Source organism: Aulonocara sp. 'chitande type north' Nkhata Bay, linkage group LG5 (assembly GCF_057382095.1).
Source record: "Aulonocara sp. 'chitande type north' Nkhata Bay isolate Kocher_YH1m ecotype deep benthic linkage group LG5, A_spYH_male_GT1.1, whole genome shotgun sequence".
NCBI classification, from domain to species: Eukaryota; Metazoa; Chordata; class Actinopteri; order Cichliformes; family Cichlidae; genus Aulonocara; species Aulonocara sp. 'chitande type north' Nkhata Bay.
The window spans coordinates 10,969,264-11,113,442 of record NC_141348.1 but is presented as its reverse complement, the minus strand read 5'-3'; the positions used below and the strand labels follow the sequence as shown (position 1 = coordinate 11,113,442).

At 40.8% G+C, this 144,179-nt stretch overlaps 5 protein-coding genes across 7 annotated transcripts; 2 read left to right on the top strand and 3 right to left on the bottom strand.

Moving 5' to 3' along the window:
* Positions 1–41,695: 41,695 nt before the first annotated feature.
* Positions 41,696–68,260, top strand: wnt4 (wingless-type MMTV integration site family, member 4). Its single transcript, XM_086291282.1, has 6 exons — positions 41,696–42,320; positions 61,642–61,723; positions 64,025–64,178; positions 64,516–64,647; positions 64,953–65,095; positions 66,121–68,260. Exons 1-6 carry the CDS (start codon positions 42,244–42,246, stop codon positions 66,589–66,591), a joined length of 1,059 nt encoding a protein of 352 aa, XP_086147408.1. The 5' UTR covers positions 41,696–42,243; the 3' UTR covers positions 66,592–68,260.
* Positions 68,261–77,379: 9,119 nt separating this feature from the next.
* On the bottom strand, positions 77,380–89,379 carry cdc42 (cell division cycle 42). Of its 2 annotated transcripts, none has more exons than XM_086291279.1 (6): positions 89,226–89,378; positions 84,531–84,671; positions 84,009–84,081; positions 83,716–83,825; positions 83,141–83,338; positions 77,380–79,155 (listed from the first exon to the last, which is right to left on the bottom strand). In XM_086291279.1, exons 2-6 carry the CDS (start codon positions 84,633–84,635, stop codon positions 79,066–79,068), a joined length of 576 nt encoding a protein of 191 aa, XP_086147405.1. In that variant the 5' UTR covers positions 84,636–84,671; positions 89,226–89,378; the 3' UTR covers positions 77,380–79,065. The 2 variants fall into 2 exon arrangements, with proteins under 2 accessions (XP_086147405.1, XP_086147406.1); XM_086291280.1 differs by lacking the exon at positions 77,380–79,155 and adding an exon at positions 79,162–81,886 and having other exon boundaries at positions 89,226–89,379.
* Positions 89,380–89,939: 560 nt separating this feature from the next.
* Positions 89,940–93,911, bottom strand: snrpe (small nuclear ribonucleoprotein polypeptide E). Its single transcript, XM_086291281.1, has 5 exons — positions 93,698–93,911; positions 92,748–92,774; positions 92,582–92,644; positions 91,412–91,490; positions 89,940–90,158 (listed from the first exon to the last, which is right to left on the bottom strand). The coding sequence occupies exons 1-5, from the start codon at positions 93,749–93,751 to the stop codon at positions 90,103–90,105; spliced, it is 279 nt and encodes a 92-aa protein (XP_086147407.1). The 5' UTR covers positions 93,752–93,911; the 3' UTR covers positions 89,940–90,102.
* Positions 93,912–95,593: 1,682 nt separating this feature from the next.
* On the bottom strand, positions 95,594–108,075 carry LOC147329879 (phenazine biosynthesis-like domain-containing protein). Of its 2 annotated transcripts, none has more exons than XM_086291277.1 (10): positions 107,904–108,075; positions 102,418–102,517; positions 99,312–99,410; positions 99,022–99,131; positions 98,864–98,893; positions 98,679–98,767; positions 98,351–98,442; positions 96,529–96,612; positions 96,266–96,328; positions 95,594–96,155 (listed from the first exon to the last, which is right to left on the bottom strand). In XM_086291277.1, the coding sequence occupies exons 1-10, from the start codon at positions 107,985–107,987 to the stop codon at positions 96,043–96,045; spliced, it is 864 nt and encodes a 287-aa protein (XP_086147403.1). In that variant the 5' UTR covers positions 107,988–108,075; the 3' UTR covers positions 95,594–96,042. The 2 variants fall into 2 exon arrangements, with proteins under 2 accessions (XP_086147403.1, XP_086147404.1); XM_086291278.1 differs by lacking the exon at positions 107,904–108,075 and adding an exon at positions 107,768–107,874.
* A 193-nt stretch (positions 108,076–108,268) lies between these two features.
* LOC147329878 (uncharacterized) lies at positions 108,269–111,260 on the top strand. Its single transcript, XM_086290885.1, has 5 exons — positions 108,269–108,275; positions 108,835–108,935; positions 109,212–109,259; positions 109,498–109,593; positions 110,042–111,260. Exons 1-5 carry the CDS (start codon positions 108,269–108,271, stop codon positions 110,354–110,356), a joined length of 567 nt encoding a protein of 188 aa, XP_086147011.1. The 3' UTR covers positions 110,357–111,260.
* Positions 111,261–144,179: the final 32,919 nt, after the last annotated feature.

The following is a 144,179-nucleotide window of genomic DNA, read 5'->3' as shown; positions in this document are numbered from 1 at the left end:
TGATATCTCTAGAAACGAATCCATTACATGCGGCTAATTTGTATGAAAAGCACAAGTTACAAAACAAATCAGCTGGATTCACTGCAAATGGAAACAAAAGTCCGGAGTCAGCTGTGATCAGATCTGATCCTCTGCTTATCATCAGATAGCATGTGGAGCCACCCAGAGATTCCACACAAACCACATCTGCTCAGCATATGACCTCGCAGCCATGCCATACGGTCCTGTATGGCTGCCAGAGTCAGCAGGGCTCTGCTCTGATGCGCCTTTGCAGAGAAAAATGAGTCAACATGAAGAAGAAACACAAGACATGAGGGATGAGACTGAAGCAGCGGTATACAGGAAATAAGTGGGAAGACAACAGCACTGAGGCAGCTATAGCTTATTGATCTGTGGTGAATTTGTCTTGTGAGTTCATTGTGTTGTATGAATGTGTGCTTCGGTTATTTCTTCCAGATGATGAAATCTTATTGCCTGCCGATCAAGTGACTTACAAGGTGATTTGTGGTGACCTTACCAGCACTTATGTACCCAGCCTGCATCCTCTGTGCCGTCATTCTTACATCTTGGCTGACTTTCTCTCATCAAATAACCTGTAATCCCTTCATCATATTCAATCTGCCGACACTTTGACCTTGCAGAACAAATCATTTTGACAGTGGAGCGCTCGGGGGTTTAACCTGCTGGTGTCTGAGCCTGCTTACGCACACAAATGAATCCATGCATTCGCATCTCAAAGCGTGCATGCATTGTACACATTGTATTGTTTTGTATCTGTGTCGGAGCGGAAACAGGTCTCTCTTGCTGCCAGTAAAGTCCCATTAATCACCCATGCAGCCACAAGGCAGGCCAGGCCAAGCCAGTGAATCGAGCTGTATGCCTGTAACGCTAAACCACAATGCCTTACTGCATATGAGCATTGTCCATCCTCCATCGATCACGCATCTGGATCCCATTGTCTCATGCCCCGACATCAGACAGTCATCTGGAGCCCATGGAAGAAGAGAGAAGGAACAGAGGGGAAGAGGGGCACTCCGATTACTGGTAGAGTGATTAATCATAACCATATTGGAAGCAGGATGAGGCAATGACAGAGTTGGACCACAGGGCAGAATGATAATGGCTACTCCTCTGGGTTTGGGGTGTCAGTGATACTGTAAGAATGATGAGCTGAGCCCAAAAGGTGAATGTTAGGCCTGCATTAGAAGTTAGAGGGTAAGACTTCAAATCTTCAGAGAAATGAGGGTGAATTAGCACTTTGCATTAGCAATCATAGTTCTGCTTTACATTAGTATAATCCACACTGGTAGACTTGCACACTCTTTCTGTGATTTTATAAAACCATAGATTCCACTTCCACATTAAGATCACTCCTTGTGCGCCATATCATTTGTTGCAGGGATCCTTGTCCCGCCTAGCACTGAACAGACCTGTCAAGGTGAAATATGAATTCAGCCTCTCCAAAACGGGGCAAGCATGCTAACCAATTAACTAGAGGATACGACTTATTACTAAAGGATACAGAGCCTACACATCCGTGGTCATTATTCTAGCCTTTCAGGAAGCGTAGCCCTCATGCAGTTTCTGCCCATGTTTCCATTTAAACAAGTATGATTTAATTTCCTTAAGCTAGGATGGTATACCACAAATATATCGTTTACAGTAAAATAGGAAAAGGGTCATGTGAAATGCTTAAATGTAATTTGAAATTGTTGAGTGGTTTTCACCATTTTGTGATTTAACCCTTTAAAACACAAGTTTCATACAGACCGCCTGGAATTACTTTGTAAATTTGTTTGTAAAATTAAAAAAAAATTCTCATCTTTCAGAAACCCTTTGAATTTTCTCTCTATGCCAAAATGGTTGAGGAGTTTCAGTAATGAGAAATGCACATGGTAAAATCCAATCTGATTTGGACAGTCGAAAAAGGGTTAACCTCTTAAGATTGTTAGTCGTAGGGTTAAGGTCACATTTATCCCTTTATATGGAATTTTCACCAGTTTGACACATTTAGATGTGAAGAAGAGGAACTGAGGGTCTGTGAGCACAAAATAGGAAAGGAGTCCAGACTAGGTGAACAAATAAATGTGGATAAATACACAAGGAGGGACAGTTAGTAAAAAACAGGTGAACTTGGATACTTATTAGAAAGTTGAAAGGAACAAAGGAGAGAAAAAACAAAATTATAACAAGGGGCTGTCTTTTAAAATAAAATGGGAGGTAAAGGAAAAGAAACATGAGAGTTGGCTCCAGCTCAGCAGATAGAGCAAGTCATCTACTGATTGGAGGTTTGGCTGTTCAATCCCTGAATTCAGTCTGAGTGTCAAAGGATCTCGAGGTGTTCCTGACGGGTTCATCGGAGTATGAATGTGTGTGAATGTTAAGCAGAAAACACTGTGATGTAGAAAAAAGCGCTTGTATCCATGTGTGTGTGAAACATGTTGTATATAGTAATTTGAGGGCTTCACAATAGAAAAACACTGTATAAGAACTAATTCATTCACAATGATTCAGTGTAACAAATGTTAGATGGAGTCACAGGTAAAACCATGGACATATGAAATAATACGTTTTGAATAAATGGTTTAAAAAGCTAACTATCTTTGATATGTAACTAATATGTTACATATCAAGGTGCTGATGATGAGCGGTTCTGTGATCCTAGTTCGCACACATTCCTATATGCTTTTATCCACTGTGGTTAAAAAAAAGGAATGATATTAATCCAAGTGTAATTAAAGGCTTTGTGACTTGTAGTTTTGCATTACTCATTAAATATGCTAAAGTTATTATACAGCTGATTCTGATTGCTTTAGGTGGGAGGCACCCACTGACTTTACATGGAAGGACCCAAGTACAATTTTGCACTTGCAGGCACATGCAGCCTGCAAGTGCTTAAAAGGCAACACTTCCCTTTACGTTAAGCCAAAAGTAACACTTATTGGACTGCTGCTGATGTCTGAAGAATGAGAAGTTGATAGAGGAGAACAGGAAATGGTTCAGAAAAGTAAGGAGGTACAAAGTATATCTTTGGTTTTTGACAGAAAATATGGAGGGAGTTGAGACTGCATGAAGGGATGACTGACCTACTGTGAAGAAATTAAGTTAGCCAAAAAGTTGTTTTCCTTGTGTACTGTATTATAGAACTATACTCTATAGTCTACCTGTCAAAGACTTCGTGGAATATTTCTGAGGATCACATCAGGAAATACCTGCTGGGCGGCACCCACAGCTGTTTGTCTGTTCCTACTGTGTTTTCATAGAAATGACCTAAAACTGAAGCTCCACACTGTCCACCACTCGTAGTTCACCTCCCTACAGAGACAGCTCCGACACAGCAACTCCCATTAACTTCACCAGAATGCCTTTGGGCTTTAATCTCTAAATTCTTCCCAAGTTCACTCAGTGACAGTCCTCTTGAAACGTGGCAGGAGAGAGGAAGTGCTGCTGACAGGCAGAACATTTAAAAAAGAAAATCAATAAAAGTCTCTTGTGATTTTGGGTGAGCCTCTCCAGATTCTGGACACCACACAAAACTTTCAAATCCCCCCCAAATAAAAAAAATAAACTGTCTCCTTCTTTGCTTTCAGCCTCCACCTCTACTCACAACAACACCAGCCTGTGTTCAAAGGAATTCATTAAATGGATGGAGTGTGAATTATGACTGGTCTTCCAAAACCTCTTACCCTCTATCCCCGAGAGACCTTAAATAAGAGACAGCTCCAAAAAACTCTTCTTGCTTTAGTTTACAATCAAAGAATGTAATCTTAAATGAACACAAAGATATACTATTGAAAAACCTCCATTACCAAGGTTACCTACAAGTAAGAGATGTTGCTAGCTACAGTGCTAGTAACTGCTAAAGTTTATCATTTTGAAGCAACAATTGATACTAGAAATTACTTAAAGGAAGCCCACAGCAAGCTCAAACCAAATCATCAAGCAAGTTTGCTGTTATATACAGATTTTTCGCTTACTGTAACCAACATTTATATGGTTGTTTAATTATCAGTAGTCTCACAATAAAAGCCTACAAAATAAAACTGAATAACCCAAAATAATATGTTTGAAACCATGAAGTCAGTCGTAAGTAAAAAACATATGAAGCACACTGCAGGATCCTTAATTGCCAGAAACAATTACACTAGGCGGCTAATATGTACTTACATGTAAATGTGTTAATAATGTCTCTAAACACTTTCCTGTGATTTTTATGTTGGCTTGAAATAAAATAGCTCACTCTGCTGTTACTGCAGATTACTGCAACTTAATACAAATTCTGTATGAGTATCTCTTTCATAATTTCGAGAAGCAAAGTGTGAAATGGGCACGGTGGATTGGTGTGTCTGTTACATGTTTCCCGTGATACTGGGTTGAAATACCATGATCAGTTATGTCAAATGCTGTTATTAAATCCAAAAATAGAAGAACAGAGCATTCATCTACTTCTCTCTTCATTAATTGTCATTAGTTATTAACAGAGATGATTACTTTTTTCAAGTAACGAGTAAAGTAAGGGATTACTATTGCAAAAACGGTAATTAGATTACAGTTACTTTCCCGTAGGAACGCTGCGTTACTGCGTTACTAAAACCGTGATTTTTTGCGAGAATGTCTCACGACAGTGACGTAAGCGAGTGCGCCGTTGGTGACAACAGCTGTGTGCAGATCAACAGTGGATCATATATCGAGTGCAGGAGAGAGTATGAGCGTGCAGCGTTTAAAGCGTGGAAGTACTGACCTTACTTTGAGTTTGATTCCATAAAAAGTGACCAAAACATTAGCGTCCATCGTGCGTGGGAAGAAAACTTCTTTTTACAGCGAAAAAAAACCCCCTAAACTTCCGAGCAAGCACCGAGTGCGCAACGCCGTAATGGGAAATTCACAGAGAAACTCGTGGATTCTTCAACTGACCGCGGCACACCTGCACCAGGGTAAACCTCCGCCTACCGCAGTCCTGCTTTACAGGTGAAAATAGAGCAACAGGACCGCTGAGTCTTTGACTTTATTTATGTTCTGCTGTGTTTTACTTGCATCTATTTGAAAGAGTGAGTGAAAACACAAAAAATATTTTATTTTATGTGCTGGAATGTGCAGAAAATAGGTTTAATGTTGCTTATGTTTAATTTTTACTTGATGCATAAAGTTAAAAGATTAAAACTGATAAAACAAGTTAAAAAAAGAGACTTTTCCATTTGATTACATTTTGTATGATGAATTATGCAGAAAAAGTAGAATTGGGCTGAAAGATCTATCGCTTTATCACCTCTTCAGGTTGTAAATCGTGTTTTTAAAAAGTAACTAAGTAACTAAGTAATTAATTACTTTTGAAAATAAGTAATCAGTAAAGTAACGGGATTACTTTTTTGGGGAAGTAATCAGTAATTAGTTACTGATTACTTTTTTCAAGTAACTTGACCAACACTGGTTATTAATCTCTGGCTCTCCTCCACAGCATGTCATTTATCCTATCTTATTTCTCTCACCCCAGCCAGTTGCGGCAGATGGCCACCCCTCCCTGAGCCTGGTTTTTCCTTCCCACTGTCGCCAAAGTGCTTGCTCATAGGGGGTCATATGATTGTTGGGTTTTCCTCTGTATGTATTGTTGTAGGTTCTAAGATAAGATAAGATAAGATAAGATAAGATAAGATAACCTTTATTAGTCCCACACGTGGGAAATTTGTTTTGTCACAGCAGGAAGTGGACAGTGCAAAAGTTATGACGCAAAAATTAGAATACAATAAGAATAAATACAGTACACAGCTGTACAGAATAGAATAAAATAATATACTATATACAGTAGAATAAAATAGAATAAAAATATACAATAAGATAAAAATAGAATACGAATGCTATATACAACTGAGTAAAAATACAACGATGCCAGAAAAGATTATTGCACTTAGTGTTATTGCACATGTGTGGATGTGTGTGTTTGTTCAGTTAAAGTCTTTGTTGTGGAGTCTGACAGCAGTGGGGAGGAAAGACCTGCGAAATCTCTCCGTCCCACACCGTGGGTGCCGCAGTCTCCCACTGAAGGAGCTGCTCAGTGCTGTCACAGTCTGCTGCATGGGGTGGGAGATGTTGTCCATCAGGGATGACAGCTTAGCCGCCATTCTCCTGTCACTCACCACCTCCACTGGGTCCAGAGGGCATCCTAGAACAGAGCTACCTTACAATATAAAGCGCATTGAGGCGACTGTTGTTGTGATTTGGCGCTGTATAAATAAAATTGAATTGAATTGAATTAGAAACTCTTAGAACAGTTTCAGTAGCATGCAGATGATAAAGCCCAGCCATAAAAACCTTCTGAGTAAATTCAGAGGAGGAAAAGAATCATAGCACCAGAGATTCCAGTCTAATCAAAAAGGACCAACAATATTTTCCAGCAACTCCTTGCTTCCAAAGCAACCGCAGCCTTGCCTGGACTTCAGCATTGCAGCACTCTTCCTCCATCTGTGTCCGCAGGAGCTCCGGCAGCACTGAGCACTAACATCATTGGCTAATATTGGATAAACGGAGGCAACCAAGAGCCTGAATCACCAAGACTTAAAAAAGTACCATGATTCCCCATAGAAAGCTGAGGTGTTTGACAGAACCTGTCAGTCATACATCCAGTGAGCAGCAAGACCATCATAGACCAGTGAGCACACATTATCAACACAAAGACAGCAGCTAGCAACCAGTTTGGCGAAGCCAAACACAGGCACAATCTTGAGTAAGGGGGACTATTGCCTATTAAATGTAATGACCGAACAAATACTTTCATGTAGCAAGTACGTTGCTATTGTTTCGTTATTGACATCAGTCTTATTCAGGCCTAAGCCCCAGTATCTGTCAATAATTATGACTAAGTTCCTGTAAGTTCAGGGTCTTTTTTTATGCATCTGCAAACAGGGTCAGTTCTGCCTGGTCATGGTCGCAAAGGTCATCTTCATATCTTTGTTCTTCTGTCCAGCTGCTAGTTCGTTTTCTCTATTCGTTTGAGCACAACAATTGCGTTAAACCCTGGACTGTGAGCCACAACACCAGCAAGTCTAAACAAAGTACTCTCCACCACTTGGTGAGAATTTGGCTTTGTTTTGACCCAACTAACAACGTATACCCTGCAAGTTTGAGCTAAATATCAATTGCAGACTAAACAATGTGAAATCAGTCATCAAGTGAAATCAAAAGAGGGTAGTGGCCAGACATGAAGTGCTCTGAACGCTGACATGGACTAAACATAAAATTCTTCTGGGCTTTTCCTGGATTTACTTCCTCTGACCAGACACATGCAGCCAGTAAATGGAAAGACTGTATTTTTTATTGAAATGAAACCAAACTGAAGGAAAGCATTAGCAAGTTTCCCCAATTCATCATTTACCTAACAGGCATAAAACATTTGAAAACAACCTTAGATGAGTTGATTTACATGTGTAGAGGTCAAGGTGGCCAATAATTTTATTTACTGATAAGATCTAATATTATTCCAACGTGTTGACAGTTTGATGTACCAAGAGCAAACCAGACATTTCAGTTGTAGCCTGGATCAGAGCAGGTTCTCAAAAAATATGAACAGATGAGCAGAACAGATGAACATCAAACATTTTGTGCTATCTTTGATCTGTGGATTAAAGTAATTGATGCTGAGTTTTATGGGATGGGCTGTGTTCAGTGTATGGAATATGTTCTCCGGCTGTGTGAGGCTTTGCCCGTAAGAATCTGGATGACTCATTACAACCCCACCACCCCACCCCTCAACCTTCACCGTCCAACCCCCATCAAACTCTCCAGTCAGACACCCCGAATCCTTCTCTGGCACCTCTCCTTCTTCCCCGTTCAGGGTGATAAGCCCCAATTATGAGTGCCCTCGTCCAGAGTTCACATGTGCACACACATGCAAAACTACATATAAGTTAAAAAGTATACACACACACATACACAGAGAGGTCTAGCAGTCAGGTGCTCCAGACAGCATTCCCACGTATGATTAGGCTTAGTGAGCCATCTCCTCTCTCCAACCTGTCGCCAGTAGCTCTGCTTGGCCTTAACACCCAGCCAGGCGGCTATGCAACACCACTGTCTGTGTCCATGCGAGATAGTGTGTGTGTGTGTGTGTAAGTATGCATCCCCAAATCCAGGCCCCGTGTGTGTTGAATTTCTCTTTCACATACAGCTACGCAGTGTGTGCGAGAGAGAGTGTGTCTGCTGTCTGCAGCCCCTAAAGCTGTGTGGATTAGTGACAGGACCTCACCAGAGCATGACAAGGCTTTTGTCTCTGGAGCCCAGTGGTTTCATGGTAGAGCATATTCGTGTGTGTGTGTGTGTGTGTGTGTGTGTGTGTGTGTGTGTGTGTGTGTGTGTGTGTGTGTGTGTGTGTTGCCATGTGTGAGTGCATCTGAAAGTATGTACCAGAAGAGTTATTTGTTATTTTGATTTCCCGGCTTTTATTTCTTAATCATAGTCTGGAGATGGCTCAGCAGAAGAGGTGAATAAGGCATGCTTATCATTGTATGTGTGTCTTTGGGTAATCATACTGTACTGGTGTCTTGCTTTGCTGGAGCTGCAGTGTCTCCAGCAGTCATTCCACAGGACCTCAACCCAGCTTCTCCACACCTGACAAAATGATAAATTCTCATTGGATCAGTATAAAAAGATGTACTAGCAGGATCTTTCAAGCAGATCACTTCCATCCACTAATAGATCATCAGTCGACCCCTCAGCCAGTCAGTTGACCCTTTAAGAAACAGAGTATTTTATGATTTAACCTCCTAGGACCTGGCGTCCACATGTGTGGACATCACATTTTGGGTTATTTAGACCAAAATACTCAATTTTGCTCTACAAGGGCCTGATATCCACTCACAAGGACATTATACTGCTACTGTTCTATCAAAATTTTAAACGAATATCCTCATATTTGGCTCTTATTTTCCTTAAAAACAAAAATAAGGTAAAAAAAAATCTGGTAATTCTTTGTTTTTACATTCATTGGGCCCCAATCAGCCCAAATATCAAAGAGAAATTAAAAATGCATGCCGTGGAAGAGTTCGGGTCTTAGGAGGTTAAGACTTTATGATAAGGTTCTGAGGTTAGCTATAGATAGAAAAGTTAGCACGAGACGTAAAAAAAAAGTGCACTTTGAGCACAACCTTTGGACTGTGGAGTTGTTGAAAAGTCCAAAACTGTGGTGTAGCCAATATCTTGTTAATTTTGGCCTGGGATTCAGTTGTATTTATAGACTACGGATAAGATAAGAAGAAGATTAGACTCCAGAGGTCTAATAAGCTCACTTTTTCTCATTTCCACCCTAATTAGCAAAAAAAGCCTTAATTCAGCTTTTTTTTTTTTTTTTTTGTAGTTCAACCACAGTGGGGTTGGGAGAGGAGATAATATTCATGATATTTACCAGTCTTTTCAGGCGTGGTTATGCCAGCAAATTCACTATGACTGTGCAATGCTCAGAGAAATTGTAAAAAATCACGAGCAACATCTCAAACTCTGCAGGTCTTGGTTCGCATGTTAAATTACTTTACAGCACACTTAGAAAAACCCTGAACAAGTATGGTCTGTTTGGAAAAGTTGCCAGGAGAAGCCCTCTTCCATCTTTTCAAAGTTATATCTGAACAAACCATAAAACCGAAGACTGAAAAGCAAACTCAACATATCAGCAAAAACAACTCATATTAACAATTAAATTCAGTTTTATTTATACAGCACCAAATCACAACAACAGTCAACAGTCGAGGTGCTTTATATTGTAAGGTAGACCCTACAATAACACATACAGAGAAAACCCAACAATCATATGAGCCCCTATGAGAAAGCACTTTGGAAACAGTAGGAATGAAAAGAAATCCCTTTTAATAGGAAGAAACCTCCGGCAGAACCAAGCTCAGGGAGGGGCGGGGCCATCTGCTGCGACTGGTAAGGATGAGAGAAGGAAGACAGAACAAAAGACATGCTGTGGATTACACGCTAGCATGGTGGTGGAGATGTGGTGATTTGGGCTTGTTTTGCGGCCACAGGACATGGACATCAGCCACTTAGTCGAACACGAAATCTTCTTCTTTACCAAATGACTCCAGCGTCAAATGTGAAGTCATCGGTCTAACAGCTAAAGCTTGGCTGAAACTGAGTCACACAACAGGAGAATGATTACGGTGTCAAATCTAAAACAGACTGGCTGAAAAATAAAAGGACCACTGGGCTGCAATGGCCATTTGATAGTCCAGACCTGGTTGACTGGTTGTGGGCTTACACAGATGTAGTTTTGGTTTCTTTGGATAGTTTCCCACCTTTTCAAAAATGCACAGTGGATGATTTCTTTGTATACCCATATTTTGATAAATTTATACACCAGTGAATAGAGATTCTAGAATTTTATTAATCTGTTATTTAACTGTTTTTAATGAAAATGTGTGTCTGAGCTTTGCACCCATACAGTATATACGCTGTATGTGTTTGCTAACCAGGGTTGTTAGTGTTAGCCGTCATCAACAAGTCTTGGCAAACTCGTATAAATATGCCAACTTCTGGCTCCAAACAAGAGAGAGAGAGAGTGAAACACTGAAGCTGACACTTTAAAATGCTGAGTCTGAAACCAGTGGGTGGCATCCAGCTTTGCTTTCAGTCTATGGTTTCCATCTATGACTCCTGTTTGAGCATACCAGCAGCAGGATATGATCCACAGGTAAACCGTTGAATAGAATTACCACTGAAAACTGAAAACTAGCCTTTTTATCATAATGTTGTGAAGACTTTGACATAAAAACAATAAATTCTGGGTTAGTTTAGGAAAACTGAGGTTTGAGGAACACTGTTGTCATAATTGCAATAATAAACCAGCATACATTTCTGTGGGTTTATTATCCAATCTGTAAATATTTTTCAGACTTTGATAATAAAATGGACCCTGTGAAAAAATTATAATCATCACTTAGTTCCATGATACTGTTTGAACTATAGGGGCCATTTTTTGCAAAAGAATGCAGAGGTAACATTTTATGGTTTTTATTTGTTTCAAAATTCAAATTCAAATTTTATTTGTCACGTACACAGTCATACACAGTACGATATGCAGTGAAATGCTTAGACAACTGCTCGTGACCTAAAGAAAACAAAAAAGGAAAAGGCTATGAATAAGATAGGAAATAAATATGAAAAATTAAAAAGGGTAAATTTAACTAGGAAGGAATAAAATATAAATTAAGGTTAAAAATTAAATAACTGTACAACACAAATTAGAATGAAGGGTATATTTAACTGGGAAAGAATAAGATAAAATATATAAATTAAAGTTGGAAAATAAAATAACTGTACAACAAAATACACAATACACAGTATAGAACTATATAAGAATGTATGAAGAAATATAAATAAATAAATAAATAAATAAATAAATATATACACAATAACAGCAGCTGTACAAGTATTAACTGGAAACGAAGAATATAGTGACCAGTTTTGTTGTCATATCTAGAATTTTTTTTTAATAAGCTGGCTATCTGACAAAAAAAAAAGCAGCAACATCTTGCCTCCCAATCAAAAAAAGGAAATCCAGGGAGATTGATAATGGCAAAACATCAAAAGCATTTTAACCTCTGCAGACTATTTATATGACCGCTCTCATACCCAGGTCTCACTGCCCCTTCCCTGTAAAACCACAGCAGTGCCTCCCATTGCTGTCTAGTGACTGCTGTACCTATGACTTTATCCCCTGCTGGTCAATGTACATACCAAATCTAAGTGTGTGTGTTTTCCTGTTTTCCACACTGCTAGAGCTCCAACCCTATTGTCCCTTGGGGGTCGTGCTCGTGTGACGGTGTGTGGTGGTGATTGGGGTTCATGGGGCTGAAGCTGTGGTTTTCCGTGGAACTGAAATTCCAACTGGAAATACCAGAGCTTTGACCTCACACAGAAAAGATCTCCCAGTCCAAATCCCTGTCTGCCATCTGATAGTCCAACACTGAGACACACGGTGGTGTACAGGGGAAAACCTAAGAGACTAGTTGGAACTAGGAAATGTTGGGACACAAGATTTGGTTTCACAGAAGTAGTCTTAAAAACATACAAGTTGACACTGAACAATAAAATAAACGGACAATAAATAAATGAAAAAATCTGGGCAAAAAAAAAGAGGGAGACAAAAAACAGAAGATTACAGTCAAAATAAATAACTTCAAAATTCTTGTGGACATGTTATGCTTTAAATAATTAAGCTATAATCCTTTTCCATTTTTAGAAACAGTCTTTACTCATCATACATGTCTGGCAGTCTTTCACGGCTCCATCTAATCCATTTGCTTCAAGTCTATTAACACCATGAGTCCATGCTAGGTTGTGCTTAGCTATGAGCAACAACTCAAAAGTTTTAAAAAAAAGTATTTTGTTTTCTTTTAGCCAATGAGAAACACAGCACAGAAAAGTCAAGGTTCTAACTGGGAGGGCAGCTGAAACACGCGTGCTTAACGTGATCAGAGGTACAGACACAAAGAAGTCAGCTAAAGCAGAATAACAACATGAAAATGAGCAGTTAGATTTCCCTTTGAATAAATGTTAACATTTGAGTAAGAGGGTGAGACATTTGCTGAAGACTTTCCATTTGGTTTCAGTGAATTTTAATTCTAATCATTCATTATTTTCATCAAGCTTTTATTCCAACTACTGCAAGAGCATTGATTGATTGATAGTAGGCCTTCTAAGTATTTCTCTAAGTATTTTCTTCTAAGTATTTTGGTGTACACAAAAAGCTGGACAGCTTTTGTTTGAAGGTTTGGGTAAATATTAGTTCATTCAAGTTTTGTTTATTATTTTTAGCTGCCCACAATAAAATAGCAAACTATCTACAGCTCTGGCTCTGTGTCGCCATGGGTTAACTTGACAAGAAGTGTAATGTCTCCATGCACCAGGCTCATTTGTTATTGCAACAATAGTCCTTATAAAATCCTCATGAATCCTGTTCTTTAATGTGCCTAAAGATTTCTACCTGGTTAGTGACAAAGGTGGGCACATGAGAAGTAGTGTAGACACATGTTTAATATTTTGTGTGTGTTTGCAAATTCTATACACCTCTGCAAACTACAGGGTGGGCCATTTATTATAGATACACCGTAATAAAATGGGAATGGTTGGTGATATTAAAGTCCTGTTTGTGGCACATTAGTATATGTGAGGGGGCAAACTGCTCAAGATGGGTGGTGACCATGGTGGCCATTTAGAAGTCGGCCATCTTGGATACAACTTTTGTTTTTTCAATAGGAAGAGGGCCATGTGACACATCAAACTTATTGGTAATGTCACAAGAAAAACAATGGTGTGCTTGGTTTCAACGTAACTTTATTCTTTCATGAGTTATTTACAAGTTTCTGACCACTTGTAAAATGTGTTCAATGTGCTGCCCATTGTGTTGGATTGTCAATGCAACCCTCTTCTCACACTCTTCACACACCGATAGCAACACCGCAGGAGAAATGCCAGCACAGGCATCCAGTATCCGTAGTTTCAGATGCTGCACATCTCGTATCTTCACACCATAGACAATTGCCTTCAGATGACCCCAAAGATAAAAGTCTAAGGGGGTCAGATCGGGAGACCTTGGGGGCCATTCAACTGGCCCACGACGACCAATCCACTTTCCAGGAAACTGTTCATCTAGGAATGCTCGGACCTGGCACCCATAATGTGGTGGTGCACCATCTTGCTGGAAAAACTCAGGGAACGTGCTAGCTTCAATGCACAAAGAGGGAAACACATCATCATGTAGCAATTTCAAATATCCAGTGGCCTTGAGGTTTCCATTGATGAAGAATGGACCCACTATCGTTGTACCCCATATACCACACCAAACCATCACTTTTGTTGTTCCAACAGTCTTGGAGGGATCCATCCAATGTGGGTTAGTGTCAGACCAATAGCGGTGGTTTTGTTTGTTAACTTCACCATTCACATAAAAGTTTGCCTCATCACTGAACAAAATCTTCTGCGTGAACTGAGGGTCCTGTTCAAATTTTTGTTTTGCCCATTCTGCAAATTCTGTGCGCCGATCTGGGTCATCCTCGTTGAGATGCTGCAGTAGCTGGAGTTTGTGAGTAGCTAATATCCGCCGAAGGGATGTTCGACTAATGCCACTCTCCAGTGACATGCGGCGAGTGCTATGCTGTGGGCTCTTGCTGAATGAAGCTAGGACAGCCACTGATGTTTCTTCATTAGTGACAGTTTTCTTGCGTCCACGTTTTGGCAAATCCAACACTGAACCAGTTTCACGAAACTTAGCAAGCAGTTTGCTAACTGTAGCATGGGAGATGGGTGGTGTCGTAAGGTGTCTTGCATTGAAATCTGCTGCAATGACCCGGTTACTGCATTCACCAGATATCAACACAATTTCGATCCGCTCATCACGTGTTAACCTCTTCGACATGCCAATGGCTGTGAACAAAGAGAAACTTGTAAATAACTCATGAAAGAATAACGTTACGTTGAACCCAAGCACACCATTGTTTTTCTTCTGACATTACCAATAAGTTTGATGTGTCACATGGCCCTCTTCCTACTGAAAAAACAAAAGTTGTATCCAAGATGGCCGACTTCTAAATGGCCACCATGGTCACCACCCATCTTGAGGAGTTTGCCCCCTCACATATACTAATGTGCCACAAACAGGACTTTAATATCACCAACCATTCCCATTTTATTACGGTGTATCTATATAAATGGCCCACCCTGTATAGCCTGGGCATCATTAAAGGAGGATGTTAGTGGTAAATCCCTGAAGGCACTCAGCCTTCACAGTAACAGCGAGAGGTGAAGCCATTCAGCGCCCTCAGAAAACAGAGGAATGAACCAAATTAAATTCAGCTGTGAGTGTGTCTCTCTACGTGTGAGTGTGTGTGTCAACACATGGGCCAAAATGACACTGAGCTGGACGGGAAAGGGAAACACTCAGCAAGAGCAAAGCTCAGCAGCCTGGAGAGGTTGGTTGTTGTTGTTTTCACACTGGTGCTGTGGTTAATGCCTTAAATATTTGAGAAATCTTCATGGTTGAAAGCAGCTATCTGGTTTCCTGTTGTCTCATGGCTCCAACAAGGTAGATGAAGATGACCAAGAATCTTTTCCAGGAACTTGAGAAAACTCTTAGGGTCTTTTAGTTAAAAGTTAAAATAGCAACCAGATAATTAGGTGTAGGGTTGGGTCGCATTATTCTCATGTTTAAGAACCACAGCTTCCAAAACTCAACTATCTACCATGCATTTCTTTTACCTTACAACTCTGCTGTTTGATGATTTTTATCTGAGTATGTCACGAAGGTGAAAAGGGGTAGAAGTGAATCTAAACCCTTTAATAAGTGATTAGTTGTATATTAAAAGGTGAAGATTGTGTTATATGGCATCTGTTTCATGTGTAGTACTCTCAAAGTCCTTCCAGATGTCTGTCTCTGCAAAAATGGTCAACAAACCTTGAAATATCATCTTCAGTCCATGTTGAAAAATCTTTCAGAATGGTTTATCGTGATTACAAGCAAAGCAATCAGTGACAAAACTAGTGAAACCATGTGGGCGAGGAACAAGTCACAGTTTATTCGTGACAAATCTGTAACCGCCATGAGTTTGTCATTCGCCAACACACTCAGCTCTGACGTTGCTCAACTTCTGTGAATTCTAAGGAGACGAGGAATGAATTGGTGAGGAAAAGCTTGTGTGAGGGTCAAGTTCACTGAATGTTAACTTGAGTAGAATCAGAATCAGAGTACTTTATTGATCCCTAGGGGAAACTATGTGTAGTTTATGAATTTCTTCACAGATAAAATGTTAACCATAAGAGAGAAAAACATCCACAGCCGTCCAACAGATGTGTCATTAAGGACAGCAATGTTAATTACTGCTGATATTTCCTTTCTCTCCAATTTATCCAAGTCTGCCAAGGAAATGAGGACACACTTGGTATTAAAGGAACTGCAGTGCAGTGGACTGGATTCTATTTATGTGATAGATTCCATTTCATGCATATAAAGGGGAATCTTCTTTACACACAAAAGTTAGTCCCGGCGTTCCACAGGGTTCTGAGCTGGGACCAGTGCTTTTTACATTATACATGGTTCCCTTAGGTATTAGAAAACACTGCATGCATTATATCCATGAAGCCTTATGACACAACTAGTTTAAACTATACGCATGTCTTAAAGACCCAAAGGCCTAGATGACCTCTATTTCCTTCTTCTAAATTCAGAAAAAAAAGACCCTTGTACGCCAGCTTAAAAATCTTAGAAATATAATATCTAAACAGATACTTACTTCAAATGGTATTACCTTAGCCCCCAATAACATTGTGAGAAATCTTGGAGTAATTTTTCATTGGCAGACACATTAAACAAATATGTAGGACTGCTTTCATTCATCTGCCCAATATCTCTAAGAGTAGAAACATGCTGAAAAGCTAGTTCCTGCATTTATTACTTCAAGGCTAAATCAATAATGTAAATCAATATTACCATCTTACTCTGAAAGATCACTGAAAAGCATTTAGTTAAATCAGAGTGCTGCAGCAAGAGTACTAACAAGGACAAAAAAGACATAGCTTATCAGAATCAGAATCAGAAAGGGTTTTATTGCCAAATGTTGAGTGGGTTTACAACATTAGGAAATTGCTGCGGTGCTTCAGTGCAAACATACTGTTATAAATTAAGCTTAAATAGACATGAAAATAAAAATGTGAATAAGAATTAAAAGTGCTAAGTAGATAGATAGATATATACATGATATATACATGAGTGCAGGTGGTGATCAGTGCCAAACATGGAATGATGCAGTGAACACAGCGTAGGGTCATGTGTTAGTGGTGGGAACAGTCATACGGTTATTGTTCATGTGTCCAACAGCAGAGGGGAAGAAACTGTTCTTATGGCGAGAGGTTCTGGTGCGAATGGACCGGAGCCTCCTGCCTGAGGGGAGCAGGTCAAACAGACTGTGTCCAGGGTGAGAAGGGTCAGCTGAGATCCGAGCTGCACGCCACAGTGTCCTGGAGGTGTATAGGTCCTGCAGAGATGGGAGTCTGCAGCCAATCACCTTCTCAGCAGAGCGCACAACACGCTGCAGTCTCTGTTTGTCCCTGATAGTGGCTCCAGCGTACCACACGGTGATGGAGGAGGTGAGGATGGACTCGATGATTGCAGTGTAGAATTGCATCATCGTCGATGTTGGCAGGTTGAATTTCTTCAGCTGCCTCAGGAAGTACATCCTCTGCTGGGCTTTCTTAATGACAGAGGTGATGGTGGGCTCCCACTTCAGGTCCTGGGTGATGGTGGTACCCAGGAAGCGGAATGAGTCCACAGAGGTGATGGGGGTGTCAGTCAGGATGATGGGGGGGAGTGGGGCTGTGTGCTTCCTGAAGTCCACAATAATCTCCACTGTCTTCTGGGCATTCAGCACCAGGTTGTTGCGGCTGCACCAGGACACCAGACGTTCAACCTCCCTCCTGTAGGCAGACTCATCCCCGTCCGAGATGAGCCCAATAACGGTGGTGTCATCTGCAAACTTGATTAGCTTGACAGACTGGTGGGTGGAGGTGCAGCAGTTAGTATACAGGGAGAGAGCAGGGGAGAAAGAACACAGCCCTGAGGGGAGCCGGTGCTGATGGTCCGGGAGTCCGAGACATTCTTTCCCAGCCTCACATGCTGCTTCCTGTCCGTCAGGAAGTCAGTGATCCACCGGCAGATGGGATCAGGCACATTCATCTGGGAAAGCTTGCCTCGGAGATGGTCTGGAAGGATGGTGTTGAAGGCAGAGCTGAAGTCCACAAACAGGATCCTGGCGTAGGTTCCTGGGGAGTCCAGATGCTGTAGGATGAAGTGTAGGGCCATGTTGATGGCGTCATCTACAGACCTGTTGGCTCTGTATGCAAACTGCAGGGGGTCCAGGAGGGGGGCCGTGAGGGTCTTGAGATGGGAGAGAACCAGGCGCTCAAAAGACTTCATGACCACAGATGTCAGAGCCACAGGTCTGTAGTCATTTAGTCCAGTGATCCTAGGTTTCTTGGGGACAGGGATTATGGTAGAGGACTTGAAGCAGGCAGGCACATGACATGCCTGCAGTGAGGAGTTGAAAATGCCAGAAAACACTGGGGCCAGCTCGTTTGCACAGTGTCTGAGGGTGGCAGGAGACACACCGTCTGGGCCGGGAGCTTTTCGAGCATTCAGACTCTTAAACTGCTTCCTCACATCTGCTTCATGAATATGAAGAGTTGTAGTGGGAGGAGGTGGTGTGAAATCCTCTTTTGTGTGGGGTGAGGAGGGGGGTGTTGTAGGTGAAGTGTTTGAAGGTGGTGATGGCTCTATGGAGGGGGGAGAGGTGGGGGAATGAGTGTCCAAAGTGTCTCTATTGTTGGGGCCGTTGGAGGTGTGAAGGCTGCCTGATGGCTCGTCAAAACGGCAGTAAAAGTCGTTGAGGGTGTTGGCCAAGAGCAAGTCATCAGTGGAGTGGGGGGTTTTAGGCTTGTAGTTTGTGATATTCCTAAAACCTTTCCACACAGAGGCCGAGTCATTCTCTGAGATCTGCTGCTGCATCTTCTCAGAGTGCTGATGTTTAGCAACGTCCGCTTCTTTAGTGAACCTGTACTTGGCCTCTCTGTAGCAGTCCCTGTCTCCGCTTCTGAATGCCTTTCTCTTTTCCAGCCACAGCTTTTTGAGTTTAGGAGTAAACCAGGGTTTGTCATTGTTATAACTCACCCTGGTGCGTGATGGCACAATGCTGTCCTCACAGAAGTGGATATAGGAGGTGACGGTGTCCGTAAACTCGTCCAAGCTGTTAGAAGCAGCCTTCATTGTGTCCCAGTCTGTAGACTCCAAACACGTGCGAAGCTCCTCCACAGCCTCGTTGCTCCACAGTTTTTTGGTCCTCACGACAGGTTTGGAGAGCTTCAGCCTCTGTCTGTACGCGGGGATTAGGTGGATCATGACGTGGTCAGAAAGTCCGAGTGAAGCGCGGGGCCCCGCTGATCGTGCTGTAACAGTGGTCTAATGTCCTCTCCTCTCTGGTCGGGCATTTAATATACTGCTTGTATTTGGGAAGCTCATGGCTCAGATTGGCTTTGTTAAAGTCCCCAAGAGCAATGATGAGAGAGTCCGGGAATGTCCGCTCCATGTGCAGTATCTGCTCCGCAAGTGCGCACTGAGCTGCCTGCGCATCCGCATCTGCCGGGATGTAAACAGCGGCCAGGATGAATGAAGCAAACTCCCGTGGAGAGTAAAACGGTTTGCAGTGAATAAAAAGGTATTCCAGAGAGGACGAGCAGTGCTGAGCAATCACTGTTACATCTGTGCACCAGCCACTATTAATGTAGAAGCAGACACCTCCACCTTTGGTCTTACCAGAGAGAGAGGCCTGCCGGTCCGCGCGCAGCAGATGAAAGCCCTCCAGCTTGAGCGCGCAGTCCGGGATGTCCTCACAGAGCCACGACTCCGTAAAACATAAGACACAGGAGGAGGCAAAGTCTCTGTTCATGCTTCTCATCAGGGCCAGCTCGTCTATTTTATTCCTGAGTGAGCGTACATTGGAAAGGAAGATCCCAGGAAGAGCAGTTTGCAGTCCACGTCTCCTCAGACGCACGAGTGCGCCGGCTTGCTTACCTCTCTTTCGGCGTCTCACTTTCCTGATCAGAGTCTGCAGTAAATCTGCCGCAGATGCGACAAATATTGGAAGTAAATCCACAGGTGTTGTAGTCCTGTAGTTAAGAAGCTCTTCTCTGGTGTAAGAATATCCAGAGGAGTGCCCAGACACAGAAGTTATGCACAAAAACAAAACAGAAGTAACGCACGGAAGCACCAGGGCATCCATACGCGGCGCCATCTTGGATCAGAAAGATCTGTCCCACATTAGCTTCAACTAAGTGGCTCCCTGTTAAATTGTATTTAAAACACTTCTCCTCACATAGGTGAATAATCAGGTCCTTATCTTAAAGACCCCGTAGTACTGTATTATCCTAACCGAGTACCTGACTCTCTGGCTTACAGTACTTGTGGTTCCTAGAGTTTTGAAAAGTAGAACAGCAGTCAGAGCCTTCAGCTTTCAAACTACTGTGGATCCAGTCAGTTTGGAATTGAGAGACCAGCATTCTCATTAGCCTTTAAATGTTCCTTTAGATAAAGTTTATACTAGTATATAGTATAGGATTGGAGGTAATCTTACACTATCCTTTAGTTATGCTGCAGTAGGCTGCTGGGGGCCTCCCATGATGCCCTGAGCATTTCTTCTTCACTCACCGTTTTTAATAACTTGTGTTTTTAAACTCCATTACTGTATTTTTTTATTAGCAATTATTGAACTGTGGTTCTCTGTCTTATACTTTGCCCTTTTTTCTTGTCTCTTTCTGCTCTCTTCTCTCTCCCTTCACCCCCAACTGGTCGAGGAAGAGGACTTCCCCTCTCTGATCCTGGTTCTGCTTGAGGTTTCTTCCTGCTAAAAGGGAGTTTTTCCTTCCTACTGTCCCCGAGTGTTTGCTCATACAGAGTTATTTGATTGTTGTTGTTTTTTTCTCTGTTAGTGTATGGTTTACCCTACAAATATAAAGTGTCTTGATGTGACTCATAGGGGGTTATGCAGTTGTTGGGTTTCTTTCTGATTTTGCAAAGTCTTTACAATATCAAATGCTTTGAGGTGACCTTTGTGATTGAATTGAATGTCACACCACTAAAAGCAAATTCGTGAAGTTTCGGGAACTGCTAGGCCTCGAGCAGGGACTTTTTAGGTGGAAAAACAATCTTCCCGGAACTTAATTTAAATCCTGGTTCCTTTGCCTGATGGTTAAAATTAGTTCTTCAAAATATCCCTATTGGCATACATACTGTACTCGCTATTACTTGGGCCGAGGCCAAAGCCACTCCTGTCAACCTGTGCATGGAGACCGAAACTTTTGGTGCTGACAGACAGGCCTTTTGGACACATACAAATCAAGTTTTTCCTCACTTGCTTCCCGCTAGCGAGGAAACTGTTTGCTTCTGAGTGACGCTGAGAAATAAACACATGCATAGTTGTGGTTTCTGTCACTAAAAACAGAGGAAGTCACAGCCAGTAAATGTGGGGAAAGAGAGCGCCAACAAACGCTAAAGTCAGCACCCATGTAGTCAACACCTCGAGGGCCCATCTCTCTGACTCTCACTCCCTCTTTTTCACTCATTACTGAATAATACTTTGTGTGTGAGAGAGAGGGAGGGAGAGAGAGTGTGTTATGTGTGCCCCTCACACAGCGTCAGCCCACTGTGGTAAACACTTTAATTTAATCATTAATTAAAGTGGGTTGACCCCTATCAGTAATGGTTCGGGGGTAAATCATCAAAACAAAACTTATCAGCCTCATTTTACCATCACATCATTGACCAAACATCTTTAATCATGCACTTATTGATTTGACTAAATCATTGCTTGAGTCTAATTTTAGTTTGTTCTTTATTTTTTTGTACTCTAAATTTCATGTCGTTAAAGTTTCTGAGGCTTGTCATCATCTTTCTAGTTTTATAATGTCTGATAGGTGGATGGATGCACACTACTTTTTTAAAATCAGTGGAAGAAGTAGTTGGAAAACAGGTGGAGGTGGTGCCTTTGAGTAGAAAAATGGAACGACCGTTAGTCAAGCGGACATTCACACTCTAATTCACCTGAATGAGGGTGAGGCAGGTGTAAAGGTGTAGATGCAAGAAGAAGTAGTGAAGATGGATGGCAAAGTTTTCTTGTTACATGACTACCCATATGGAAAAGATATATATAAATCTTATAAAGTTTGTATCTGTCTTGTGTGAAACTTGTATGAAAAGCATATAAGTGTGAAAACAGATATAAGATCCCTTGAAAAATTATATAATGAAACTTGTATGTTTTGGATTCTTACTAAAACAATGTATGAAAGTAATGTGAAAGTGGCCACTTTCATGAGTAAATCATGTAAGCCTTATATGATTTACTCATGAAAGTGGCCACTTTCATGAGTAATCACATATAAGTTTTTACTATTTCTTTTCCGTATGGGTACCTTCTGGAGTCAATAGCCAGTTTTTTAGGACTTAAATAGGGCAAGAAGTATTGAAAGAAACTTCTACCATAGTTTCTTTGGTCTGATCTAAAAAACTATCGTAGATTTAACGCTCTTGGTGAAGCTGAATTTAAAAAATAACTGTTTAAAGTTTTTAGAGCATGGCACTATCTTCTGCCAGTAAAAAAGGTGATGTCACTGAGTTGGTTGTTCAGTTGAATTTACATCTATGTTAGCTAACTAGTGTCAGAATCGATTACTCAATCTTTTTAAAATCAAGGATATACGTCCACTTTCATTCTCTGTCTCTTAAGCAGTAAGTGCTTGATTGGTGTTTGGCTAGCTGCATCGAAACAGAAAAATACATCACTTAGCTGCAGCGCTCAGGTTTGTAGAGCACTTTATGAATGAGACAGTGTGGAGGACAGCCTGTTAGAGTCAAGTGTCCTGGTGGCAGTGTTGCCGGCTTAGCGACGTTTTTTCTAAAAAGCGACTAGCGACAAATCTGGCGACTTTTTCTGGTGTTATTGGAGACTTATTTATGACAACTTTTTGATGTGAAAGCACGTATCGCTCTTACTCTCAACAAGCAGCGGTGCTTTGGCACGGTGCACCTCACCCATGCCAAAGCACTCACAGGCGGAGGATAGTCCTCCCCCAGCTGCAGGGCAGGAGATGTTCACACCTATGCGTCCAAACTGCAAATGAATCGCGCATGAGCGAAGCCGCTGCTCCCGCACTGAATGTAACGCAGTCAGTTCTTCTTTCACTGTGATGCTGTTTTGTGAATCACAAGATTTAAAACTACTTATAAAAACACACACACTCAAAGTAAGAGAGTGCCAATATCGGGTCACTTTTGCCGGTCCAAGCCCGGATAAAGGAGCAGGGTTGGAATTGTGACATTAAAAAACAATAATTGCTAAAATAAATTAAATTTGTAGTTCTAAATAAGTTCTAAATGCATTTAGGACGTTTTTTACTCACTTTATGTCTCTTCCACAATGTTATTTCTCTCTCCAACAACATAGGTTACAATTACATTAGCAAGACCAATTATGCAAACTAGGCGATGAGGTCATTTAGCGACTTCTAGCGACTTTTGGGACAGCCAATAGCAATTTTCCTTACTGTGGAGTTGGCAACACTGCCTGGTGGTTCACTGAAGCCTCTAAGGAAGGAATGGATGGAAAGAAGCCACCCCGTAATCTTTTATTTCATTATAATACTACATACTATGTCTGCGTATTTGCAGGTAAGCAGGTACAAAATAGTCAGAATTTAACCTTGGTGTAAGGTTAAGTTGGGAAAGTTGGCTATTAATTCCCATTATTTATGTTTTTGTCTATTTATTGATAGTGTGTATAGGGTAAATTAGCCATGGAGCTAACTGTTAGCAGCTAAAGCTAATTCACCAGTCCATGTGGCGACCTCGTGGCTTTTTTTTAGCTAACTGTAATCACAGTGATATAAGACTGGTAATCACAGTAGCTTTTCTTTATTTTGATATCATTTATACTACTGTATGAAGTATTTGTTGTTTTGAGTTCAAAACATACCAGGCCAGTCACTTTAACACAGCGAGCCTAGCAAAAGTCTGGAGACTGTGTACAAAATATGTCTGTATATTTGCAAATGGGTAGGTCATACAGTAAAGGCAGACTTATAAAGCCACACGAGTTTTAACTGATTTTAATTCAAGTGTGCAACAAATACATATAATGAGAGCTGGATGTTGTTTTCAGTGAAACAGACAGTGAATTCTAATATATTTGAAAAAGCCAATGAAAGATGTCAGTGAACAGACAAGCAGCCAGATCCCACTCAGCCTTGGTTAACATTAGTCAAACTACAAAAAGAAACAGAAAGCTTGGGGGTACCAATAATCTTGTTTTTTGGCTACAGATTTTGCATGTTCTGTTTGTAGAGATCTGTCATTTACAAAGCTGTTGTGACTGAGGGGTACACAATGATCTCAATGCATGTTTATGCATCATTATGACTACAATCACTCAGACTTGTTCAGCCAGTGCTGCAGTGATGCAGCAATGTTACTAAGTTTGATCCAGTAATACTGGCTTTGGGTCTTTAGGGAAAAATGATCAAGAGACTTATTCCTAAAGTAAATCAAATCCCCATTAGATTAGCAGAAAGGAATTGGGTCTAAAGAGGCCTTTTAGGACAGAAACTAAATGTTGTGGAACACCACGTTCACAATGTCCCTCTTTGCTGGCTCAGCGTTTTTTGACTGCATTAAATCTTTGCTGAGAGGAGGATCATACGGGACCTTGTCTTTATAGCTTCCAGCTTGATGGAAGCAAAAATCTTTTGGACTACAAGTTCACAACACACACAATAGACACTACATCAAATAAGGCCTGCTGATGTGATATTACTAAAGTCGAGTAGTATAATGTTGCCTCGCCAAGACTGGAAAGCCAAGAGGTGACGTGGAAGAAGACATTCAGTAAAAAGGCCAGAGTTCTCATTACATTACATATTCTGACAAGATTGCCTCCAGACCTTCGTCGTGCTTGTTCTCATAGAGACAAAGTCATTTTCAAGGTGTAATTATAATTTGATCAGCTTCCACCAAAGTATGGAGACTGCGTTTTGATTATTTTTGTATCAGATGTCTGAGCAGAGACATCATTCCACTGTGGTGTGGGAGAATTCTTCTCTGAAGGCTATAAAACCTGCAGTGAAACTGGCCTCGCCCTGTGTGCAATCATAACTTAGAAAATTTCACCAGTATGACTTTCAGGGAAATGTTTAGTGTCCCTTCATGGCCCAAACCCTGTTCCGGTGGCATTTCCAACCAGACAAAAGGAGTACTCTGCGGCAGACAACTTTTCCACCCTTTATGCCAGCTCGAGTGTGTGTGCGCATCGTGCTGAAGTGTGTGGTCACTGCTGGCTTTTTGCTGAAAGCCAAAGCTCTTCCAAAGCCACAGACAAAGCCACAGCAGGTGGATGGGTAGCCTGGTGGAGGAAAGACAGGAGGGGGCAGGGGGTTACACCAGGCTCAATGCCTCTTCTCATCACGCTCCTCGACTCTGAAGAAAAGGCTGATTAATCAGAGCCTAATAGGATGGAGGGGCCACACTTGTCCTTTAACTAAGCCTGGTCAGGCCTGCAGGACACCAACTGGCAAAACCGACAAGAACCAAATAATTCATTCCAAGATGAATAACAGCATGCCGGTTATTATTATTTTTTCTCCATGACCTCGAAATAAAAGAGTGACCATCTTCGGGCCCATAGATTTACTTTCTAAAGAATTTGACACATTAATAAGATGAGAGTGTTTTGTACCTCCACTGGTCTAGTGGTTAACACAATAAAATGTTCTTACTTGTTGAGGTTTTCCTGCTACTTTAATCAAATTAAAAAAAATCAGCCTGTGGCAATATAGGCTGGGTATTTTAGTCAGAGTGAACTAGTGGTTGTTGGACTGCTTAGTGTTTAAGGTTTCGTTAAAGCTACCTGGTAATAAGTGGTGTGAATAGATTCATCTTTGTACATTTGTGTGCAGAGGAGAAAAGCTCCAAAGAATCCTGATGGAATATCAGCACATAGACATGATACGACAAACATGTCAACAAATTCAGTATGTTGTTGTGAAGTGTTACTGTTAACGCTCCTTTGAAGTTGTGTTTAATATATATTTAAGAATAGTATTTTTTCTTAAGCTGCTTCACCCTGCATGGACTGGGTGGCACACTAATTACTACCACTGCTTCAAAGGAAGAAGGTCGTGGGATCAAATATCTAGTTGAGGTATTTCGTTGTGGAGTTTTGCATGTTCTCTCTAAGTGCTTAGATTAACTGGCAATTCTGAATTGCCCGTGAGTGTGAATGAGAGTGTAGTCCTGCAACAGACTGGTGGCCTGCCCAGGGTGTTGTTAGGTGAATAACAACTGCTTTATTGTCTGTAGCAGCTGGCATAAGCTCCCGTCCCCCGCGAATTGAATGAATGAGAAAAAAAATTATGGAGCATAAATCTAAACCTGGATGCTCAGTTCAGGTTTTGCAGTCATGTGACTTCTAACCACTTGACCTTAACATCTGACGTGACAGTAGCCACTACAGTAGTATCTGTAGCGCCGAGGGTTTAGGTAATGAAGAAAATGTATGGCTGGACTATGGTTGAAAACAATGAGGTGGTGAAATCTACTTTCCACCAATCATTGCATCTACAACTGAACTGGCTTTAAGTTTGACACAAGGTTAGAAGGCCATACATACAGGAAGATACTCAAAATCTCAAAATAATGCGATGACCACAGATCATAAAATGTCAAAATATTCTGTGTGGAACTGAAAAGCAAAATGAATGTTTCTGAAGGGATAGCTCTTCTGTATTAAGACGTTACCAGTCTTGAATCTAAGGTGAGATCATGCGATGTTTGCCTCCATCCATTGAAAGTGTTAGTTATAACCATTAAAAGTCTGTTTCCATTGAATACATGTGGAAAGAGTTGCAAAGGCTTTTGTGGCTTCCGAAGAAATTTAGCAAAATCCAATAAATGTTCTCCAGCAATGGCAGAAGGAGAAAGAAGTAAGCCTACCAGACCTCTGTAGCCTCATCGCTGCTCTGCTCAAGGCTATCTTAGGTGCAACTGGCATAGCACGCCACAATCTCTAGCTTTATTATTGGGGGTTGCGATGCATTGTGGGTGATGTGGGTGAAGGAATAGCAAACTCGATTACTTCTGAGGCATTGATTTCCCCCCCTTCACATTACCACATGTCTCTATCAGATGGAATGTGTTTTTGTGGTTAAGATACTTGCTGATGAAGCATCATCCAGAGCTTGGCTGAAGATCCCAGTGACAGGGCACTTGGGTGACCCACTGACTGATCTTTTGACGCCTGCTGGGCTTTGTAATTGATGCCAGGTCCCTTTAACCAAGCTTAGTCTGGCCCCTGGACCCATGGAAGGACTATGGGACACCGCTGCTGACTGCCTATTGTCTGTGTATGTGTGTGTGTCTGTATCTGTGTGTCCAAAGGGGTCTTTGGAGGCCTCCTGGGGGCCAGTGACTCCTCTTTGTCTCCGGTTGGCCTGCTGTCAGAGGGGCTTTGTTATGACAGTTGGGCTGCTTTCATACAGACTAAATCACCACTCTCAGCTGTTCATTTACTGGCCTAACCCCTGACAGCCCTCGTGACACCTTACACAGACGCACACTTACAGACACACACACAGACACAAAACATCTCGGATATTATCCTCTCATAGGTCAACCTCACACTCCAGCTCTTTCACTAGAAAAAACATCCACCCTGTGAAAATCTCTCTTCTGTGTAGAATGAGAAAAGAGGATGAAACAAGAAGGACGATGAGGAGGTTGGATAACAAAGCTCAGGGAGGGGAGGGGGAGGCCAAAGGGCATTTGACCTCTGACCTCCGTGTTATGGCTGGGGCCCAGGGGTGGGGGTCAGAGGACATAACAAGCCCGACTAATCAGTAACTATGGACTAGATAGGATACTCATGCAGAAAACTGAGAGAACGAGAAGCACAAGAAAATTCAGGGCAATTTAAGTGTGATTTATTCGTGTGACAGGAAAAATAACAATCACAGCTACATATAGAATAGCAGTTAAACACAAACTTGACAGATTCACTGTGGAGGCATTTTGTCTCTATAGCAGTGAAAGTGAAATAATTACTGAGCTCATCGGGAGTTGGGACTGAAACAGTAAGTCAACATATTGTCCTATCTCTCTCTAATCAGTATAATAAATGGTTTACAGAGCCAGAAACACTGATTTTTGTAGTCAATATTGAACAGCAGTGATCTGAATTGCACACAGTGTTGCATCAGCCCAAGACAGGACTTCTTTTTGGGAAGCACAAATGACCTCAGTGTGAACAAAGGAAACCTGTTGCTAATGCAGGAGGAGGCCGGGAGGGTAGAGGAGATGAGATGTTTGATGTGGATGAACAGAGCAGGTGGACTGAATAAATGGAGGTCTTGAAAAGAAGGCAACTGGACGTCTTTAGGTTTGTGAAGGTGATTCACCTCTGGGAATAACCCACGTCTTTTTTCACACCTTTGCTCACATGACACCTCACATGACTCCCATGATGTTTGTTAAATCTACAATTTAAAATCAGCTCCCAGTTTGGATTCGGGAGACAGACACCCTCGGGCTTAAAAATGTCCTTTTTAATAAAGAATATAGTTAGCATTGGATCAAGTGACCCTGAATCCTCCCTTAGTTTGTAATCCGGTTGTTCAGTCTGACGTCACTAGCCGTGTCTGGACCTAAACTCCGCTGCAGGTCCATATATCAAACGATCACTATGGCATTACTGAGAGTTGAAAAACTGTCTAAACTCTTTCATCTTTAATAAAATGATCAGCGTTCTCCTCTACCAGGTGTAACAATTGAGTTTAACATCCAGGCATCCATGAAAACGGAATTTATGACATTTAACGGAGTTAGAAGTTAGCAGGAAGTTAGCTCGCTAGCTTCAATCTAAATACAATATAGCATGTCCTGACTGCGGGGTTTTGGAAACAAATTAAAACGTACAGCTCTGTTATCACTTTCAGCATAAATGAAGACAGAAAACTAAACAGCAGTGACGTTTGTAGGGTTACTGAAGTTTGGCTAGCTGGTATATAATGATGTGCTACGTGACCCCTAGCGACACAGCTATGTTAGCATAATATAAACAAGCTAACTTTTTTTCCACTCGATAAAAGTTAACGTGAGTGTTCTCGGTGGTCAGGAACAAATGTAATTGCATGGCAGGATGCTGTAAAAGGACCAAACTTCAGCCAGGAGAACAACTGAGATAATCCATCCACAATACGAGGTTAGTCATTCATATACTGCTGCATGGGCTGGGCTGTAGTTACATCCTAAGGTTTTAAAAACTGAGTTTAAATAAATGATTAGCGGTAATAAAAGCCGAGGGAGGTCAACAGTGATCACTGACTGTTTTAGGAGCTTTTTGAGATCAAATAGAAGAAAATACAAAACATTAAACATGTTAACAACACAAAAGCCATATTAAACGCAGACTACTTTAGGCCCGGAAGTAGGATTCATCGCGTCATCACTGAACAACCAGATAGGTCTAGTCTGCTGGGGGCCTCCCATGATGCACTGGCTGTTTATTTTTCCACTCACCTTTATCACTTAATATGTGTTTATACACGACTCTGCATTTAGTCGTTAGTTATTATTCATCTCTGGCTTTCTTCCACAGTGTGTCTTTGTCCTGTCTCCTTCCCCTCGCCCTCAGTCATTTGCGGCAGATGGCCCCGCCCCTCCCTGAGCCTGGGTTTGCCGGAGGTTCCTTCTTGTTAAAAGGGAGTTTTTCCTTCCCACTGTTGTCAAAGTACTTGCTCATAGGGAGTCATCTGATTTAGTGGGTTTTCTCAATATCATTGTAGGATCCTTACCTTACAATATAAAGTGCCTTTAGGCAACTGTTTTTGTGATTTGCCACTATATTTGAATTGAATTGAATTGAATTGAATTGAATTGAATTGAATTGATGGACTGCCCCCACCCCCCACCCACCCACTGAGGGTTTATCACCTGGGATTCTCTGGGTTGTTGTAGAACTGAAAAATCATCTTGGATAAGAGGTGAAATGTCTTCACAAACCTAAAGAAGTACAGTTGCCTTCTTTTCAAGCTCTCAACCTACACAGACAATGAATGGATGCTGCCTCAGTTATAAAGAACACTAAGTTATCGGGACAGCCTAAAGTCATGAACAACTGGACAGAAAGGATCTTGTGACTAGATTTCATGCCTGCTTGCACTGAACTGTAGCCAAGCTCTGTGTCATTTAGCACGTTACTGATCCCCCATGAATTCAGCCAAGCTTCTTCATCTCGCAAAGAAATAAACAGTTCTGAGTGTTATAGGTGGCTACAGCTACTGTGAGATCTGGAAACGTCATTCTTCTGGCCAAGTGAAACTTTGAGGACACATCTGTATTCATAATAGCACTTCTTTTGACAGTAATGTCAGGAAAGGTATTTTTATAGCCCGTTTGCTGCACACAGACCTTGGAAGCCATTTTTTTTTGTCCCATAATTCCACCAGTTTATAAACTGCTGTATTACCAAATAAACCTCCTGCTGCTTTTTTGAAATAGACTAGCATTTGCAGCAGTTCCTGTTGTTGTTGTTTTTTTATTTTATTATCATTTTAATGACTTTACCACCTGCTAAAGTTTCGGGAGTGTTTTTGCTCACTGTGAATTATGTGAAGGTGCAATAGCCAACTGTTATTTTGCAAGTCTTGTAAAGTCACGTTTTACAAATATAGTGGTGTTTTTTTCAGTGTATTACACTCTTGGCATTGGAGAATCTTCCCCATCTGATTGCACTGACAGTTCGGCTGCTGGGAGTGAGGCCTGTAATCCTGAAAGAGCTGCATGACACGGTTTAAGAGCTGGAGCTGTTTCAGCAGTTATCGGGTGTTTGGACAACACAGATGAGCTTGATGAACTGATTAAAACCACGGGGATCACAGTGACTGTAGTTTGCAGTCTGCAGTAAGCTGTTGCTACACTCCCCTGACCACGGTGTGATCATTCCTAGCTTCAGGACCTTTCATGCAGAGGTTCAAAGAAATTTTGAGGGTGTAATACTGGAGACTTTTACTATGAAGAAACGTTTCTGTGGCCTGAACCTTGAGCTTCTAGCTGTTGGAATGTGTCTGTAATACTTGCTGGGGAAATTTGTTGTTGCTGTTTGAAACCAGTTTGAATGCACACACTGTTTGTGTTCCTCCATCAGCTGCTGCAGAGGTCATCCAAATGACTCTGGCAGAGGTTACCACCCTCTGAACCATTTATTGAACATGCAGCTGAACACTTCATCTAACACTCATCTCTGCTACCACAGGGACAGATTTCCAACTCTTGATATTTTGTTTCATACCTTATCGTATTCAGTTCAATATAGTTCACTATTCATAAAGAACTATTTCACAACACTTGCTTCAGGGTGCTTTATATTGTAAGGTAAAGACCCTAAAAGATGAACTGATGATTTCCTAAAAGTAAGCACTTGGCATCAGCATGAAGACTGAGGTTTTAATATTTATGGGGCCTGACTATTTAGGTCTGAATGTGAGGAGATGGATTTAACTGGAAGCCAGTGAAGAAAAGCTGATATGGGAGAAATATGATCTCGCTGTCTAGTCCCTGTCAGTACTCTGGCTGCAGTGTTTTGGATCAAATGAAGGTTTTTTTATTCAGTCTGATACTAATGAATTACAATGGTCCACTCACAAAGTAACATTTTCAAGAACTGAGACCAGATTTTTCTAAATTTAGAGATTTTGTACAAATGAAAAAAGGAGCCCTAAATATTTGTATGCAGACTCCAAGTTCATTACAGGATAACTGGAAGTCGGGGTAATTCCATCCAGACCAGATCACTTGGTTGTGATATTTTTAAGGCCAAATACAACAACCTCAGATTTGTATGAATTAAGAAGTGTAACACATTTAGGCTGAGGGCTGCTGATATCCTTGTTCCAGCTAATGAAACTTCATACACAGTTAATATAGATAATATAATAACGAGGGCCCAGGAGCAAGAGCCGTCCCTCAGAGCATCTCAGTGTAACCCCCCAACCACTCTGCTCCAAGGAAAAACGAATAACCCCCTAATAAATCAGTGAAAGGCAGCATAATTTAATTCATCTTGAGTCAAACTGCAGTGAACCTATTGCTATTGCTTCATTCTAAAGGAGAGCGTTCCACCTATGAATTCTGTTTCACAGGCATTTATACGTTTGTCGTAGTCTTATATGATCAAAATGATAAATATGTCTTATAAATAATTTTTATTTATTCAGTGATTCATGTCCTCCAATGGTAAATCTGAAAGTAAATAAATCCATACAAGGCTTATTATGTATGTTATGTATTACAAAGTTGAGCATTCTTCCGTTGTTCCATGCATGGCCCTTCATTTACTTTGTCTAATGGCTTTTGTAAAAAACATATTGCATATGCCTGGTTTACACTGATGACTCATACTGGTGGGTAGGATTAAGTTGTGTTTTAATTAGCTGTAAACATAATTTCCTTTGGTTGCAGATAGGGATGGGTGTCGAAAACCGGTTCTTGTTGAGAACCGGTTCCCACTGTTTCAATTTGTTGGAATCGTTTGCCATTTTTGCAAACGATTCCCTTATCGATTCCAGTCGCCCCGAATGACGTCACCACGTTGCGGAGCGTCATTTACCTGGCAGGAAACACGGCGCCTAAGCGGCTCAAACGCTCAAAAGTTTGATTATACTTTATGAGAACGGATGACAACAGGGCAACTTGCAATACTTGCAAAGTGGATATTTCATTTAAGGGAGGAAACACTGCGAATATGCAAAAGCATTTGCTCACAAAACACGCAATGACCTTAAATGAATGTCGTGTTTTTAATTCCGCTCCGGACTCGTGAATCTCAACCCATCAGCAGCGGTAACGTTTGCACGTCCTCTCCCGTTAATGCGGCAGGTAAATAATCAACTAACAGTGCATATTATGTTAGCGCGATCTGCTTTATTACAAAACCTGCCATTACTGTGCATTTAGGTGACCATGATGAGACAGACAGACAGAGTCTGGCTCAGATGCTGACAGTTGTCGCTGCAGTCTACCAGTAGCATCTCCTTTCAGGCCAGGATAGACAAATGTCACCGAGCAGTGACTAAGTTTGTGGTAAAAGGCTTGCACCCATTTGCCACAGCAGATGATTTTCAGTAAGTGAATGTGTTTAATTGTAGGCAGGGACATTACTGGATATTCTTGTGTAATTGCCACAGAACAATTTATGTTATACTTTGTTATTGCTACAGAAGAATATTTATTTTATTATTTTACATTTACAATTTTTTTTCCTGGGGATCCTGTGACACCCATTGAAGAGCCGTAGGCTGGATCTCTTAAGATCTCACTGTTGGGTTTGTAAGGCCATGTTACTCCTAAATTTCTATCTTGTTCAAAGAGAAGATATAAAACACAGTTCTAAGCTAATCGACCTTAGTGTTCTCCTTTTTTAAATTCGATAAAGAATCGAATCGTTAAACAGAATCGAAAATGGAATCGAAATCGTGAAAATCGTATCAATACCCATCCCTAGTTGCAGATGCATATATAAATTACACATCTGGATGGGTGTCGATCAGACTTCATTTGCTTTTGAAAACAGTTGTGCGACAAATCCACCGCAGGTCCTCTGCTTTCTGTAAGAAGGGCAGTTCACAGTTTTATATAGATACATAGGTGGAGACATAATCAGCATGAGGATATCACAGTTATAAAGCTTTTGAAAGCATGCCAGGAATCATAAGCAAAAGCAGATTTGTTCTCTTTTCGGGCCCAAAGATGAATAAACAACTGAAAACATAACCCAGTTTCTGTTTGGGTATCAATATTGTAATTTCAATTTGATTTTAATTTTGTATGTATTATTCATATAATATTCTCAGGCATATTTTCATCTTAATATCTACATTATGATCTCGCTTTTGCTGTGCATGTTTTATTGTTATGTCTCTCTAAACACAGACTACAGCTGTCACCGCCTTTGATAGTCTATGACGAGGCTGGTGGAAAACACTAGGCTGAGGTTTGGGTTATGTGTGTTTTGTCTCTGAGATGTTTATACACGATCCTCAAATGAAACGCAAATGCCATTTTTCCACCATCGTTTCCCTTTTTTTGTGGTTTGAGTGGTATGCTTTGAAATTATAAATGAGATGATAAATTATCATCCTATTTCAGTCCCTTCTTCTGCAGTGGTTTATTGGCAATGCGGAATGGAGAATTAGCCTTGTTTGTGCCAAACTGCTTATATTTGTGTAACAGTAGTCGATGGAAACACATGATTTGGCTTTCTCCTTTGCAGAATTTCTGGAAATTTGCTTAAAATTGGTTAAACATTTGGATGGAAACTTGACTTCTGTTACAGTTCACATTAGGGCTGTTATCCCTGTGTGTGTATGTCCTGAACCACTTAGTAAATGATATTTGGTTTGATCTAACACTTTTGTTTTTGGTATATCCTATGATCCAGACTCTTACTGTCTGGACTCTTTCTATTCTAGGTTTGAAAGCTAGGTAGGCACTGCGTATAATACGCATTAGCTTAAACTGTATGTCCAGAAATAAGAGGCCACTATTGTTTATCTAAAATTTACCTGGTTTGTGAACAAAACGTCAGCCCGGTAAAGTTATCATCAGTATAACTAACCCTATGCTTAGCCCACATATCCTAACCCTTTGCTTTTTGATGCTTGTAAGTTAAAATGATTATTATTATGATCCTTATTTCTGTTACCTAATGGTACAGCATTTGGAAAGCATGTTTCTTTACATATCCTAATAGCATGGGATTACAATTCTGGAGTTATATTGTCAGCATGCCAAACATTTAGGGGTGAAGGTTGATGGTTCGATCCACAGCTGCTCCGTAAGATACCAAACCTCAAGCTGTGTTCATCAGAGTGTGAAGTGCTATAGGGAAATAATGCTTGGTTGAACGGGACATGTTGTATAAAGCGCTCTGAGCACTCAAGTAGAGTATAAATGCACTATGTAAGAATGAGTCCATTTACCATGTCTAACCATAAGAGCTGCTGACTGACATATTTATTAAAACAGAACATTGGAGGATGGACCCAGTGTGTATTTGCTACTGAGATGTATGATGAGTGCATGTGTGTGTGCAACAGTTCATTTGTGTAAAACTGTGTGTGTGTGTGTGTGTGTGTGTGTGTGTGTGTGTGTGTGTGTGTGTGTGTGTGTGTGTGTGTGTGTCGCCTGAGAGCAAATGTTAGAGAGCTGAGCAGCATTAGTGTTACCGGGGTGACAGCACAGGAGTGTAAAAAACAGGGGGGCAATATAAAACCTGTGCTTTCCCAGAATGCCTTTGTACCAGACATGTGTGCCAGCGCCCATTGCCATGGAGATCAGGGAGGTCGTTAGGGTAACTCAGACCTTTTCTCTCATGACCCTGTTTCACTTTGCTTCATGTATCCATGCCGATCCATTTCTCTCTTTCGCTGTCACACACATTCATGCACAGATGTGTGTGTCTCTGTGTGTGCGTGTGTTTGTCTGGGCTCTCCACACGCCGCTGCGTGCCGCGAGCCCAGATGTCTGGAGCTCCGTGGGAGATAATAGTTTCTTTGACCGGTGGTGAGCTTGCGTCTCCCTCAGCAGTGGCACATGCCTGCAGTGATGTGACTTCAGCAAACTGAGCAGGAGTTACACACAAACACGTACGCGCACAGAGCGCTGGAGAGGAAGCGATGATTGAAAGTGCTGAGTGTTGGCACGAGTGCTTGCATGCTTGTGTGTTTTGCACAAATTAGATTTGGTCCTGATTGTGTGCAGCAGAGGAATCTTCAGGACACCGCAGGAATTCATCTCACTTTGTCAAAACTTCAACATGTCCAATGACGGCCACGTAACATTTACATATTATAAAATATATATTTTTTAAAAACATTAAAAGTTGATCTTGTCAATTGAGGAGTTAAAACATCAATCATATTTAAAATCAAATGAGCATGCATATTCATAATCAACAGCTTCTGGTTCCTGTGATTGCTGCTAACTGTAACAGTACCTGAGCAATTTGAGGTGTGATTTAAAAGCTCTGAGAACAGCAGATATTATATTCATATTTTAGATTCTTATTGTCCACCTACTGTGATAATTTTACATCGCTTGGAAAGAAATGCTATTAGCTTGCGTTCTGCTTGTGCCTTGATGAGGCACATTAGATCTGCTCCAGAATAAAACTGGTGAGATCCTTCAAGGATCCTTAGGAAATAGCTGAAAAGACAGGGAGGCAATTCTGGTGATAGGTCCACACGCACAAATCAATATCCTGGGTTTCTGTGTACATACTGACACACAGTATGGGGGTGGCTGTAGCTCAGGAGGTAGTGCAGGTCACTGATCGGAAGGTTAGTAGTTCGATCCCTGGCTCCTCCAGTCTGCATGCCAAGTTGCTCTCCGATGCATCCATCAGAGTATGAATGTGTATGAAAGTATTTAGGAAGCACTGCATGTTTAGAAGGAAGTGAATGTGGCATGCTGTATAGAGTACTCTAAGAGAGTAGAAAAGCACTATATACTGTAAGAATCAGTCCATTTACCATTGCACAATAATTCAGTTAACTTCCAGCAGATAGCCCATGGAGGTTTCCTCTCTACTGTGATATTTTTCTTGGAAGGAAAGTTTGCACAGGGTTTGAAAGGGTGCACAAACCCTGTGAATGCCTAAAAGCACAACAAGCACTGTGGCGGGCCTGCTCTTCGCACTCTTGACACGCCACCTCTGGGACAGGTTGCTCTGGACTCTTCATCTGAAAATTGCGAGTGAGACCAGTGATGTTCTATCAAACACAATTTTGGTCACAGAAGTTGATGTTTTTTATATGAACAAGTTAGTCACAAGTTGTTACCCAGTGACTCGATTAGAACATACTGCAGCTAATAAAGGTTTGCACTGCAGTCGTTCATGTAAATGTAAACTTAGTTCGCCAGGGTGCAGTTCTGTTTGCATTATACATGCTTCTCTTAGGTAGTTTCATTAAAGAGCATAGCATACATTATCACTGCTATGCAGATGATATCCAACTTTATCTATCCATGAAGCCAGATGGCACACACCATTATTTAACTGCAGGAATGTCTTTGAGACCCAAAGATCTGGATGACCTCTGATTTCCTGCTTCTAAACTCAGATAAAGCTAAACTTAATGTACTCAGACCCCAAAACCTTAGAAATATGGCTGGACTACTGTAATTCATTAATATCAGTATGTCCTAAAACTCGCTAAAAAGCCTTCATTTGATCCAAATTGCTACAACAAGAGTGCTGACAGGAACTGAAAGAAAGAGCACATTTCACTCATACTTGCCTCTATTCATTGGCTCCCTGTTAAATCCAGAATCGAATTGAAAATCCTTCTCATCGCATACAAGGTGTTGAAGGTTCCATCTTAAAGCCCTCATAGTACCATTTCATACTAGTCCTCTCTACTTCTACGACTCGGCTTAAAACTTTCCTTTTTGATAAGGTTGGGGCTGGATCAGGTGACCCTGAATCCTCTCTTAGTTCCGCCCAATAAGCCCAGGCTGCTGGGGTGTTTCTTCTTCACCCACTAAGTCTTCATACACACCCAATGTGTATTATTAATCTCTGACTCTCTTCCACAGTGTGTCTTCGTCCCGTCTTCCTCCCATCACTCCCAACCAGCCGCAGCAGATGGCCTCCCCTCCCTGATCACCCACTCCCGGACCACCTTGAATCACCCTGTATTTATGATAGCATAAATAAATGAGCTTTGATAAGTTATAAATCAGTTACTCTGTGGTCAACTCATTCAAATGTTATGCTGTTTTGCTTTGAATATTGTCATTTTATTCTTCTTTGTACTTTTACTCTACAGCAGTTTATTCATCTATCTTCCCTGTTAAGCATATGGTAATAATAAGAAATGGTCTTATAAAAAAGAAATGCTTGATTTGACTTGACCCAACCCAAAGGAGCAAAAGGAAGGAAAAAAAAGTTTTATTCATACTTTATTCTTCTCCCCACGAGATTTTTTTTTTGGCCTCAGCTATAAATGATTTAACTTTGATAATTAAATTTAATTATAATATGTTAATGAGCTGCATTTAAAATTCATATATTATGTAAGAACTTATGAATTTCTGATTTCCTATTCATCATCGCAAAGTTCCTTTACTCACTTCCTCCCTCTGTTGGCCAGTCAGCAGCAGAGCTGGTACAGGTGACCTCTTGGAGAACGACCTAGATGTGGTTTGGTGGGTCACCCACACCATTTCCATTCTGCTGAAATGCATGCTGGAGCTTTCCCAACAGCAACTCTCACATTCACTCTCTCCTGAGGTTGATGCAGGTGCCATGTGTCTCAGTGAGAAGCAGTGGATGGTTGAGTGGGAAGACGAGGGTTTGGAAGGAACCATCAGGACCAAAATGTAGGTCATCAGGTTCCCACACCAGCCTTGCTCCACCGTCCAAAGCCTCAACTCTGTGGGTATTTTTTCTGAACAACCTTCAGACTCTGTGCTCACATGATGAGAGAACATCAGAGAACCTTGTCGGTGACTGTTTTCAGGGTTTAGTTGATGCTACATTTTGGTCTTGTGTTTAAGTCGTTTGCACAGTTGAATTCATTCAGCTTGGCTGCTGGCGCAAAATCTCGATACACACTTATCTTATCTATAAGTATCAAAATCAGCCAGATGACCTGTCTCGATCAGCGCTACAGTATGCGTGTATATTTAAGTGTGAGTGTATGTGGCAACCAGCAACCACACTGCACACAGCTGGTGGCCCAGCTGCAGCGTCTTGTCCCAGCAGGGTGTATTCTTAGCTCCTTAAAACCCAGTAAGTGAAATGAGATGAGACAAAACACACATAACCCAAACCTCAACCCCCCACCACACACACACACATACACACACACAAGCGGTGAGGCGAGAGGCTACTGCTGAAGTTTGCTGTCTTTTTTTTTTCTCCGAGTGTGTCCACATCTGTGTGTGACTGAGACCGGCTCTGATGTCATATGTTCACGTACATCCGCATTACCCTAATTACATACACAGTTCCTGTCTTTTTATATATGTACCTTAAGCCTAGAAAATGCTGTTTCATTATTTAACATGATGAATATTCAAACCCATTTTAATAGATGTAGAAAGTCACTTTGTAACATTTAATGTTTCTGTACTTTTGTTGTTGTTTGTCACAAAGAGTTATATTGTACTGTTATTTGAATAAATTTGTAATTTTGTTGACAGTGATAATTAAATTTTTTGTGTAAGTATATATGGATAGGCTTTATTATGTTGTTGTCCAGAAGGTTACCACCTTAATCTGCAGCCATCTGAACAGCGCGCTGCTTTAACTTAGTCACTGGTTTTGTTATTACAAAAGCCTTTTTATTCATGTCTCATTTCACACCTTGGGTGGGAGTAATGAAAAAAGCAAACCAACCGCCTGTCTATCCACCAACGAGGTCTAGGAAAGGTAATGAAAACTAAGGCTAGGTCTTTATCAGGAATGCTGTGGTAGTCTATATTTGACCCAAATTGTTTGGCTGAGTATTAAATTTCATTTACTGTTAAAGCGACTTACTCATGTTTGTACACCGACAGTGTCCTTTCAATATGTTGGACGTTGAGGGTCAACCTTGAAACCTGGGCACAAGCCTAAATACTTGTGTGTTAGCTCACACTAAACACAGAGTCACACACAGAATCAGCCTTTCTTTGCAGCCACCCTCTGCAGCGTGTCTGCTCACAAGTACAGTTTCATCCAAGGTGGCCATTTCCTCAGTGATGACAAAAAGAAAGAAACGCAGAGTTAGTTTGTGTTTTTACAGCTAAAATGGAACTGCTGGCTTTAATGGTATATTTAAGTTCATTATAAATTTATTGCACTTGTCTCAATGTCTGTAATTTATTCTGCTCATTTTATACTTGAGAGTAAAAGGCTTAGAGTAGATACTCGTTTTGGCAGCATGCAGCATTTGAGTGCCTGAACTGTTGCATTAAGAAATATGACTGAAACTGAACATAATTATTTCAAACCAAACCACAAATTCTGTGTACATTACATCCCTGGTCATTTTTCCTGACACTGATAAACAGAAAGACCCAAAGCCTATAAAACTGGGTAATTCATGTGACCATATTAAATGATTTTTTTTAGGTTGCACAACTTTCCTTTTATCATTTGTATTGCATTGCTCTCACACATCAGATTAGCCTGTATATACCATAACTTAGTAATGGTAATAATGTATCTAATATCTTCTCATACCACACTACATGGCACTGTATTTATGTCCAGTAATATTTTACATTCAAATCCTCAATCTGCTTTACTCAGCTGTATATGAACATAGAATAAATGCACATAAAAATACTGACATTTGTAATTTTTCACAATGTTGTCTTTTATCATTTATGTAATGGGTGTCCACAGAATGAAGAGCTACTCCTGAGGACGATATCATTATTAAACACTTAAATATGCTTATTATTGAATTATATATAAACAAACATATATAAGGCAAAGTTATCTATATTGTTATTTTGTTTCTTATGTCCCAAATATATTTATTATATGTAAAAGTTTTCATACATTATATGTAAAGACATCCTTATTATATGTACAGTAAAATTATTCATTGTTCTTTCACCTAGCGCATACTTTTTTATCTTTACTTTTATGTCCTTATATTTTTATATGTTAATAAATATGTAAGGTTTTCTTCTTTGTATTGCATATGAGTTATAGCCCTATTACAGTCAAATTAAAGTGATGTATTGTGCTTTCTCTTAATTCTTACTTTTTTTCTACGTCCAATATTTTTTATACCTCTATCATATTACCTGCATCTTATATAATATATGTAAAGGAGTTTACCGTATTATATGTATGCATCGTTCCTTTACTGAGCCTTTACTTTCTCTGCATATCCCTTTTACTGTCTGGATTTCCTCCCATGAGGCTGTCAATCAAGACATATCATTTATGATGTGTTTTATGCAGCACATTTACTGGATACATACTAACGCATACATATAAATGAAATAAATTTAAATATAGTATATTTTCCAGGTGTAATTATACATATATTTATTCTCTTTATTTAAGCAGTTATTTAAAAAGAAACAAACTTCTTGATGTTTTTGTTTACAGTATTTATTAATATGGGCTATCCTGGTAACTGCATTTGCTTATCCCCTCAGAGTTCCCCTCAATATCATAACAAACTCTGTTTTATCACTTCATCCATATGAATAAATGTTCCGAACTAACCCACTGCCATGTTTCTTATGGCTGCAGCGTCTTAACCAGAAATATTCTACATGTTTGTGTATCTTTTTATGCACATTTCCGCCATAACTCACTCAGACGTGTTTGGCATATATGGAGTTTTGGGGATTTTCACCGCATTTAAAAATCAAGCTCAGCGGTCAATTGAAGTGATGGTTCTGAATCGTGCACAATAAATAAGGCCGATTTGTTTGTAAGGTGATATTTTAATATTATTTACATAACAAAAAGTCTTCCACTTCCTCTTCTTCTGCGCCAGGATCAGGTGAGTCATGTGGAGTCCTCAATAGTCCTGCGCGAGCCCAGAATGGCTGCCTCACCTTATTATCCTCCTACAACTTTTTCATCAATCAGTAGCGTGGAGCTGACATTTGTCATATTATTGGGATTTTCTGGTTTCAAATGCAGACATTTTGCAGCCAAGCTTTAAATAGACTGTTGACCGCAGAATATTTGGTTGAGTGTGTGACAGGGAGAGGGGCGCTGCCAAGAAGTGCGTGCGGTTTGAGAGGTGTGTGTGTGTGTGTGTGTGTGTGTGTGTGTGTGTGTGTGTGTGTGTGTGTGTGTGTGTGTGTGTGTGTGTTGGACAGGAGTGGAGGGTGGCTGGGGAGGGCATTAGTGAATGGCTGTGCTATTGCATCCTCCCAGGAGACCTCTAAAACACACACACACCATAGTACCTTAGCAGCGCATTAAACCCGCCTCCTTCATCCGCAAAAAAACTCCCATCTCTCTGCCGTACCTCTATAACCTCGCGCCGCCCCTCAGCTAAAGTCAGTGCACACGCTCTCTCTTCTGCCAGACGCTCAAGGAGACGGCAGTGTGTGAGGAGGACCCGCGTGTATGCGCGCGCGCGTGTGTGTGTACGTGTGTGTGCGCGCATGTCTCGGGCTAAGGTCGGAGATTCCCCAGCACGCTGACAGGAGAGCCCCGCTTGTCTGAGAGCGGCAGCCGGCAGCGGGTGATAAAGCTTCAAGTGAAGAAGAGCAGCGGGAGGAAGAAGAACCGGCGGAGAGCTGCTTCATCTTGGCTTTTAAACTTGACTGCTCCTCCACGCGCTCTCCCGGCGCAGAGAAGGAAAGCAAACAAGTTGATTCCGAAGAAGGGTCGATTCAGCCAAAGCTGCACTAGATCTTTTTTTTTAAGCATCCCTTTGGAGCCCCTCTCCCCGTCCCTTCTGAGCGCGCAGTGACAGAAGGAGGGACGGGAGAACCGGGCAGACGGACCGTGAAGCTGCGCGTCTTCCCCGGTGCAGGACCCATTGGATGCGGGATGATGGATTAACAGCCTAGGCTGTGCACGACCCCCTTGTCCACCTCGGGATTATTTCGGCTCTCACTGACCCCCCTCCTTCCCTCTCGAGATGACCGAGGAATATGTTTTTCGGTGCGTCCTGATGCTCTGCTGCGCGCTTCTCTCGGCCAACGCGAGTAACTGGCTGTAAGTTGGACGTTCACATTTCTAAACCAGAATCCACAAATTTCCGCTCTTGTACTTCACCTGTGCTCCTGTTTTCCTCCTCATCTACACATCATCTTCGTCTAACCCCCCACCCCGGCTCAGTGGGCGCACAGGTTAATGGTTAACCATCAGGCACACACTGTCTCTCTCTCACTTTCTCTCTTTCAGACTTAATAACTTACTAATATGGCTACCCCCCCCCCCCCAAAAAAAAAGCCAAAGTTTGGTCAGCTGTTTGTTTTGGAGTGATTGGACGATAAATTGCATTTTGCGCAAAAAAGTTAAAGATTTTTGTCTACATAACGTAATTAACTGACTGGTTTAAAAAAAGTTAACATAAAGCCCAAGAGAAAAGTGGGCAAACTCAATGTGAGGCTCCTGTGTGCTGCTCTTATCAGCAGCAAAAAGTCAAATTAGGAGGGAGTTTTTGAATTATGTTTTTTCTCTTTTGCAAAACTGAACAATTCCTCCTACTCTGAGAAACCAGACCAGGCATGAAGTAGATAAATAAATGCATATATAGATACAAATAAAAGTCCCCTTTCTTTAACTTGTAGAGAAACAGCAGGTTTTTATTTGAACTAAAGTACTCCCTTTTAAACCTTTTTAAATGAGTGAAATAAAATAGCAACTTCAATTTTGCAAACAAACACTAATGGTATGGGTGCGTGACTAAAGATAAGAAGTTCAGTGAGGTCACTAAAAGCAAAACATCAGTATCATGCATTTGTTTTCAAAAGGTGTAACACACAGCCCGACGCTGTAGCCGAAGCGCACCGTGCCACCTCTTCTTCTGGGGGCCGGTCGGTTGGGTCGCGTGTGTGTGCCTGCTCTGAAGGCAGCCTGTGGGAGGTGGATAGGTGGGTTTCTGCATTCCTCTGCAGGCTCCGCTCCATTTTCTACTGCCATTCATTCCACTCACCTTTAGCAAATTTACAAGCAGTGCTCATCATTCAGGGGGACTGTTTCATTTCCCCCCCTTCTTCCATAGAATCGAGGCTCTGTTGATATGAAGTCGAGCTGACAGAGAGCTATGTAGTAACTAATAACTACAGTATTCTCAAACTGTGGTTACTCACTTGACGATTTGTATTTTTATTTCCTCATAGTAGGGAGAGTTATAGTAGCCTTCTGTGTTTACGTCAGGCTGGTGCTGCAGACGGCCTGACTGATATTGCTGACAGATTCATCAGAGTAAGTTAAATTAAAGCCCTGCCAAACAGCACTGCCTACCTTGAACTCTGTCACTGAGTACAGGGTAATTGTGCTGTTTGGGGCTGAAGGCGTGGTGACAGCAGCACACAGCAGGCATGTACAGGCAGGCTGCCGAGCTGCCAGTCTGCTCTGCAGGATTAAACTGTTGAGGAAAATCTGTGTGTGAGTCCTCCACGCTTCAGCAAGGGTCAGAGGATGAGAAGCAGTTTCAGCATTGCTGTTAGTACAGTGGCTCTGAAACATGCAATAACTACACCTGTTGTGTAACAGAGCAGGTTACCACTGTACCTGATTGGACAGAAGACGGGAGTTGCATGCAATGTTATTTACTTATACTAGGATTTTGACATACAGTAGTCTTGATGTAGTCAGTTGACTTGTGTGGAACCATAAATTGTATACAGAAGATGGACATGGCATGAGTTTTGAACACGTATTCTGTGTGAAGCCAGCAGGGGGCAACTTCTGTAGTTGCAAAAAGCTGTCCTGTTGTATAGAACTCTGTGGTAAAACTATCTTCAGGTGTCTTGATCTGTGACCTCGTTAAACACTCTCCTGATGAGTTTATGATGTCAGCTGCACATTTCAAGACCAAATATTACACATTGTTCATGTTGTAAAATACAAGCAAAGTCAAAATAGGAGAATAAAACAGTATGGTCACTGGCTAATGATTCATCAATCAGATGTGGTTGTTTAACGCTGTAATGTGTTTGGTTTTGCAAAGCTGAGGGAAGAAGAGTCTGACTGATGCCCACTAGTGTTGTTCAATAATGGCAAAAAGTAATTACCATTATTTTGCCCAATATTGTGTTTACTGGTTTTTGTTCTGTTTGTTTTGGCCAAATCAGTGGATTTCTTCACATTTGTTAAAAAAGGGGGGATTTAAATGAGCTTCAATTATTAGTTAATAATTTAACTGAATGAATTAAATAAGTGTGAACTCAAGCAAACATTCCACAGCCTGGAGGGAAGTGTTTGGGCTTTAAAGGAGGGAGGAAAGGAAAGGGACATGCTGATAGAGTTATATTAGCAGCTCATGATTATTCCTTTGACCAAATCTAAATCCAGTCACTACTTTTAGTTTTTGTTTTTATTTAAACTTAATGCCCAAAGCAGTAGAGAAGCTTCAGATATCGAGATATATAGAAGTATGCTTCAAAAGCAGACAAACCATAACAGAAGTTGAATGAGCATATTTGACCTTTAGTTTCAAATTATATATATATTTCAATATAATCAACACGTATCATGCAATAATTCAAAAGTCTTAGTCTTAATAGATACTAGAAGGGATGCAGACTAAATCCAAGGATATGCACCTACCGTTTTAATGTGTCTTATAACTCGACTTACTGCACCGGGCAATAGAAATCTGGAAATAGAAACACTGAAAATCAGGGGTTTAAGGGGACATTACAAGGATTTAGTGATACACTTCCAAACAGTTCCAAACTCTTAGAAAAATTGAAATGGCAAAATCTAGAATACCCCGAAATTAACTCTGTCCTGAGAATTAAGCTCTTCATGAGCTTGATCCTACGTTGCCCATAATGCAACTTGATAGTGTTGTTATCAGACCAGTCGACCCTTCTGGCCCAGTAAATACCCACACCTTTAAAACTACTTGGCCCCTGTTTGTAACAAAGGCACTTCAGTATAATGTATAATAATAATAACATAACAATGCTTTGTCTCCAAGCCAAAATAACCCTGATGTTATCACTATGACATAATTAGGATCGGGAATATGCTGAGTCATACTCCTAAACTGAAATCCTGGAACACACACACACACACACACACACACGCACACACACACACACACACACACACACGCACTCACACACACACACACACACACACACACACACACACACACACACACACACGCACTCACACACACACACACACACGCACTCACACACGCACACACACACACGCACTCACACACACACACACGCACTCACACACGCACACACACACACGCACACACACACACGCACTCACACACACACACGCACTCACACACACACACACACACACGCACACACACACGCACTCACACACACGCCTGTTTCGATTCTGTTCCATAGCTAAGGATGACATCATGAAATCTAGCTAAAATTAGCCTTTGGTAAACTTCTGGGCATTTTCACTTTTATGAATTACGAGAACAAATCCATTCCTATAAAGTAATAATGTGCATGTTAGTTGATATTACAAAATAACTGAGTGAACTACAACTTCTGTTGAAGCAATAAAGGCTAGTAGAGTCACACTGAATGCTGAGGCTGTGTTCCGGTATAGAGCTCTTAAAATCCTGACTGACGAGGAGGTTAAACTGCTCGTCACGCCTCTCAGCTGTTCTTAAATCACGCTGAACCGCAGCCTGAACCGGGCTGTTTGTTTACTTCACCTGCAGCTCTCCGTGTCACCTTTAGCCCATCCACCAGGATGTGATCCGCCAGATCTCTGTGGCTGCTGAGTCACATTTAGTGTCCCGTTTGACAAGCAGGGATCTGAATGCTGCTTTTCATTAATTTGTCTATCATCACCCTCCTCCTCCTCCTCGGCTTCCTCTTACCCTGCACCAACTGGTTCTGCTGCGCCTGCCCGCTGCTCCTGGCCTTGTGGGTGTGTGTGTATGTGTGTGTGTGTGTCTTTGTGATTTTTGAACTTGAGTATGTGAGCTGGCATGTCCCCCAACAGTGGCACACGCTCAGTAATTACCACACTACACTGTGCAGGGGAATGGGAGCCACTTACATACGTGCACACGCATGCACACATGCACACACACACAAACACCTACACACACACACACACACACACAGATGTATTCTCCATCTACACTTGGTATAAACACGTAATCTGGATGTGAATAACCGATCTGCATACAGGAAAAAGATGCATTAATGCAGGATGTTTGTGCACCTGAGCACCATAAAGTAAGGCAGACCACAGGCTGAGGAGGTCAAGCTCCAGCTGCCTCATACCATAAACCAAAGCTAGGCCCTCAAAGGCACAGGCACTATCATCGGCCTCAGCTCTGCCCTGGAATAAAACCAGAGCTCATGCAGAATCATGCCATGATGTATAGAGTGTTTGCTGACAAGTCGTTCACTTAACTCCACCTCATTTATTTACATAATTAAAACTGTGGCCATAATCGAGATGACAAAAGCGAGAAAAAGCGAATACCAATGAAAAGAATGTGATTAATCAGATAACGTATGCGCATACAGCTCACATTACAGGACCATTTTGGAATTAGTTTTTTGCTTTGTTTTTACCTGGGTACTAACAAAGGTTTGTGATCGTCTCAATATTGCGCAACAGCACTACAACTGTCAACCGCAAACGAACTGCAAAGAATCCGATATTGTTGTTTGACAGAGTGTAAACACAGAAATTAGCCACCTGTCTCCTCCCAGGACACTTTCCAGCTGACAGAGTCTCCGACCCATCTTCCAATTAGTAACCTCAAAACGTCCATCGCTTTTCCTCCATCAGTTTTACTGCTTTGGCTTTTAGTGAAATGTCCTAACCAGATGGAATTTTGTGCAGAAATCCACGGCCACCAGATGATCACACTTAGCTTTTCTTCTATTGATACCTTTGACTTGAGTGGGTGTTGCTGTATAGACGCCGTCCTGCTCATGATGACTTATAAAATCCCTGGTTAGCTTCTAACTTTTCCTCTAACAGGATCATCTGCAAAAATAATAAGGGAACACTCAATCATCAGAGTATAGACAGACAAAGCCAGTTAGACTTCAGGGAAGTCAGTAAGGAAGCATAAACCACTGTGGATCCATTTCAGCTGCAAATCCTCGAGGATGACACTTCTACACGTGATGTTGCAGAAAGGTATGCTGTGCCTCCCAACACAGTGTCAAGACTATGGAGGAGAAAGCAGGAGATGGGTCATTGGATGAAAAGAGGGTGGGTTAACCCAATAGCAGGGCTGGTATTTGTTTGTGCAGCAAACAGGAGCAGACTCAAACTGTCAGGAACAGACTCACTGAAGGCGGCATAAGAGTTCAGCATCCTCAGATGGGGCCGTTGCTCACAGCATAGCACTGCGCAGATCAATCGGCAAGACTCACTCAAGAACACCAGAACTGGCAGATCTGCCACTGGCACTCTGTTCTCGTCACAGATGAGACCATGCTCACACTGTCGGTGTAGTGGGCCCTGGACAACCCTGACCTCAAGTGGCCGGTATGTGTACGCAGTTCCTGGATGACGAAGATATTGACGCCACTGATTGGTCCTCAGGTTCCCCAAACCTGAATCTAACTTGCTGGTCCTAACACATCATCCCTGACATCAAGCTACAAGCACTGACAGGGACACCAGCAAAAAGCAAACAAGAGAAAGATCTATCAGACGAGGGAGCTGTCTTGTCTCTGCCTCTCCTTGCATCTGTCGTCACTATGATTTGCCCTAAAGCAGGTTAAGTGGATTGACATTGGTTTATTGTTCCAAAGTGGACAAATCAATATCCCTGGAGTTTAACTGACTGTGTGTTATTATTGTTATTGAGCAATATTGTTTGCAAATATTGTAAGGATAACGTGCTAAACTGACGCCAAGGACGATTTAAAATAATTAATAACTGCAGTGGCAACAAAAAGATTACTTGACATTTGTCTGCGACAGATTCAGCAGTGTCTTCTTATTGTCTTGAATGGAAGTTAAAAGCAGGGCAAAGTGTTGGTTTTAGCGTACTGCGCGTCCTGGACGAGCATGGTAAGGTGATAAAGAGATGGCAGCTGATCAGTAGTCAGAGAAAGCCCTGCGGTACACACTGGCGCCTCACACTGCTTTTCACACACGCACTCTCTCTCTCTCACACGCTCGCACATGTGGTAAATCAGTGGCATGTTATTTCGAGCCCTCTTGTCACCAGAGTGTGTGCAATTATCGTGGCACACTTGGAGCCACGGGATAACCAGATTACAGCCGGTCCTGCTGGGGGCTGACGAGGAAACGCCGGCACCGCTAAAAGACAAGCAGCCCTGGCTGACCAACAGAGAGGTGCACGGGGCGTTTAGAAGACATAACACGCTTTTGGAGGTCTGGGGGGTCCTGTGGTGTGAACAGCTGACTGCATTTCTGCTTTTGTACTACAGCGTCTGTGATGCTCCTGTGAGGCAGGAATAGGAAATGCTCCAAAAAATATCTCAACCGTACGCAGATGCAGGACAGTCATAGGTGCAGACAAGTGTTCTTAAACAATGTGAAGTTAGTTGTTCCACTGTTGCTACAACTGGCAACACTGTAAATGGTGCCCATGTTAATAGAATGAGTATCTTCAGTATCTTATTGTAGCGTTACAATAGACGATACTAATGTTCATTTTATTGACAGTAAAAAAGCTCATAGCTAATGATTTCTCAAAGACAAGAAACTCAGAAAGATCAAAATTTACAAAACTGACTTAATGTTTTATTCAAGATGACCTGAAACAAATGCATGAGACCCTAAACTACTGCGGGGTCTTTACCTCACAATATAAAGCATGCAAGGGGACTAAAACTGAACTGAATATAACGTTTTTTAAGTCGGAGCAGGCAATCACTTGTTCATAGGATTCTCTGTATAAGTATAAAGTAGGTAATTCTATAGAGTAGTGTTAACTTGGTAGCAGAAAAGGTGAGAAGAACCATGCTAACCACATGCACGGGGACTTCTTTATATATCCAGTGTTATGTACAATACTTGGGTTATGTGCACATCACATGTGTTAACTGTGTAAACAGTAAGCAGGAGCGGTAAATGGTGCAAGTCCTAACCTGCCTGCTCCGCATGAAGGATGTCATTTTCACAAGCCAGCTTATCTCCTTATCTATCCAACCTGAATGTGAAAATTAAAAAAAAATAATCATAAAAATGTCTTTGACACTGTGGGAAAAGGCATTAATAATTGAACTCTTCGGACACAATCCTATTCTATCCTCTTTATTCCAGTTTGTTAGGTACACTGGTACAACTGGTTGTTACCTCAGATATCTAATCAAATCAACATGGTAGAAACTCAGTGCATTCAGGCGTGGCCAAGATGACCTGCTGATGTTGAAATGAGCATCTGAATGGGCAAGAAAGGTGATATAAGTGACTTTGAGCATGACATGGCTGTTAGTGCCAGGTGGGCTGCTCTGAGTATTTCAGAACCTGGAATTTTGCAATCTTACCATCTCCAGGACCACAAAAGAGAAAATAACTGGTGAGCAGCAGTTCTTCTGGTGAAGTTTCTTTGTTGATGCCAGAAGTCAAAGGAGAATGGTCCGGCTGCTTCAAGCTGATAGGAATGCAACACTAACTGAATAACCACTCGTTATAACCAGGCTATGCAAAACAGCACCTGGTAACACACAACGGCGAACGTCGATGCAGATGAGCTACAGCAACAGAAGACCACACAAGTTGCAATTCCTGTCAGCTAAGAACCAGAAACTGAGGGCAAAGTCAGACAACAGCAGACTGGAAAAACTGGAAAATGGACCAAACAACGTGACAGCATGGATCCATCCTGGAGGATCTCAGGTGGTGTAATGGTGTGGAGGATATTTTCTTGGCACACTTTGGACACCTCAGTACCAGATGAGCCTGCCTGAGTATTGTTGCTGACCATGTCCATCCCTTTATAACCACAGTGTACACTCTTTCTGGCAGCTGCTTCCAGCAGGACAATACACCCTGTCACAAAGGTCAAATCACATCCATGCTGTCATGACAACATGGACCAAAATCTCTGATGAGCAATCTGCTGAAAATGTACCCTGAAAAATTAAGACTGAAAGCAAAGGGGATCCAAACTAAGTGTCCAATGACTTCCTACCATAAGGCCGCCTTCCCACTCTGAATTGGATAAATGGAAGATGATTGTATATCTTGGGGTTATAATAGCTGCAGTCAGATTATTGATCGCTTTTCTTCTATGTACATTCTAGCCACATCTGGCTCTTTCTAGCCCATGTTAGCTTATGTCTTGGCTTATTAAAGAAGATGATTTTTTAAATGTACCATCCACCAATTTTTTTTCTGCCTCTATTTGTCAGCTTTTAAGGAAATTGACAGCAGCATACTTTGACTACTAGCTTTATCACCCGAATGAGAGAATTTTGACCGACAAATAGAGACTTGCTTGCTCACAAGCTGATATCATCATGCATGCCTATCATCTTTGTCCTACCAAACCCAGCTACACAAAACCATCCAGTTAGCTGGCTAATGTTACCTAAACACAGAAACGGCCACAGGTACATGTCGCAGGAATCAGACACGGCCAAGTCCTGCATTTAGAAATAATCAGCTGTTCACAGCTATTGTTTCCCGCACACACACGAACACATACACACACACACACACACACACACACACACACACACACACACACACACACACACACACACACACACACACACAGTAATTGGCTCGTAGCCTTTTGAGGCTACCAGGCAGGAGGTTAATTTCATGGCTTTTACTGCTTCTTTCTCCAAACGTGTGTGAAAATGTGTTTTTGTGTGCAAGTGTGTGAGGGTTGTGGGGTTGGCAGAGCATGTTATTTTTAGGGGGAAATGAGCAGCTCTAGTGGAGCCAGCAGCATATAAATACACCAAGACAAACGTAGAGGCGCGCAGACACACACACACACACACAGCTGCAGAGCAAACTGTAGACTGTGCATTAATTGAACTCATCAGACTGTTTGACCTCTCACCTTTTAACATTTTAATCTTTTATCACTTAACCATCTCCCTGCCTCACAGCCACTTTTCCTTCTCTTGCCTTCACCGTCTGACCTTAAACGATTCCCTCTGAGCTTTTTTCCATCCTCCCCTCCTTATCTCTCATTCTTTCCGCTGAAGGTACTGTCTCTCTCCCCTACTTTTATTTTTTGTGCGGGTGTCACAAGGACGTTTTGAGTATTATGTCTCAAATGAATACAACACCCGACACATCCACCAAACAACGCCGACACCAGCTTCTTAAACCAGCTACTGCATGTCAGCGGTGTTGACATGCAGAGAGGGAGAGATCATGCATGCGATGAGGGCTCATAAGAAAACAACAAAAACACAAACACAAAAACTAATTTTGCGGGTCTTTTTTAGTGATGAGGTGCTTCTACTTTTAACTTTTTGCTTCTCTTTGTTTTAAGCCCATTTCCGAACGATGCTTTGCTTTATAAATGCAGAGATGATCCTGCTTAATTAGATTATATAATAAAAGAGGGGTGAAGAAAAAGCATTAACTGCATATATAATTGAGCAAATGTTGTGCTATCCCAAAACATTTTACATTCTGCCATTCCTAACACATATTTACATTTAAGGCTTTTTTTTTTAAAGTTTATATATTTTCTTTTTAACTTGAGATAAACATGTCTTACCCATTACCCTGGGTTAACAGATATAATATTTTTTAAATATATAATAAGAACATATCTAATAAAGAAGTAAACCTGTGTGTAGGTGGAGTGAAGTGATCAGAATACTTACTGTGGAGCCATTCGCTGCACTCAGATGTCATTTTTCTTCTTTTCTTTGGGCTATACACGCTTGGCAATTTTGGCCATCCGCTGGTTTGAATCAAAAAGCAACAGGCTGGCTTCAAATGTGAAATAGAAATGTCATGCAGATGTACTCACTGAAGTTCTGCTTTTAAGCAGTTTCAAGCTGCAGTCATACAGTGCAGACACCTGCTGAACGGTGCTAAAAAAACTACTAAAATAATATAACTTCATTCACCAAAACTGAGGCACAGTTTGTACCACACAGCAAGCCATATGCAGCCTCAGAATCTGCACTGAAGCTTTAGGATCCCAATGTCAAGTGCCTATTGGAGGAACTGCTGTTTTTGGCACCAGTGTTGCCACTTGGAAACACTCAAATAACAAAATAAAATAAAAATTTTAAAAAAGTTATTTTTACTGATCGTGGTGTAAAAACGCCTGCTGCAAATCCAGTCAGCATGAATGTGGTTTCTGGAAGACTGGGTTATAAAACACTGCAAGCGCAACGTCATTGCGTCGATTTGACAAAGTGGATTATTCAGGTTCCTTCGCACGCTGGATATAAAGTATTTATATCGTTTATAATGCACATATTTGGAGACAGAAAATGTTTGGATATCTTGATTATCTCCATGTGGCATACACTGACACCTTCGTTAGGGATTCTTAAATGTTATCCGTCATGGGTCAATCATTTTTGCACTTCCATATAAGGTCAGCTGTAACCCTATTACAGATGGATATGTGGACAAGAAGCCTCTGCCACTGCCAGAGTGTTTTCCAAATACTAATTTGTACAGGCACATGTACAACACTGGCTGTTCACAGCAGCGTAAAGCCATCAGGAAGTTTAGAAGCTGGAGAGTTTAGTTCTGTGTTGATGCTCAGTGTAGGAAGGTGGCTTAAGCCAAACTGAGAGAATAGTGCCCTCTACAGGTCAGTATCTGCTTTACATGCTGTGTGAAACACTGCAGAGGGCACACTGAGGGTTAGCTGGGGCCACTTGTTTTTGAATGTATACTGCCCTCATGTTCTCCACCAGCAGTGCTCATTGTAAAAGTTTATTATTTCATTTGCTTTTACTGCGCTGCTGAAAAATGACCGTCAGTGCATGTTGACTGTAACTGGTAGCAGGCTTGTCTCAGCTCTTGTAAAACAAGCACACAGTCCCTCGGCAGAAAAGACTCTTTTCTTGCAGCGCTCCTCCTTGCACTTCCCATTTATTCTATATTTACTGGTCACTGTGTACCTCTGCTGTGTGTTCAGTACTGGAAAGTCAAACATGAGGATATTTTCATATAAATACACACTGGAGACGATGGCGGTGCAGAGAGTGTGCTGCAGTTTGGAAGCATTTGTGTCATTTTGTGTGAAGAGACTGACTGAAGCACAGATCACAGCTTCTACCCCAGCTCTCTCTTGTCTGCAGGTTCTCTTCCTTTTGGCCCTCTTTTTATTTTTGTGGTGAGAAGAGAGACTTTTGAAAGAAGAGAGGTCAAATCTAGCACCGAGCAGGGGTGTTTCTGTGCACTCTGTCCAGGTACTCTGGCTCCTTCCTGCAGTCCAAAGACTTACAGTCAGAAGGGTTAGGTTAACTGGTCATTCTACATTCCCCTCTCTCTCTTTCTAATCTATATATTTGATACAGGAAGAGAGCAAAGAAGAGAGAAAGTCTAAATAGCAGCTCTCCTCTGTACATTTGCACTTAGTTTACCTCAGCTGGTTCTCTTCAAGGTACTTGCTGATTCTGATCATTTGTCTGTACTGATATCTCATATAGCCACTACAGTCTGTACCAACAAGGTTCATACGTACCAACATATCCTGGTTTGCACTCGGGTACTTCCTGGTGGCATTGGTGTAGGGTGTGTGTGTGTTTGTTTGTGTGTGTGCCCTTGAAAGCATGATGGTAGTTTTGGTACAAAATATATCTATCTCACATCTGAGATGAAGTTTTGCTTTTCAGTTTGTGGGTGTTGCAAACAGTATTCTGCTAAAAAAGATGAACATTAACTGAACTTAGTCTCTACCCCTGAACCTACATGGGTTCAAAAATCACTCTGTCTGGTTTTAGTGCAACATCTTAAATCACAGACTTTTTACAGCTTCGAACCAGGAGTGTCGTGGGTGTTTGACCAGATATTATATTTGAGCTTAGAGTACTTTAATACACCTGACAAAATGTTATCATTTTATAAATGAGTTATATGAAAAAGCTTTATTAATGGCCACCAGTGTTGTTCAAGTTACTTGAAAAAAGTAAATAGTTACTTATTACTGATTACTTCTCCAAAAAAGTAATCCCATTACTTTACTGATTACTTATTTTCAAAACTAATTAGTTACTTATTACTAAGTTACTTTTAAAAACATGATACACAACCTGAATACGCAATAAAGCAAAAGACCTTTCAGCCCAATTCTATTTTTTCTGCATAATGCATCATACAAAACTGAAACAAATGGAAAGCCTCTTTTTAAAACTTGTTTTATTAGTTTGAATTTTACGCACATTGCAAAATTTTAATTATATGCAACAGTCGTTGTCTTGAAGAAATGTGTTTAACATTTGAACCTCTTTTCTGCATATTTCAGCATATAAAATAAAATAATTCTTTATGTTTACATTCACTCTTTCAAATAAAATAAGGGCAAAATACAGCAGAAAATAAATAAAATCAAAGATTTAGCAGGACTAAGTCCTGTCTCTTAAATCTTGTCACCTGTTTAGCAGGAGTGGGGCGGGTGGAGGTTTGCCCGGTGCCACAGTGGTCATGTCAGTGGGAGGATCCGGGGGTTTCTCAGTGAATGTCACATTCCCGTGGCAGCGTGCTCGGTGCTCGCTCAGATTTCAAGTTAAATTTTTCGCTGTAAAAAAAGTTTTCTTCCCACGCAGAGTGAACAGCGCACGCTAATGTTTTTGTCACTTTTTACAGAGTCAAAGTAATGTCATGTTATCCATTGTTGATCTGCACACGTCTGTTGCTGCCACGGGCGTCGCACGCTCGTACATCATTGTCATGAGACACTCTCACAAACAGAATCACGGCGTGCTTAAGGAAAGTAACAGTAATCTAATTACTTTTTTGCAATAGTAATCCCTTACTTTACTCATTACTTGAAAAAAGTAATGGGATTACAGTAACGCGTTACTGCCCATCTCTGATGGTGACACAGGGCTCATATTGTTATAGAAATACAAACAGGAGTTTTTGAATGATATTCATTTCTTTTTTATGTAGCTGCAATAAACCTGCAGTTATGATGGCGCTCTGTTTATATTTATCTGTTATTTTCAGTTTCAGCCTCTCATGAGCGTGGGGTGGAGGGTGAAAGGTATGGAGCATTCCACCTGAAGCGCGGTGCGTTCGCAGGCCGCTGTGTGTTTGTGTTGCATTACACGTCGCAGCCTTCACAGCACCATTGGCTCCACTGGGCTTAGGCTTCTGAGATTTAGGCACGCAAGCACCAGAGACCCGAGAGACAGAGGGAGAAGAGGGGGAGAAACCGGGATGATGGTGTGTGTGTGTGTGTGTGTGTGTGTGTGTGTGTGTGTGTGTGTGTGTGTGTGTGTGTGTGTAGTGTTCTGTCCTTCTACGGGTTGACTCCTCTGTAGAGGTGTTTTGTTAACCTCATCTCTGGGAAGTGAAGTGTATACACTGCAAAATGAACAGATAAAGTGGGAGAGGACTCACGCACACACCCAAGGCCTTCAACTAGCTTTCCCACGCACACACACACATCTATGAAATTACCTGAATAACAAGTTATCCATTGTTTATTAAATGTTTCCAGGGTGAATGTCAGGCCAGAGCGATGCCATCCAGCTGCTTCTGTCTCTTTGTGTGGGTGCTGCTGTCAGTCGCGATTTTGGGCCTTTTTTTGTTTTGGGGGATTATTTCGTGCTGACTGACGGTCTCCCAGCTGGATGCCTTGACCCAAACGTAGCACCATGCCCAAGGCTATGCTAGAAAACAAAGACAGATCAAAAGCCCCACATGTCTTTGATGAGAGCCGTGCAACTGCAATCGAGCAAATCAGAGAGAAGAGTTGAAGTGGACTCGATCCAGTTCAGATGGAGGGAGGGAGATGAGGGGCAGGACCTGTTGAAAATGATCAGAGGATGTACCTCACAGAGAGCTAGAGGGTCGACCGTGAGGCCCAGGGCTCCCTTGAAACCGTGCGGATTTACCTGAGCAAAACATTTCCAGGCTAAATTTAAAGAATTTGCACAAAGAACCACCTTTAGCAGCAATAACTTGAAGTCATCATTTCATCATCATCAGTCTCTGATAATTGTGGAGGGATTTTGGCTCACTCTTCTTTAGAGGGGTGCTTCCGTTCATTGAGGTTTGCTGACATTCATTCACGCACAGCTCTCATAAGATCCCACCACAGCATCTCAGTCAGGCTGATGTCCACACTTTGACTGGGTTTTTCATTCTGTTGCAGATTTTCTGGTCTGTTTGGGTTTTTCTGTAATTTCTATGAACGTTGCGCAGTCTGACCTTGGGGCGACATCCACTCCTGAGAGGACTGTGGTTTGTGTGTTAACACACATCTCAATGTTCAAGACCAGGAAACTGCAAAAAGCACCTGGCTGCTACTTACCCTCTTACTTCCTACAGAAGCAGTAAGGGTGTACTTACTTTGCTAGTTTCCTAGCTGGACTAGGAAGGGTGACCTTATCTTTACAGGTTTCAGGCAAATCCAAAGTTATTGTTCTCACACGCGGGCGCCGTGGTTCGCACTGTTGTCTCTGAAGAGTTAAAGGAAAACTGTCATGTTTGCACCGTTCACTTTTTAACCAAATCTCAACATTATTCAAACAACTGGCAAAGTCGTGTTTCATGTCTTTTCAGCCACTTTTGCTCAATGGGGACTTCTGTTCTTTCCCAGTTTCTGCAACAGCATTAACCTTTCAAAGAGGAATCAGAAGTTACATTTATGATCAATAAAATACACACTTGCACATTTTAGTACAGCCAATCAGGAGTGTGACTTGTTGCATGGTGAGTTAATAGTATGACACCAGAGCTTGTGGTTGGAGTGGCTTGTATTACTTACCGCATGAATCCCTCTGAACACACGATTACCAAAGCAGCTCCACATTGTCAGCATTGCTCAAGATCCCAACACTGTTCAGCTTTATTGACGTCAGATCTAAGACCCAGGTGGACCACGCATGGCTCAGATTAGTGATACAATTTGCTGACTTTGTGTCTTTGTCTTCAGCGCTATCGTTTAAACGTACGCTACATTGTACATTTCTTTGAATGTATTGGATTTAATTGTACTCTGTCTTGTAAAATACCTCGTACTCTTTTTTTTCTGATTAAAAACATTACTCTGGTAGCTGTAGTTTGTAGATATTTTCCTTTTACAAACCCAAACCTCTGAGTGACTTATAAAATATGATTTGGCACTGCGTGTGCACACAGGTGTTTTGACTTACGCGCCTTGATTAGAAAGGTTGGAGGTCGTTCAGATTGGAGTTGTGCAAATCCACATATGCTGGGAATTTACTTTGAGCCAATATGTTCTAATAATAATGATAAATATGTATCTTGTCCAGACAGTAAGCCATTTATATTCTTCCAGTACTTGTTGCTTGTTACACTTTTCATTTGTATTGCTTGTTGACATTTCTACACTGTGTACAATTCACAAAACATCCGAGTCCTCTTTCCACAAAATTACATGTTAGCACATCACAGATAAACATTTCAGTGAAATGCATACATGATGTCTCCTCTGATTACCTGTTTGTTGATTACTGTTCATGATCCTTCACACTCTCATGTTGTTTAATGATGATGTCACTAAATAATGAGGTCTGCAAATGTCAGGTTTTAGTGTCCTTTGTTAAAGGTTCAAGTTCAGGGTTTTACATGGATTCAGTTTGGCTTCAAAAAGACAAATATTTTATAAAATGACGGTTTATTGTTAAATGATTAACTCAACATTCATTTTGAAGTCTTTAGGTCTTTTGAAGCATCTTCCTTTATCATCTAGTCTACTCTAAATTAAATCACAATGCAACAAACAAACCTGTAAAGAGTACTTGAAAGTAGCCACAGAAGCCCTGAACACATTTGAAAATAAATGAGGTGATAAATTGTGAAGGAATGGGGGTCATTTTCATAAAGACTTTCATGCATGACTTGTGTTTGCAATAAGAGAAATCCCCCACTTGCTAGTCATTAGGAAGAATGCAAGTTTACAGCACCTCCGCATTGCCCACACTTTTTCTGACTCAACAAATGAATAGCCACACTTTCTCTTTCCAGCTCAGACCTTCTGTGGCTCCGTAGTTGCTTAATGCTGCATGTTGTCCAAGCCAACATGCAAGTCACTATTTATCAGAGCATGTTACTTCTGCAATACACTAAAATGTGATACATTTCATAGAGTTAATTGTAACCATTTCAAATTTTTACATATTCCATCGTTAACACAGAAGTGCTGATCAGTGCTAATTTCAGCCACAATGCTTGTTGTCCACGACATGAGAGAATAGTGCAGACTTTCTGTTGAAGGTCAGCATGGAGGTGCTTTAACTTTCTGAGCGCATGATGTCAATCGTTTGGGAGGATGTGAGCAGATGCGGCTAAGAGGTGGCAGAGTGGCAGAGAGTAGGGTTATCACAGTGATGAGTGTTTAATCCAGACGCTGTCTGGATGGGAAGAGAAAAAGTCCATGGAACAGACAGAGAGAAAGAGAGAGGAAGACATTATCTCAGCTGTTGAGAGGTGGCGATGAAGAGGGTGAAGGGGGAGGAGGAGCTGTTTGACCTCAAGAAGGACGGCATCGTAATACTGCCCCATTAACACGTGTTACATCCACCAGGTCATTGTGTCCCATCTAGAGTCAGGGCTAGTGTTTTGGTAACGTTAGCATCCACCCTTTTTATAGAACGCTCGTCACTACACCCAAACAGGGAAGCTGTAATGCCAAAAGGAATGCATGCGATTTCAGCTTTTTTACTTATTTAGCATATGACTTAAAGAAAACTAATCTTAGTAAGGTCTCCAGTGATCTGGTGGATGTTAAGAGGTTAAAAGAGTTGAGCAGTGGCTACGAGCCAACTTTATTAAACGACCTATAGCCTTAGCCAGTGTAAAGAACTTCAGCTGGCTTTGTGTTATATTAAAGTTTGGTCTGTAATCTTACAGAAGAATTCTTTGCAGTCTGGTTGTGCGCCATGGCTTGATTGAGATGGGCAAGCAGGGCTTTACAGAGGTATGTGTGGTCTGGGAACTCATAACCCAAGACTCATAAAAGAAGCTGGGGGAACCTGAAGGAAATACACGTCTACTTGTACAGAATAATAGTCTAAAAGTTAATTCTGTTGGAATTTGCCTTTATTAAGGGACATTTTGGTATTCAAACTCTGACCAGTGCCCATTTACTGAATTCTTTCTTACATAGTAAAATCAGCCATGTCTCCTAAAAAGACATGGCTATACGACTATATAACTATATGCAGTGCTCTTTTTTCCCTCTCGTTTTCTCCCTTCAGAAATACCTTACAGTGAGACCAACAGGTGGTTAAAGAATTAGTCACAGCCCATTATTTCAACTTTTTGGCTTCTAAGCTTTCTTTTTTTAATCTCAGATTTAGACTCCTTTTTACTAACTTTTGGAAATGACCAAAAGTTACAATAGATGCTTTCAAACATTAACTATATTAAACCTTGAAAACCTCAGTTTTCAAGGTCATTTTTTGCCCCAAAAGTGGCAAGAAAATAAATTACATTTAACAAATGTGCATGTGTTTCTTTCAAAATGTGATTGAGAATCCAGCACAGGTCTGTGGAAAGATGCCTGATAAAACAGGGTGTTCACTTCAAAATCTAGATATGATAGCACATTTGAAAGTGTATGCCAGCTTTTGAGCATTTTGAGTTAATACATATACTACTATATTTACTGATGCTGTGAAGCCACACAGAACACATCACAATCCAGTGTTTCCTGAGAACTGAGAGATCAATACTCAGCTCTTCTTTGGATTTCGCCTGCTAAAGAACACGGTTTGGCATCCCTCCATGTCTTAGCAAAGCCTTTTGATGCATTAATAACAGTTTTTTTGAGGACCAGTTTTTAGACCTGTGTGTCTGAAGCTATAGCAGTGAGTGACAGCAACCTCCAGAAACCACTCACAACCAGTTGGAGAATACTCACTTTTCCCTACTGAAGGTGGTTGCCAACTGGTCTGTAGCCTTGTGTGATTGCTGATTAACACCTCCTGAATCTCCCTCTGCAGATATTTACTCACAGATATGAGGCTGGAAATCAATTTCCAGCAAGATGCAAAAATGAGCATAAAAAGCAAACAAAAAGTACATATGGAATACAACTTTTATTTTTAATATTTTTATACACCAGTTTATTCACTGACACTACACTGTATGAAAATGATATTCATAAGTGTCTTGAAATTAGAGATAAAATATGAACTCAGGAAAAAGTGTTAGTATCATTATCATTGTTTATAAAACATTATTCTTCATTTATTATTTTCTTTTTATTATTTTCTTCTGTCTTTGTTTCGGCAAAATCTTGTTGTAAAATTGCCATTTTGCTGTATTTCACAACAGCAGGTGTAATAGTTAAACTTCAGCCTTCACATTTTCCCTAAATAATTTACCAAAATAAAATTAATCATTATTAGATACCAATTTCTAACCTGTGCTTGTTTTTTTTTTTTCATTTTTGGGAAAATGAAAACAGCTAAGGATCACATCTGTTTGTTTTAGAAAAACAAAACATTTTAGACTCAACATGTACATGCACATGACGTCTTGGGACACTGAGGGGTGCAGACAGTACACAGCTTGGGTAGTTATGAGAAAGCCTATTTCTGTAAGGTGAAGCTATGACTTGAGATATGAGGCTGAGGTGGAAGTGGTAGGGTCAGGGCATCCAGACTGATGCCATTTTCTCATATATCTTAGACTGTGTGTGTGTGTGTGTGTGTGTGTGTGTGTGTGTGTGTGTGTGTGTGTGTGTGTGTGTGTGTGTGTGTGTGTGTGTGTGTGTGTGTGCAGTATATCTCCCTGACCTGTCTGGCCTGGAGGTGGTGTGTTTGTGTGATAAGCCACTTTCCCTCCTCTCAATGTCCTCACACTTGGATGTTCATCCAAAACATTCCCACAAAGGCACGGGAGCTTTTTGCAGCTCTGCTTCCCAACTGTAAGAATGATTAATGATGAGCATGGCTCAAGAAAGTCTGCAAGTTAGTTCAGGCTGGATACTCGAGTTGTTGCTTGCATCATACGGCTGACTCTCCTTACTCTTCTTACTTCACCAGCATCCTCCTGTAGGCTCCAAGTAAATGTTTGTTCAAGACTCACAAATTTCTTTGTGTATCATATTTGCACTGAATGATGATCTAGGAGGGGGAGGGAGCCAGTTTAGCAAGCAACCCATATAGCATAAAGTTTAATGCAGAGCCCTGTTCAAATCCACCTTGTGGCCATTTACTGTGTATTTGTAAAATGAAATATTGCTTTTTTGAGCTCACTAAAGAAGCCTTGTTGTTTTTTCCACTAGGTACCTCGCCAAGCTGTCATCAGTGGGGAGCATCAGGGACGAGGAGACGTGTGAGAGGTTACGAGGCCTGATCCAGAGACAGGTACTCCACTCAACTGTAGTAATAAGTTACTAAGTCAGTTATGAAGTTACAAATGCACTTGTTTTTCACTATAAAGAGTTATATTCAGTCAAGGTGAGCTGTCCATCAGTGTCCATCAGTCCACACCCAAAACTCCAATATCAGTATGGATATACATAAAGAGCAATAATATCCATACAGGGCAAACATATTTATTGCACCAGCCTACAAGCATGGCTTCCTAAGGCTGTAAAGTTGGCCATTTTAACATGGAGGTCTCTGGGGGATTGAATCATTTTTGGACCCAGCCTGAAATGTTCATGGAAGGACCTGCAAAGGAATTTCAACTTTCATCACTGAGAATTTATAAACTACTGCTATCAATCATTTTTAAGGTTTGATAGTGTAGACTAGTAAAACCAAGCTGTTAATTCTTGAAAAGTTCTACATTCAAAGAATTTGAGCGTAAAAAAAAAAGTGTACATAAAGCGGTTTTAAGGATTGTTAGCTCGTTGGTTTTCTGATGTCAGTTGTTAGCAGAAACAAAACCAGCCTGCTTCCTCTTGAGAGGACAACACTTCATAGATGAGTCCTTGGAAGATTCAGAAACTGGGGCCTGACTTGTACATCAACCCCAACAAGCTAAGGCTACTATGTTACTCGATATGGTAGCATCTACAGAATACATCAAAGGCTTCTAGGCTACATTATGACATTGTTTGCAACATTTATGGCATTTGGTTTACTGCTTTGTCAGGTATTTTAAACAGATATGTGATGATATTATTTGTTCCAGCCACTTCTAGCTGTTGTTTTGTCCTCCTCTGTTCCATATCCAGCTAAGCTTTGCTGATTTCTATGCATTGCCTGCCATGAAAAAAAAAGGTTTCTCGTGGTAAGCCATCTTGATCGTTTACATTCGGTATTGTCAGTCTTGGACACTCCAAGCTTGGAAATTGTAATCCTCAACTTGGAAAATTCCAACCTGAGTTGAACGCACAGCCGTGCACACTGAGCGGTTACCTGTGGTCTGTCCTGCCTCACTAACAACATATAGGCTCCATTTACTAAATTAAATCCAAGAGGTCATCCAAAACAAAACTGAATACATTTACAAAACTACATATAGAAGTTTACATATGTTCAAGAAAACCATATGGGTAACAATATGGACAAAATTTTGCCATGATCGTTGGAACTCATAGGCTCATGGAAATTAGAGGTAGTAAAGTTAGCATGTTGATATGTCTCACTAACTACTGGTTGCATTGCCATTGATTTTTACACTGACATTCCTGACTCCTATTGACTCAGGTGATCCCCAGACATTTCCTGTAGTGCCACCAGTAATCCCAAACGTTTCATTATCCAGCGAAATATCTCCACATCTACTGGATATATTGGGACATAATTTTCTACAGACATTCCCGGGTCCCAGACATGACTTTGCTGATCCCCTGACTTTTCCTCTGGCGCCACCCCAAAGTTGGCATTTGTGGTTGGGGTGAAATTTTCTTAACAAGTTTCGGATTGATTACAATGACATTTTCCCTCCAGGAAAATTTACAATGGAATTTAATTCTGATGATCCTCTTACTTGTCATGAGGCCCCTCCATCAGGTCAAATTTAATTTGTCTTGTATTTTGGTTTCTGACAGAATACAAGTATTACATAACTACCAGCATACCAACAAACCAAATTATTAGAGCACATGCAGCATAGGTGTTATAATGTATTATGCTAATACTGAAAGTTTGAGCATATAAGCATCATGAAGTGCCGAAACAGGTAGTAACAATACACCGTAATTAAAAGATGAACGTAACCGTTTTTTGAGGATCTGTTCTGAAGCACTCATATTTTTGCCCATGTTGGTTTTGGACTCAGAAATGACTATATAAACAGATGAGAGGGTGGGGAGCTAATTCATTAGCTAGAGGAGCAAGTCTGGGTTGAATACTACATCCATGAAGTGCACAAATGGACCTGCTTATCAGTGTAAGTGACAAACTAATTAAATGCTGATGGGGAAGCTTCTTGGATAGGTGGAAAAACACAGCAAACTGTATTATTTTCCAGATAATTCCATTACGAATGCTCTAAAAGACCCAAGAGCATCAACAAAATTGACAAGTTCAACCCAGTGACTCATTTTAGCTAACGTGAGTCCTAAAAGACAAATATCCCCTCCGGCTGCCTTTGTTGTCACACCTCTCAAAGTATCCATGCCACTAATTTTAAGCTTAGATCAGAACAGTAAAAACTTTCTAGCTGCATGCTCTTCGTTTGTGGGTGACGCAGCTCCTGTGTGTCCACTACAGGTTCAGATCTGTAAGCGGAGCGTGGAGGTGATGGATGCGGTGCGTCGTGGAGCCCAGCTGGCTATAGATGAGTGTCAGTTTCAGTTTCGCAACCGTCGATGGAACTGCTCCACACTGGAGTCGATGCCTGTGTTTGGGAAAGTGGTCACGCAAGGTAAGATCATCCACTGCAGCGATTCCAGAAGACACTTTAATGGCAGACAACACTAAAGCTGGTCTATAATGCTAAAACAGGTTTATCTGTTCTGCATTTACAAAAGTGCAACATAAATAACTCATCATGTTTTATATACTGTGAAATGTTTGAGCTTGTTTCCATTTCTATTGGCTCCAGCGTATTAATGTCTGGGCCCAATTCTTTAGATTTTAACACACTTTTGTGTGTATACACACACACATACACTTTATCTGATCATTCAGAAGTACAAGCTCTTTTCATTTGCATAATGACACAATGTGACTGTGTGCTTGTGTTTATGCTTGTGTGTTAGGCACCCGTGAAGCAGCCTTTGTGTATGCCATCTCAGCAGCCAGTGTGGCGTTTGCGGTCACGAGGGCCTGCAGCAGCGGGGAGCTGGAAAAATGTGGTTGTGACCACAATGTACATGGAGTCAGTCCAGAGGGTAGGTCTCTCTCACTCTTTCACACAAACACACACTCAGAAAAGGAAACACAAGGGCCAACTGATCCTGTACAGTTTAATGCAGAAATAAGACTATATAATATGAAAATTGTTTTCCAAGCAGACATAACTGTGAGACTGTTAATGATGACATTTTAAAACCACCCCACACACATTTCCACATTAAATTATAAGTTTATGAAGAATAAAACCTGACTGAAAAATAGCTTGTGGTATAGTATCAGTGCAACATTTAAAAGCCTTACAATGACCGTTTCTTGTCTCTGTATTAATATCCTTTATTAGGGTTCCAGTGGTCAGGCTGCAGCGATAACATTGCATATGGAGTGGCCTTCTCTCAGTCCTTTGTCGATGTGAGGGAGAGGAGTAAAGGCCAGTCCTCCAGTCGGGCTCTCATGAACCTGCACAACAACGAGGCCGGCAGAAAGGTAATCCACTGCTGTTGATAAAGAGCCGTGGCTTATGTTCAAATTATTTGAAACAATCAAGTCATTCAAGATAACAAAAAAAAAAAAGCTTGAAGAAAAGCTTGAAACCTTGAATTTATTTACAGAAGATCCAAGGTCAGCTCTCAAGTAGATGAGAAGCCTCAAGTTATAAGACACATTCCCAAGTCAAGTCTCCAGCCATTCAAAGGATCAAGATATTTTAAAAAGTAGTTTTTACCTTTTGTAGGGGTTTGATGTCCATTACAGTCAAATCTTAAGTCATTTGAGACAAGTCCATCTAGGTCAGGTTTTAACTTCTTGAGAATAAGTTTAAATTGAGTGTTTTTTTAGTTGAAAGGTTTTTAGTCCTTCAGTTAAAAAAAAAAAACTAGTCAGGATTATATACGTTAAAAACAGGCTTAAGCCAAGTTGTGATCAAGTTATTTAAGACAAGTCCAAGTGTCACACCATATGTGACAAGTCAATGTCAATTCTCAAGTCAGCCTAGAAAGTCAAACCCAGAGTTCTCAAATCATGTCACAAGTTCTTTAAGTTTAATGTTGTTGATGTTAGTAGTCTAGTCCAGCCATTCGAGAAAAGTCCAAGTGAGCATGACCAAATAGAAAGTTAAGCCCCAAATTATAAGAGATAAACCCTCGAATCAAGTCTCTAGTAATTCGATTTGCCCTTTTGTAGGGTGGCACTGCATTAATTTTCAGTCAAGTTTCTTTTAAAAAGAAACATCAAGTCTGGTCTTCAGTCATTTAACATAAGTCCAAATTAAATATGAAGTTACTGAAAAGAGATCTAAAAAAATGTGAGAAAACTAAAAGACAACACAAATTATTTGAGACAAATGCAAAGTCAGGTATCAAGTCATTTAATAGAAATACGAGTCAAAGCTCCATTTTTGTTTTAGGTGTTACTGAGAGCAAATTCAGCGTTATAGAAACAGATGTTGGCATCCAGATCTGCTGCTTTTAAAGCTGTTTCAGCAAACCAAATGTTCTTTGGAATCCTTGCAGGCCATCCTGTCTCACATGCGTGTGGAGTGCAAATGCCACGGCGTCTCAGGCTCCTGTGAGGTGAAGACCTGCTGGAAAGCCATGCCACCATTTCGCAAGGTGGGCAACATCATCAAGGAGAAGTTTGACGGCGCTACCGAGGTAGAGCAGCGGAAGGTGGGCACAACCAAAGTCCTTGTTCCTCGCAATTCCCAGTTCAAACCTCACACGGATGAAGACCTGGTCTACCTGGAACCAAGTCCAGATTTCTGCGATTACGATCCACGCACGCCAGGGATGCTGGGCACGGTGGGTCGCCAGTGTAACCGAACATCCAAGGCCATCGACGGCTGTGAGCTGATGTGCTGCGGCCGTGGCTTCCAGACACAGGAGGTGGAGGTGGTGGACAGGTGCAGCTGTAAGTTCCACTGGTGCTGTTACGTCAAATGCAAACAGTGCCGTAAAATGGTGGAGATTCACACGTGCCGGTGATGGAGGCGGAGGCACAGAGGGAACTGCTGATAGACAAAAAATGCCCCGTACTCCTGATCGGCTAAAGAAAAGAGGGAGTAGGGAGGACTTGTTTAGTTCCTTCATCTCCTTTAACCATCCCAGCCTCCTACTGCTATTCAACAGACACAGACTGATTGCCCGAGAGGTCAAAGGTCATCCGATCCTTTATTTTTTTTTGCCACCTTAGTGGACATCAGTAGATTAGGCATGGGATTTCCTATAAAGCTACAGTCTGTTTGTTTCTTCTCAAGTAGAGAGCATCTTTCAGTTCCTGATTCGCTCCCTCACAGTCATATTTAGTTTGTCATTGATCCTTATTTTTGTAATGTTTAACTTATTTGTTGAGAGTTTTGCTGAGGGGGTTGACAGGGGCAGTTATAGAAGGACTACAGACAAACCGACGAGTGGAGATTATCATGGACAAACTAGACAAACGGCTAGGCAGTTTGGGGGTTTGGGGGTTGTGTTAAGGAGGAGGGTTGTTGGCCGTCAGCCCTTGTTGCTGCTGCTGCTTCAGGGACTCACTTGGAGACAAAAATGGAGACTGCGAGTCTGTCACAGGACAGGCTAAAACAACAAAGAGGAACACTTTGTGATTTGCTTTCTGAGTATACATGGCTGCGCTGAGGCTCATTTGCCTCTCAGTCGCTTATTTTGCCCTCCGCAACACCCTGATGCTGCTCTACTCACTCATCCACTGTCTTCCTAACGACAAGAGGACGATGACGGACGGACGAAAGCCACTGTCAGCTGTGTCCTGTTTTTTCAGTAGGCAGGTGATGGGCGTCGGTCAAACAAAACACTCACACCTGCATTCACCCACAGCTGCTAGCCACAAACACACACCAGACAGCTTCCATGAAAAACACTTTCTACGTCAGCTTCGGCGCATGTCCTTGGCATCACCCTGTGTGCTCGTTTGAGAATCGATGCGGGTTCTGACCTTGTGCTGCACGCTGTCATCTGCCAAATGCTAGTCAGCTTAATGCAAACAACACACAGTCAAGTTAACACACAGCGACATGCCTGCATCTCCAAACAGACATAATGTAAATACACATTCAGACATACAAAGAAAGGGGTCTGCCAGAGGGTTGCCGAGCATGTTCATCACACATGATGACTGAAGCACTTTCTCTCCAAGCGCACATAGAGCCCTCGCCCTACAGCAACAAACACAAAATCACACGACCAAGTGTTCCCTGTTCCTTTCCTAACACGCACACACACACTACACACACAGTTTCTCATGCCACTTTCAGGACTCTACTGTCATCTTGTACCACCATCATAAAGCCAAGCTTTCCTATAATAACTTGCTATCATCATAGAGACATACTGTAGATCTGTAAAGACTTATACACTGAAGACTATACTGCCTATGAATGTATGTTAATAATGAATATATGCTGTGTCAAAAAAAAGGCTTTTGTCGCTTTTTGTTATAAAACGTGTGTGTGTGTGTGTGTGTGTGTGTGTGTGTGTGTGTGTAAGAGAGAGAGAGGCAGATATAATAGTCAAGAAGATGGAAAGTAAAAGAGTGCAGAGTCTCCACCACCAACTCCAAACACACGCACACGCACACACACACACAGAGCTCTGCTGACAGACATACACATATTTCAATAAAATCACCCATTTCCCGTGTCTTTCAGCTGCATTATTATGTGGCCACAGTTTGCACTGTGCAGTATTTTGTGTGTGTGCGTGCGTGTGTGTGTATGAGTGTGTGAGCAGTACACCCCGAGATGTTTTCCTGCACCCCTGACACCTATAAACACAGTTTATGCACCATATATCAGCGCTTATGCTACACCAACCAAGGATGTATTTCCTGCAGCGTGGGGAAGGCAGTTTTGGGAAGAACCGGAGCGACTGCTCAGATTTCAAAGCCCGTCTGATTGGGTTTGGGCTGAAGAAGGAGCACAAGCAGGAACACCAGGCTAGAACAGGGATTATAGTGAAATGCAGACCACATGGCATATGCTTTTTTTTCCTCCTTCTATCTCTATCAGTATCATTCTACCCCCCCTGCACCCTTCCAGCTCTGGCTTGCTTGCTCGTTCGTCTCCAATATCGTTGACTTAACACTGGACCCAGTCAGCGCTCCACTCTGCGGAAAACGTAACCACTCTCAGATCTGTCCTTCATTAAGCCACTGTGATGGCCCACATGAGGTGGGTGGTGGTGGCCACACTGATTGCGAAAGTCTGCAACCAAATTTGTGTGTGTGTGTGTGTGTGTGTGTGTGTGTGTGTGTGTGTGCACGCACGCTGAGATAGTGACATATATTGTACAGCCAGAGAAGGCTAATGCTTCTTGGTTGTGGTTGTGGCAGAGACAAGAGGCTGACAGTGGGGGTTTTACAACTTAATCTGTGTACACTAGAGAGTCTGTCAGAATCAAAATGCTACAAATCTGGATTTATGAGCACTGAAACATAAATGTTTAAGTTAATCATAGCTGACATATTAGACTAATACCTAGCATACCATCCACACAAACGTTTAACAGGCCATAACCAACCTCCCCAAACAAAAAGAGGCACTCACTATCGAATACACACACCTTTCATAGACATGCAACGAGGTGACAGACGTGCATTCGTCCACTGAATGACTGAACCCCTCATCATGTGTCTCCGGACCTTCAGCTTATCGGTTCCCCTTGCACTTGCGCTAGTTTGTGTGCCAGAGGAGGAAAATAGTGGTGCATCCTGCAGCTTGGATATTGACATTACAATTTTTTTTATTGCACAAAAGGACAACAGTTCAATGATAAAGTGTAAACTGCGTCCACAGCGGAATCAACCGCATTATGCTGCTGACACATCTTCAGTGCCTGCTAACGCTAAGCTAGCCAAGAACTCAGAGTGGTGCTAAAGCCGTTGTGTTCTGTGTAGTATGTGTAATACATTACTTTTTTTGAGTAATGGCCCCAACACTGATCACAAGGGGAAATACCTCTAACACGCTAAATCTGAATCATTAAGTTCTTATCAATTCCCGTCCCTAGTGAGTAGGCCATAAACTGTATGGGCGGGATGAACACCTATCAGCTAAGCATCAGACTACTAAAATACCAGAATTTTACTCACCAAAGGTGAAGTGCAGCTCTCTTGAATAAGCCTTGTACCACTTGTACCACACAGCATTTCACCACAAAGTGAAGAAATCCAGTTCACTGTGCCAAATCAATGGAGGCGAGGCCTAACTACAGCTCCACACCTCTCAGTCAAAGTGGTCATGTACCCAGTTATATTAAAAAGTAATTTTCCTGTACCCGCCATGTTTTTTTCTGAAATGTACCATCAGATTTTGATCTGTGTGGAGAGAGTCTGAGTGGTGAAAGCCTAATTTTTCAACATGACATTCAGGCACAGCTCCAGTATTCTGATTTTGGACACATTAGAGTCATTTGGGCTTGGCCTTGTAAATTACATGTTAATGTTTTTATCACTACTGCTCCTAGTAGATGCAGGCACGTGTAAAACTTAAGAAAACAATATCAAACTATCATTGTTATTTTTGCAGTGGATTATGAGGACAATGTGGGCTATCCGCTCACTTAAAGACCAAAATCCAAACTGTAATTAAATTATCCATCTTACACATGAGACAAAGAGAGTGAGAGGAAGAAAGAGACATGAGTCACACTGACATATTAAAGGACAGAGAGTGGCTTGCTTCTCTTTACTTTCAGGGTCAATCCCTCTCAAATCAACCAAGCCGCGTGCCTATTAATTTATAAAGATTGCTGTGAAATTGTAGCTTCATATGTCAGATACTTTTCAAGATATATATTTTCTTGGAAAATAATCTGTCTACCTATCTTCTTTAACACATTGAAAAAGGTAATTTTGTTTAATATGTGAATTCAGTAAAAGCATACCTGGATAGAAAAACACAGAGAACACTATGAGTCATGGACTGGCCTCCCCAGAGCACAGACCTGAACATTACTGAAGCAGTGTGCCATCATCAGCAGAGCAAAGAAGAGCGTTGAAAGTCCTTCAAAAAGCCTGGAGAACTATTCCTGAAGGCTACTTAAAGAAATTACAAGAAAGCTTGCCTAAGAGAGTTCAGGCTGCGTTGAAGAATAAAGATGATCACACCAAAAATTGACTTTCAAGCTTGTTACAGTTGTACAAACTCTGTTTTTTCACATATACTGTATTTCCACGTTTCAATAAATCGCTGCACTCATTTCCCATTTTTCATGCAAAACATAAAGAAGTAAGGGTTTTTGCAAGACTTTTGCACCCTACTATAGATACCGAAATGACCATTGCTAAGGGTATAAAGTTGTGATTCCCTAAACAATATTCTCAGGTGTAGTGTTTTGGGGGGTTGGTTCTTTTCATTTACTGCAAAAGTGAAGTTTTGTGATTTCAAATGCATTATTAAGAACGACTTTTGTCAAAAAAAAAAAAAGTCAAAAACATTACAGAATATCAGGTAAGGATTTGTTCTGAGGCTGCTCTGTGGGATCAAATCAGCTGGATAGTGAAGTTTCCTCACTTATGGAACCAAGCCTGGGAATTCTGAATTAGCTCTGGCTCTCTGCAGACACGGTGTTAGCATGATTAAAAGGCATCTTGGGGAGCTCTTTAAAATTAAATTTGGAATATATTCATGTATTCATCCCAATGCATTTCCCTTCCAACACTTCATCCCTCAGACAGCTCCATTTACCACTCAGCTACCTACGCACGTTAAAGGTTAAAGCCCGTTAAAAGTTTGCCGTCTTTCTCCATCAGTCTGTGTTGTGAGCGTGCAAAGGGTTAACTCTGCAGGTTGGCTGGATATTAATGCCAGTCGCTCAGAGAACCCAGGAGAAGGCTGGCTTTAGCCCAGGGCCCAGCCCTCCCAGGCCTCTCTCAAACTCCCAGATCTCTTCAGCATACTTCTCATATTAAAAGAAAACAAGTTACACAAATGAGACAGATGGTTCTTGTTTATGATGACAGTTGCAGTTCTTTCTCCTCCTGCTCTCCTCCCCTCATCTTCCCTCTCGGCTTTCCTCTTAGTGTCTCCAGTCTTTTTTGCTGTGAAACGGTCGCGTTGTGCAACACAAGAAGAGTGTTTGTTAAAACCATGCTGGTGGCCAGTGAGACACCAGCGTCAGTGTTTTACATCTGACACTTCACATTAAAAATGTGTGTGCTGTATTCTACCTGCCATACACTGCTTGGGAGTCCCGAACAGATCAAGTCAATCGAATGATAGAAAATCCTGGATCTCCCGTAATGTTTCCCATGAAATATGCTCTCAGCATCTCACTGGGGATTTTATAATGAAAGTCCTGGAAACCACATAAACCACTAAGACCTATAACTTCCGGTCTGTGGTATGACAGCCCAGTCTTATGTTAGTTCATGAAATATGACATTTATATAATTTAGTGCACAGCTCCACGTTGGGGGGAAAAAACAAACACAGCATATCAGCACACAGACCTGCACGGTGGGGGAGGGGTCATAACTTTGGCTTGTTTTGCAACCACAGGATCTGGGCACCTTGCAGTCACTGAGTCAACCATGAGCTCCTCGATAGGCCATGTGTCTGACAGCTGAAGGTTTGCTTAAATTGGATCATGGAACAAGACGATAATCCCAAACAAATCAGCAATCAGACGTTTTCTAGTGAAACCAGGCTGAATTTAAAGGCCTCAAAAGACAGATGGAGAGGGGTGTAGACTGAAACAAATGCTTTTGTTTTATTACTTATCCATGACTACACAGACCAGTACCACATACTTAATGTGTGTCGCATCCTCTCAGAGCTTAGAAGTGAGGGTGTATTCAACATGAGGTGCCAGGAAAACTAGATAGTAATAATAATAATAATAAAAAACAGGGATAAACAATCAAAATAAAATTCTGTGACTGAATATTTTGTTGTAAATACTTTTTTGAAGCTTGATTAGCGATCCAGGTTCTACACATCTAGTTTTTAATAGTGCTATTCAACATAAAAACGTAAGTAAAAACCAAGTGTGACCAAGGGTTTTGGACTTGCGCTGAGGCATTTATAGTGAAATTTAACACGGCCTATTTCTCACATGCAAAAATTATTTAGATCGTAGTAAAATTCCAAACAGCGAGTTAAGATTTTTCAGATTACAATTCATCCCAGAGCGGACCGATCAGATAAGGAAACATCAGAGGAGGAGGAGTGAAACAGCTTCTCCCCCACAGAGATGGTGGATCAGACTGTTGATGGGGGCTTTAGCTGCCACAGCTTCATCTCTGGATGCTGGTATGGAGGATCACTGAGTCTGCTCCTGCACACATACTTTATGTGTAGTTATAGCCACATGTCTGTCATCAACTTAACTGCAAAGAACTTTCCCTTAACACCTGGACACTGAATACACATATTCCCAAAACCAAAGCTGCCTGTGTATGCGGGCGAAAGAGGTTAGAGTGTGTGTGTGCGTTACATGTATCTATTAACTAACAGCAACCCACCGTGTCAAAATAATCCTTGCGGTGACCAGTGGTAGCCTCACCTGATGGCTGCCTGGCTGTCAGACACGTATTCCACTCACACAGGGCGCCTACGAATTTTAAAGACCTTTTAAAAACTTCTATAATTCTAATTGAGGACCAAACAAACACAGTGACAGTGAAAATATACTCGTTTCAAGTAAATGTGTTGATGTCCATGTCCAAATGAACAGAAAGGTAAAATGAAAGTGCTGTATTTAGACGGTGACGTACTTTGCATAGCTTTTCCTCTGTACGCAGCCGCAGTGAATTTCAAATCAAATAGTCAAGATGTGACTGAGGACTCCAGCTTTGATTTAAGGGGTTTAAAAGTATTGCATTAACCTTTATACACAGTGCCCCAGCCTCACGATTAATTGGACCATTGATGGACAAGCAGTGGTCCAATTACTCCAAATACAGTATTCATTATATTCCATGACAAATAGAAGATAGAAGATCAGGACTTAATTCTAAGTGTTAAACTTGGATTTGGTAGCTGTTTTGTAGTCCAAAGAGATGTTAACAAAAGTGAAGGAGACCATCATTAGGCTCAAAGACCAAGACATTAACAAGAAAGAAATGAAAAACTTTAGAAGTGTCCACATCAACAATGTGGTACATTCTTAAAAAACAAACAGGAAATCTGCTGGCCAACTCAGCCAGTCCTAACGGCTCCGGAAGACAGCATGAGATTACTTTGTTGGTTCTTGTTTAAGAAAATCTCAACATCTAACTATGATCTACTGATCATAAAAGGACAGTCTTAAGGAAGTCGACATAACAGTGTCAAAGTTTACGATCAAGAGATGCGTTCATGAATGGAAAGGGGGGGGAGGGGGGGGGGGGTTACAACTCACTACTTACACTCAAGAGCAGGAAGGCCAGGTGAGACTTTACCAGAAAATATCTCAACGAGCCTGCAGAGTTCAAGAAACAAACAGATCTTTGGACAGATACTTTGCCTAAAAAAAGTCATAACATCCACCTGGCCAGCCCTGGGGAAAAAACTGTGAGCGATCGATAGAAAAAATAAATTTGTACCTGAGTGTAAGAGAAAACTTAACTCTGTCACATTGGTCATCTGTTTTTGAATCACCTTATGAGACACTAACTGCATTGTTTTTCTTGGACTGTGATTCCAGAGTACCAATCATTCAGTTTGGGAAGCAGCAATGATTCCTACCTGCATGAATGGTAACACCATGAGTCATGGATTAGCTGGTTGTCTTTTGGTCTTTACCCAAAGCTGAAGTTAAGCACATTGATTTACTAATAAACTTACTGCCACACCAGCCTATCTGCCACCTGCATCACTCTGCTCCTACTGATGAACAAGAGATAGTTCAATGAATGAAATACAGGGATTTGGTAGCTGTTTCGTAGTCCAATGTTTTAGGGAACATTGCAGACAGTCCTACAATGTTCCCTAAAATGCACTGTGCTATAAGGAGGGAAGTTCAGTGTAAGTGGGGTCAAAAACAACTGCACAGTGATTTTTCTAGGTGTGGCCAAGCGCTCCCAATGCTGGGTAACTGTAAGCTGCATCAGTTAGTGTCTGGCACCGAGCAAGGATGACAATCTCTTCATCCAGTACAAACAGCTTTTCGATGGACTAAACCCAAGTGCTCAGGGCCACTTCGCCCAATGATTTATAACACGGCTGGCGTAAAAATAAAGACCCCACACTCTCCACCCTCAGTTTTCTCTCAGCTTCCCCCTTCTACCTGCTGGAGAGCAATTAAACCAAACCTGCACCTCTACACCTCAGCCAACATCCACATAAAAAACCCACATTGTGTTCTGTGTGTTGGAAGCGACTCCGGACACTGAAACAACACAAACTGTCGAGCGTTCAGTACTGTGTCCTGTGGCTTCAGCCAGCACTGGAGAGTTATTTCCATGCGCGCACACACACATCGCGCACACATGCCCTCGTACTGTATACAGCTGAGATGTCGGTGATTTACCGCTTAGCTCCGATAAACTGCTAAAATCCTCAGCGTGCTTTTCATCACAAATCAGTATCTGTGCAGATCATCATAAAATCGTCTCATAAAAGTGGGTGCAGCACATGCAGCTGAAGGCCAGCGCTGCATGTGTTTTTATGTGTGCTGGTGTGGTGAGCGGTTATTACATCCCGGCCTCGGCCTGCTCGTCCCAGGCTCGGCGGGGATCGGACAACTGCTTGGAACAAAACGTTTACTCATTTATCAAATGCAACGAAGACCGGTGGAGGCTAGGTGGCGTCGCTCAGCATATGTGTGTGGATGCAGAGGGCTGAGGAGCATCTGCGTGTGTGTCTGCATGAATATTTCAGCAGAGAGGAATGCCCTTCGTTCAGCCCGTGTGATAATTAATGGCTGTCAGCGTCTCTTTAGCGGAAGAAGGCGCTGACAGACAGCACTCCAGAAACTCAGGGAATGTGTGAACGCCTCACAGGGGTGGATGAGGGTGAATAAGGGATCCACGGGTGAGGGGTGGTGGGGGCTGCTGCGTAACATCCATCCCAACTGTCTGTGGCAGATGATCCAGGTCATGAAACTTGGGAGATTACCCTCATTTGCTGTCATTTGAGGAATTTTGGGACATCTGTGCAAGCTATATGAAAACAATACCGATCACTCAACACCATCTGACATCAGCACACGGCTGGATCCTGCGTGAGTGTGCGTGTGATGGAAGGCGAGTGATTCATTTGATAGGAAATAAAAGATCACATTCGAGAATAGCAACGTTCAAACTATGTTTTAATCATCTTTAAAATATGGCACTGGCTAGATGAAGTTTTGAAGGACATGGGTGATCTGTCATCCAGGTGACGATAGTCAAAGGAGCTTGAAAAGAAAGGGACCGGATTTCTGTAAGTTTCATGACGACATCTCACCTGCCATCCAAGAAACTTCTACAATCAAATGGTGGAGTTTCATGTATTTAAACCCTTAAGAGGGAAGTTGACCCACTATGTCTCTCTCTGTGTTTATACACCACTCTGCAATTATTAGTTATTATTAATCTCTGTCTCTCTTCCACAGTGTGTCTTTTATCATGTCTTCCTCCCCCCACCCACAGTTTTTCTTTCCCACTGTTGCCAAGTGCTTTCTCATAAGAGGTTGTCCGATTGCTGGAGTTTAGGTCTTTACAATATAAATAATACCTTTAATAATAATAATAATACCATGAATCCGGATGCTCCATCTGCCTGTAACTTTGCTGCAGGAATACATGAATTTCCCCAATGAGGGTTGTATCCTTCTAAATCACTTTGAGGTGACTGTTATTGAGATTTGGTGCTATATGAGCAAAAGCACGGCTGTTTTCCTTTAGATTTTTATATAATCTGAATTATTCAGATGTTGCCCTCTACTGGCCATTAAAATGAATGGAAGTTTAATGGATGGATAGCTGTAGCTGGGAGCTACAGCTATCTTTTTATATAGTCTATGGATAATTCTAATGCACACAAGCAAGGTAACGTCACAAGGTGTTAGTCACTGTAGTTTAATGGGGATGCTTGGTTTGTAGAAAAGAAACAAAAAAGGCTCCAATTAATATGCTATCTTACAAAAGGAAAAAATCCTACCTAGTCAAGTTGGTTTGTTGATCTCTCTTTGAGGCTGAACCTCTGGATCGAGTCACTAGAGTAACAGTGCACTTTCATTTTGAAAAGAATGAAAATCTGGCTAGACAGTTTAACTATGATCAGTATTTTAATTACAGGCCAAGTATTACAGAATAGCTTAATCAAAGTTGTCATGCTGGGAATCCTCCAAATATACAAGGGGCTATACTTTACTACCATGTAAGGTAAGACTTATGTAATGAGATGAATACTGTATGTAATGGAGACAACTTACATTTCCCCCTTCAATTTAAGAGCATCACCAATGATACATAGTTAAAAAAAAACGGGCCATGAGTCCATGAGTAGGAAAATGGTTTCGTCTCTCATCAGGATAACATGGTAACGTGCTAAGCGAAGTAGTTTTCAGCAGGTAAACACACACCTTCCCAACGTACGGACCTCTAAACTTAAATATTCTGACAATGCAATCCTGAAAATCTGTTCAAACCTGTCAACATAATTAATATTTTTTGTAATGATGCTTTAGGTTTTTGTAATGGGAAAAAACCCCCAAAACATTTCAGTGAACTTTTGTGGGCGTTTTGCAACATTTTCATTTATCAGCTTCGAATGAAGGATATAGACGATGGAGATGTGATTAGACAGCTCCACCTGCTGGCTGGAAAAACAAAGAACAGCAAGTGCAAAGTGGTAAAGGCAATTAAGGTATAAGTTTAATATTTTTGAAAAGAATGCATATACAAAGAACAAAGACTTTAGACAAAGCATTTGGTTTTGCACCAAAACAACAACAGGTTATAATAATAATTTTACTGACTTGGGCTGGACGTCGACCCAACTCTAAGCCACCAGTAAAGAAAAACAAGAACCAACCAATCACAAATAATCATTACCAAACAGTCTCGCTGCCATTGGAGGTTTTTATTCAGCTAAACCAATCAGAGGTTTACTTGGTATAAACTGGCGGGCGAGAGTTCAGATGAGTTCCGACCCCTAAAATGTAAAAGGAGTGAAAGTAACCTTTTTTATTCTAATATATATATATATATATGAATGAAATAATAATAAAAAAAAAAACAACCAAAAAAAAAAACAACAACACACAAACAGAAATGATAAAGAAAAACAGATTTTGGTAAAAACACCTGGAGCCTACATGAACATTGTGTGCCAGCTTACATTATAATTACATCTGTTAAACCTATCATTTAGAACAGAGACCAAGGCCGAGCTACATGCAGCGCCGTACAGTGTGAACAGGTACAACAGGCCTCACACCTCTGCCTGGATATGACGCACTACAGGAAGGCACCAAATTCTGACCTGGCACAGAAATCTGGTGAAAATTCACATTTGCTCATCTGTTGTCTGGCCAATAAGCATTCGTCATTTAACACAGTTGTCTCTGCTATGCCCGTTCTCAGTGTACGGTGATGACAATGTGAAAACAGTATTCTACTTGGTCCCTGGCAACGCATGAAGAACAACCGCTTGTTCTGCTAACACTGTTTAAGTTCCCTCCATCTAAAAGGCAAATTCCTGTGGTCGACTATGAGACCCATTACTAATGAATGCCTTTAGCTTTTCAAGTGATTTCCACACTCTTAAAAAGACTGCTACTCTGTACTGTGGAGGTAAGGCTTGATGGAGCCTTGACTGAATTACCGAGCTGTGTCAAACCCCCACGGTGTCCTAGTGGTTAAGAGCGCGTCTACTTGGAACATCGAGTAAATATCTCAGACTGTTTGAGGGATAAAGGAGGTGTTGGCAAACAAAATCAACAACACTACTCTGTTAGCATCTCTTGTGGTAGTGCTGAGTGAGAACATAGAGGGGGGCTGAGCAATGAGCGTGCTCGTCAACTGAGGCGACGGGAACAGCAGCATGAGCAGCTGCTAATTAAGCAGCTGGGAGGGGCTGGGGCTGGGCTTATGTCCACGAAACCTTTACATTGGCTGAAGACGACTACACGGCTGGACAGCTAGAACTCGATTAGGCCACAACACTGACTGAACTAATGAAATCAGCTATCCAAAGCTTGACAGAGGGATTTCTACTTGTGAGTATGCTTGGTATCTGGATCCCTGTCTGAGCCCTCACTGGGTTCTTGGCCATGTAACGTTCATGTTTTATCCCGAACTCAGACGCAGGGGTGAAGCTTGGTTGTTATTATTGCAGAGAATTATCTGAAACTTGGTAGGCTGTTTTCTTCCTAGTCTTCCACAAGGAAAACAATGCTGTCAAGCAGCCTTAGCAGAGCAAGGGAGGGGGGTTTGGGAGAGGCAGGGATGTATGTATTTAAAGACGTGTGTATTTCTGTGTGTGTGTGTGTATGCGTGAGTGAAGGGGGTGTGTGCTTTGGAAAGGTAGGAGCCTCTCATAGCAGCACACATTTGCGTTTCTTCTTGGGCTCTGGGGGCTCCAATGCAGCCAATATCGCCTCATCAAACACATTCTTTAGTCCTTTCTGTGAACAAAAACATACAAACAGAATGAGGGAGCAGCGCAAACACACACACACACAGATTTAAAAGGAACAAAAAAAAGATCTTGCAACAAAAGGCAGAAATGGCTTCAACTGGGGGGGGACAGTGAAAAAGCAAAACACACTGAAGGTAATTCAGAGGGGTTTCATAAGAAAGAGGGGAAGCTGGTGGGAATGCAAAGAAAAAGATAAAACAACAACAAAATTTCCAAGTAGGATCTGCAATGAACAAGTCAGGAGACTGTCATGTAGTGTTTCCCACAGAATCAGACAAATGACACAGGAGGTGCACCCGTGCTTTTTAAAATAATAGCACACATTCTCTGTGACAATAATACGCAAATATTGCTGCCTCTACATTAAACTCCTTAAAGCACATCTTTTAAGTAGAATAAAGTCTACTTTGACCAGCTGCAGTCCAGCATAGTTTAGTTGGAGTTTATCTGACTGCGGAACCAAACAATTGCATTACAGAATTTATATTATTAGTCTACATGCTTAGCAGTGACTAAATCGATCACACTGTAAATAAAAAATAATTACACACTATACTTAGTTAGCCATCAGCATCCCTGGAGTACCCTCCCAAGTAAAGTCTGTGTGTGGGAAACGATGTCTTGTGGTGTTTTCAGTGGTGTAAGCCAGATCAGGGATTAAGTGTCAACAACACAAATCACATGCATGTCTGCATAGTGCAGCTGACCTGAGACAGCCGAAATCAAAGGCAAGTCAAACAAGCAAGTGGAGGAAAAACAGGACATAACCCTTGACATTACAACGGCAAACAAGAACTTTTTCTTGACTTCACTGGTTCATATTCCAAACACATGACCACAATCAAGCACTTGCCGAGTGCAAGAGGGGAACCTTTGTATTAACCCGAGCAGAACTGCTTACGTCATGAGCTCAGTCATGTGAGGTAACCAGAGCTGCACTGCGTTGCCTATCTCAGCTGACCAAACTACTAAATTCTTCTGACACGGCACTGAAAAAAGACGGAAGCCAGATGAGCGCAAGTTAAGTTGTCCTTTATTAATTCAGTTCACAAGTCATTTCACACAATTATAGCTTTTATTATTATATAGACTTCTAATACAACAATCTGTACCACAGGTAATGGCACACTGATGTTATATGTAGAGAAAGCGAAATAAGTCACTAAACACGGCTTGCAAGTATCATCAAGTGTGGCTTAGCTATAAAATAGATCAATGAGAGTACCATGACACCAGCACATAGCAATGTCTGCTGAGGTCAGACACTCCCATAGGTGACTTGAGCAGTTAAAAGCCCTGCGTGAGAAACCACAGTCACACTTCAGATTCTGATAAATTAAACATAACTGTAGAAGTATAAAAAATACTTTAGCATTAGAAATGGAAGCTCTGTTGAGTGTAAGCTCAATCTCAGCCTGTAAAGCCACCACCTTCACACGACTACTACTCGCACAGAGCAGAGAGAAGAGTCGAGGACCATCCCAAACAAAGGATGTATCCTTCTAGACACTAGCCACCTATTGTTAGACACAGGTCTTGTTAATAAGCTAAACTCAAGACGTTTTCACACACAAACCTTTCAGACGGTGTCACAATGAACCAGCTTTACCGACCCGGCTGTTTCAACACAGTGTGTGAATGACTGTCAATGTACACAGCTGCTGCTCTTGCTGTGCTATTTATTCACATTTTATTATTGTATGATTTTAATATTGGTGTTAGGCTTATTTCTGCTTTCTCTTTAATTTGAAATTACAAACAAACAATGTGGAAAGTAAAACAGATGACCTGTAGCACTCTGACATAGAGAGTGGAAAGTTGTCTGCAGACTGTGTCAACAGCCTACAGACAGCAGTGAGTAAACAGCACTGCACAGATGTGTGAGTTCTTAGTTTGTATTTTCTAGCTAGTTTTGCTCTATTCTTTTTCCATTTGTATTTTAAAAAGGAAAGAAGACTGCTGGTGCTACTACATTCAGCACCCTAACATTATGTGTCTGGAGCACTATAAACTACAGAAAGTGACACGTTTAAAAAAATGTGGTCACTGACTGCGATCAATTTTCAGTGGCTCTTAAATACACACACAATAATGTTTAATCTCATCTTTTAGAATGAGTTCAATTCAGAGGCGTGGTGGCGTTTAAGTCCATGTTAGAATGAAGGAGGTATCTGTGTGCAGAATTTATCCTTCCAGAAAGGACAACTGTGTTTGACTGTCCTGTGAAAACAGTTTAAGACACAGAGTGGTCCAAGAATTAGGATGTGAAATGATGCAGGTGGTCACACTAATCCAGAAGAAAAATATGAAGATATGATGCCGAGTAAACCAAATTAGAAAAGGCAACAAGTATTTTTAAGTGCAGAAAGGCCTCTGGTTAGTTTAACAAGCCACAGAACAAAGATGAGAAACGCAATCTTGATGCAGAGTAGAGCAGCAGTGTGAGTATCAAACTGGTGGATCTGTTAATAGATGGCTGAGATTGAGACAGATGAGAGTTTTAAGCAGCAAATGCAGAGAGAGAGAGAGAGAGAAAATGGGAAGGAGGAGAGAAGTGGAGCAAGGGAACGAAAAACGGATAAACAGCAATGACAGGAAGAAGACATGAGCGATGTGGCACAGAAAGTTTAAAATAAACAACATTTCCTCTTTCTTTGCGTCTCAGGCGGCTCTAGGGCAGCTAGGATAGCTTCGTCAAAAACATTCTTCAGCCCTCGCTATGACGACAGGAAGAGCGGGAAGAGAACAAGAGTGCAATTAGCAGAGCAAACACAGAGAGAGAGACCAAAGAAGAGGAGGAGAAGAAGAGGAACATGGCAGAGTGAGGAGGAAGGTTTCATAGCATAAAGACCAGGAGTGCCGTGCAGCCGTGTCAACACTGAATGAAGACAAGGAAGTTGTTTAACAGGGGGCTGAAAGTGAGCTGGGGACCTGGGTGTTGAGATCCCCAACAGGAAACAGGAAATGACATCAGCAGCTATGCAACTTTTGTGCCAGTGAGATAGGGGGGAGTACAGGAAGGAAGGAGCAGAGCAGGGAGGTGGGGGCACCCCAGCTTTATCAACACTATTGTTCAGAATCAGAGATCCAAGTCACCTGCTCTCCTCCGAGTCATGCTTACTGTGCTTCAGTTTCTAACAGTTATGCATCAACGCCAACACAAACAAACTCGGGACATAACTGAGCAGGTAAAGCCTTTAAAGGCACTGACTGATTTAGTCAACACAAGCACTCAATAATACAACATTAAATCTACCACAGAGAAGTCAAGCGCTCCTAAATTTGACACGAAGCCCACTGTCTACCTTTGGTCCTCTTTAGAAACAGTGCAAAAAAACTAAACAAACAAACAACTAACTAGCAGCAGGTTTGCCTTCATAAACTAGAAACATTTTACTTTGCCATTTAGTCAAAATGCTGACACAATAATGTGTTTGTGCCTGTTCTATTACTGCAAACACCATCAGCTGATCCCAGGAGCGATTGCTGGTCCATGATGTGGTGTAAAGCCCACAGGCTTTAACAAGCACATATACTGGAGAGGTTTGCAAAACATGAACTCTCTCCTTCCTACGCTTTAATCGCTTTAGGTCTGCTCACCCAGAATCCTAAACTCTAACATTTAGTGCATTTGCTTAAAATCCACCCCACTGTTAAGAAAAGTTGGCTAATCTACCATGTGACTATGCTCAAGACCAGTGCAGCTGAATAAGTAACAGTTTACCTAAATGAAGGTCTGCTTACTGTAGCAAGGATCATTTCCAACTAGCAACATCAGTGAACCCACAAGGTACATCAATTACCAAGATCAAACCAGCATGCAGAACAAACATGCACAGGACAGTGGGGGTACAGGCATGTTCCTCTTTCCTCCACTTTCTTAGTTCTTGCCACTGAAGTATCCATCATACTCGTCTCTGAGAGTGTGTGTGCGTGACTGTAAATCTTTTATATCCAAGTATATACAGTACCTGTGTGAGGGCTGAGCACTCCACATATTTCACAGCCTTGAGATCTCTTGCCAGCTTCTCGGCTGTCTCCGGAGTAATGGGCTTTTGCTTGTTCTTAGCCAGCTTCTCTATAGTGGAGGGATCATCTCGCAAGTCGATCTGAGTCCCAACTAGAAGGAAGGGCGTCTTTGGACAGTGGTGGGTGATCTCGGGAACCCACTAAATGGACAAATACAAGAGTCAGCACAATACCACAGATGTGCGGAATACCGGGGGGTTTTCTTATTAAACAAAATTAGGAAAATGTTAATTTTATTTTAAAAATTTGAAGAGAGCCCTTTATTTTAACCCTTTTTTAAGGCATTTGCATCCTCAGACAAGCACTGCATTTTTAACCAAGTTCCCTTCCCTCTGGCTTTTTGTACTAAACGGCTAATTAGTACTGTACCTGCCAGTAAAATTTGAGCAACCCATAATTCATCATTTTTACAAAATAAACAATATTCAGTATATATTACACAGTATGAAACAAACTGTTACAACATGTTCATTTTTACACTAACAGAAAAACACCAAAATGAGCAGGTCACACTTACCTTTTCTTTTACATTTTCAAAGGAGGATGGGGACACGACAGAGAAACAGACGAGGAAGACATCTGTCTGGGGATAACTCAGAGGTCGTAACCTGTCGTAATCTTCCTGACCTGGAGAAGCCACACAAAAATTATATTTAACTCGATTGTTTGAAAGCACAACTCTGACTGAAAGAAAACATCACACAAACTCTACATTTACTAAAGCTCCCCTGTGGCTGCAGTGTGAAGACAGACAAGCTGCTTCTGAAAGCATGATTCCTACTTTATAATAGAAAGTGAAATGTAACATACCTGCTGTATCAAACAAGCCCAGAGTGTAGGGCTCACCTCCAATCATTACAGTTACAGCATAGTTATCAAACACCTGCAACACACAGACCAAAATCAGCTCAGCCACTCATAACGCAATAGAACTAAAGATACAGTTATAGACACATTTATTTACACTACAGAGCTGAGAAATAATATATTCAAATTGCTCGTCTATTACTCTTATTCAACATCCTTCAAATAAACCATATTCCAGCAGGTTCTTCGACCTGATTGTGTGTTTGTAAAGCTGCATACAGAACACAACTTTGATCACGTACTTAGTGGTCAAGGCCAATTAGTCAACAATAGCAAACATCCTGTTCAGACCTCTGCAGGATCAACGGAAACATGCAAACAGCATTGTATGTACTCAAACTCCAAACTCCAGCTGAATCTTCTGTAAATTGTGCAACAAGCAAATATAAACTCACGTGCGTGTGGTTCGCTGAACATGTGGTAACTAAAACATTTAAAATCTAATATAGAGATTGACGCACTTACCGTAGGTACATATTCAGAGGGAAACTTGTTTGTGGTGTAAGAGATGAGCAGGCAGGTTTTACCCACGGCACCATCACCAACTACAACACACTTAATGGTCTGCATAGCTGTGTGTTACAGTCTTTGCTACTCATTCAAGATCTGGAAAAGAAAAGAGGCACATTTAATAATTTACTTTTTGGCTGAACAACTTTCACAGACATACCACAGATAAATTTTAAAATATCATCTTTGATCATTATTATTTTACTCTACATTATACATGTGGACTTCTGATAGGAGCATTTTGTTTGAGGTGAGCTCATATTAGGAGAAAAATGCATGGACCAAGGACTAGCCATTTTTTTGTAAGCTGAGTACCAGATGGCATTTTTCATTATTTGTAAAAGACAAAATGTTGGTTAAGAACTTTTTACCTAAACTCTGACTACAAATCGTGATTTACTTGCCACAGGAAGTGAAGTGAAAACCAGTAACCTCCACTAACTACGGGAATTAAACTGGAAAGGCTCCAATGAGCTTTTTACAGTTAATGGACTGAGGGTCAGTACAGCTTAACAACTGGACACAGCACAGGCCTGCTTCACACAAATGAAGGAAGGAAACATGAAAGGAAATTTGGGAAAAAAGGGAAAACATCAGCTGGCGCAGTCTCTCTTCCCCATATGGCCCAAGAAACAGATCAGACTCAAAAACACTAATGGTGGCTTCATGCTCTTATTTTATTTGTTTTAATTTGTTATACAAAATTAGAAACTAAAACATCAAACATGAATGTAGTGTAGATGTGAACACAACTCCAAGAGTAAAGCTAACCTACAAAGTTCTTTCTGTCTGTTATCACAGGAAAAGCTCAAATTGCACAAATAAAAGAAACAACAAATCTGTTCTATTCAGTTGTGATAGTGAGCCAGTAGGAACACCACCAAGGCTCTACCTACACTGACGTGTTTTATTGTTGAAACCAACACACATATTAACATGTCAGAACGTCCACATTACAAGATGCACACGGGCTCATTATATATATGTTATTAAGCTAATGTATTTGCACTACTTTTCTTCCAGCTTAGTGTGAATTCTTCACTTGTTGCCATTATGGCCATTCTAATTTGCATTTTCCTCCGCTCTCAGTTTCACTTTGTTTGCACCCACTAACACACTAAGAGTGGAGCAGACAGTGCGCATAAAAATGAGGACAGGAAGACTCGACTAGGAAACAATTTGTTATGTAACTTTAAGTGAAATAAAAACTTACCAACAAGTGATTTATGAAAAGGAACCAGACTAAGCCAACAAAGAAAATTAATTGATGGGGCTGATGCTTTGCTGTTATGCTAACTGAGTCACTGACAGGCATATAGGAGGTTGAGGCACTCCTGATATATTAGGCTATCGTAGATATTTAATATCACGTTCTACGTAGAGATGGGAATCTCAACCAAAAGAACTATTCAATATTCATTGACAGTCATTTGATGGTTCTTCAACAATCATCATCCATCTCAAACCACTTCTAAATGACTATGTATAGCTTTAACTACAGCTTTTGCTTGACTTCATCTGCTCGTCTTTTTTGCTTTTATTTCTAAAGCTGTCTGTCTTTCCATGTTTCTTGGTAAGTAGTGTATAACGTCACAGCAGTACTTTCTTGGTCTGACAACATTGTTCAGTGTGTGCCTGATTTTAGAGACAACGCACTGTATGTAGTACACAAGCAACACTGTTCCCCCATTTCTCCTCTGTAAGTTACAGTCTGTCAGTGCTAAGCCACTGCAGAGCTCTGCAGCACAGTGTGGGGGTGGGGATGTCATTGAGAGAAGCATGAGGGACAAAACTGCAGGCACCAAACGCTACAGTGTTTAACACAGAAACAGAACCTGCTAAAACAGGTGCCCAACTAACAACCCAAATATCTTCAACATACCACTCCTTTTCAAAAAAGGCTTTTACATTAGACCTGTAAGTTTTTTTTCCCTGTCATCATCAGTGCAATACCTGCTACAGATTTATGTGATTTCTACCACTATGCCACTGCATATGTCTAATGCATATGTCATTGTTTAAAATGCCTTATAAGTCTTTAATGATTTATTCCAGAAATTAGAGCACAATCAAATGAAGTTGTCCACTTCTAATAATGAACATTTCTAAACCAAAAATCATTTCCCCACACGTGTACCATTTTCTGAGCACAAGTCAAATCTCCCCTTATTAACAAAAACCTCATCACAAAATACAACATGTTTCTATCCAGTATGTTGTTATAATACAACAATGTTTAACACAATTACAGCTGTTAAATATCTAATTGAATGGAGCTGTACGTGCTAATGGAGCTTACCCATTACCGCAAGTGCATCATATGAGCAGCTAGCATTACCGGAAACTGAACAATGGGCGCTTCCGGCTGGAAATTCTCCAGGTGTGATGCAATACAGGGCAGTTCTTTTAGGAGGGATTTTATAAAATAATGTGAATAATGTGAATAATATGTAAAAACAAAAAAATTGACCATACGTACATTGCCTGAAAATACTGAATTGTAATGCTGAACTATAAATGCTTGTCTGTTCATGTGAATTTGTTAATGTTGTGATAACTGTTTCATGTGTGTCACAATGCTACACAGCAGTTTTCTCAGTATAAACAAAAATTTGGTGCCACCAAAGAGTCTGGCCTTTCAAAGTAAAATCACCAGGACACAAGACTAAAAAACAGAGACTAAGTTGGCTTTGATTTTTTTCAAGTTTAAATCATTTTGTAAAAACACATACCGGTACCCTACAATAATAACAGGAAAATGCACAGACTTGTAAGTAAGGTCAAACAGACATGCAAAACTTGATTAATCAGAGTACATATGTTATCAAGGTTGATCCCAAAAAATCTATATATAAAGCAACTGCATTATGCCGCATCTTGATCCTAAAAGTGAAGACACTCCATTTGGCTGGGATTACACTCCTGCGTAGATGTACGTGCAAACTGCTGCAGACACCATGGACAAGTAACAGGCGGTATCTGATCATGTTCTAGTCCACTTAGAGTACACACCACTGGTTTATCAACAAACTGACAGATTTCTGTCTCCGAAAACCAAGAACACTGTTATTACAGATGTTGGCAGATGAATCAAGCATAACACTTATCGACAACATTCCAACGCACATCATCAAGGAGAACTGTGCCTTAGGACCAAGTCAACTAATTACTGACTAAGAGAAAGTGCCACTGTCTTCAGCAATTCTTTGGTTGGTGAATACATGGTCAATTTCACTGTACAATGAACACCGTGACATCCATGAAACACAGTAGTGTATGAACACAAGTATTTTACTGTGTGTCCCATCAATCTGAATAAAAATCTCAACTCATCTTGTAAAAGTAAAAAATATAAATCTAAGTGTAACAATGTAGTAAGCCAACGGCAATGGGCACCAAAGGATGACTGCAGCTGCATTAATGCCGCCAGACTTAATCCTCACATTTGTGTTTGTAGGCCAGCCAGCACTAACTGCAGCCCTGCTTAAATACTAATAGCGAAAGCGGCTCAACTGAGCCTGATAACAGTTTCCAAATATTTAGCTGCCATACTGAAATGGACTCTGTATAATTTGCGATTTTGTATGTTCGGGTCAGCTAATCCTCTGAGCAGTGTGGATTTATTTTAAAGCAGACACTTATGTCATCTACATGATCAAATATCAGTACATTTAAACACAAACCGGTAATGATCGTTACGTTGGAGGTATTTCCTTAAGGACTGGTCATAACTTCCTTCTAATTTCCACTGATACATGTACGTACTTCCGCACGTTGGGGGGGAAAGAATGTTACCCTCTGATTCTTGACAAAAACAGACCTCAATCATGTGTATTTTTGATCTGACATCACCGACCCGAAATCTCAAACTAGACTTTGTCTTCCGTTGAGTTTATAACATGTTTAACTACGCAGCCGCGAGTGGTGTGCCAAGCTGTTAGGATCAGCATGTAAATATCCTATTATGGAACATTTTACCTCACACTTGAGAGATAACTACCACTTAAAGATCTGTTAGCTTGGTAGCATTAGCCATATATTTCGGCCACATCCTCGGCCTCAGTCTGGCCTAATTTCCTGCCCGCTGTTAAAACGATAAACTTACAACTGATCCCCTATTTTTACAGGGTCAGTGTTATGAATCTTTTCCTTAGTACCCAGACATTACGCTTTCCATCTATACGATGGGACTATGCTGTCTACAAAATCACAACTTAACCAAACTCTTGTTATGCTCGTTTATTCTGTTTGTTAACCCACTTACCGCGTACCGTAACTAGTCAATTCTTAGGTTCGTCACCAACTTATCTTAATAACAAAGAGGTGTTTTATTTTATCATTACAACATCAGAACCACCAATTAAAAAACTTGCATGTTCTTTATGAGTAACTCCAGGAGCTCGATTTACACACCGGTCTAACGATAGACACCCTGCCTGTTTCGCTAGCTAACTACTGTCCTCCCCAATTAGCTTGCGAGCTAACGAGCTGTGCTAAGCTTAGCGGATGCTGTTGCTGAATGAGTCTGATAAACTGCTGATTACAATCAGTGTTAGGAATTCATATTATACAGTAAAGTGACAAGAGTTAGACCTAAACATTACCCAAAAGAATAAATCGTAATAAGAAACGAGCAAAAAATTTCCATACCGTATCCTCTATTTGTGTCTTTACGCCGGGCGTTGGCAGCTCCGTGCTAGGGGTTTCCCAGTCAACAGAACAGGGACACGTTGAGTTGCGTAGCGACTAACTACGTAATTACGTTAATCAATTTGCCTACATTAAGGCTCATTTTCTGAGGCCAAAAGCTAAAATGGTATTATTGTTTAAACCAAGTAGTGTGTGGTTCCAGTAAATTAATAACCTGATTTTATAACTTTTCAACATAACATTCAAGATCAACATTCACAGCATCTGTGTCGTTTGCTAATCAGACCAGTAGATACAGCATTTACTGTATAAAGTACATTGCCTAATTTGTTTCAATTTATATTCTCCCTGCATTTAGTAAAATAAACAAGCTATACACTACTTACAAAACGTACATATACATTAAGTAGTCTGCACTCATAATTTGGGCATGCACCCAAGTTCTGCCCTAATTTTCTTTGTAGCAGTTCTGCTTTCATACTATGTAAAGCATAGAAAAGTTACACGAGGAAGCACATGTTCATTTTCTGTATTTCACACACAATAACGCCTGCACTTACAAGACAGACGTATTAAATGCAACTGCGCCGCTGCAGTGCATTTGACCTATATACGTGCACTGCAATAGTTCTGTCTGCCACTAGACGGCAGCACAGTCCATTAAACCAAAACACATCTAGAGTCTGAAACACTAAAAAGTTAACAGAGAACAACTGTAAGAAAAAAAAAAAAACCTTTATTCTCCAAACAGATCCATGTGGTAGAAAGAAACAATTACAATATTCATGTCATAAACACAAACACTTAATCTCTGAAGAAAAACAAAAACCAATTTCTTCTACAAAAGTTGAAGTTTGTAGACATCTCCATTCTCGCCTCAGTTGGACACACTCTGCAGCAAGGTAATGTTGTCTCCCTTCAACATGATCCTCCCTGGGCAACACAGAAAAGAATGAAGGAGAGATCAAAGCTAAATTAGAACAGAACTGCCAGATGCTGGACAAGGGGAGGCACAAAGTGTCTGTTCACTTTCAGACAAAGCACCATGCCCCCATCAACGCTGGGTAAAGGTAATGTGAAATCTAACATCAGTATAAAGTGGATCAGTAGCCAGGGGCATGATGCAACAACAGAGCAATCCTCACCAACCACCTACAGTCCCCAACAAACACACACACACAAAAATCCAAGAGTTGATTTCATTTACAATCCCAACTGCAAATAAGTTGTGATGCTGTGTAAATTGTAAATTAAAAACAGAATAAAATGACTTGTTTGTGTGTGTGTATATATATATATATAGACAGACACCTATGGTCAGGTCAGACAACCTTTATTAGTCCCACACGTGGGAAATTTGTTATGATTCTGTTATGGAAATCAGTGTCTGTGAACACAGCTCACTGTGCCATCCACAAATGCAGGTTGAAAGCCATATGTGAACATGATCCAGAAATTCCAGTCTGGGCCAAAGTTCATTCAAAATGAACTGAGAAAAAGGGGAAAACTGATCTGTGATCAGATGATTCAAGATTTTTGGAAAAAATGAACTCTGGACTAAAGAGGAGGGGGACCATCTGCCTTATTATCAGTGTTCAGTTCATAAGCCTGCATCTCCGATGGTGGATTTATGCCTATGGAATTGACAGTTTGCAGGTGTGGAAAGACAGCAGTGCTGAACGTTGTATACAGGCTTTAGAACAACATTTATATATATAATCCTGATGACGTCAAGACAACGCTAGACCGCATAGCACAGCTATTAAAACAGCATGACTTCGTAGCAGCAGAGTCCAGCTGCAGAATTAACCTGCACTTTCACCATTTGAAAACATTTAGTACGTCACGAAACAGAAAATGCACCAAAGCAGACTGACGATTGTCTTGAAATTCTTACATGTGTTGTGTGTTTGTATTTTGCTTCTTTGTTTCAAATCACTGTAAGTGTTTTTAATTACACTTTACATAGCATCCCAACATTTTCAGAATTGGGTTTGCAGTTTCTGGGATATGCAGGACAATTGTTTTTCAAAAATCCCTGAGAAACAACAATGTCTTGATGACACACAATTTTTCTTCATTCTTACCTTTCACAGTCAACCTTCCTAAAAATAATAAAGTAAAATAAAGTAAAGTAAATAAAGTAAAATAATAAAACAGCTTTACAAAAAGTGATGCACTCTTACCCAATGGTTTTCTGTTCTTAGTCTTCATGTGGACTTCCTCAGCATCGTCTAGAACCAGATTCATGTACTCATCGAAACCCTAAGGCAATGAGACACAAGACAACAAAAGTGAGTCACATTGGTTTAACTAGAACTTGTACATGCCTGATCTCACAGAAAGTTCAGCCTGAGTGGAAATGCTACTCATAGATCAGGCCATTTCAAGTTAGACCAAATCATTTTAAGCCATGCTAGGATATAATGTGGCCATACAGGGGAACAGCAAGTGACAAAGGTTTGTTCCCAGTGAGAGCTTGTTTCTATCTAGATAGCAACACGCACATGGTGAAGATGACTTCTTTGATTTCTTTGGTGTGTATAACACATTTCAGCCACTGCTACTTAGAGAAGGCTAAAGGGAATGCGAGTAAACAGTATGTAAAACTGGGCAGTGCTCGGTGTCAAAATGATGACATGGTACAGGAGCTCCACAGGGAACTGAGCCATCTCCACTCCTGTTCACCTTGCAGACCTTACTTACCACAAAACTAATAATTCTGCAGTGGTCAGATGCATCAATGATGGGCAGAATGAGTACAGAGCACTAATGGATGATTTGGTGGAGTTGTCAGAGAGGAATCAGCCGTTTCTGAATGTGAATAGGACCACAGAGATGACAGACTGACAGAAGAAAATGGGTGGCTATACCACCTCTGTCTATCCTGGGACAGAATGCTAATGTGGAGGAGGAGGACAAGTACCTGGTCATCCACACTGACAACAGGCTGAACTGGAAGACTAAGGTTGAGGCTGTATACAAGAAGATACACTGTGACACCAAATAAGTGGATAAACTGATCAGGAAGGCTGGCTCTGTGACTGGCTGCCAACTGGACACATTTGAACGTGTGTTACAGAGGGTGGTTACTGAGGCTCAGATTATGCTTCAGTGGGAAATCTGCATTGTAGCTTACAACATAACCAGAAATCCCCTTTAACCCTATGCCATAACCTTCCACATAACCTGACGTGCACCTCCTGAGGAATCTGCCTGCCAGGTCAAAGCAGCCCGCCACAACTGACTGGCCTGGAAGGTTACGACGTAGGGCTAAGAGGGGTTTCCACACTGCCCATCAACATCAAGCTTTATAAACTGACCAAGAACATGGAGAAAGGTTGTATGTTACTTACGATAATGCAGCCTTCTATCCGCATGTTCACCTGTTCATACAACCAAACCTGGATCCGTGAGCGCTGGGAATGAGAGAGAGAATAAACTGAATACAGTTTTATCTTCAAAATTACCAGAAAACAAAACTAATCAGAAGGATGCACGAAAAAGTTAAAAGCTACTTACATTTTGCAGGTACCTGAAAATGAGATTCTGACAACCACAGTCAAGGACATACACACAGACTCAAGTTCAACATGTTTATAGTTAAAATGTGCACATATGTTGTTAATGGTTAGATTTGCATTTAGTCCAAGTTATTGGAAATGTGATTCAGAGTCAGAGTTTGGGTCAGGGGTTCTTCCTGGCTTAAAATTGGCTTTTCGGCTTCATATCTTGAGGGCAAACTTTATTTTCCCCTGATCCTTTTGTAAATAAAAATCTGTTTAACAAATAATTAAAATATAGTTACATTTATTTTTGTCATTATTTTAGGTTTAGGTAATTCTTACATCATATTAGCAGTAATATCAGTTGCTGGCATTCCCATAAGAGACCATGTAAACGTGGATCGATAGCAAATCAAAGAAAACACTACCAAGTTTCACTAACAATTAACTAATTATATTTTTAAAATATTTGAGAAGATGAAAGTAATTCCAGTTTTATAGCTATTAACTGTCAAAACACTTTCGTTAGGTAAGTATTCCGTAACTTCCTCACTCTCCCACATCATATTATATTTTGGTGTTAATAACTATCGATTGGTGGGCCTAAAACCCTCCATATGGTATCATATTGAGTAGTTTGAAGGCAGAAATTAGCCTCTTTTGCGTTTAGCTATAACACGGAACCACAGAGCCGGTGTTTCCCCGGGATTAACGCGGCTAAGTCTATACACTGGCTTTCTGACTGCATTTCAATAAAACACATTTTTTTTCTGCAAACATATTTCATACCCGCGCGACTTCTCTGGGTGAAACTGGTCTTCAAAAAAGCTTACATGCCTTGTAAAACTCCTCTCCTCACATGAGTGACTACAAATGTTTACGAATGACTAAATGTTAGCCTAGCTACTAAGCTATTGTAGCAACCAATTCAACCGCGCAGTGTCGTCCTGCAATACAAAAGGATACAATGGGCTGCACCATAACCTTCTGGACCTTCTGTCCTTGTCCTCTGTATGCCATTCCTCCAACTAATTACCAGCTGTAGGTATATGCTGAAAAAAATTGCACCTTTTGTTAAAAGAGTGCACTACAACGAAACTCTCACGTTGTGAGACGTCTTCAATGGCGGGTTTCCTTTCGCGTGCTCTGCCAGCACGGAGGTCTTGTGATGTGAAAGAGCGCCCCTGTGGGTGGGAGGTCACTATAAAAACACTAGAACAAATCAACGTTTATAACCTCGCGAGAACATACCTGTGCAAGTTTGCGGGCAGCGTAAAACGCGCGGTCTTTAGCATAAAAACAAACTAAAAAGCCATGACAACATCCATCATCGTCTGTATGTGACAAAAGTTAACATTCTCCAGTAGTGATGGGCAGATGAAGCCCCATGAAGCACTGAAGCTTTTCATCCAATTGGTTCACCCCAACGCGAAGCTTCATGAAGCTTCATTTGCTCTAGCAGGACACCTACTGGACGTAAAAATAATAGCTGGCATGAATTTGAAGAGTGTGGCATTTTGCACACAGCCTGTAAATGTCAACAACAAAAGGAGTGTGTAAAACACCTATAGTGTAGTGATGGCAGTATACTGTGTATATTTATGCTGGCAGTATGGAAAATGATTATTTGCGGCAAAGTTCGAACCGCTTCATGAACCAGTCACGTGGTACAGCCGGGCAGCGAGGCTTCGGACGTCATCATTTTCAGCTCCTCCCATAAATGAAGCAAGCCTCGATACGCGCTTCGCGGAAACGCCCCCTCCATTACTCGACACACGCTCCGAAGCCTCGATACAGAACGTCCCATCACTATTCTCCAGCTCTAGGTGTAGTGCCATTTCCTGTTTCCTATGATAGAGCTATCCGGTTGTTCAGTGATGACGCGACGAATCCTACTTCCGGGTTTAAAGTAGTCTGCGTTTAATATGGCTTTTGTGTTGTTAACATGTTTAATGTTATGTATTTTCTTCTATTTGATCTCAAAAAGCTCCTAAAACAGTCAGTGATCACTGTTGACCTCCCTCGGCGTTTATTACCGCTAATCATTTATTTAAGCTCAGTTTTTAAAACCTTAGGATGTAACTACAGCCCAGCCCATGCAGCAGTATATGAATGACTAACCTCGTATTGTGGATGGATTATCTCAGTTGTTCTCCTGGCTGAAGTTTGGTCCTTTTACAGCATCCTGCCATGCGATTACATTTGTTCCTGACCACCGAGAACACTCACGTTCAACTTTTATCGAGTGGAAAAAAAGTTAGCTTGTTTATATTATGCTAACATAGCTGTGTCGCTAGCGGTCACGTAGCACATCATTATATACCAGCTAGCCCAAGTTCGGTAACCCTACAAACGTCACTGCTGTTTAGTTTTCTGTCTTCATTTATGTTGGAAGTGATAAGAAAGCTGTACGTTTTAATTTGTTTCCAAAACCCCGCAGTCAGGGACATGCTATATTGTATTTAGATAGAAGCTAGCGAGCTAACATCCTGCTAACTTCTAACTCCGTTAAATGTCATAAATTCCGTTTTCATGGATGCCTGGATGTTAAACTCAGTTGTTACACCTGGTAGAGCAGAACACTGATCATTTTATTAAAGATGAAAGACAGTTTTTCAACTCTCAGTAATGCCATAGTGATCGTTTGATATATGGACCCGCAGCGGAGTTTAGAGCCAGACACTGCTAGTGACGTCAGACTGAACAACCGGATAGTATGTAACCAGAAATGTCAACTTTAAAAGAACTTAACTATGTCAGTGGGCCTCAAGTTTATTCCATTATTTTGTCAGTAAAAACCAGATCGGCAGAACTACATCTGTGCAGGAACAGATTATACAAAAAAACAAAACAAACAAACAGTCATCATGATGACTTTTAATTTCAGGAATATGTACATGTTATTTAGGATCAAAACGAATCTGCAGTATCATTTTTTTAGTTTAGTCCATATCAGCTGTACTTCATTTTATTGAACCCCATTCATTATTAAGTAGCAAATGTTAAAAATTCTCCTGACCACAAGGCTAATCATGACTCTTCGGATTTTACCTGCTGTGTTCTTGTGTTTCTGTTTTTATCATTTTAAAATCTTTTGGTTGTAATTTTTTTGCTGTAATGTTATGAATGAATGAGCGTAACAAAGCTATGTTAGCTGAATCATTTCAGGATAGAACAGTCAGGACTTGAGTGCGTTTTTTCTTTTTATTTTAGCCATCTAATTTTTAAACAAGAGCCATAAAGTGTCTATCTGCAGGGACACAATGGTTAAGATAGAACATCAGACGCCGTCTTCTTGGATGTGTCTCAGTCTACAGTTTGATTGTTCCCTGCAGAATAGTGATGGCCTGTCCAGCTATGTTGATTCTTCCATCATCCCTCAGTTCAAGTTCCAGCTCGCCACCACGACTGGAGCACTGGTAAGCTGCACAGACACAATAAGCAGGTTAATTATGGATAAAAGTGGAACACAACGTCTGTTATCATCAGATAAATGACACATTAGTAAAAGGCGGAGAAGGTTCAAATACCTACCCAGCATTTTCTTCTTTCCTAGTTTTTCAGACCAGTAGCTACCTAGGATTGTGTGGTTAGAGCCTGCCAGAACAAAGAATGCATAGCAGGAATAGCTTAACACTTTCTCTCAGTAATAAGACACCTGTAAATGCATCCTCTTTAATCACTTTAGTCCAGCTGCTTATATGTAAACGTTTTTAGACACACAAACATGGTCAGAATTATGTTATTTGAGAAATAATGTCTATAGATTACATACTAGTAAAGAGCAACCATCTTACCAGTGACAGGATCCTCAGGGACGCCAAACCATGGAGAAAAGTCTCTCGAGTAGAAGTCATATCGTGGCTGGCAGTCAGATGATCCTGTTTCCACATGTTAGCAGTGTTTGATATGTAATGTTTGTTGGCAGAAACATTCAGTGAATGTTGTTATACAAATTAAAATGGGCAACAAACGAGTCCACAGGATGGTGACGGCAAAGGAGAAATCGGCGCACCATTTGTCCTGTGATCAAACATTTCCCCAGAGCTCAACCCAAGTGAAGGCCTATATCAGGGGTCCCCAATCCCAGTCCACAAGGGCCGGTGTCCCTGCAGGTTTTAGATCTCACCCTGGGTCAACACACCTGAATCACATGATTAGGGATGGGTACCGGTGTCCGGTGCCATGATGGCACCGGTTCTGACATAAACGGTAGTAACCAGACCGAAAAGCAGCGCACATTTCGGTGCTTTATTTCGGTGCTTTTTTTTCCTGAGCTGTGATACACTTCTAGCCAATCATTTTACGTTTCCGAGGATAGTAGGCGGGGCCAGGTACGTACGTTCTGTTAGAGCAGAGCTACAGATTAAAAATGTCCAAGGCGAAGCGGTCAAAAGTCTGGCTGTACTTCACAGCAAAAGATGCAAACTCAGCAGCAACAAGTGCTTTAAGCTGATACTGTGATACTGTGCAAAGGAGGTAACACCAAGAATCCGATGAAACACCTGGCGACGCATAGCGTTTTTTTTTAAAAGCCGAGAAATGCGCCGTATTTGATAGCTTGCTGCGAGACCTCACACCGTGCACGTCGGGTGGGTTGCCAGTTATCGGACCCGGAGCAACATCCCCCAAAAACCCGAAGAATAGAGTCCTGGCCCCTAGCCCTGCCAGTGTAGCAGAAATGATGACGGATGATGATGGCAGCAGCAGCCGTTCTTCTCTGCGTGAGTAGCTTAATGTTGTTCGTGTGTAATTTACGTTGAGTAGGCTAACCACGTTATTACATTAATGCAGGTATGGTGAACTAGCAAACATCATCATAGCTACATGCGGCTGTCTTCTTGTTTGATGGCAGATACTCCCTTCACCCTGGCCAAAAAGGCTAAAATGACCAAAGAAAAAGTGGAAAACAGCTAAACATGAGAGGTTTTTGGACAAAGTTTGTGTTTTTTCCATTGTTTAAGCACTGCTTCCAACCAAGAGTGATACCATATATGCCACATAGCTGCAGAAAAGGCTAACATTGTTATCTTTTTACAAAAAAAAACAGCTGAACATGAGAGGTTTTTGGACAAAGTTTGTGTTCTCCATTCTTTAAGCACCGGTTCGAGCATCGTTTAAGCACCGGCACCGTTTCAAAAGTACCGATTTGGCACCGGTATCGGATAAAACCTAAACGATACCCATCCCTACACATGATTAGTTCATTACCAGGCCTCTGGAGAACTTCAAGACATGTTGAGGAGGTCAGTTAACCTTTAAATCAGCTGTGTTGGATCAAGGACACATCTAAACCCTGCAGGGACACCGGCCTCGTGGACTGGGATTGGGGACCCCTGGCCTATATTATGAGTGGAATCATAGACTGTGCTCTTCATCACCATCATCATTAAAATACCAAATGAGGGAATGTTTTTGGCAGAGTGCTGTTCATCCCTCTAACAGAGGTGCATTGAAGCTTTTCTGATGGTACATGGTGGGACCACACCTCACTTAAACACTTCATGTTGGGTTTCCTCTGGTTTATTCTTTACTGTTACGTCTTCATTTTAATGGAATTACTACATGTGGTCCGATCCAGCAAGTCTACAACTCTACGAAACGCACAGCTCCGATTACCTTTCATAGTGATGATGACGGCGCAGAATCTTCCACTTCTCTCAGTATTCTCAAGAGCCACAGTGTCAACTTTCAGATCGGTAAGCGCAGAGCTGGAGATAATACACAAAAAGCACATATACATTTACTAAAACATGATGAGTGGGTGTAGAAGGCCAGTTGCTTGATTATTTGTTTGGGCTTTAAACATATGAATAAGCCCCACTAGCCGGGCACCTGAGAAATATAATTGATTGTTGCTGAACAAATGTTTAAGATCTCATGAACAGTAGGACCACTATTGAGATTCCTTTGAATTTGGCAACAAGCAAAGTGTTTTTTAACCAACATGTCACAGCTGTCAGCCAGTCGAATCAGCAGCTTCTTGGTGTTGTAGCAAAATAAAACTTCCTGAACCGGGAGGTTTCCGACTGCCGCCTGTGTCACACATGTAAAGGCAGAGACTTAGCTGAACACACACACAGGAATGTAGTTACACTTTCTCAAACTGTTCAGAAAAATGTGATTTCTGACCTTGATGGTGTCTTTGAAGTCGTTGGGATCCTGAAATAAAGGGAGTTCAGAAAGAAAGCCATTTTATACACTGTTAATAAAACACAAGAACTCGTTTTTTTACATTACAGGATCTGATTAAATTGTTCATGTAACTAAACAGGAAAAGTTTATTTTACCACTCTGGTGGGGGGATTCAGAGGAAAGTCCATGATGTACCCTTCCTCCTTCTGGGTGACGGAAAGATCTCCACTTTTGGTCTCAAACACCAGGGTGGGATTTACATTTTCTGAAGGAAAAAATCCATTATATGGTTACATGCTGGCACCTCTTTGCTCCTTCTTGCAGTCAGCTGCATTGTGCATTACAGGCATCTTTTAAAATAGCTCCAGCGGCCTTTTCTAGTGCACCATGATGTCACTTTTTGGTTTTTTGAAAAACCTTTTTATGTGTAAATGTTGCATCTTACTGATGTGTTGGAATAGCACTGCTGCAGAGGCCAGAGTGGCATGACCGCACAGGTCTACTTCAGTAGTTGGTGTAAACCATCGAAGGCGGAATCTTGATCCTGTTAATCACACATTTAAGACTTTTTTCAGTTTTGTTTTGGTATTAGTTTCAAATACACAGAGTTAAGCAGTGTAGATAATAATGTTAGTGATTGGCTTACATCCACAAAGGTCTTCAAGGTCCAATTAATGATTTATTGGTTAAAGATTGACAAAAAGCCTTATAATTTAGAAACCATCATTGGCCTCCCGTCCACACTGAGACGGCGTTTTCCCCGAAGGAAAACGCAGCGTTCTCAAAACGCTCTCGAAAACGCATATATTTGAAGACGGTGCTTTGGCATGGCAGTGTGGACTGAAAACGCAGACTTTCGAAAACGATGGCACATGTTAGTCATATGATGCAGTCATGTGACCAATTAAACAAAGATCGAGGAGGGCATTACACAGCAGTTGTTTTGTTTGCTCTCAATTTTGACAGCCCTATTAAAGATTAATATCAGTTTCTACATTCTTTAATTCTCACTCGCTTTTGCAACGTTGTACTTTTGTGTAACTCGCAGCAACAACTCCACCTCATTGTTAGTCCATTTAAAAAAAACTTGGTGTTTTTCCTCAACATTTTGCCGCGACGTTTCAAAGAGCCAGAAAGTAAATAAACGGCAGATAGAAATGAGGTAGGTCGAATCTTCTTGCGTTTTACGCATGCACAGTACTGGAACGTAAGCGTTTTCGGCCGTTTCAATGTGGACGCACAACTCTGTGAAAAAGAATTAAGACGCTAGTGTGGATGCAGAGCGTTTTCAGATGAAAATGCCGTTTTCAAATCTATCCGGGCTAGTGTGGACGTAGCCTTAGAGAAGCTGCTCATAGCTGGAAGTCATTAAATTGTGGGAGATGAGGAAAAAATGTGGGAGATGGCTCTACAACATCTGTGTGTGAGCAGAGAACTGCAAATGCCAGATGATATTTTTGGCAAATTACAAGAAGAATACTGAACTGTTACTGTCATGGTTTGGGTTCACTTTTTACTTATTTAATTTAAATATCAGGCACTCTTTAAAAAGTCATACATGCTTTGATCTTATTACATATGGACTATTGTAATTCCCTCTAATATGGGCTCAACCAGTTTTTTTCTCCTTTCTCAGCAAATATAATTCAGAGTAAGGCAAGGCAAGGCAAGGCAAGTTTATTTGTATAGCACAATTCAACAACAAGGTGATTCAAAGTGCTTTACAGAGACATTAGAAACAAGAACAAATAAAAAGCATGATTTAAAATTGAATAAAACAAGCAAATTAACTAACTAATTAACAAACAAAAACAAACAAACAACAGTATATAAAATCAAAACAGATAAAATCAGAACAGTAGATAAAATCAGTAGTTAAATGTAAGTTTTGAAATTTAAGCTTAAAGTGTGGATTTGGTGCTTTATTCAAATGCAGCTGAGAACAGGTGAGTCTTCAACCTGGATTTAAATAAACTGAGTGTTTCAGCTGATCTGAGGCTTTCTGGGAGTTTGTTCCAGATATAAGGAGCATAAAAGCTGAATGCAGCTTCTCCGTGTCTGGTTCTGACTCTGGGAACTGATAAAAGACCGGATCCAGATGACCTGAGGGATCTGGATGGTTCATACTGGGTCAGGAGGTCATTGATGTATTTTGGTCCTAAACCATTCAGAGCTTTATAGGCCAGCATCAGAACTTTAAAGTCTATCCTCTGACGGACAGGCAGCCAGTGTAAGGACCTCAGAGCTGGACTGATGTGGTCCACTTTTTTGGTCTTAGTGAGGACTCGAGCAGCAGAGTTCTGAATGAGCTGTAGTTGTCTGACTGATTTTTTAGGTAGACCTGTAAAGATGCTGTTACAGTAATCAAGCCTACTAAAGATGAATGCATGGACTAGTTTTTCCAGGTCCTGTTGAGACATCAGATCTTTTATCCTTGATATATTCTTGAGGTGATAGTAAGCTGACTTTGTTATTGTCTTAATGTGTTTTTCTAAGTTTAGGTCTGCATCCATCACTACACCCAAATTTCTCGCCTGGTTTGTGGTTTTTAGATGTATAGATTGAAGTTCTCTGGTGACCTTCTTCAAAAGTCACATTTTTAAGTCTGAAGTTAAACTTATTGTATCTGTTCCTGCTTCTTCTTTGTCTTTGTGTTAATGATACCTGCATTCCTCTTGGACCGACTGCACACTGCATTTTTCACTGTGACAGCTTGTTGCACAGTTCTTTGGACTCCATACAATGTAACATTTTGACCCGACAGACTGCTGAGGACAGTTTGTGCACAAAGTGAGTACAATGCAGCTCTGTGTGTGTTTAACTGTATAGGATCTCTCTAAACATAAGCTATTGAACAGATAAACTTGAAAAATAATGAGCTCCTGCTAATGGTTGTGGGTCCTTAATTCTGCCTGACGGGACTAGTTTAGTTTTGCTGAAGGCTAACCTTTCGTGAATGACATTTCTCAATAGGTACAAAGTGCCATGAAATAGACTTTGTGGTGATTTAAAGATATTTTTCTCTAATTAACTGTATTTTGACCCTGAAATGTCTGTTGTCTCACTTTGTTAACAGAGCCACTGGTTTGATTCAGACACTCCTAACTGTTCCTGCAGCTCACATCATTACAAAATGACGTGGCATTTTCTCTTAGAGCCTCACAGCTGTGCAAATTCTTCACCACTACTCACAGCTTCTTCTTTATTTAATAGTGACTCCATTTTTTCCTATCATACAATTTCCTTGACTCATTTATTTCACTTGTCATGTTATTCAGGTTTTCAGGTTTTTGTTATTTTATTTCAGTCTTTTTTATTTTCTGCAAATACGATATACTACGGTTCTTATAACTATAAAGTCATACAAACTTGTTAATCCATATTAAAAAATTTCTATCCTGCACCTATAGGGACTACTTTTAAGTTTAAGCAGTATGTGAATCATACACCATACTGTATACTTTTGAAAGGGAGCTTTCCATTACAGCATTATAATCTAAGAGGCTTTGGAATTGGCAACCCAAATGTGATCTGAATTAAAACAGACATACCTGTAGTAAAGCTATCAGAGGGATTAATCCTGGTGATGAAAGCAGTTTCTGAGAGGTTCATCTCTGCTGCTATCTTGTAATACAAGTCATCACTCAGCTCCTGTTAGAAACACACGATTTGATGAGTAAATATAAATATTTGTGATGAGTGTCACTGATATGAGCTGCTATGACCACGGTTCCAGATTAACTGGGGTTTATGGAAGCCCGTTTCCGCCACTAAAAAAAAAAAAGGATCCATAACTCAAAATTTCGAGTTATTTTCTCAAAATTCCGAGTTATTTTCTCGAAATTTCGAGTTACTTTCTCGAAATTTCGACATATTAACTCGAAATTTCGACATATTAACTCAAAATTTTGAGAAAAGTAACTCGAAATTTCGAGTTAGCGCTGCCAATCAGTAATCTACATGAATGACGTCATTTCCTTGTTACCCGGAAGCTGAAGCCCTCAGCTACAAATGCTACAGCTAAGCTACCGGTATTACATCCAGTCGTGAATGCACAGATTGCTGAGTGTTTTCAGCCTGGCTTCACAAATGATGAAGTCCCTGTGTTATTAGCTGAATCACATGGTGTTACTATCAGCAAACGTACTCGCGAAAGCGCCAATTTGTTGGGATCCGTTTTTGAGTGCGCGTTCCTCTGCGCCATATGCTTCCGGGTAACAAGAAAGCGACCTCATTCACATATATTTTTGATTGGCAGAGCTAACTCGAAATTTCGAGAAAAGTAACTCGAAATTTCGAGAAAATAACTCGAATTTTGGCAGTCCTGGCGCCTGGCTCTCATCATGAAATAATTTTATCTGTCAGCCTCACCCATCAAACTCAGGGGGCGGGGTTAACGCTGATCGAGTCAAAACCATTGCTTTGGCCTGGTGGCCATTGTTTCTAGCACACAACAACCGGCATGTGGAAGCTAACAGAACTGAGCTTTGAAAAACCCTGTTTGTGTGTTACCAAATACCGTTTTAATATTTTTTTAGCCGAGAATGTAGTGGTTTAATCTTCATGTGTCTGGTCGGTTTGTCAAGATACAGCCTCTTTGCAAAAGTGCTTCGATGATTTCGGAGATGTCTGCCCAGTCTCACGGCAAAGCGTGGGATAGACCCGCTCGCCTCGCAAGCAATCCCACCGACAAAGCGCAGGCCCCGGTACACAGCTGTAGTAACCCCCGCTGACTTCTTTTACTGAGGTTATATTTATCGGTGTTTTATTTCCTGATGTTCTTATGTGTCCTACGTGTTTCAGTCGCCAATTCTGAATTATAACTAACATTAAAAACATGTTTAAGGAGGAGAGAGAGCAAATAAATCTGTTTAACATCTGATCTTTGGGTTTTTGTTCAGTAATCAGCGTGACCTGTGTATAAACACATAAAAGAGATAACGTTGGTGTTTCCGTCATGTAGTAACTGCTGGCTTTAACTGTACGAAGGTTGTTCGACACTATGAAACACATACAGACTTCATGATGTTCGGCTAATATTTTTATTGTGAATATTAATCATGCTGACCTCGCTCTGTACACCACGGAGCGAGGTCAGCATATCCACGATATCCACGATATCCTCAGCTCCATGAGTTAACACAGAGTTTCACAGCTGACTATCTAACTGCCAACTATTCCAGAGACGTGAAAATATACAGCATAAAGAAAAGTGTAAGAGACTCAGCAGCAGATTAGAATAACAATTATACATTTAATAAATCACCAAATGAATCCAAGAAACGAGCAAACCTGTTCCAACAATTTGAGTTTGTATTCCCTCAGCTGCAGACTCGCTGCTGTTTAAATGTTTGAAAAGGAAGATTAGATATAAAAAACGTCAAAGATAGACTCAGTCTGCCTTCACATTTGATATGAGGCCAGCACGTATAGTGGCCTCAGCAGGCTATTACTGAAATACACGTGCTATATCATAAACTATGATATAAATAGGGAGGTCCTATTAACATGTTTTAAAGGACACCTTCCTGCCTTTAGTCTCATTCATGAGCAGTATTAGTTTTCTTCTAACATCCAGAAGTCTGCACGATGTGTTTCATAGTTTGTAACAAGCCTTTGACAGGTAAACATAACATGACCGAAAAAGCAAAAAAAAAAAAAAGAGAGAGAGAGAGTGTTGACATAAGAAGAGAAAATGCTCTCAATTATGGAGACAGGCAAATGGTTCATTTATGTTTGATGTGTGTTTATTCCTCCCTAAATATCGTCGGTGAAGTTCGCCATGCATGTCAGATTTTCCTGCGCATTTTTATACCTCTGCCAACAGAGAGAGAGAAAAAATCACATTCTAACAGACAGCTGGTGCTTAGAATACAGTTGAATAACTATTAAAAAACAGATGATATTTAGATGATAGTTCAGTCTAACACATGTGCCAGTGAACCATTAAACGTCTGTGAAACTATGCAGTTATGAAACGTAACTTTAACCTCAGCCAAACCGATTTGCTCAGTTGTAAATAAAACAGCGAAGTAAACGTGACCCGACAGACAGAACCTGAGTGAATGAAGTCCAGCGTTTAACCACTGAGAGCTAAAACTCAGCTGAGGTTTCAAAGCTGTGTGCCGGTGATTGGACATCAGCCGCTGATGAAGCTGTTCGCCTATAAAGTGCTCTGTAAGGAAACAAGCTCCAGCAGCTCTGCGCTCGGGGAAAACACTATATTTACTTATCTTGTGCAGAAAAATGCGCTGACATTGCGTTATATCGAGCACCGGCTGCCCAGTTAAACTGTGACTATCACCAGGTAACTAGGCGTGTTTCTTGAATTAGCAGCAGGTGTTAAACAGCTGACAGATGAGGAGGAGGATGCATGCAGGTAAACTGAGGGTCTGTTGAGCTGATCGCTGGTTTCGTGAGAAAAATGTCAGCTCGTTCTTTATGTTACAGAAGCACAGAGACACAAGACCAGGCGGAAAGAGACGATCGTTCGGTGAAAATGAGAATCTGCGAATGCAACATGTGGAACACGGAGAGTGGAATATGTAAACAAACCGGTTAACGTAACCCCCTCGGTGCACTCTGCATGCTAATTGTTAGCAGAGCTAGTGAAATCTCTGAAAACATCTGAGCACTTTTGCAAACATGTTCTATGTTGACAACCTGACCAGACATACGTCGCGACATTCGCGGCTAAAACACTGTTAAAAGTGTAGCTGGTGACAGAAAAACGGGGTATTTTAAAACTACACCACCACCATTGCTGCCTGTGATTTGATCTGCATTCTGGGATACCTGGCTGCCCCAAGTCTACACAAGCAATCGATTATCTAGGATCGACCTGTTTTGACTTACTTTGCACGGCAACCAATCAAATGTTAGAGAAGCTGCATGGGCAGCGTTAACCCCGCCCCCTGAGTTTGATGGGTGAGGCTGACAGATAAAATTATTTCATGATGAGAGCCAGGCGTCAGGACTGCCAAAATGAAATAAATAAATATATCATTAAATAATTAATTAAATGTGTCAATAATTAATTAAATGTGTCAATAATTAATTAAAATGTGAAATACATAAATAATTAATTAAATGTGTCAATAATTAATTAATTAAATGTGTCAATAATTAATTAAAATGTGAAATACATAAATAATTAATTAAATGTGTCAATAATTAATTAATTACATGTGTCATAACTATTTATTTAATTAATTAATTCCAATTTTAATTAATTATTGCCACATTTAATTAATTATTTAATGGTGTATTTAATTAATTCATTATGGCAGTCCTGGCGTTCCATACCTTAGGGGTTGGTCGAACAGATGTGTGGTCGACTTGCTTTTCAGGAGCCGCTACCAACAAAACAGCAAATAAACACCAAATACTTCATCTGTGATATTTGTGAGGTTACCTCAATCTTGTTGCTCATGATGAACAACTAAATGTTTAAAAATGTCGCGAGTGTACCTGGTGATATTCTCATGCAGGAGGCGATCGTGAAAACGGCAAACAATTAACACCACGCCGATGCTGTTCACAGGGCAGCAAGAGCAAACGATCGGGAGAATCTTGTCGTCGTTATCGTTCCCCTCGTACGTGTTATTGCTCCGATTTCAGTGTTTTCGCTTCACAACTAAAGCGTGCAGTTTACTTTGTGTTCACTCAAATGGAGTCGAGTCAACTAGCTCCACCTGTGGCCGAGCGCCACAGCCTACAGCCAGATTAACTTGTGACACATCTGCACCTGGCTCTATCGCCACGTTTGAATTCGTTTCATGCACAATACATTTGGAACTTTCTATTTTGTCTGTTTGCATGTCTTGCAAATAAACCTTTAAAATAAATGAAATGGCATTATGTATTTATTTGTGGCCTACATCAGTAAGAAATGCACAATTATATACACAAAGTTATAGAAATCACCACTCCCGTTGTTCATGATGATTTCAATATTTCTTCCCATAACAAAGAAATACGTCTTGAACAAATATATGACACATTCATATTTCACTGGTGTTGTAACATCACATCCTGTAAGCATAGTCTGCCTGTGTCTTTTCTCTGTAAATGAACATTTTCAGCCAGTATAGGTAAAACAACAACATGGCTGGAGAGAGTTTGTATGAGTTGTATAATTGTGGTTAATCTATAAACATTTGTAAGGAGATGGCAGTTACCGTGAATTTACAGCTGTTACACAGTGATTAGTAATAAACAGAGCCAGTGAGAGTGATTGGATTTAAGAAAGTGAGTGACTCAGGTGTGTCAGTTGGTTTGTCATCTGTGTTTGAGTGTGGGGGAGAGCTAGAAGTGTTTACTTTTAATGCTAAGCAAGGAATATTCATGATTTATTTCCAAAACTTGCATATGATCTGCAATTTGTAGCAGATCTACTGACTATCACATAGCAGCTGGAGCAGTCTCAAATGGAGGCCAGACTACAAATGTTGTGCATGCTAAATAAACAGAAACAAATGATCCCTGTTGTCTTTACTTAATGATTGGTTTTAGTCCTGACAATCCACATTGCTGTCATTGCATCTTTCAACATGTTTGTGGGTCGATTTTAAGTGTAGCCACTCAGCTTCTTCTGCAGATATGTCACAAGTTAATCTAGTAGTAGCACTTGGCCACAGGTGGCAGTAGTGGACTGACCTCCATTTGAGTTCATCTTTCTAAAGCAGATGATTGTAAGCTTCTGGCAGGCAAACAGACGAAGTTTGCTGACTGAAAAAGAATAAACAACTAAATAAGTTAATTAGAAGCAGCAGGCTGATGTATCTTATTGTGTGTATCTGTTCTTGTGTGATAAGAAAGTTTTCAGGGGAAAGCAAACAAAAAAAAACCCACTTTAATTTTCATGGTTTGATTGATAAAAGATTGTTTGAGTTAAAATACCTTTAAAAACACATGTTGTCGAGCTTGTTTTGCAGAACGAATTTCTGCCTCTGGTCTGCACTTGTGCGAAGCACCGATGCAGGCCGCCATAGCGCCAGACTACACATTAAGCTGTGGCCTAAATAGTTTTACTCACATGCAGAAGTGGACAAATTGCCGCAGGGTTTCCCTTGAACGGCAAATTGGTGAAGGAATCCAGCGTGTACACTGGTATCTCCATTGTAGGTAAGCGAAGGAAGACGAAAATGGCTTAAAAGTCAAGAGCCTCCTTCTTCAGCTCCGTTTTTGGTGGACAAAGTCCGCACCCACTGCTTTTTTTTTTTTTAACAAGAACTTTATTAATCAATCAGTGAGTACAACATACAAACAGATGAGGTATACAAGAGAGTAATAATGCAGTTTCACGTGCAATGTTTCCACTGTAAACCCGAATGTTCAAAGTAATTAAACAGATTAAGTAGTGTATACTCAAAGTCTTTAAAAAGTTCTGTTAACTTAAATATGTCAAGTTCGTATAACATGTTCTTCTTTTTGAGTAAATGAAACTAATAATATTTGATTGAATTGAACTATTTCTATATTAAGTAAGCATCACTTAAAATCATAACTTAAGCACAACGTAACACAGTTAAGTTAGGACATATAAGAATGGTAAAGTCCTGTTATTTTTGTTGTTTCAAGTAGGATTTAATAATAAACTTAATTTATGTAGCACATGCTAAAATACAATAAAATCTCAAAGTGTTTCACCAAATAAGTAAAATCAAATTGTCTTAAATGCATTAGTGAAAGACAAAATGTATTTATTTTAATATTCATTGTCAAAGGAGCTTGCAAAGAAAAGCGTCTGGACTTCTTTAAGTTCCTTTGACTACGATGACCTGGATGACTGAGAACCTTCACAGACATTTAATATTCATTGTTTTATCAATGTGTCCTACATATATATTTTTAATTTTTTCCGTAAGTGTTGAGCAGCTGCAGGAATCAATTTTTATTCCGAGTTAATCTCTGATTCACCCTCCGAAGCGGAAGGCGGCGCTAATGAGCATTAATACGAAACACAGAAGAAGTAAAGGTATATGGGCGGGAACAGCACCAAAGAGGCAACACGGACGACTGGAGAAAGTTGGACCTAACGGCAGCAACTAGCATCACTGGACTTACAGTAAGTTTTCAATGTTGATATTAGTTTATTGTTAAAATACGAATATTTAGTTGTATTTTGGGTGCGTGTCGAAAAGAATAGCAGAAATGTCGGTCCGTGTTTTTTATGTGCTTTGCTGCTCTCCCCGAAGGAAACTTTGCGCTTGCAGAGCTAGCATTAAGTTGTTGTAATGAGGGTCGCAGGCTGTTTAAAAAGTTAGATACTACTTGTTCTAGAGGTGGCGCCCGGTCGCCTAGTATGAAACAAAGTATTTTAATCTCTCTAAATTTTTAACAGCAGACAGCAGATGCCCTGGCTGAAATTCTAAGAATTCACAATGAACAGGTAATAATAGATTGTTACACATTTTCATAGGTTGAACCAGTGGAACATTGGACAGGTTCAATGATTTAAATGAGCTTTTTGAATTTTGCTATTACTCCACTTTGTGTTTGCTATTTGTCTGACTGTATTAAAGATGTGAACAGGTTATTTGTGGACATATGTTCTGATTTGACTGTTGTTTTTGTTGTTGTTCAGTAAACTCACCAGTATATACAATTCTGTTTTTATCTGGAAATAGGAAATCCATGATATCCACACCAAGCGCACTACCGTTCTCCACGCCCTTCCTGTCTATCTGCGTGAGGATGTCTCTGGATTTTTCAGAACCTGCACTGTGAGTGTCCTTAAGTATCTAACAGATACTACTGTGTATATAAACAGTGCATCAAAGTACAAACATGTATTTTGATGCACTGTTTGGACTTACCTTTGTTTAGTCTACCCATATGGTTTCCATGTATGGTCTTTTCTGTCTCCTCACTACGAATGAACTGAATTGGTGTTTTGTTGAAAGTGATAAGATGTTTAGTAAAACATTTTCCTGTGTATTTCCTTTAGCTTAGTTTCAGTCTATCTCACACCACTTGATTCTCTGGTGAATTAGCTGATTTATGTGTGCAGAACATGGATCTTCTGTTTTTCACCTCTTACAGTGAGACTCAGGTCTCCCTTGTAAAAGAGGTATTGGATCTCAGTGGGAGTTGGTAAAATGAGAAATTATATGTCGTCTGTTGTATTTCTTGGGTTAGATTGTGATTAGTATCTCTTTTTCATTAATTCAGGACGAATCTGATGAGTTGCAGCTTGATGGTGTTGAAGTGGCCCTCTTCACTGTCATCAGTGACCATGACACAACAAGTCCAGTTCACTACCAACCTGTGAAAATCTCTGTCGTCATTGAAAGTGATGCCGTGTTCAGTCTCCCCAGATTTGGTGAAGCCTTCCTGGTAATGTTTGGACTGATCTATGCACTTCACCTCAGCTACCCCAAAGGCCTGACCAACACTTTAGAATTTACTCAAAAGATTTTATTTGGTCTAGAAAGTGGTAAACTGTCACCCAGGTTACAGACCCTCAAGAATGACTTGGTTATGTAGGAACTCATCTGAAAGAAGGATGCAGGGTGAAGCATTATAAAAGACTGGTTCAAAGTTCTCTCCTTTCATCTAAATAATGCCTCAAAACATTATTGCATTACTCTACAGGTGTTCAGCCAATAGGTCCAAACTATACAACGTGCCTTTGTTCTCATTAACATAATGCAAAGCAACACTAATGTTTTGTATGTTTTAATGTTTTTCGTAATACTATTTCCAAAACATTGTGGGCTGCGCAAGATGACCTAAATTTCACTGTTTGATACTGGTTAATGTAAAACAAATAGCATTGTAATTCACTCAAATTGCTGCCTTGTTGTCTTATTCAGATATTAGCCAGAGAGCCAAAAGCACATTTTGATATTATTATTTGGCATTATGTTTCATTACTCTGACAGTTTTCCTGACTAAACAATTTTTGGTCTACTTATTTTAATTTATAAATGTTTTTGTTAATTATTTTTAATTTATTTAAATTTTTTTTTTTAAATGTATTTAATTTCAACATAGTGCTAAAAGGGAGCAGTCAAGATACTGTTCAATGGCAGATGTTTATGACTTTTGCATATTAAGTTACCGATACTCAGTGTAATTGAGGCAATCAATTGCCTCAAAAATTTTAAGTTTTGGGTCACATGTTTTTAAGTATCAAGTAGTCAACATATTTGACTAACGTGTACTTAAAATAATGACAACACAAACTAATAAACATTTGAGTTTTGTTAACATAAAAATGTTGTAGTTGTGTACTTATTTTTTATAAGTTCTGTGAACTTATTTCTTTGAATTTGTAAACTTGAAACTTTAAGTCATATTAACTGCAAATATTTGAGTTGACCGTTCTCAAAAGATACAAGTACCATGTAATCCAAACTTTTATGTTCTGGAAAAATTTGACTTTTGAGTTGATCAACTCAAAAAAATTGAGGCAATCGATTGCCTCAATTTTTTTGAGTTCTGGTAACTTATTCGGGTTTACAGTGTCCAATAGATCAGACAGTAGCAGCAAAGGCTGTCATACAGTTGTCCTGCAGCTGCTTACCAGAGAAAAGATGAGTTTGATGATTGTGAGATAATTTCACGCAGAGATGGAGAAAGATGTAAGAAAGACATGACAGGAGGAAGAAGAGCGCTTATCTTTTTAAAAGGAGCGCTCAGTGACATTTGATGAACTGGAAGTTTAAAGCTAGCGCACCTTCATTCAAGACCTACTGTTACTTGTATTCTTTGAGTACATTTCAGAGCCTGTAGTTTTACACTTTTGCCGAGTAAAGAAGTCAAATCAGTCCTTGCCAGAGTAATTCTTATCTGCACTTTTGCTCAAATAACAAGTGTGTGTAAATTTTACCACCGCTGCAGTCAGGTGGCGCCACTAGCGGGTTTTGATATGGGCGACATGGGCGGTTGCCTGGGGCGGCATCGTAGTGGGGGGCGGCATAACGGGCATCGGCAAAAAAAAGTTGCTCGTACTCATGCTGCCCCGACATCATGCCAGCGCATTCTGGGGATGTCATAGGCACCGATCGGTGTTCTTGCGGCCATTTGCGGGGAGTAAGGGCGCCCTCCGTTTGCGAGCTGCGCTTGCTGCTTGCGGCACAGGGAGGAGAGGGCGTGGCGGCGGGGGATTTCAAATCACTTTTATTGTCACATCACATGTGCAGATACACTGGTACAGTACATGTGAGTGAAATTCTTGTGTGCGAGCTTCACAAGCAACAGAGGTGTGCAAAATACAATAACATAAGAACAAGCAAAATATAAGAATGGCTTGCAGAATCTTTTCAGTCTCCTGAGAAAGAAGAGGAGCTGCTGCGCCTTCTTCACTGTGTGTACTGACCACGTAAGATCCTCAGCCAGATGTACACCAAGGAACCGGAAGCTGCTCACTTTCTCCACAGCAGCGCCGTTGATGGTGATGGGGGTGTGTACTTCTCTGCACCTCCGGAAGTCCACTATCAGCTCCTTTGTCTTTGCGACTTTGAGGGTGAGATGGTTGTCTCGACACCAGTGGGTCAGGGCGCTGACCTCCTCCCTGTAGGCCATCTCATCACCTTTGGTGATAAGACCCACCACTGTAGTGTCATCCGCAAACTTCCCAATGATGTTGGAGTTGCTAATGGCCGTGCAGTCGTAGGTGTAGAGTGAGTAGAGTGGGGTGGCTCAGGTGGTAGAGCAGATCAGCTACTGATCGGAAGGTTGGTGGTTCGATCCTTGGCTTCCTCAGTCTGCATGCCAAATATCCTTGGGCAAGATACTAACCCAGAGTTGCCCTCCGATGCGTTCATCGGAGTATGAATCTGTATGAATGTAGTTTAGGTTGCACTTGAGTTGTATGAGTGGGGGTGAATGAGGCATGTTGTATAGAGTGCTTTGAGTACTCCGGGAGAGTAGAAAAGCGCTATATAAGAATCAGTCCGTTTACCAGTACAGGACAGGGCTCAGTACACACCCCTGTGGAGCACCAGTGTGGATGAGGTGATGCTGCCCAGTCTGACCACTTAGCTTCCTGTCTGTCAGACAGGAAGTTAAGGATCCAGCTGCAGAGGGAGCTGCTTAGTCCTAGATCCTGCAGTTTCCTGTCCAGCTTCGAGGGAACGATGGTATTGAATGCTGAGCTGTAATCTACAAACAGCATTCTCACATACGTGTCTCTCTTCTCCAGGTGTGACAGGGCAGTGTGTAGTGTCAGGGCTATGGCATCATCAGTGGACCTGTTGTGGCGGTATGCAAATTGTAGAGGGTCCAGTGAGTCAGGCAGTGCAGAGCAAACGAAGTCCCTGATCAGCTTCTCGAAGCATTTGCTCACGATGGGGGTCAGGGCTACAGGTCGCCAGTCGTTCAATGAGGAGATGGTGGAGGATTTGGGTACAGGGACGATGGTGGCCATTTTGAAGCAGGCTGGGACTACAGACAGAGAGAGGGAAAGGTTGAAGATGTGCGTGAACACTCCAGCCAGCTGAGCCGCGCATGACCTGAGGACGCGGCCGGGAATCCCGTCCGGACCAGTAGCTTTGCGTGCGTTCACCTTCCTGACGCACTTCCTCCTCAGATCCTGACATCCTCCTCAGTTGGTTATTAGCACCATCTAATAATCAACTCGCAAAATAAAACAAACAAACACGAAAACACCAGACATTATGATACAGACGTATAATCTGCACCGACGTTTTTTCGAAATTCTATACCGAAAAGTGAGCGCGAGAGCCCTCGGTGCACCTACTTGCTGCTGAAGTCAAAGTAAACTTTATTGTCATCTCCACTATATAAGTACAGTATATAGAGAGACGAGACGGCGAGCCTCCAGTTACAGCAGTGCAAGTAAACAAACAATAAATATAAGAAGAATAAGAAAATAAATATACACTTTAGGACTCGGGGTAAAGAGATCAATAACAATTTAAAATGTATAATTTACAGTTTGATGATTTAAAGTCTCACACGCAACCTGTCGAAAGGGGAGGGAGACATGCTGCTTCCAAATAGAGCACATTTCATTCATAATGATGTAAATCCAAGCCCATTATGTATTCATGATTAGACTCCTCGGTTGTGCAAAATCCCAGAAATAAACCCTAGAGTCTAGACAAAGCCAATCTATGATTTAAGGTGTAGGTCTATTACGTTATGTTGTGGTGATCCTCGGGTTGGGGGATGGATGTTCATACCGTAGTGCAACACTAAAACCAGTGGAAGATGGACAAGAAAAGGTCAAAGCCATCAGGTGCTCAGTTTAGAAAAAAGAGGGCGTGTTCGCCCAGGGCACCAAACAGGCTAGGACCGCCACTGGGTGGCGCCATGGGAAAACCAACCCACTCTGCTAGCAGTGAACAGCACCATCTGTTCAGCACTGCTGTAGATTTAATACATTTTAAGAGAAGATGCAAAACAGTCCACTGCCTGACAACACATGTGCATGATGATAACAGAGTTTTTCTATACAAAAAAAAAGTTTAAGCTTCACTTAAATTAGTAATTTAAAAAATATTCATCTATCAGTAATTAATGTTCAAGTAAAACTAAATTCTTATGTAGCAATCAGAACAATTTCTAAATCTCTCCATACTTTTGTGTGTGTTTTATTATTATTACCTTAAACATAAAAACTTTACTGTAGCTGCAGGGTTCTCAAAACCATTGCACAGCTCAAAGGTACTTATGGTAAATTTCAGTCTTTTAACATATCTTAAAACTTTCCAAAATGAATAAAGCTATCAACAGAATATGAAGAAAGAGCCACTCTGACTATATGTCCCAGATGTCTATGCATCGTGCTAAAGAAGGCTCAGCCAAGACTGAAACAGGGCCAGGCTGTATTTTGGTTTAATTTGAGGTTTGTACTACAAAAAGATGCAGTCAGTCAGTGTGATCTTTGATTAACCAGACAAGTGATTAAGAGCAAATTCTTATTTAAATCCAATATAAATAAATACATATCATTTAATACTTGCAATAAGTAACTTTAAATCTGCAAGTAACATCCAACAATAGTACTCTCAGGTACCTGCCTCTAGAGGGCGCTCCAACACATCTAATATTCCAGCACGCAGCACAATTATCAAAAGTTATAGTGTCAGAATCGATCAGTAAAGTAGTAATAACAGTTCTGTTCGATCACTGGGAGACCCCTATCTCTTCTGCCTGTAAAGTAAATGTCTCTTGCATTTGTCTTGTGTCTACTCATTTTTAATGATGCTCACAGGGAGAATATCACCTCAGTCAAAAGACATCATCTGTTTTTAGTCCAAGAAGAAAGCCTTTAAGTCTGCTGACAGATCCATCATGACAATCAGCCGGCTTCGAACCATAATTGGCCAAGGCATTCCTCGCGATATATATAGATGGCATTATATAAAGCAGGATTGGCCATTTCTCTGCTGTGCACAATATACCTGTAACATGATGAGCTGAGTCAGGAAGGCCAGCCTTGAGTGTGCCGTTAACAATAGTATTAATAACATACGACACAGTCTTGCCCCCCGCGCTACCCTCCCTGGAAGAGAAAGTGTGACGGAAATGAGGAGCCGAGGACAGACAAGAGTCCGCAAGTGGGGGGAAAGACAAGACGCAAGGAGCCTCGGTGGCGCAGGCCGAGGTGTCGCCTTTCAGGGCAGGAACCCCTCAGTGTGTGTCTTAAAAGGCAAGGGGGCTGCTGCGGCTCGTGGTGGCGTGCGTCCCTCATCTGGCATCCCTGTCAAGTGCCACATGCTTTGTGTCTGTGCTATGAGCGCAGGAATGGCCCGACTGACTCTCAATGCCACATGCCTGCTCACATTCTCAAGGAAGACTGAGCAAAGGGAGACGCTGCAGATGCTGGCGAGCCACAGAGGCCCTGAAGTCAAAATAACAATAATGGAGGCAGCTGCTAACACGGAACAGAATGGTAGCTTCAAAGTGCTGTCATGACCTTTGTCACAGTCAGGGTCACTTGGGCATCGGACATTATTTTTATAATTATAACACCTATGAGGATCAGATATGAAGGAAAGAACACAACAGTGCAGGGATATTTAAAAAAGAAATAGCACAGGGCTTAAAACAATACTGGACACCGTTAGTCATCAGTGAACAACACTACAGGACTGGAATACTCTATAAATAGGAAAGTCTCACACTCACACACACGCACACCCAAACAGGAAACTCTGCCACCACTTGCTGTGTATGTTTTCTATCTTTTCCCATTTCCACGCCTGTCTTTCCTACCTTCTCTTCCCCTGTCTGACCTATCTGAAAGGAACTGCCCCGGTTAGATCAACCTCCTCTCTACATCACTTCCTGGTCCTGTTGGTGGTGATTGTTCTGAGAGGAAGAGAAGGCAGACGGGATAGGGGAAGGAAAAGGGGGTGGGGGTTTAGTAGTGGTTCTTTGTTTTCCTCACTGGCTCACCTGCCTGACCCCCACCACCTCCACCGCCGCACCACCTGACAGGCTTTTGACCCCTGCAGCCCTGGTAGAGTGAGCCACTGGCTGTCTGTTTCCTGCCTCGCTGACTGGCAGGATATTCATAACGTACTTGGGCCACAGTCAAAGCGAGACTGCAAGTCTGAGTTGACAATGGATTTTTTTTCTAAATATTGTCACATGTTGTTTGACTGCATATTTACAAAGTAAGGGTGTTTGTTCTTGCTCCAAATTATTGGTTAGCTTTAAAGGTGTGATGTGCCGCTTTTTCGCCTTGAGGTATATGAGCATTTTCAGTTTCACCAGTTGGTTGAGTTTTTAACTGTCACATGTCTTGATGACAGTAACTGATTCCCAACCTCTGCTGGGATTGTTTTGAATGCCGTGCTTTATTGGCTGGTAGCCTAAATCCAGGAATACACTGCGATTATGGACTGTTGTCCCAGACTAAAGAGTACCAATCTGAAACAATCATGGCAATATATTTAGTCATGCCATACATCGCACAGTAAGAGTGGGCTGCAGAGCATCCTGTAAAATGTCCATACACCTTACACCTTCCATAGGAATTAAGAGGGTAAGTAGCAGCGAGGTGCTGCAAATCAAATGCACTTGATTAGCTCATCATCATCAAGTCTCAGCATCTCTCTAAAAGAAGTTTTAGCACTTTGCTGGTCTGGAGCATTCACAATGTCGCAGTCGTCCCAGGATTGTTTGTCTCAGCAATTCACCCAGAGGCCAGACGGTGTAAGACTCAGAGAAACTGCAAAAATACCAAGAGCTACATGTAAGACTTTACAGGCCTCAGTTCACATGTTAAATGTTAAAGTTCATGACACCACAATTAGAAAAACACTTAACAAGTATGGCTTGTTTTAAGGGTGGCCCATCTGGCCACACTTCATGGTGATAGAGGAGAAAGGCTTCTCTCTATAAAAAGAAGATTAAACGTGGTTTAGTTTTATAAAGTTGTATCTAAAAAAAATAACAAGATTTCTCCAACTGTTTCCTTTGAACAGACGAGACCATTGTGGAGCTTGTTTTCACAGCACCCCTTTCGATAAAAACCAAACATGGGCACCTTGCAATTAATAAGTCAACCCTGAACTCCTCTGTATACCAGAGTATTCTAGACTCAAATGTGAAGCTCTACCTAGCAGCTAAAGCTTGGTTAAAATTGAGTCATGCAACAAGACAATGATTGCAAGAACAACAGCAACTTTGCAAAAGAATGGCTGAAAAATAAATCAAGGTGTTGCAATGTTCCAGACAAAGCCTAGACCTCAACCAGATTGAAATGATGTGGTGGGATCTTAAAAGAGCCGCATCTACAAACCTCAATGAACTTAAACTGCATTGAAAAGAGGGGTTAATTAAAACTCCTCTATGTGAGAGAGACTGTTAAAGTCGTACACACAAAAAAAAGTTTGCTTCAAGTTGCTATTGCTGCTAAAAGTGGTTCCACAAGCTTGTGAATCATATGCATACAGTCCTTTGGAGTTGCTTTCTGTCTGTATGGCTTATGGCTGTTAATCAATCAATAGGAATGCAGTTTGAAATGACACAATGGACAAGACAACAAAAAGATGTTGGTAAATTATGCTAAACAACGTGTTCTGGATTCTGGCAAAGAAGAAAAATCCAGTTGAGCTAGTTTGTGTTGTGTGCCCTCCACTAGTAACCATACCAGGATGAAGCATAAAAGTCATGGTAAGGACAGAAGTAGCGACAGTTGTGTTGACAGTTTACAAACATCAAACCTGATGTGTTTCTGGGTCTATTCGATCCATATCTCTGACTGTGGACACAGATTAGCTCAACTTTGACCTTTATCTACCAAAAGTTAGTAATGTAGAATTGATGTGGAATTTTCTTTCTTTTTATTAATTTAAACGATGTAACTTGAAAGAGATTTTGTGTATAGTGGGTAAAAAAAACAGATCTCCAGCAAAGCGCATGCAGTCTAAAGCCTAAATAGTGATAACTTTTAAAATACACATTTAATTCTTGGGGTACACTTGGGTCATCATAATCAACTGCAGTTCACAGTGGCTGATGTTGGCTACTGTTCAGTATAAAACATGGTAAGTGGTCTGATTCTTATATAGCGCTTTTCTACTCTCCTGGATCACTCAAAGCACTTTGTGCAACATGCCACAAGTAATGTTTTCTTTGCTTTTAAGTGCTTTCTAACTAACAGATACTCCATGCTCCAATGGATGCATCACAGAGCAACTTGGGGTTAGTATCTTGCTTGAGGATATTTAGCATGTAGACTGTGGAGGGATCGAACCATCAACCTTCCAACCATCATCAAGAGAGACCCGCTCTTCCTCCTGAGCTACAGCCACCTCAATATGTCAAAAGCACTGCTAAGAATCTACAGCATTTTGAACTCCTGTCCAAGAACTTGCTGATGATCATCGCTTGACATCATGAGTGAACTGCATTGCAGTTTTATTTTGTCATTCACCTGTTTATGACACTGAAAAGTCTTTTTAGAAAGATTCTTAAAACTTGAAGGTTCCGTTTTGGCTCTGACAGCAATCATATCTGACGTCTGATGTTTCACAACATGTCTCAGAAATGGCAAACAGTAAAAATAGTAATTGGAGTCCCTAGTATCTGTAGCCTGTAAACTATGTAGTTCTTTAAATCCCATAATGCAATGCTAAATGTTTTAATGCATTTTTTTAAACAGTTGAAATAATAATAATTTTATGACATTCACTCACCCAGATCAACACATTCCAACTAACTCTGTCAAATTCTGTCTTTAGGACATGTTTATGTCAAATGATGTAAGACCCTGCAATGGACATTACTGCTCAGTGAAGACTCTAAACTAAATGCACATAGATACCAACCAGTTACCTAATATCTTTAATAATTACCAGCTGAAGACTTTGTCAGTCAGCAGTTTTGGGGTAAAACTGTGATGGCAGATGAGTTCGACCTGTATGTGAACCTTGTACCTGTTCACGCACTCATTCATTCTGTGATGCTTTTCTCTGCGATAGATGGTATCACTCCGAGACGTGGCAGCGTTCAGTAAAGCCCCTACCAAACAAACAGCTTCACTGACATGTTTATTGGCTTTATTCAAAGTGGACAATCGGTTTGCCTCGGTTTGCACAGGGTGGAGTGACTTGTCACTGCTCTAACCTGTGATGCAGAAACCCTTTATAGAAACACATGCAACCATATACTTCTTTTCTGTGCCCTAACGTTACCAAATATGGACTTTACTAAAGTGAATCAGGGTGAATGAAACAGCTCTTACTGTACTGCTTCAGTTTAGTGCCGCTTTGCTGCAAACCGGGTTATGGTGTGTGGTTTTGAACCACCAAACATATTTGTAAGTACAGAATGATTTCGTAAGTTCTGACCTCATGATCTTTTCCTTTTTAATCTGTCATCTCTCTTTCATCTGTTTGACTCAGTAATCGAAGTAACTACAACCGTTAGGCTGCTGAAACTTCTCTGAAAGCCTGAAGATAAAAGAGGACCATTTTAATTCATGCAATGCTGCCACTTTATTAGAGGGCCGTACTTGTCAGGAACACGGGGGTGAGGTTCACTGCGGCCCGAGCTCGACAGCTGCTTAGAGTGAAGCAAAACTTCTCTATTGAAAGAAACCTGCATGCGGGTCTCCTTAGCTGCCATGTTTCACTCTTATGTTCAGTGTCACTTACCGCTGCCTACTGAGTTATCGCATTTTCACGGGTGGCGATTGTGTTTCTTTGTGCGCATGTTTAACGCTGACCTTTGCTGCCTGAATACATAACGCTACAGCTAGTGACAATAAATAAATGACACCTACCTGGGGATTACCAGAATGGTCACATCAGCCCCACCAGAGCACAGTTCACCAGAAAAAGGAAAAAAAAACACACAGTTCCCAACTTGTTCACACTTTCGCTATTAAACAATTCATTCAATAGCCACTGCGTCGGACCTGCTTGCGCGGTCCTTATCTTGTTTTAACAGCACCGTTGAGATGCACAATGCACTTATTTTCCCTCCAATTAACACTGTGAATAATACACAGGTCTGATAAGGGCTTTTTGTTTCAAACAGTGTTTGTGAAACCGGGGAAATGTGGAGGCATTTTTCATTGTGAGCTTGTTTGGCTGTAACTGAATCTGATGTGCGCGTCAGCCAAAGCTGCTCCAGAAGTGGCAAGGGGTCAGTGAGCAGAGGCACTGCTTGAGGAAAGTGGAGAGAGAGGAGGGGAAGGAAAACTTGAGCAATATCACAGACACTGATCAACAGAAGATGTAATCAATGATTAGATATGAAATATTATTCATTTACCTGTTGCTCAGTGCAGGAAATATTTAAAGTAACTTTTTAATGATCGTTATTAGACTGAAATATGCACAGCAAATAGAGTCACGTGACAAAGGTTTCTCACGGGACTCTATGCAGTGCTGTGAGAAACTATGCACAGGCCGTGGTTCACACTAACTCCTGAGATATCTAAAAGTAGAATCCCAGCCAGAGCCTTTCACGTGGGGGGCTCTCGTCTGTCGAACCAGCTCCCAGTTTGGATTCAGGCGACAGCACACTTTCTGCTTTTAAGGTTAGGCTTAAAAGCTTCCGTCTTGATAAAGCAGTTAGAGCTGGATCAGGTGACCCTGAATCCTCCCTTTAGTTACTTGTAATAGGCTTACCACGATCCACTCTTTCTTCTTTACTCACTATGTGTTTATACACCACTCTGCATTTAATAATTAGTTATTATTAATCTCTGGCTCTCTTCCACAGCATGTCCTTTATCCTGTCTCTTTCCTTTCACCTCCACCACATCATGGCACATGGCTGCCCTCCCTGAGCCTGCTTCTGCTGGAGGTTTCTTCCTGTTAAAAGGGGGGTTTTCCTTCCCACTGTCACTAAGTGCTCATACGGGTTCATCTTGGTGGGTTTTTCTCTCCATTACTCTAAGGTCTTTACAATATAAAGATCCTTGAGGCAACAAAGTACTTATTGTGTGTATTACTTTATTAGATTCTCACATCCTTGTGGAGGACTTTTGGCCCACTTTTTTTACAGCATTGCTTCAGTTCAATGAATTTGTGGGCATTAGTTTGTGCACAGCTCTCTTAAGGCCCCACCACAGCATTTCAGTCGAGTTGAGGTATCGAGTTTGACTGAACTATTCCAACACTTTGATTCTTTTCCTTTTCAGCCAAATCCTGTGCTTTTAAAGAGGTGCTCTCACCTCCTGATGATCAGTTTTGTGCATATGATTAGTGGGACTCAGCTACTACTTACCCTCCTATGAAAGCCGTACGAGTTTACTTAGTTTTTCACAGGACTGCATAGAGTTCTGAAAGCTTTCCGTTTCACATGACTATATAAGCAATTTACACTGCAAGATGGTAATCTGAAATTTACAAATTTACAATGCTGTCTCATAATACATTACATGAATGACTGAAAGCATTTGTACTGACTGATGGTTAAAGCATGTGTGATGCTAAACCTGTTTTCTTTTCTTTCCCCAGTCTTTTTGGGCTGAATCATCTCACTGACTTCTTTAGTCTACCCAAACCAGATTTGGTTTGGTAACCAAGAGATTTCTGGGTTAAAATATCTTGTTCATGCCAGATGTCAGAGGAGAATGACCAGACTGTTTCAAGCTGGAAAGCCACAATAACTCAAAAATAACCATTTGTTACATCCATCTCTGAAAACACAACACATCGAACCTTGAAGCAGTTGAGCTACAGCTGCAGAAGACCACATATACAAACTGATTTATGCCACACCTACCCGAGTATTGCTGGTGACTATCCCTTCATGACCATAGCATGCCCATCGTCTGATGGCTGCAGTTATGGCTGCTGGATAACATATGTCACAAAGCTCAAATCATCTCAGCCTGGTTACATGAACATGGAAATATGTTCACTACACTCAAGTGGCATCCACATTCACCAGATCTCAATCCAATAGAGATTAACAATTGAAGAAGCAGCCATCAAATCACACAGTAAATGTTTTTTAATTAATATAATCAGTAGTTATCAAATATAGAGTAAACACCAGCAAACATGGTAGACATTTAAAACCTGTGATTGACACACAAATACATGTGTGTCAATCACATGTATTTGCACATATTGTAGGTAAGAATGTTTTATTAATATTCTGCATATCATGTGTCATATGCAAGCCTACCCTTTGAAAATTTTAGGACAGCCTGTATTTAGACTCTCCTTAAACGTTGGCTCGTGTTGCAGCTCTTTTGCTGCAGCTGTAAGCTAGCTAACTAGCTAACTACCACTGTAGGTATAAAAAGGGAGAACTCAAGTTGAAGTCATCATCATCATGAAGACACGAGTCAGTTAATTTGTATAAGTAAAGCCCAGCTATTAATTTACCATAAGGTAGTTGCCACTTTCCAAAAGATAGGGTGACCATATTTTGATTTCCAAAAAAGAGGACATTTGGCCCAGTCATGAAGAATTTTAATAATACTGTTTGTTTAAAGAAGATTTTAACATATTTAAAAGATGCCTTCTTTGTGCAGTTAATGAATGGTTAAATAAAAAATGTCATATAGTCTTGTACAAGTCAACAAGTGCAAAAAAAAATAACTTAGAAACCTCTGGAATTAAATAATGTTACAGAAATAATCTGTACAAGAAAAATTATAGTGAGGTACCAGTGAGGTATTGTGCAATGGTTTCTGCTGTCTCATTTGGCGTTTCTAACCTCAAATAATTTTGTTTGCACGCCACCATTCTTCCAGTCAAAGTATGATTGGGAATATTTTCCCTGTTCCATGGTTACCGAAGTCTGAGAAATGCCACAGTACTGGATTTCATTAAGAGCTTCAAGAGTGACTTTCACTGAATGTAGCACTATCACACCATTGACAATAGCTTCAGTCTTGGTGCGGGCACTGCTGAACTTTTTAGCTGTGTTAAAGTCTGGAAATGCTTTTTTTCCCTTCTTTTTTTAGCAACAACATCCAATCCATGGATCTGTAGCTACTGTGATGCTTCATAGTATGAAATGTCAGTGCACCTTCTGCTGCAGAGCAACAGCATCCTAGTTTTTCCCAGGTGTAACAAAGAACTCAGTCAACTTACTAGATGAATTTTCGCCTCGCACAGCCTTTTTATGTTTTTCTGTGTCCATGTAAGCAACAAGATCTCCGGCACCTTTGTTAGACACACAAAAGTCTGTGCCAGCTCTGCACACAGTGCACTACGCCTCCCATTTATTCCGACCGGGATGGTACGAGGGAAATTTCTTTCGCAGTTTGTCTGAAAAGATGCACTTGCGCTTTGGCATGTTTTCGGCGCACCGCTCCGAAACAACACAGCAGTTCGGGGATGACGTTGCACATAGGAGTGTGCTCTTAAGTTTTTTAGATTGTCCCAATAGTCCAATAAGAATCAAAATGGGGTCAGGGTCGACCCATTTCATATTGATTTCTTTGCAAAGATAACATATTTTGATTGTCTAGGATAAGGTTTGGGGTCGTCACCTACAACAACTTAGACCTCAGCGGATTACCTGTGGAAAGTTTGGTTTTATGAAGGTTGTTAGGAATTAGCTGTGTAGTAGGCTTCTTGTAAAAATGGATCCAGAATGCATTGTTTGTTTTATTTACTTTTATTAACACAATTTTATCCCTTCTCGAGTGTGAAACATGCGTTAAATCATTAAACTAAAACACGTCAGTAAAACACTTTCCTTTAAAACACACTGGCCTTGATGTGATTCTCATTTAAAATCTCACTAAAATTAAATTGTTCTCCCTCTGCTCTGTGCATTATAAATATAGTGACAGTGTGTACTCAACAAACCTGTCTAGTTCAGTTGAGACAGTTAGTGAATGTCAACCAAGTAAAACACCTTTTAAAACAATCAGACCACTTGTAGATCATTCAAAACACAATGTGAGCTGAGATAAAACAGACTCTGTGTTAAGTGCTGCCATGGCTGCAAGTAATCTTAATTTCACAGTTAAAGGTTTCTCTGTATTGTTGCTTGTGTAATGGCAGAAGAATCCAGTGTCTTTGGGCTTTTCCCCACAGGCAAAGAAGCTCGCAGAGCCAAAGGAGATACCTTTGACATGATTAGCTGACAGCAAAGTTCATAGGAATGAATAATTGACATTGTTTGGAGCCGTTCTTTCAACCACTATGACATTTGCAGCCTGACGTGTTGGTGCACAAATGCTGCTAAATGAGTTACTTAACTTCCATTTGCAGAAACAGGAAGGAGGATTCATCTCTATTCTCTGCTGCTGTTGTTTGTCAGTCCCACATGCTGACGCCAACGGGCTGAATGGCTGTGTGCGTCCAAACATGTGGACCAATGTAAAAGCAATATCGTCTAAGAGTAAGGAGTGGTGTTCATTCACCCCAGTGACAATCTTGGAGCACACTTTTACTGCAAGCTGCTGGGGCTTGTCCTACAGAAAAATCTACTTAGCTTCTAAATCTTAGAAAGACTGATGGTGTTAGTAGCTCTGACGATTGCACAGAGCATCCAACAGATTGTCTGTGACTCCAGGTGTTTGTGTTTTTCGCTCCGCCAAGGGGGTTATGGTTTTGGAAGCATTGTAACACGATAACTAAAAAAGTTTTGAATAAATTCTGATCAGACTTTTTAGGGGTGTAGAGTGGGATCATGTTAACAGTCCATTAAATTTGCCTTACACCCACAGATGTCTTCAAGGTCAACCAAATGACTTATTGGTCAAAGATGAACAAAAAGCCTTAGAACTTTGGAAACTATGATTTTTACAAATGTGGTGTTTAATGCCAACATATAAAAATGACCATTTAAAGATTTAAAATATGTCATATTTGACCCCTGACCGCTCTTTTACATTTCACTTCTGCCTTTCTTTCAACTTGACTCCAAAAATGTGTTTACATCTTTAAAGAAAGTATTGTCAAGAGAAAGATAATCAGCTGCTTAATTCATTACAAATATACTGTTGTGAAATATTATATAATAGGCTCAAGTTATTCATGTCCAGTTATTTATAAGTCAGTACCTATTATAGTGAGCTACCTTGATGGAGGTTTCTTGTTTTTGTTTTTTGTTCGTTTCTTTTGTGCCGTGTCCAAACCCTATTATTAGAACTACAGCTCTCTATCAGCTCCAAAGCATAAAGACATGATGTTCATGCCCAAAAAATCGTTATCCATCTGAGGTGTAAGTCATCATCAATGACGATGCAAGTCCTAAACCTAAAAATTGAAGTCAAAACTTCAATAATTCAGCCCCTTCATTAATTAACCTGTTAGCACATAAAGTAAATGACAGCTAGCCTCCAGCCACAGGCACAATTTCACTGTTACAGTTGTTTCACAGCACCTAGCCTCATGAAGCATCCTGGGCCTTTTCATAGCTGTTGGGATTTCAGTTCTATTAAAAGTGTCAAAATATTATTCTTGTCAACATTTCCCTGTTTCCCTGACCACAAAGGTAAACAGACCCGGCACGGGTCTCTATCAACGATTCAAACACTCTGGGCTTATTAGCACTTAAAACTCTATGAGCAACAAAAGATTGAGAAGAACCATGTAAAAGTCAGCTTTAAGTTCAAAGGCAGGACGTTTTTCAGCATTAGTTAATCGGTCTTCTGGCACACTTCTCCCACGTAGTGATTCATGACCCCCGCTTGCCTCTTCCCCGTCGTTAGGTGACGGGTCATCCATCGTTTCTGGAAGGACGCCACAATGTCAATAAAAGCCAGTTTCCACGCAGACTGTAATTCGTTCAGGATAATGTCTGTTTTCCTCATAAACGCTTTGAAGTTACATGAAGCCCGAGGGCCACGCTTCATATTGCCAGAATGAGGAGCTGTGTAGGGATAAAGCCAATCTCTCCCCTTCTATGTGATGCCTGCAAGGGCTTTATTTCATCTCAGAGAGCTATTTTATCTTGCTTCCTGTTTTTATCTCCTCATGAAACTGACACCTGCTCACACACGTACACACACACACACACAGAAACACACACGCAGGCACACAATGACACACATTGGCAGCAGATCCCAATGAAGTGCCTAAATATGGTGAACAAAAGGTCTGCAGGGGAGTGAAAGGAGAAGCGGAACAAAAAACAAATAAGTAATGAAATTATAACAATACAGAGAGAAGGGGAGATAGAGAGACAGAGAAAGAGAGGGAGAGAGGGTAGGGTTGCCACAATGGCAAGGAACAATTGCGCTGCGTCAATGGAAAAAGAGAGGTGGTGGGGGGGAGAGGGCTATCTGGACAATAGAGCCGGTGACAGGAGCACAATGGCTGCAGTGTTTTCAATTAGACATTATCTCATAGACAGAGTGGCAGGTCTCATTGTGTGAGGGGGCTATTTCAGGGCTGCCTTTGTGTGGGGTAGTGCCATAGCCCCCCCCCCCCCCCCCCCCCCGCACCACCACCACCATCCCTTCCACCTCTCCTCGATCCTCAACTCCCTGAATCACCCACCCACCTACCCACCACAGCCATTGCGCACCCTCGCCCCTGCAGAGGCCTTGTTATCTTGTGCAAGGCTGTGCGTGCGTGTGCTCGTGTATGTGCCCGTGGACAGAGAGCAGGCCTTTTATGCTGCTTGTTATTTGCTTTCCATCAGTGGAGGGCAAAGTGTAACCTGCTACGCAGAGGATGGGAACGACAGAAGGGACGACAAGGAGAAAAAAAGGAGATGCAGGAGGGCGATGGGTGTCCGAGTATCTGACCCCATCACGGCTGACCTGGGACGTTCAGCCAGCGCCGATTCCGAAGCGTCCCCGCCGTCCTCTGGAGGCTTTCTGTAGAACATTGTGCATGTTGCTATCGGCTCAATCGGGTCATTGTGGCCTGCGTATCTCTATAGGGTAATGTTTGCGAAGAGCAGCTCTCGCCTTCGACACGCTTCCGCAGCGTTGTTTTGCTGCATTCAGCGGATGAGGGGTCGGAAAACAGGGTGTTGCGGTGTGCTCGCTTCTCAGAAATAATGCAGACTTTGCTTATCGGATGGGAGCATCTGTAACACGTTGACACGCTCACAAAAAAACCAAAAAAAACCAACGCTTGTCTCGAGTCCCATTCAGCCGCCCCGTGCGGTTTGCTGTGTGTGTTGGTATGAGTGTGTGCTGTTTGTCGCTTTCTTGGAGGGTGGTGTAGAGGCCGTGCTCGCTCTAAATGCACACATAAGCAGATCTGCACTATCGCTGTGATATTGTGTCAGCTAAGCAGAATAATCTTATGAGGTTTTTCCACTGTTGGTGTTTATCTCAGAGGGTTGTCAGTCAGGGGCCACCCCTCCCTCCTTCTGGTGTGCATGGTGCAGTCCGTATTTAGGGTGGATGTCACGGGTCACATTATTGCAGGAAACTACACTTGCAACGAACAGGTAAAGGGTTGACGCTCACAATGAAAAGCCTGGCGTTTTTCAGGAGCTGTAAACTGTTTTAAAAAGTTGAACTGTGCTCAGCGTTCTTATGAAAGCTAACGTTTATCATGAAGTTGTGTAAGAAGACAATCATAAGAGGGCCATCGCTCGTGTTGGACACAGAAACAAAGTCAGTGTTCTCAGGTTAACGCCGCCATTAGCCTGTTAGCTTCACTGGAATTCCAACATGTGCACAGATTCCTGAAATATGTGTATTTGTGGAATTCCGATTGGTTTATAGTTTTAACTACGTTTCTAATGAGTTTTTATTTTACTTTTTTAAATTTTAGTTTAGTTTCAGTTAGTTTCCAGAGCCGGTTTGGCCATTTCAGTTTAGTTTTTGTTTACTTTTAGTTTAGCTTTAATTTATTTCAGTGTCTGTTTTTAAGTTCTTAGTTCTAATTATCATTGTATGGAGGGCACGTGTCAGAGGCTAAATGTAGTAAAACCAGTAGAAGTATTGCAGTACAAACAGACTGTTTTTGAAAGCAGTCTTTTAGACGTTCAGTCTCAATAAACACGTTCATCAAAGTTTCCACATTTTTAACAAACTAACAAAAACTAAGGAGATTTTCTCTAAAAAGTTATTTTAATTTGATTTCGTTATATTTAGTTTACTTTTTTTCAAAATATTATTTTTATTTTACTTCACGAAAATGTTTTTTCACGTCTAATTAGTTGATAGTTGTTGACTATAATAACTTTGGCTATAACTACAGGTTGCATCCGTAATAACACCGGTGACATGGCTTTTGATTTAGCAGCAAAAACCCTTGAATAGCTGTTTATCACTTTACCCAAAGACAGAAATACAAAAGGTTTTTCACCTAATGAGACTCTCTGGAGTCTGCTGAGGTATTTGGTCACAGAATATGAAACATTTTCAAAATTTTCCCAAATTTTCATTTCACAGTTATTAAGCTTCCATTAGGTGCCATAAGTTCTAACCATTTTGGAGACAAGCAAATAGTGCTGGGGGAAAATTATTGATTTGTTTTAGTTAAAACTGATTGTCAAGACTTAGAAGAACAATTTTTAAAAGAATAAATATTACATAGTCTGATAGCACAAGGTTGGAGTCAGGGTTAAGGGTTAGGGTTATCACTATGAGGGTTAACCTTGACCCAAACCCTACAAAGGACTGATGGATGAAATGAAGTTAACATAAATCAACAGACTGTGTAAAATTCACTGTCATTAACACTGCTGACTGATAACAAAACTGCACTGCTTGAAGTGGGCTCATATTACAGATATAAACAATGTTCTTATCGGTCATTATGGCAGAGTCTCTCTAGTGGAAACAGTGACCCCAAAATCTCCCCTTTGCAGTGGCTGTGGGCCTACTTCTCTCTTTAGTCCAGTGTCTCTCACATCTATTTCCGTGCTTTGAACCAGTTCTGTGACCCAACAAACTCAAGAGTGTCTTTGTCAGGGTCATTTTTGTATGGATGACATGTCTCCCTCTGTGCTTTCCAGTAATCACGGCCCATGAAGAGCGTGCAGGATTTCGCTTTGAATAGCATGTCAGTATTTATCCACTGTAGTGTGCTTTTCTCACTATCAATTAGTGAACTGAGCAGTCTTCATCTCGCCAAAAATCAGTCCATTCTGTTGCCTACGTTATTCTTTCTATCTTTCTAAAAAGTGCAGGACACCGCAAAGTTTTCCCAAAAGAAAATACAGCACTCGGCAAATAATGGGTGTTTTAAATTTTATTCATGTGCAGGTTCTTCCCATGCCCAAACAATGCCCGGTTTGAGTTGTAAAGTGCATATATATGTGTGTGCGTGAGGAGCAGAGTGTAGCAGCAGGTAGCTGTGCAGTCAGCAGCGCTGAGATAGAGCAGATATCTATCTAATGGGTGAGTGGAGATAGCAGCCGAGTGACCTGATTCCAATCTCTACCATCAGAGTCTAACAACCCCAGAAAAGAGGGGCAAACTGGGACACAGGAAGACAGTGTGGGTAATTGACTTCAGTTGAGGTCAGAGTTGTTATGACATGTGGCATGTAGATCACCACAGGCTGTTCATGCACAACAAGCCTCCACTAACTGTCACTGTGGCCAGAGGGGTTTGTGTTAGTGTGCATAAAAAAAACTCATAATTGATCTAATAACATATTTTCTATTTGTTGTCATACAGCACGGCCGCGTTTCAGGCAAACTGAAACACTGTTAAGAGATCACAAAAAGCCAAAAGTCACTTTTCTTCCTATATTAAAGTTAATATCAGAGAAATAATGTGTCGGCTATTAAACGCGCTGTGTAAATATATATATATATATATATATATATATATATATATGCTCCATTTTCATGAGTGTTTTGGTCATTTCCTGCCTGTACCCACAGCTTTATGGTCTACAGAGAGTTCCTTGGAAGTTTGCCTTTTGGCCCTATGTAATATCATTTATATTTCTATATATTATACATCGTGCTGTGTGCATCTCAGAGAAAACTAATGCAACTAGCACCACAGTCTTAAATGTCACAGCAAAGCACAGAAATTCTTCTGTAAATTGAATATTTACATTTTTTTAATCCATAATAAAGTAACACACAAAAAAACATCTGAATTATGTTTTATTTATTTTTATGGTTGTTGACGTGGTTAGTAAAAGAGATGGGAAATGAAAGGAATTTAGCAATTCCAATTTCATTGATCCATATCAGTTACTGATTTCGATTCTCTTATTGATTCTTATTTGAGATGCTTTAAGAGTCGGCACCATTTCTAAGCAGCAAAGACATTATGTGCTGTGTGGTCCAATTTTTGTGCATGTTGCAGGTATTTTCCCTCTTTGTCGTGATCATTGTTGAGGTCATTGCGCAAAAAAAGGAATTATTACACATATTACACAGAGCACTTTTCTTAAGAGTAATGCATTATGGTGTAATATTCATTATACAATTCATGGCATTACCTGTTGAGCTGAAACACGCTGTCTCATCATTAACATCTAACAGTATAAACCTACAGGCTACAGCTCCACACACCAACACAAGTCCCTGTCCTGATGAGGACACACGTGATCTTTCTCTTAGTATTTAGCTATGAACACAAAAGAAAGCAAAGATGAAAACTGTGCGCTCATTGTTTTGTGCAGGAACCGAAATAATCTGATTGTAGCGCAAATACAACTGGACCTGACAAGTGGGATCGATAGGCAGACAACAATTCAAAGGAATTGATCACTAAGTGCAATTCTCTTTTTCTGACAGCGTTGTATTTTACTCAGTTGTGTATAGTATTTTTGTTCTATTGTATATAGTATTTTATTTTATTCTATTCTATTGTGTACAGCATTTTAGTCTTATTCTTATCATCTTATCTTCCAGTGTTTTTCTACCGTAATTTTTGCCATGTAACTTTGTACTGTCTACTTTCAGCTGTAACAAAACAAATTCTCCATGTGTGGGACTAATAGTTTATTTTATCTTATCTTAACTAGGAACCAGTTCTCAATTCCCATCTGTATTAAGATTTGTAGTGGTGGTGGTATTTTTTAATCGATTTAAAACATAAAATAAAGTTCACAAAGTACAGCATGTGTACTTACAGACACCAAAGCTGTCAGTCTGCTGAGAGTTTGTCTTAAAAGAATCATCATCAGTCCAAATAAATAAAATGAACCTTTATAAAGGAAATGTCAGTGACAAAAAAGTAACTGTGGTGCAGATAAAGAGACACAGTGATATTAAATAAGGATTCAATCTGTTGGTTTTTATAAAACGATTAAATCAGATTAATGAACTGAAACAGTCATAAGCAATCTACACAACTATTTATGTATCAATTTTTCCATAAATACCACAGAACAAATAAACTGTCCCTTATTAGGTGTCAAATGTTGTAAATATGATCTCAGATGAAAAACACCACAGGACATTTTATATCATCTTATTATTTATTTAATAAACATGATGCCAAACGTAGAAACAGTGAGTGAATACGTCCTAAACACTAACATCTCATGTACTAATTACACCCTTCCATAGGAATTAAGACACGTATGTGCTGCACATTATCTATAAAAACTGAAGTTTGCTTGTCTGGAGCATTCAGATGTGTTTTAACACAATGCCAAATTCTCAGGAGTGGACAATCCAGCAAATTCACCCCGAGATCACACCATGCAACACAGACAACCTGCCAAAAAACAAAACAAAACTGCTCTCTAAAATGAACACGGCAGCATCCCAGAGAGCTGATTATGTTTATCTGGATGCAGCGTTTTCCAAGGAAAAAATGTTTCACCACTGATCCAAGTGACTTCTTCAGTCTCATCTGACTATGCTGCTGCATCTGCAACTGGGTTGAAGACACGAGTGCATGGTCACGTCACCTTTTATCACCATTTCAAGGATATATTGGTACAGAAACTCTGAGATTTACAGATTAAACCGTTTGAAGCAGATAACTTTTCAATTTCTTTGTCAGTCACTTGGATGAGTGATTGAATGCCTCTCAACGACCGCACTGTGTGAAGATGAACAGAATCAACTTGTTGGAATTTCCTTACCTGCATGCTTGAACGGGCAACGCAGCAGCATGACTTACCTTTGCAATGTTGCAGCTGAACAAAGCATGAGACTTCTGGAAGAATTTCCTTTGTCCTTTGTTTTATTTTCAGACATTTGATTTTTGTTTAACTAAGAGCCAGCAGACAAATGACAGAAAACAAAGAGGAAGAACAGAGGAATGACACTCAACAATGACAAAGCCAAGTTATTGTTATCATGAGAAGTTGGTGTGTGGGTGGTTAAGCAGGTCACATAATAATCGAATGACTGGTCGTTCAATTCCTGTCTGATCCAGTCAGGGGTGTAATTTCCAGGGGGGTTAGGGGGGTTATGACCCCCTCCAATAATCAGACCCAACCAATATAACCCCCCCCAATAAAATTATGAATTATCTTGCATAAATTGGCTGTTGATTTTCTTTACTCATTTCAGTTAATACCAGCAAAGTAGTTGCATGTTTAATCATCTGGGAATTTACCCAGATTTATTTATTTATTTAGACAGAGATCTTGACCCCCCCCCCCCCCCCCCCCCCCCCCCCATTGTTCAGCACAAAGTTACACCGATGGATCCAGTCATCGCAAAGTTGCTCTGCAACAGAATAGAAAACTGCTACATAACAACCAGCACATCTACCAAGAATGCAACAGAACCATTTAAATGAGTTAAGATCATTAAAATTGTAGTAAATGTGGTTAGATTTAGAAAGCAGACATAGTCAACTGAAACATGCACTCAACTAAACTGTGGCTTCTTTGAGTTTTCGTGCCCAATCAGTCAATACTTTCAAGAGTTTTCTTTTAAACTCTGCTCTCACAGGTTGCTGTATGTTAAATATCTCCAACTTGTTCAACCTTATACCTTTTTATTTTATCCTTTTCTTTGCTGGATCCTATTATTTGCTGTTGCAACAGCTCAGTTACCTCTTGGGAATCATTAAAGTTTCATCATCCAAACAAGCTGGCTCACTACTATGGAAACTTTGGTGCTTGAAGAGTACAGAGGTTGAGGTTGAGGCTGTGGAGAATGCGGTAATATAAGAATATGCTACAAACTACAGCTGCAGTGTCTGGGGGTGCTGTAGTGTGGCCGGCCTGACAGTAGAAATAGAGCTGGCTGGCACTGCTTAGTAAGGTTTGTCAGGTTTCATCAGCAGGTACAAAAGTGCTCGACCTGAAAGGCAAGAGGGAGAATACTGCTGCGACGCTGTGAAAAGTGCATCAGAATAAATAACTGTGAGGTTTATGTGGACAGCGTGGCATTTTATGTTTGTGGGGACACATAAGAAGCATTGGTGTACTGTAGTGTGAAACAGTGCTCCAGTGCAAATGATTGCACTGCTATAGTACTCATGATGAACTGTTTAAAAATAGATTAAGACTGGTACACCATGAGCCATAGACTATCTCGTAACAATAACAAGGCAATAATAAGGCAACAGTGGCACAAAAATGGTAGACAGGTCCAGTTTGCTTATTCAATCGTCCAGCCTTCCATGCCCGCACAGCTGGCTGTCAACATCGCCAATTTCCAATTGTTTAATCACCGTACAGGTTTCATGAAGGGGCAAACTATCAAAAGAGACCAAACCCTGACAGCTATAGTCCAAGTAAATTCACCACAAGGTCAGATTCAACAGAGAAACTGCAAAAGACCAAGAGGTACTTCTCAGAACATCTACAGGACTCAATCGGCATGTTAAATGTTAAAGTTCATGACAATATATTTTGGAAAAGACGCGTCTGGCTTGTTTGGAAGGGTTGCCAGGAAAAAGCTAAAAAGAAACATGGCACCATGGCTAAGATATGCAAAGTTCTATATGAACAGACTAAAAGACCGCTTGACGTCCTTCGGACAGACGAGAGCAAAGTGGAGATGTTTGGCTGTGATGCACAGCGTCATGTTGTGCAAAAACCAAACAGCAGCATAAACACTTCATATCAACTGTCAAACAGTCATGGAGGAGTGATGATTTAGGTACCTTGCAATCACTGGGTTGCTGATGAAGTCCCCCGTATATCAAAGTATTCTAGACTCAAATGTGAGACCGTTTGTCCAACAGCTGAAGTTTGGTGTCACAAACTTGTTTGATTTTCGTTGACTCTGCATCTCTCTTGATGAAGGCTCATCATTAAAAATAAATAAGTATGCAAATATATGTTTTTAAAAAGTGACATATTCTGATGGGAGTACATGGGTTGCTGGTTCATAACACTGGAATTACAGATGGCAACTTAAAGTTGAGTTTGCTTGTGAGGGAAAAACACTGACGACTGTGGTTCCTGAATCATAAAAGATCCATTTGCCAGTGTAGGAAACATATATTTATGTATGCTGCCACCTCCACAGTTCCCGCCGTATCATGGTACAAAAACTGACAGCTCCATTCTGGATTGCAACCATTCACACCACGGCCGTGTGCATGCACCTAAAATCAAACACCCTGTTCATTTTAATTTCATTGCAGGAGAGACTTTGATCAGCTGGCCAATGTATACAAAGAGTTCAGCTTTAAATAGGGGCCGCTAATGCATGCATGTGAATTTGCTGTGGACCCTGTGCTCTGTGCTGATGTGAGCGGATGGGTGGCACAAATGCAAATTTTGGTAATAATTGACACAAAAATTACACTTCACAGCTTGATTGTTACTAGAACTGTACTTCTGCCCCCACACAGTCACAGTTAACTTCTCTGTCTGTCACCGAAACACCAAACAGGCGAACGTGAATAATAAACCCGGTTATGTAAATGCCACTTTGCCATGTATTCATCTTTTTGTCCCCCAAGTATCTGATAAAAGCTGTATCCTATTATGATAAGGAGGTGAGGATATTTGGAAAATGTGCTGTCATATCTACCAGCATGTAAAAACACAAGTAGGATGCCCAGAAATATATGAATATGGATTGTTTTGTAAATATTCATATAACATTGTATGGAGTGTTCAACTATATTTATTGCCTTCGTTTTCTTCAGCACTAGTTTTGTTCAATTAAAACTAGTTGTAACTTTGCAGCTCCTTATAATATTATGAGGACAACAGTAATATTAATGCAGAAACAGAAAATTACTATTAAAATACCAGGGAAATAGAAATGAAACAGCAATATACCAATAATTACATTTAAGTCTGAGAAACCAATCTCCCATACTCTCTGTTGGGCTTAGTCTGCATAAAATATGGATGCAGCCACCATGATGACATTTTTGGACACCACATTTTCAAACTTAAACATGCTGCCATGTTAACTTTTTGATACATTATAAGACGCTATGAATTGTTTGGTTAGAGGGTTGAGTGCTAAATTATCTATTAACACTATAGCAAAGTTTGTTGGCAAGTGTTAATAAATTCATGGATGCAAAGTTAAACTCTCCGGGTGCAGTGCGCACAAATCTGCAAATTAGTGCTAAATACCAAACTAATACATTTCTACATTTTCATTCACCAAAATTGAAGCACAGCTTTAGATAAAAGCTGAATTCTGTTGGCTATTTCCAACAGAATGACGTGTCTTTCCTACCAATGCCATGATTTACACCAGATGTGCTTGAGTCCCCCACCCCAAGAAAAAAACACACATTTACTTCTAAGTTAGATCTGTGATGCTATTTTATACAGTTCACGGTGTTCTCATGAAACTGTTTCATTTCTGAAATAACATCCACTGTGAATATTTCTTTTTCTATCTGGTAGTAACAGCAACTTATTTCACCTCTTGAGACACATGCAGTCTCCTAGCGTTTAACCTTCTGAGGACTAAGTCATCATGCATAACGACCATAACCCTAACTCTGTGCTATCAGAATCCTTTTTATTCGTTTTACAAAATGGTTCTCCAAATGTCTTTGCAACTGGCGTACAAAGAAAATGACCCGAATGACACACACACTGTATAAATTTCTTCCAAAAAACTACTTTTTGCTGCTCTGTAAAACACATGATCCCACACACATTTCTGTATCATACCTTCATGCACCCATTTCTTAGATTCATAGTGCTGTAACTCAATAATTTCCATTGTAGGATCCATAAAGTATCAATCCTTCCATCTATGGGTGGATTGGCGTTCATTACATAATAATGACTGACCTCAGAGACTCTGCCGTCATCTCTTTGCCCTCTGAAACAGCAAATAGCATAATCACCTGTAAATAATGTGATGTTGTTTATTTATGGGCGGGGTTAGCTATGTTAAAGGTGATCCAATGGGAGACCCACATTGACAAAACTCACTAAAACAATATCTGGTAGCGATATGGCAGCCTCGCTTCTGTCAGTCTGCCCCAGGGCAGCTGTGGCTACAATCGTAGCTTGCCTCCACCAGTGTGTGAATGCGAGAGTGAATGAATAGTGGCATTGTAAAGCGCTTTGGGTGCCTTGAAAAGCGCTATATAAATCCAATCCATTATTATTATTATTAAAACCTGAATAAATATACGTATTAAATAAACAAGAAACACGTCACAATATTTTAAATGGCAGCTATTTTTGGTAAAATGAGACAGAAATTCACATTATATTTACCTGCACATTACTCCCCAATCTTTTTTATTTCATACTTTATTTCCAATTCAGATATTGAATTGTCTTGATATCTGTGGAAATTTACCTTGAGTTTTCTTAAATATATGGCTGTCCACACGTACTCTGACACATCTCTTCATTGTGCCTCTCTGTACAACCAGAGTGAAATTTTAACTCAAACAATCTTTCAATTTTCAATTTCAGTGATTGAAATCCAGACTTTCAGCGTTAATTCAAGCAGTTTCATGGCAGTATGGCATTATTTACTACACTGTGTTCAGCACAGTCTCTCATTTTCAAAGAATCAAAAGTAATGGGACAGCTGACTGACAGGTTTATGGAGCACGTGAGACAAATTTTCTCACTATTTCATGACAAATTAAGCAGAAAAGGATAATGTGTTGATTCCAAGTGTTGAACTGGCATTTTGTAGCTGTTCACTGAAAATCTCACTATAAAAATGAGATGTCAGTGCAAGTGTGGGAGGTTAGATCAACAATCTTGTGTCACAAGGTCAACTTTGAACCTTTCAGTTAATCAGCATTATGGAGGCATTATGAACAGGCCCTGGGGGTCCAGTCCCAATACAGTTACTGTGCCCCCTCTTCTGAAATCTACTGATACTTTTGAACTATAACTTACGGTGGTCCCTAGAGACAAAGCATGTGCAAACTCGAAAACACATGCAAACTGCAAAACACTTGCAAACTCCAAAACACTTGCAAACTCCAAAACACATGCAAATTCCAAAACACAACGGAAGTGCTCCAGGACGCTAGGGGCAGTGTTTGCAAAATAAACGTCAAGTTTGTCTGTATGGGACGGTCTAGTCTCCGTCACGCTTCCCAGGTTGCCTAGCAACCATGATACTAACCGCTGAAAACATGTCATACAACTTGGTTTGACAGAAATGAGGGAGAACATATTTTGTTCATTTGTTTGTTTCTACAAGAGCTTTGTGTGATTTGATAAGTATCTGAGGCTGAGACCACAGGACAGTAAAACATGATTTTTGGGCTTCATTTCTGTACTGAACAGTTATTTCAAGATTAATTAGTAAATAACAATTAGCTAATGTTGTTCATGAGACTAAAGTCATATCACTTTGGTAATGTAAATATAATATGGCCAATATTATAGTTATTATATTAATCATTATTAGCTATTACAGCAGTGAACATGAACTCTGTGTCAAATACTGAGCTTCAGTACAGATTCAAGTTGCAGTTATTTATATGTCTTATCACCTTAAATCTTCACTCAAAGACAAGTATCTTTGACAGTGCATATATAGGTGTATCATATATAAGAGACAAATGTTGTTCCTTCATGTTGGCATTACTAAATTTGGCTCATTGCTTACATATATTTATAAAAAGAAAATGTACAAGCTGTGATAACTGTTACTGATAAAATGAAGAGTAGACTGATATATGAAATATTCCTTTATTGGGTGAGAAAATCAGACCATGTCATAACTGCTTTAAGTCATACAGAATAGATATCAGAGCCTTAAACAGGCTGACTTCTGCTAAATGGGTCAAACTGGGCAAAAAGTAAACAAACACATAACATCCTTATAGAATATGATGTAACACTATAGATCAACTTACCTCAGAATATATAAAGCATATAAACAATTACAGCAATATGATGCAACAAACACAGCAGTGCTACTAATCCAAAATACTCAAAGCTTCATAGAACTGAAACAAACATTTATTTTTAGTTCCATTCTGCTGCTGATACATACTTTAGGTTTCTGAATATTAAACTTGTTGCTGCCTTTCATAGTGTGTAACTTGAAGGCCCTGAGTACTTTCTCCCACACTGAAAACACTGGGATGATCAAATTATTTGAACATTACCTAATAAGACTGATTCAGGACAGACAATTAGTTATGTTAAACTTTTCTAGCAGTCCTTCACAAACAGGGAACAGTCTGTCTATTCTCTCCATCTGTCAGCTGCTGCTGGCTCTTCCTCCTCCTCTTCCTCACACACTGCTGAGTTTGTCCTGGTGGATCATCAGGGATGCAAAGCCTCACAGATGATGTGCAGCAGTGTGTCCCTCAGTCTGTCCTCACTCTGGACACTTGCAGTTGTCACACATGGAAATCAAATGTGTGATAAGCTGCAGGATTCAAACACAAGTGTAACTTATAAACACATGTTCATACTTTTATTCCACAATCAGAAAAAGAGAGAGAGTGTAGGATAGAGACAGGTGACAGTCTCAGGTGTACACACTGCTACAAAACAGCTCAAGAGAAGGAGGATTTAGTGTTTGTGTTATTACGAAACAAGAAGAGTTCCCAGATGGTACAGTGGACACATGTGTGACTGCTGTGATTAAAGCATCTTTCTTTCAGCTTAACGAGTGAACCGTCAGCTCGTTCAAACACACGTTAAAGTCCGTTTGGCTCGACACCACCGAACAGAGGCAGCAATATAACATAGCTAACATTAACAGTGCAGTGAATCCTGCTTGTGCCGTGATATTCAGGACTACAAACCGAGCAGCATCACTGACTTTCAGCTTGTTGTGTTTGTGGATATATGACTGACTTTAATCCATAAAATCATCACATTCTCTGTAAGATTAAAGTCAACTATTGAACGGCGTATATTTTGAAGTAAAGGCTTTAAAACCAAGTTAGTACAAACATTGCTAATATCACATAACTTTCCCGACATGTGGCCAACAGTAATGCTTTAATGTTCTTCATTATAAAAACATTCGCGCATAAATAAGTGACATAATATTCAGTACTTACTTCTGAAAGTTTACTCTTCGGCGGCTCTGCTTCCGCCATTTTTTTCAGCAAAATTATCCACACCACCGCCGCGCTATGAAATCTGGGATATGTTGGGCCATGAAGGCTACACTGACCCATCCTTAAAATTCAGGGAAATTAAGGACGCATTTGAGGGCCGCATTTCGAGCAGCCTTTGAATTGGGACAGCCTTCATCGTGTCGCTGTGACATAATCGGCCTTAAAATGCGGCCTTTAAGGCTGCAGACCCTGAATTGGGATACTGTCACTACCCGATCCGTACCAGAAACCCGATCGGTACCCCGCATGCGCGAAAGGTGTCTACTTCCGGTCGTAGCGTTTTACGATAGTTATGGGTCAGAGTATCTGTTAAGATGTTAAGAATAACAAGTATATCTTAAAATGTTTTCAATAATGAAGCATTTCAGTACAATGTAGACAAAAACGAAAAATAAAAAGAAAGTTACGGATCAGGACTCTCCGATCCTTACTGCGCATGTGTAAAGTCTGACCGTACAAATCGGGTCTACCCGATCCGTACCGCGCATGTGCAGATGTTTTCTTCTTCTTCTGTTCGTTTAATGGCAGTTTACTCCCCAGTGTACGAGGATACCGCCACCTGCTGACCGAGCGAATAAACCCTATTATAAACTGAATTATCGTCATTACAAACGTGTGTTAAATCTGATTTAGCGATAGTCGAGTGTGTTTATGCTTGTCTGTGAGGAGAGGATTGTTGGAATAGTGATGATGATGTCCGCTATCACTGTCAATTGTCAGTAAACACTTCATCTGGCTGATGAATCTACACGTGAGATATTACAAAGTCTGCATTATTAACTCTGTAATTAGGCGCCATTCTTCTTATTTTATGGCACTGTTGCTCAATCGGGGGACACTCTCTGTTGAGGAGAAAAGCATGAATTTCTTTGTATACGGATTATCCATTGTTTAAATGTCCCGGGCAGTCGAAAAGGAGGCAGAGCTGTTGAGAAATGCTTGGAGGTAACTGGGCGCTAACCGTATCATTCAAATATATTGAATGTCGCAATGTTGGCAAAGAGAGGAAGTGACGTAAGATTTGCGCATGCGGGGTACCGATTGGGTTTCCGGTACGGATCGGGTAGTGACAGATACAGTCCAAATCCGGTCATTGGCACTTCCTGGCTTGTGTAGTTACTAGGTAACAAAAGCTCAACACTGCCCCTAGCGTCCTGGAGCACTTCCGTTGTGTTTTGGAATTTGCAAGTGTTTTGGAATTTGCAAGTGTTTTGGAATTTGCAAGTGTTTTGGAGTTTGCATGTGTTTTGGAGTTTGCAAGTGTTTTGGAGTTTGCATGTGTTTTGGAGTTTGCAAGTGTTTTGGATTTTGCAAGTGTTTTAGAGTTTGCATGTGTTTTGGAGTTTGCATGTGTTTTGGAGTTTGCAAGTGTTTTGGAGTTTGCAAGTGTTTTGGAGTTTGTACGTGCTTTGTGTCTAGGGGCCACCGTAATAACTTACCCTAATTCAGTTTGGTAATGAAGAGCTTAAATACCTATATTGGCAAAATTTTTATTGCAATGCGAGTGTGGTTTAATTTTTCGATTCACAGTAGTTTAGTGCATGTGCAGCAATCAGGATAAAGACAGCATGTCCTCCTTCTCTCAACCCAACCAATCGTGGCAGATGGCCCCGCCCCGCCCTGAGCCTGGTTCTGTTGGAGGTTTCTTCCTGTTCAAAGGGAGTTTTTCCTTCCCACTGTCGCCAAAGTGCTTGCTCATAGGGGGTCATATGACTGTTGGGTTTGTAGAAATTGTACAAAAAGCATCTTGAGGTGACAGATGTTGTGATTTGGCACTGTATAAATAAAACTGAATTGAACTGAATAGTAACCAGCATGGCTGAAGAGGACACCAAGCGGGTTGGCCTGTTCAGGTCAGAATTTGGGAAGTATCCCTCGTGTCTCTTCAAAATAAAAAGAGGTCACTCATTGGCTTGTGCTTCTCAAGGAAAATGTTTTGAGGATATTGTGTGCTCACAGTGAGCTGTCCGAGTGTGTGGTAAGTTCACCGATCCACTTCTTCACAGACAAAATGTCTCTCCTGTTTGTCTCTTCGTCTGCAAACTAAGACGGATATATTTGCACATTTCTAACTGTGGCTAGAGTTCTCTCTGAGTGTACGATGTATATATGGTTGCAAATAGGCATAGTGTTTTGTTTTTTTAAATAGAATTGCAAAGTGACTTGAGCCGAGTGCCTTCTTGTCAAAAGTAGCTCCCTGCCCAGTTCATATTTCCTGCTACTGACCCTGCAGCCACAGCAGGAAACCCTGTCTCTGCTCAGATCAGGACAACTGACACACTTAGCTAACCTGGCTAAAATTAACAAACTCACTCAGGACTGCTAACTTTTCCTGGAGACAGCATCAGAATCACACAGAGTTTGTGTTTTAAGTGATGTGAAGGGAGTGAGTCATCAGTATAAATTTGGCGTATTCTATGAAATCGTTAAGGCTCCTTTGACTGTTGAGCAACTCGAATGCTATAATGCACAAACCGGACTCCTCCTTTCCCAGAAATGAATGGATATCAGTTAAAGGAAGAGGGGATGCTACACAGGGGTAAACATGGCTCTGTCTCAACTTTCCCACATAAAATTTTTTGATATGTTTATATCATATATCTAAGAGCTTTTGATATTTTTTCATTCTACTTGTGTGGATAAAATATGGATGTATGAGTTATGTGTTTGCATTTCTGTTTTATTTACATTTTATGCAGTGTCCCATGGTTGGGATTGCATATCCAGTCACCAACTAGGTTTATAGTTGTTTAATGTGCATGCGCTGCATATTTAGGCCTCTTAATAACGTGTGAGTGTGCACAAACTGTGCAAACATCTCTCTGATCCTACAGGTGGCATTTTTTTAGACCTGCAAAGGTGGCACAACACGTCATGTTTGCACTTGTTAGTGCATAGCATTTGGTGCAAACACATGCACAGGGTGTGAGCTGTGGACACAAAAAAAGCAGATGTCTTTGAAGTGTTGTTATTCATGATAATTATTCAGGAACCACAATGTTTTTTAGATTACGAAACCTGTTCACAGTCAGTGGATTTACTTTTGCCGTCGATGTAATGTTCACAGGATAATGAATTTCAATGAAACTAAATGTAATAGCTTTTTAAATTTTCATGAATTAAGTTGCTCACAAGTCTCAATCTCCTGCTTTTCTTTTGTGGAGGACGGGCTGCAATCACATCACAACAATGCAAGCAGCTGAGAGTTGTTTTAAAATATATCCGAATGAAATCTTCCTGTCACGCAGCGTCTTTCAGCCAGGCGTGTCAACTTTATTGTTTGTGAATGAATTAAATGACTGGGCTGCTATAGCACACTGCTACTTAAGAAACTGGTTTTCAGTCCGTCGTAGTATTTCTTGAATTTTCTTTTTTTTTGTGAGCGTGTGCCCTTTGCTCATTTTTTGTTCTCTTTCAGGTAGTTTATGTATATAAACAGCTTCGGTGGCGTACCGAAGGGCCTTATATTTGTCAAGGGAGATCTGGAACGGCTCCAGGATCATGCTCTGGCCTCATGCTTACAATGAAAGCTCGTGTTGTGTTTTGTACTACAGACTGTTTAGAGTTGAGGAACATCAGTTGAGCCCCCCTCCCTGTTGAAAACTTTTAATTAGAAAATTAACCATAATATGTATTGAAGTAAAGAATATATTTCCATTTGAGATATCGTTCAGTTCAATTTAGTTTTATTTATATAGCACCAAACCACAACAACAGTCCCCTCGTAGCGTTTTATATCGTAAGGTACAGTAATGCATAAATACATGTGAAGCTGCTTAGCAGGGAAATGCTTGATTACAACATAAAACTGCACTACCTTCCACAAATTACCACCTTACCTTTGCAAAGGGGTTTGATTGCCTGAGTGATCTTAGGAGCCATGCTGTCTGGGAAAACTCCCGAGTCCTGGATGAGGGGCCAATTTGTCTAATGCTTAAAAAAAATATCTGTTTATGTAGGGAGAATAGGGCACCAGGTGGGCTTGGTCCACTCTCCTGTGGGCCTAACGCCTGCTGCCAAAACTGGCTTTAATAACGTGGAATGTAATCTCTCTGGTGTGACAGGAACCCGAAGTTGTGTAAGAAGCTGACAGACAGGCAAACTGGTGTGGTGGGCCCCTTTTTAAAAAAGGCGTTAACTGATGTTTTGTTGCATTTTAGCACAGAACAAGAACAAAGGCCAACTTAAACCAAACACTACATGTTTCTCCATGAAAGGAGAAAAACTTTTGAAGCTCCTGCACAGCTGTGCACAGCTGTGCACCGCGCACAACGGTACTGTAGAAGCTGCAGCTGGAAGTTAAGCCTATATGGTTCAAAAACATTATAAAATAATAATAATCAAAGCTTTGTGCTGTTGCCGACAGCTGAAGGCAGTCATTCAGGAGAGTACAGTTTCTCTCCATTGTTCCGGTGTTTGGCTACACACAATAGCGCATGCTTTTTAGAATAGGTGACAAAACCAAATGTTTGAGTTTGCAAAATAGTAAATGCCCACTCAAGATGTTATTGAGCTCTGAAACCATTAACAAAATTGCATAATGGTGTCTAAAAAGAATACAAAAAGAAAAGAAAAACCCTCGCTGAAAGCAGAAAGCAGAACAAGCCTCTTTTC

What these genes read in the sequence shown, in the direction of transcription:
- wnt4 (XM_086291282.1), top strand. Translation starts at nt 42,244, where the DNA reads ATGACCGAGGAATATGTTTTTCGGTGCGTCCTGATGCTCTGCTGCGCG. An exon ending in GAGGCCTGATCCAGAGACAG is followed by an intron (nt 61,724 to 64,024) that starts GTACTCCACTCA and finishes TGTCCACTACAG; the next exon opens with GTTCAGATCTGTAAGCGGAG. An exon ending in ACAACGAGGCCGGCAGAAAG is followed by an intron (nt 65,096 to 66,120) that starts GTAATCCACTGC and finishes GAATCCTTGCAG; the next exon opens with GCCATCCTGTCTCACATGCG.
- snrpe (XM_086291281.1), bottom strand. Translation starts at nt 93,751, where the DNA reads ATGGCATACAGAGGACAAGGACAGAAGGTCCAGAAGGTTATGGTGCAG. An exon ending in AGGTTATGGTGCAGCCCATT is followed by an intron (nt 92,775 to 93,697) that starts GTATCCTTTTGT and finishes TGTGGTTGTCAG; the next exon opens with AATCTCATTTTCAGGTACCT. An exon ending in GGATAGAAGGCTGCATTATC is followed by an intron (nt 91,491 to 92,581) that starts GTAAGTAACATA and finishes TCATTGCCTTAG; the next exon opens with GGTTTCGATGAGTACATGAA.
- cdc42 (XM_086291280.1), bottom strand. Translation starts at nt 84,635, where the DNA reads ATGCAGACCATTAAGTGTGTTGTAGTTGGTGATGGTGCCGTGGGTAAA. An exon ending in CCTCTGAATATGTACCTACG is followed by an intron (nt 84,082 to 84,530) that starts GTAAGTGCGTCA and finishes TGTGTGTTGCAG; the next exon opens with GTGTTTGATAACTATGCTGT. An exon ending in GGGCTTGTTTGATACAGCAG is followed by an intron (nt 83,826 to 84,008) that starts GTATGTTACATT and finishes TGGCTTCTCCAG; the next exon opens with GTCAGGAAGATTACGACAGG.
- LOC147329878 (XM_086290885.1), top strand. An exon ending in CTAGCATCACTGGACTTACA is followed by an intron (nt 108,936 to 109,211) that starts GTAAGTTTTCAA and finishes AATTTTTAACAG; the next exon opens with CAGACAGCAGATGCCCTGGC. An exon ending in GATTTTTCAGAACCTGCACT is followed by an intron (nt 109,594 to 110,041) that starts GTGAGTGTCCTT and finishes TCATTAATTCAG; the next exon opens with GACGAATCTGATGAGTTGCA.
- LOC147329879 (XM_086291278.1), bottom strand. Translation starts at nt 107,857, where the DNA reads ATGGCGGCCTGCATCGGTGCTTCGCACAAGTGCAGACCAGAGGCAGAA. An exon ending in GACAACATGTGTTTTTAAAG is followed by an intron (nt 102,518 to 107,767) that starts GTATTTTAACTC and finishes TGTTTCTAACAG; the next exon opens with GAGCTGAGTGATGACTTGTA. An exon ending in CCCTGAGGATCCTGTCACTG is followed by an intron (nt 96,329 to 96,528) that starts GTAAGATGGTTG and finishes TTGTTCTGGCAG; the next exon opens with GCTCTAACCACACAATCCTA.